Source organism: Falco peregrinus, chromosome 7, assembly GCF_023634155.1.
Source record: "Falco peregrinus isolate bFalPer1 chromosome 7, bFalPer1.pri, whole genome shotgun sequence".
Lineage (NCBI taxonomy): Eukaryota > Metazoa > Chordata > Aves > Falconiformes > Falconidae > Falco > Falco peregrinus.
Window position 1 is genome coordinate 2,741,735 of NC_073727.1, and position 144,179 is coordinate 2,885,913.

Consider the following 144,179-nt stretch of genomic DNA (forward strand, 5'->3'; position numbering starts at 1 on the left):
ATGGTTGGAGGAGATGGCCGTGGCTGGAGCGGGGCTGGCCGTGCCTGGTTTCTCCCTCCTGTGAGTGCCGTTTCCTGGGAGAGCTGAGGATGGACAAGCAGGACAGCCCGTCACACCTCACCCGCTGGGAGCACCATGGCCCTACGGAGCGGAGGTGCCGTGCTGCTCGCCTCCAGCCCTGCCGTGCTGCTGTAGTGCTGATAGCCAGCTGTTTGGGGATTAAAGGTGCTGTTTAAAAATAAATAAATAAATAAATAAATCAAACCTGCCTGCAGTGTAACGCGGGGACTCCGGTATTCAAATGAACTCATGATAAATGGAAAGTATTGGGCCATGAAATACATTAAATATTGCTTTGGAGTTTGCCCTTGGGAAGGCTATGGTTTCATAGTGTAGTGGTGATTTGAGACAGTCCAAGTTCTGCTTTGATTTGGTTTGTGTTTTGGTTTGGTTTTTTCTCTTCCAAGGATTTCTCTGGATTCAAAGCCGCTTTCCGTTGTGAGCTGTTAAAATAATTTCCAGCAAACTGTCACTACCCGTCCTTCTGTGTTTATGAAATAGGAAAACCACTTTTATTTTCTTTTCTACTGTTTTAAAACCAGGCTTGGGTGTGACGTTTGGAATATCTGCTCTTTGCTTTCTGCCGTTTCCATTGAGGAGCGTGGTGGGATGCCTGGGAGCTGGGAGTTACGAAGGGAGCTCTGCTAAAGCCCGGCTTCACTTAAAAACACATCACCTCGCTCCCACTTCTTCCCCAGCACCTGAAGCAATCGTATTCTGAATGAAAACGTGGATAAATCCCATCTATTCCCCTGGGCCCGCGTGCAGGGCACTGTTCCTGTCCCAGCTGGCCAGCCTGTGTCCCCAAAGGCATCAGAGCCATCGAGCAGCCGTTAAACTCAAGTATTAAACTCCCGGCAAAAGGCAAACCAGGAGGGGGGAGGCCATCCCGCTTTCCATCTCTGGACTGCTGTGCATGGATGCCTCTTCTTCCTCTGTATCCCGAGGGTTTAACTCCGGGCTGCCCTGGCCCGCAGGTTTGCTGGCCGCGTAGAGAGAAGCAGCTACAGGCACGAGTGAGCCCAGGCTTCAAATGAAACAAGTGGGGAAGTGAAACGAGAATCTCGCTGTGGCGCGGCGTTGAATCCTTGAACTGCATTGGGCTGAGTGGAAAGTCAGAAACGTGCATCCTGAGATTAAAAATAACTCTGCCTTTATGAGAGCAGCGAGAACGCCTGCTAATTGTTGGTTTACAGGAGAAAAGCAGAAACACGCTGAAAAATTGGCTCACCATAGCAGTTGCTGTATCATAATCTCCTGGTTCCTTTCTTGCCTTGCTAATAAGAAGTAAGACTAATTTAATTTTTACAACGTCCCAAATCTGTGGCTATACGATTCAGAGACTTAATAAGATTCTCCTGCCAAGCCAAGAAAAGCTTAGTGGTTTGTAGCTTACTTTCTTCTTCTGGGTTTCAGTTTCGGGACATTTATGCAGTGGCTGAGACCTTTTATTTAAGCCTGTATTTCATCAGGATTACTAATGTCTCTGTTGAAGTTATTATGAATGTAAATTGGTTGTGCTGGAGCTGGGTAAAATCTTGAGGGGGGGGGGGAAAGCAAATTTTGGAAAAATGAAAAAATTATGAGTTGTTTTGATTTGCCAAAGTTGGTTGGTTTGTTTGTGGGGTTTTTTTCTGGAGAGAAAAGAAAAAAAAACTACTTTGCTACAGCATTTTCCAAACAAAAGGCTTTGGGATTTTTCTCTTTGAAGCCACTTTTCATTTCGAATGATCTTCGGAGCTAACTTTTGTAAAGGGCTGAAGAGTCAAAGTGAAACATTTGTTTCAGTCTGACCCCAAATGAATTTTTTTAAAAAAACTTTTTTTCAGGATTGCCAGCGAACCGAAAAATCAGTTATTCACCCAGCTTTATATACCATATACCGACAGAAACTTCAGAGCACCCCAGTGACTGTTTATGTAGTGCAGCTGCCGCTAAGCCCTCCGTTTGTATGTTGGTAAATTATTATGCTTCTCAGGGTTGTGTGAGATAGTCAGCGCCTGGTTTTTCTCCCTCGGGTTAACAAGGAGGCAGTGTTTTACAAAACACGTTTCTAACTTCTATTCTCGTTGCGCTGCAGGTATCGGCTCTGCTGGCCGATGTGCGGTTGCAGGACGTGTTCTGTGCGGAAGGCGCGTTAACCTCTGGGGGGACACAGCTGGGCCGGGGGACACGTCGCATTCGGAGCTGTTGTAAAGAGGCAGAGAGGAGCTCGGCTTTGGGGGCAGCTGCGCTTCGAAAAGATGAGCAGAACAACCGAAAAAAAAAAAGATAAAGTCCCTCATTTCAGGCTTAACCGTAGTCAAAAACCACATTTAAAATGTGCTTTTCCTATAGTTGCTCTGGGCGATAGATTATATATAACTGGAAGGTATTTGTTCGGAACGGGTTATTTTAACCCTTTGCAGCAGGGTGCGTTACCTGCAGGTGGCATAGGGCAGTCTGGAACAACGAGATTTGCTGGAGCTGGTGCAGAGAAGGTTTGGATTAATTCCTGCAGAGCAGACACCATAACCAGAAATTGTTGGTCCTGCCCGCCTGGTGCGGGTTGCAAGTCTGCTGGAGATAAAGGAGTCGGGCCCGATAGCTTTGTTCCTGCTGTTTATCATAAATCCTAATTTAAGCTTTAATTGTGATGCCTTTCAGTTGAAGGCCTTTTAGCATTTAGAGCAGCATAAGAGAGCAGGCTCCATGTGTTCAGCGCTCCTGGGGGTGCAGGTTTCCCTTTGTGCAGCTGTCCCCCCAGAACTGCGATGCAGCCGAGTTTGCTTCGTGCTGCCCGCTCTGAACCCGGCGGGAGGGCTGGGGTTAACTGGAGACAGGCGATCTTTATTTTTACTATTTTTTTTTTAACTATTTTTTTTATCCTCACCTTTGGAGAGCACTGGCCCTGACTCCTGTCGAGGCATGCAATGCAGTGAGTCGGAGCCAAGTGGATTCACTGCCCACCAGGAGCAGCCCCCGTGGACTGTGGAAAGGCCAGTTCCCCCCGTTCCCCCCGCTTCTGAGGACGCTTCAGTTCGGCAAGCCCTGAGCCCTCGGAGCCCTTCTCCTTCCCTGGTCTCATTGGCTTCACCCCCTGCCCCTCTGCTCCCCACGGGGACCTGTGGTCTCGGCTCCCGTTCGGTCTCCGGGTGCCGGGAGGGAGCACGCGGCAGCTGTGCCGGGAGGGAGGTCTCGGCAGGAGCACGCAGCGTGGGAGGGGAGGCAGGAATCAGTTTCTGGCAGGAGGGAGCAAGCTGGGACTCGCCGCCTTGCCGAGCTCACCCCCAGGGCCAGACGGGAGAGCCGTCCCTCCTGCCCAGCACGTTTCTCTCCCTTTCTCCCCCGCTCCTTCGCCTGGGATTACACAGTCCGGGGTTGTTTTAGCTTTTGGGTGCGGGACTTCAAACTGGTTGAACCAACTGGTAGCGGATGATTCACTGGGCCCGTTTTGGCCCTTGCTTTGCTCGGCAGCGTCTGCCAGCAGCTCGCGGTTTTCACGGACGTGCTGGCTGTCATTCCGTATCGCTGCTGTCCCGGGAGCCCCTGCCAGGCACCGGGCGCTGCCCAGTCACACCACAGGGACGTACCAACCGTGATCATATTCCTTCCTGCAAGTAATTCCAGGTGTCCCAGTGATCCCTGACCCGTAAATTGAGGCTTTTCAGTAACCTCATTTGAGTGGCAGAGGTGATTAGGAGGTGATTAGGTGATGGTGATGTTGTTGTTGTTGTTGCATTAGGGTTATTCACTTGGAGAGGACAAATGTAACCATCCAGAACGGGTTTGCAGGAACAAGCAGCGATGCTGGCAGTGTTTGGGGGTGATCTGTCACGCTGGAGGGATGGAGGTGGTGTTTTGAGCTGCTTCTGAGCTGCTTCCACTCTGTATTTGAGGCTGGTGCCAAGTGGTGGCGGGGGAGGGGGGTCATCTAAACAGGGGCGGCTTCACTGCCAGCATCGTGTCTGCCAGAGCTGTCGCCTGCATCTGAGGTCTCCAAAAGAGCAAACTGCAAGCTCAGCTCTTCCCCAGCTCCCTGCCCTATTGCTTCCCTGAACCCTTTTCCTTTCCAAAGTGGGAGCAACCTGGCTCCCAGAGCAGCGAAATCCCATTTTCCCTCCCTGGCTAAGGCGGCTGTGAGTCGGTGTGCTGCCCGTGAGGTTCGTCACGGGAGGGACTGGTCTGAGGAGCGTGACCGTGGCCCTGTCGGAGCACGGCCAGCTCGGTCCCTGCTGGGGGGGCCCTGTGCTTTGCTTTCTCCCCGTTTGACGGTGTTGGGGGGGCAGGAGGTAGAGCAGCTGCTGCTTGTGGAGGCCACTAGGATGCACAGGTAGCCCCTGAAAGGCTTCTGAGATCTGGAGCTGAGCTGCTCCTGACCCCCAAGCCCCTCCTGGGATGAAAGCTGACAGCTGGGATCAAGCCTTGCTGCTGGAGCTGGATTATCTCCGGGCTGGCCAGCCCCTGCGTGGGTTTGGGTGTCGCTGCTGCTTCCAGTGAAAGCTGAGGTCTGGCAGCCCAGCTCAGCTCACCAGACCTTCCTCAAACCCTGGTGGAACCTAAACCGGGTCCTTGCAGCTGTACTCACAGGGGTCCACACCGGCAGCCTGGGGGGCACACGCACCAGGTGGTCTGTGCCGCCCTACGGAGGCACGTACCGGGTGGGTGTTCAGTAGGTGCTCCTCAGCCCTGAAATGAGGGTGTTAACTTTGTCTTCTCAAGCTGGGGGCAGCTGTCAGTGGCTGAGGGCACCCCCGGTCCCATGCAGGGTGGCAGAAGCAGCTCCTTGACGTTGGCTGGAGGCGAGAGGTGTGAAAGCAGAGGGCTGTGCTTAAAAACGGCTGTCCTGAAACCGTCGTGCTCCGAGCCAGCTGCCCGGACGCACCTGGCGGCACCACTCTCCAGGAAAACGCGCAGGACTGGAAGCCCCCCACCCCGGGTGTGTGGCCCCTCATGCTGAAGTTCTCTGGAATTTTCCCGGTGGAGTCTCCTGCTCCCCCACCCTTAATTCCAGGTTACATCGGGCAGATCTGCTTCCCCAGGCTTTCCCCCAGCTGGGGCAGGCGGGGACAGAGCAGAGGGGCGGGGGTTTCATCCCTCCGTGCCTCCCGCAGTGCGGACCCCCCGGCAGGCAGGAGCGGGCAGCAGGAACTGGCATTACTGGGCTTTTACCTCCGATGCGCAATGCAGTGAACTGGAGCAGCCGTGCTGGGAAAGCGGGAAAGCGGGACTGCTGTTACCCTGCCTGGGTATTGTCTGCTAGCAAACTTCCAGCCTTCTGGGGCTTTTTTTTTTTTTGCTCCCCCCCCCCCCCCCCCCCCCCCCCTTTCTAATAAACGCAGAGCCTGGCACAAGCACAGAACCCATGTCATCCCCGCTCGCACCAGGAAGGGGGATGTACAGGCAGCAAGTGGCACCAAACTGCACAAGGGAGAGAAGGCAAGAGGAGGAACGGGGAGGGGGAGGAAGCCCCTTGAATAGGGGGAAAAGGAGAGGAAACGGCAGAGGAAAGAGTCCGGGGAGAGTAGCCTGAGGTGAGTAAGCAGGGCCAGAAGAATGGAAGGAAATCCTTGCAGAAACGGGCAATCTGAAACGTGTTCCTCCTGTTCCCCGCGATGTGCCTTCTCCTGGCAGATGCTCTGGATCGGGAGGTGTTTGGGGAGGAGCTGGCCGGCTTTTGGGCACGTGTCGGTTGGAAAAGGGAGAGGGCAGGAGGACCAGAAACCTCCCTGCCCCATGACCCTGCAGCAGCTGGTGTACCTGGGGCCTTGGTTACAGAGGTTTTGGGAGCGGGTGGCTGTGCCCAGCCCACTGCCGCACGCAGCCCCCGCAGCCACAGCACACGGGGCCCTGCAGCCCCGGCCCCCTCCTTGGCCATCTCGTTATTTGGAGGAGGAGGAGGGGGCTGGAGGAAAAACCCATGATCCTGCTGGCCTGCTGCCAGTTGCTAAGGCAGTTTCTTCCGAAGCGAGAGGAGCTGTGGAAGGAGGGAGCTGCCTGGAGAGGAGGCAGATGATGCGCAGGGACCAGGCGGAGAGAGGAGCCTGTGAGCGCCAGTGATGGAGGTGAGTGGGATGGGGGGGCTCAGCGGGAGGGAGGTGAAAAAAGGGGTGAAGTGGGAAGGGAGAAGCGGCTCCTCGCAGAGCTCAGCCGTGGAGCCAGCATCCCTACGGACCCGTCTCTGCTGTGGTTCAGAGCAGCTCTATGAAGTCCTACCTGGGGCCGGAGGGGGGTGGTTTTTCCCCCAGTGGCTTTTCCCTCATGTGGTTTCCCTGGTGAGTACAAGATGTGGGGGAGCTGGCAGTGCTGCGAGGGCAGGGCTCGCCCCCGCCGCCGGTGTGTGTGGGGGGACACGTGTCCCTCCGCTCCTGGGTCAGGGCTGGGGGCTGGGAGCACCCTCCCTTCTGGGTGAGGGCACTGGGAGTGCGGTGGGACTGGGCTGCCTTTCACTCTGCCCTCCTTGCCTCGGTGCTGCGTTTCAGCGTGTTTCTTGCCCTCGTGGCGTGTATTTGAGCCAGGGCAGTGAAAGCTGGTGCCCACCCGGCCGCAACGCCCCGATCTCCCAGTGCTTTGGGCCCAGGGAGGAGCTTCGTGGCTGCTGTCGGCTGTGGAGCTGCTGCACCGGCTCGTGGTGGTCCTGAGCAGCGGCGGAGCTGAGTGCAGACCTGGGCTGGTGCTGCTGGCAAGGAGCCGCCGCTCAGCACCATGATGGCTCCTTTGCCTGTAAACCCCCCTCCTGGGGCACCTCAGCGAGGGAGGGACGGTCCTTCAGTCCTGAGGGCACCCCAGGCTCCTGTCACCCCGAGAAACAAGGTGAGTGCCTTACCCCTCCGGTGTGGGGTACCCCAGAACTCAACGCCACCAACGCTTGGCAGCTCCCTGCACACGTAGCCCCGTTGCACAAGCCCCGAGCACTGGGTTGCTGTTGAGCTGGGGGGTTGGTGCGGGTGGGAAGCCGCTCACCCAGGGAGGGGGGTAAGTGTGGCTCTGGCGCAGCCTTGGCCTTTGGGGCTGGTGGCACCTGGTACCAAGTCACAAGTGAGAAAAGGAGCTCTTCAAAGGTACGTGGCTACCAAACCGCAGTGGCTTTGGGAGCGTCAGCGGTGGCACCTCCACGTGTCCTGCGCCAGGTCGATGCAGCGGCAATGGAGACGTGCCGGCAGCCACCGGCGCGGGGCGAACACCCTGTGGCCTGGCCAGGAGCGGAGCCGCTGGGGAAAGCGTTTGCACCGTAGCCCTGGGTGCATTTCGCCCTCTGAGCTGAGCACACAGAAATTCAATCCCTGGGCTGGCTTTTAACTCTTCCAACCTCTCCTTTCCTTGCCTTTCTTGTGTCCCCGCAGCCATTTGTCCCCGAGCGGCCGCTGGTGCCTAGAGCCCCATGCCGCATGCTGCCACCGCCGCACCAGTCACAGGAGCCAGCTCGCCGCCGCCACGATGCTTTGTGCGGTGCGTCAGCGTAGGGAAAACTTGCTGCTTTTCAACTGTCTGCTTTTTGGTTCGGCTGTAAATCCCAATGGAGCAGTCGTGTTCCTGTGGGTGTTGGAGGCTGGGGGGCCGCAGGGGGTGACTCATTTGCGCCCCAGCGGTGCCGCTTCATTGCCGCAAAAGGCTTGAGCCAAAGCGGGGCGAGATCTCCCTCCCGGCTGGCCCAGCCACCTGGGGGGCAGAGGGCACTGGTTAATGGAGGGATGGATTAAGGTATCAGATGTTTCCTGCTGGGATTTAATGCCCTGAAGGCCAGTGCACTATATGTATCAAACCTGGACGGATTCCTCTCTGGTAGCCTGGTGGCACCTGGCAAGCTGCACGCTCCAGGTGGCCCGAGTCAAGAGCCGCAGATCGCACCGTGGTGGAGCTGAGCAGCCCCCAGTCCTCTGAGTCCAAGAGCAGCCACGGAGGGACACGGCCACCCAGGGCACCTCTCCGTCACCAACAAACGCCTCACACAAGGTGACATTTCTCTTGTTTGTACAGAAGAGCAGGGTGGGACCGGGCGGTCCCTTGCCCCCTGCCACTCCCCCCGTGGGGTCCGTCTCCCCCTTACTGTCCTCATCTGTGGAGGGAAAGAATGAAGCCAGAATTTATTTTAATTGTTTATTGTATAATATAAAACTACAAAAGTAAGACTGCTCATTTCCATGTACATTTGTCCCATTGTTTTTTTGATTACAGCCCATACCTACATGTGAATACAGTAATCTGGTTTCAGATGTATATGTCTGTAATATTGCATAGAAAAGGCACAGCTCTAAGGTCTGTGGGAGGGGAAGGGGAAATACAGCCTTTTTTTCTTTTTTTTTTTCTTTTTTTTCTTTTTTTTTTTTTTTTTTTTGACAATAACAAGCCCTGTTCAAACAACCATGCACTGAACATGTCACACTATTTACACCTTTTCCAGAATCTTGGCCTTTACAGGCGCTAGTATGGATTACGCTCAGAACTAGACAGGAGTCAAGGCTGGGATTTTATCTGCAATTTGTGTTTTTAAAGAGGTTCCAGAACTTGCATTAGGCTTATTTTCAGAAAAAGTGCTTAAAAAAGAATTAATGACTTTAAAAATGTTCAGTCTCATTAATTAATAGAAGCACTGAAAGCAACTTGCACAGAAGCAGGATACTGAAACCTGGTAGGGGGCTGGGGGGGGGGACAAACCCAAAAGAAACCCTGTAACAAGAACCAAAAGGTCACAATATGCCGGAGTGAATTAAACCGTTTGTCGGACAGGACCCATTACCATTTACTCAACTTAATGGTGATCAAAGTGTAAACTTTTAAATTCAGAACATCAGTTTTAAACAACCCGGGCTATGACCACACAGCGCTGAGGAAAAACCGAATTCCCTTTGCGAGGGTCCAGCTTGGCTGGCAGGCCTGGTGTGCCCAGCTGGCTGCCAGGCCCGCGCCAGGCGGATGTGCTCAGGGACGACACTGCTCCAAGCCGTGCTCTCGCCGAGGGAAGCTCCCCATCGCACAGCGGGCCGTGCGGTGCCGCCGGGCTCTGGAGGGGACCCGTGGTGTCCAGGGACCGGCCGGTGGGACAGGCAGGGCAGCGAGGTGGCACTGGCTGCCGCAGCTTCTGGGGCTGGAGGTGACATCCTGCCACCTTCTCCAGCCGTCCAGCACCGGGGGCTCGAGCGCGGCTTCCCGCAGGCGTTACAAACGCCACCTTTTCCTACACCGGCCAGCCCAGCGCGACGGAGGGGACGGCGCTTGCTCCTGCCTTCTGCTGCAGCTCCCAAGGGACGCCCGGCTCACGAGGCTGATGGGGTAGGAGCCCGGCTAGGACTAATTTTGAACATAAAACTGCCCCTCATCCATACTTTTTTTGCATATTTCAAACCAGACCCATATTAGAAAAAAAGGGGTGGGGTGGGGGTAAGTCATGTGAGCCATGCATATCCTGACTGGAACTCAATTCATTTTCTCTGAATCTGGCTCCCGTACCCTTTTTCATACAGATTTACATTCCTACAAGAGAATACATTCCTACCATACATTCTGTACATGTTACAATCCAGATGTTGTTAGCTTCACAATAAAATAAATATATTTACAGAAGGAAAAAAAAAAAAAGAATAAATAATTTATGAAAAAAAAAAAATCACTTCAAATCCAAAGCTCTTTAATTCTGCTCCCATCTTGTCACTTCATTGCACATTAATGTCAATCTCCATCCCTGGTGTAGGTCTCAGAAATTCCGAACGTGGCTGCTGTTAGGACCAGGGCAAAGGCCACGCTACAGGCGGTAAGTGACTGTGCGGGGAGCAAGGGCCGCAGAGCCCTTCCCTCCGCAGCCTGCGCCAGCCTCGCCGCCCTTTCGCCTAGTCCCGTAAGTCAGGCAGGCTTATGTCCTAAGGGATTCCTGCACGGATACCCCGCAGGACATGCGCTTCAGCACCAAGGATACACAGACATCATCTTACGAGTGGTAACGTGGATTTAGAGCTCAAGCTCCTGTTCTGTGGACATAAAAACTTCAACCCCACTTAACAGCACAGCTCTCCACAAACCGCATCGATGCGAACTCTTGCCTAGCATATGGTACTTGTTTAAATGCGTAAGTATTCCCAAAAAAACAGGCAGTTCCATCCAGCGTGCCGTCAGTTGGGTTTTAGCCCTGGTAAGGCAAGTGCTTACCCAGTCACCGTGTGGAACAGCTGATGTGACCGTGCGCCTGCAGGTTTGCGGGGACAGCCCCGGCACCCTGGCGTGGTGCCATCGCCCCAGTCACCAGAAACGCGCAATGGGCAGAGCCGACTGTTTCCCGACAAGGGCCGAGGGCTGTGGCTGAGGCAAGGGCTGGTCCTGCTGGGCGTGAGACAGCACCGCCCCCCCTCCTTACCCACCCCCTCGCCTCTGATGGTCCCTAAAGCTACACTTGGTCAACAGTTTTCTGTTCAAAGCAATTAATTTTTTTTTATTATTACTATATTTTTTTTTAGTCCATGTAAGGAAACAACTGCAAATCCTTCAGCAATCCCACTGCTTCACTGAGTTCAGCTTGGAAAAAAGAAGCAAGCAAACCCACCTGCTCCACAAGTCCCCCCTCCCCTACCACGCATCTCACCCTGGCAGATGAATTAGGAGCCAGAAGCGCGTTTCGTAATTGTACATGACGCATTTCATTTCAATTAGGAGTTCCTTCATTGCAAAATGTATTTGCTTTTATACTGTGTCTGTGTGCATATCTATGTTACATCTATCTATCTATATACTAATAAATATATATGGCCTGTTTTAAAGTGCCAATTTATAAAAAGCTGCCTCCTTAAAAGGCAGGCAAGACCCAATTTCATCCATGACAAGAAGGGAGCAGAACTGACTGAATATTGCCAAATGACGTAAAACATAATTTAAAATTTCTTAAATAAATATAAAAGTTATTCCTAAAGAAGCCATAGGCATGTCAACAATATAGGTTGTAACCGGCACTCAACAGCTAAAGTACCATTGAAAAACTAAAATGCCATAGCAACTTCAGCAATAGGCATGATACATTGCAAACACTGGGTTTTTTTTAAATTAAATGTACACCATCATGAACTTAAAAAAATGCTATTGGTGCAGTAAGGAGAAGATTTCTCAGGTGTTACAGGGAACGGGACCATGCATAGAAAGCTGTGTCTGTATATTCGTTGTAAAACGGGTCTATAAAGTGTAAAGCAGGTAACACAGTTGATACAAGAAACCAACCCTATACGAGATGCCAAGTGATGGAACGTGACTGGCTCCAGTTCCAACAGCAATGGATATTAAAGCAAGTCCATCCAGTGCAGGTTAAGAGATGAGCTTCACTGCAGTAATACTGAAGTTACCTTTTTCAGCACTTAGCACAGTGAGGTGGGGAGAGGGGAGGAAGGAGAAATGCTCCAAGAAAGGGCGAGTGGACGCTGTCAACACCAGTCTTCCGCCTGCTCCGTGTGTGCCCATCAGTCAGGAAGGTCTCCGTGAGAGGTCGGCTCTCGGCAGGCAACGGGCATGTTCTCCCTCAAAACCACTCCCAGGAGCTTCGGGTGAGGAAGCGCTGATCTGCCGCCGTGTTAAGGCGCTCCACGTCACGCAGGATGGACGCCTCGGCAAGGGGACGCAGGTGGGCTTGGGGGCACCAGCCTGGCGCCGGGGCAGGGAGGCTGCGGCCGCGGTGGTGCTCAGGACCTCTTTGGGTGAAGTTCCACAACTGTTTCCTGCCAACTGCTTCACATACGTGTTGGAAAAGGACATGGCTCTAAGTTTCAGGAATCACAGTAGCGCGCAGTGGGTACAGCAGGGAGCAAACACTTGTGAAACTCCTACAGAAGCAGCTCCCAGCCCTTTCTTAAAGCACTTTTTTTGTTTGCATTCAGGGAAACCGACTGCAGGCTTATTTGATCCAATTTTCTCTTTGCACCATACACATATAAAACATTACAACTCTGTATAAAAGTACAAGTGGTTCTTGTACATCTGAATTATGCAGGAACTATGTGAGCAAATCCTATCAAAATAGCTATTTTTTGTGTGTATAAACAGCATTTGTTTTTAGAAAAAACAATATCATAAACTGCAGAATCTGTACAAAAATATAAAATAAATTTGGGCAGCAGTTTCTAAACAGCCATGTAAATGCAACACTTAAAGAGGAGCAGGTTAATGCCTCCAAAAGGCTGAATTGCTAAATCAACCTATACAGGGCTAAAATGGTATTGAGATTATCTAAATAATAAAATTTTTTACCTCTTGCAATAAAACTTATAGAAAAAATAGACAAATATGCACATGCAATTTACAGCTTTCCCCAACATAATCCTTGTGCTTAGCTTTTACAATTTTTTTCTTTTTTTTTTTTTTTTCTTTTTTTTTGTAGTAACATAACATTGTCTACAATACATACTCTTTCCTATACCAGGATATTCGGTCTTCCTTGAGGAACCACTTTAAAAAAAAAATACATTAGAAGTGGTCATACATGGATGAAGGCACTCCAACTCTGCTTGAAGCAAAAACTAGTGTGATCCTTTTCTTTTCAAAAAAGGCAAGCAAGGACGCATGCACAGTGCTGTGAATCGGGGGTGGGAGGGACTATGGAAATACTACCAAGTGTATATACTGGTACTTAAAATTAAAAAAAAAAAAAAAAATGCTATATTTCTATATTTTAAGACCCAACAAGCACCTCCATGATGTGATCCAGTTCTGTGAGGTCCATTTTGAAAGGCTGATTTGGAGTTACTGGCTGACTGCTGTACGGAGCGAGAGTTTTTAGGAGCTCATCTGCGGAGACAGGAGCCATTTTTGAGGCAGCCCCCGTGGCAGACGTGCAGGGGTCAAAATCATACATGGACGTATCAATGTCAGCGAACAGAATATCATCCAGGGTCAAGTCTGTGAGGAAACCTGTGGAAGTTGTTATCTCGAAGTTGCCAGGTAGCGAGTCCATGAGTTTCGATTCGGCTGTTCTGCTCTCCGGGAGGCCCTCGGGCTTTTGAACGTTGGACTCACTGGGGTGGGCTTTGGAGTCGCCGGCTGCCGTTTCGGCTGCTACTGCCTCTGCGGAGGTAGGTGCTGGACAAAGCTCCTCGATTTCGTCCAAGGCTGAGGAGAAGCTGTCCTTTACTGGTTGGAGAGCAGGAGGTGGTGGTTTTGTCGGACCATCGTGCTGGACAGTCGGGGAAGTGCAAAAAGTGTCGTCCTCGAGCAAAGAGGCTGGGGTGAGGCAGGACTCCAGGGGCATAGTGCTTACGAAGTCAGTGGGGAGAAGGGGCTGGGAAGCGAGATGGCTGAACGCCGGCTGGGCCTCGCGGAAGTTGTCGCTGAGAGGGTCGGCGGGCTGCGAAGCGGTCACGAACACGGGCCTCAAGCTGCCTTCTTGTTTGAGTTCTTCCTGGATTCGCCTCAACATGTTGTTAATTAAAACTGTCTTTTGCAAGCTCGGCTCAGTTAATGGCCTGTGGTTATAAAGTTTCATAAGGGAAATGTTGAAGATAGTCTGACGCTGTAAGGTGTAAGACACCCTAGAGGGACCGTCAGTAGGAGACACCACTTTGCCTTCCAACCCATCTTCATGCTCGTCAAACTTCCGCTTTCCTCCTTTCCCCAACATATATCTGAAAGGAAAGAGACGAGACTGATGAAGCGGGCGAAGCCTGAAGCCCGTCCCTCGCACCAGACTCGCCACCCTGGCCCACCCACTCCCTCACACGCGTGGTGTGGACAGACTGGCGGCTCCGTCCCCTCCTTGCTTACCCCTGACGGTCACAACTGGAAACCCATCCCACGAACAACTCACTCTCGGCTCATAGCAGCGGGATGAGGAGGCAGCAGCCGCCTTAACGCGGTGCTCTGGCCCGCTGTGTTTAAGCATAGCCACGCTGGTAAATTCCAAGCCGAAATTCAACCAGCATCTATAAAACTCAAGCCCTTACGCGCCTGGCAGCAAATTTCCCTCTCGCATATATTAAGCATATGGTCCCCAAGTATCTACACCTAGGTGCACAAGCTACAGACGCTATACTGAGCGCTCCTTTCCATTTCCCGACTGATGCAGTACTCTGCCTGCGAACACACATGTAACGCACCGAGGTTCTCACAATGCATTTCCCTTTTTCGTCTAAAAGCACGTTGCCGGTGGGAAGGGGAGCGAGGCTCGCGCAGTTGCTGAGAGAAGCCTTCCAGGGAAGTCAGGAGATCCAACCCCTTAGCACGCCAGGATATATGCATGTACCTGACCGCGTGGGTTTATTTAACTGATCGCCTAAGGAATGTACTAGAGCAGGCAACGCAGTTATTACACTCAGAATTAGAGAGATTACAGATGAAGAAGATGATCCATCAGGTCTTTTAGTCTACTCCCCAAGACCACTCTCTGCGCTACACTCTGCTGCTGCAGCCAGGGCCTTCAACCCCGACAGCGCCTGGGTCCCGCTTTGAGGCTGGGGGCATCTTCTTCAGGAAACTTCACAGGGGTTGGGTACCTCCTGAAGAGCTGAGCACACCCCCCCTGGAACCAGGCGCCCAGCAGCACCTCTAGTCCTGCGCTCCGAATCCACGTGGGGAGCGTGGGCCCCGCTGCACCTTGGACTGGGGGGTGCACTACGTCCCCACCCCCACAGCAAGCCCTGGCAGCGGGCTGGGGCGGGCTGGGCTTGCAGCCCCTGCGCTTCTGGCTGCGGGAAGCGTTTTTATATGATGGGGTCTGAAACCCTTTCCTCAGCCTCCGCCTGGCTAAGGCAACACCAGCAGCCTTTGCTTCCTCTGGTAAGGTTTTCAGGAACTTGCTCGCCACAGGCAGAACAGCTTTCGCACCACAGCAAGGATGCATCGCTCCAGATGCACCATTTGTCTTCACTTCTCCCCCATCAAAGCGTGTTCCTCACTCAGGACTACATCCATGTCAGGTCTCATTTGAGAACAAAAGAATGCTGTAGGGCTTTCCAAAGAACACAAATCAGCATAAATGCATGTGCTTTTCTCCCAGTCAGATGGCAGATTTTGCAGAAGGAAACAAAGGGAATTATACCAAACTTGCCCCACATCATAAATAATTTCTGGGCTAAGAGTAAGTAGGGCAGTTCAATCCCTGGTGCTGTCTCTTCCAGGATGTTTCAGAGTGCCTGGAAATGCTCCTCTACACAGCACAGTCCCAGCCTCATTTTGTCACCATTATTTTTGTGACACAAAGATGCCCCCAAACACAGAGGAATGAAGGAACTGCTGTGCTGTGCTGTGACAGAGGCACGACCTAACATTATGCATCTGAACTGGGAGGGCATTAGGGTCAGAAACCCTCTGCATCACTCTACCCCCCCACCTTCACTAAGTAGCCAGGGTCTGGTTTGTTGAAATACCAGCAATTAATCAGGTGAAACAGCACAGCCCCTGTGCCAGGCACTTCTTTTGGTGCTTGTGAGACGGCAGCTTCCCCCCAACTCTCTCCCCCGCGACCTGCATGGACCCAGTTTACCAGACAAGCTATTTTATGACATCTAAATCAAATCTAGGAGGAGCAGAGGCCGTACTAACACTTCAGGTGCCTGTCCCATGGGCTGCATCAAATCAGCCAAGGAGAAGTCCTACGGAGACGGGGGTACGATCGCAGGCCCGGCAGAACAGCACCCCATGCTCGGCCTGTTTCCACATCTTCGGGCAAACACTCGGGTTTCCTCTCTCTCTTCCCAGGCAGAGCGGTGAGGTGCTGGAGCGCTAACCCAGTCACCCTTTTCGTAGGATCACAGACAGCCCCCGGCCACGCCTGCATCCCTCCCCTCCATTTAACAAAACACTAATAAAATGGCATGAAGATTTCTGCCTTGTTTTTTCTGTTTAAAAGAAAAAAGTGAAAAATGCCCAGACAGAAGTTGCAACAAGCGTATATTTTTTAACCCCAAATCTGACTCCTCTTGTATGCAGTTTTATTATGCAGCTATCGTCTAGGAGACAAAACTTGCCTTCCTTTTATTTGAGTACAATTCCCTGTTCCCCCCACGGGATCCATGCCTGCAAAATGACTGCACCAGGCAGGTCTAACACCAATTTGATCATCATATACTGGTTCTGCAGAAAGACAACGTAGCTAAGGACTGGCAAACATCCCCAAGAATGGCTGACAAAAATTTAAAAGCAAAGACCACTTGCAAAGTGGGAGAGGGGGCAGAAGAAATCAGGGTTTCAATGGCAAAAGACAAAAAAAATAATTCAGAAAGCATTTGCTGGACATTAAATCCAAAATCAGATCGGGTGAAGTGAGCCTCTTCTGTTAAAAATAAGTCCCAAATCCAGATCATTTTCTAGCATATTATGCAATTAAAAAAAGAAAGGCAGGGGGGAGGGAGCAAGCTGAGCGGAGCTGAGGAACAGGTAGGCTGTCATCCAAGCTCCTTGGCCAGCTACCAGCAATCCCCGCGCCTGGAATCTTGGGTGAACAAAACCTCTGAAATTTAGCACTACTGCCGAAGTCTGGTTTTTCTCTGCTCCCTAGTGTCACTTCCACGGACTACTCCAGAGCCGTGCACGGGGGTTGGGGTATGATGGGGGGCTCTGCTGTTCAGATGTTCACGACAGACATGCTTCCTTCCACTTTGGCCAGATAGGGCAAGAAAGGGAGGACTGGGCTAGCAAGAACCGAAACCCCTACCCCAGTCCAGCATGTTTTCACAGCAGCAATGGGTCAGGAGGAGAGCTAGCAGCTTCCCATCCCTTCCTATCTCCTCCCCCTGAAAAAAAGACAGACTCTGTCCTAAAGATACAGCAATGCTCTGTGTGAAGGAAAAAATTTTAAATGTCTTAGGGACTATGAGAGTTTTGAAGTTTGTCAGGCTCTGCCAGGCATGTATAGAAATATTCACTCTACAAAGCAAACCTTTTTCCCCATGATAAAGAAAACAGACCAATTGGGTGGCCACACTCCATTCTCTGCACCGGATTATTAATTATTATTGTTGGGGGCGTCAACAAGCATTTCAAATGAATCCAGTTGAGCCCGTTTGCATCCAGGATTGAGGAGCTGGTAGTTAAGACATTTTTTAAGCTGATCAGTAAGAGGTATGGGATCATCACTAGTAAACATGACAATAACATCACTACATCATTTTCCAGGAAGCTTAGAAATGATTCAAGGTTTCCTGTATGTATCACTGTCAAGCTTTCATATTTCACTTGATCTTCACACAGCTTGGTTCAGAGCTTGTCCTTTTAAAAGATAAAATAGATCAGGCAACTCCCAATTTCACCTACTTGCTCTTCAGCACAGCTTTCGGTTTCCTTTTCCCCAGTAAAGCTCTCTGAACTGAAGCTGGTTTAACTATTCAAGCAGCAAAGCAGGATGCCAGCCTAAGCAAGGGGTGTTTATTCCCCCAAAGAGTGGGCCCAAATGAGCACCACTAGACTCTCAGTTTTATAAAGTTTTATTTTCTTCCCTTCTCCTCTGGCATGCAAATGGGAACTGTAAAACCATTTTCCTCCAGTTTCCATAAATCACTTGATTCATTTGACGCAAAGCAAGGAGGCAGTATCTTTTAGACCAACTGACAGAATCAATAAAACCAGACACGCTTTCAGGCTTGCAAGACTTTCTCTGGGTCTCCTTAAAGGAATTTTAGTTTCTGACCACCCCAGAGCTTAAGACAACGTTGCCCATTTGTTCTTTACAGTTCAAACCATCTCTTCTCCCCTTCCATCAACAGCTTCATACCTACATTAAAGAGATCAATGTCGTATATCTCCAGATACTGAACATAACAAAACCCCCAAAAAACTAAGCTGTACAATGCCAACATTTGATCTGGTTTGGTTCTGTACATCTCAAAAAACTGCTCCTAGCCTTTCCAGCCAAAGCTCCTGCTAGGAAAACAAAACCGCCAAACTTACAGATTGGCTTGGCCAAAGATCAGTACAAAACGAGATACACCCGCATCCTCTCAAGTGTCAGAGGACAGTTGGCCTACCAAGTCATATGGCCGTAATGGGGACAGTCAGACAACAGCAACCCACCAAAATGCAAGCCTGGACAGGCAGCGACAAAGGGTCATGTCCACAGAGGGTCTTTCGTGCATCTATTTTGGCTGAGCAGCAATCCCAGCCAGATGTATTACTGCTGCATTTCCACCCGTCTGCCAGCAAAAGTCATTTTGGGGCCAACTGTTAAGAGCTGAGATGGGATATCGCTTTGTTGTTGTTGTTGTTTTAATAAAGGGTGTTGCAGGGGTTTGGTATGCAAGTTAGTTTTCAATGTTACTTAGGTATGTGGAACCAGAAAGCTGAAGAAAGGCAATGGAAAAACTGCATTTATCCAGGGACTGGGGCCAGGGGAGTTACTTGGAGATCTTCCCCAATATTCTCCACCAGTTGGCTCCAGCTCTGGAAGACCCAGGCCCAAAAGCTGAACCATTGTTCCTGAGAAAGATTCAACTTGCTTTTTTGCCCATTTAGGGCAACTGCACGCGCCTCAGAGCCAGAGAAACCCTAGCATTGTTTGGGAGTTGGCTTTTCTTAATTGAAAAACAAAAGTAATATATATTTTTTTCATTTGCATGTCATTTAGCTTCCTTTTATTGGCTCTGCATTCTCTTCAGACAGAGCTGGAAAAAAATGCAGTTGGGGCTCAGTAGAAGAGATAATCAGCCTGGAGCGGGTGGTTCTCTGGAGTCAACCGTCATCGATTAAACACAGAAAAAGCTTGTGCAATGCCTGACTGTGTCTCTGAGCCTACTTAGTGACAATCCTTCGCTCTCCAGAGGACAGAGGTACCTGCACATCATGAAAGAAGTATTGTATTTATTGATTGTACTTGGGACGTTGTCTCTTGTCACTGCTGGACTACTTCTGAAGTCTTTAATAATTAGGAGTTTGGCATAGGGAAGCACTAGATATATAAAAAACGGAAGGGGAAAGTGATTTGGTTATCTCACCAATAACAAAAACACCCTTTAATGTTAATTCTCAAAGATTTTTAACAGTTTAGTTTAAAATGCCAAGGGCTTTTCTTTGAAGACAATTCCACAACCCACTAGTCCCTCCCCGCTCATCAAGGCGGACAGGAAGGAAAAAGAGGAACCAAACACCAAGAGGGACAGCAGAAAAGGATTTTTAAGAAGTTACATTTCCACTCATATTTACACCACCCTATCAGTCAGTCTAGAGGATGAACAGCTTCATACAGTGAGGTTCAGTTTTAGAATGAACACGACGTTGCTCAAAAAGGTAAAAGCATCAAACTCCAGAGTCCACAGGCAACAATTCCTCCCCATGTAGCCAAAAGACGAAAGACAGACATGAACAGCAGGGGCTCGTGTAAAAAGTGGAGTTGAAAGCAGGACTGGTTACTTTCTGAAATCTTGGGTAATTAAAACCAAAAGGGGGAGGGGGAGGGGGGGAGAAAAAAAATGAAATAAAAGAGAGAAAGATGAGAAAGAGGAAAAAAAGAAAGAAAAAGGCAACTTGAGATTAAAATAAACCACAACTTCACAGACACATGTGCACAGAGAAAAAAAAAAAAACCCACACAAAAGCCCCCCATAAAAGCCTGAACAGCAAGGAGTACTGAATTTGCACATTTCATTTGCAAAACGAAGTTTCCCCAAACCTCAGGTGTAAATGAGCCTCACCAGGGTTTCTTGGAGACTCTACCCAGTAAATTACAAAAGCATTTTCTGTGTCACTTCTGGCACATGAAATATTATTTTCCTCTCCTCCATCCCTCGCTCCTCATCCTTGAGGGCTGCGTTGGCTGTATCCTGGCCCAACGGTAGTCAATGAGTGTTTTGTTACTGACTTCAGCAGGATCAGAATTTGGCATAGATAGCTGCAGGACCAAAATAAAAAGGCCTTTTGTGCCAACTGGGTTCAACTGGCAAGACAAGGGCTAGATCCTCTAAGCTAGCAGAGGCAGGATGGGCTGCCGTGAGGCATTTCAGTGCTGCCAGATCCAGCCTGAGGGACCACCTGAACTTGTAATCAGTCTCCACAACTCAACTTCAAAGTATCTGTCCCCTATATCCTGGGAGGCAAGCAGGTAAACCTCTCTCTCCCCATCCCTGTTCCCACATCCCCAAGGCCATGGCAGAGGGAGGGAGAGCATTGGTGTCTTGGGAAGACCCCCTCAGGGCTGGACCATGGGCTCACCCACTGCAGAACAATGCTCCTTGGCCTGCAGGATCCTGGCAAAGCACAGCAAACCTGCCCTGGCAGCTGGGAGCCGGCCTGCCCTCCCAGAGCGCAAGCATCCTCCTCCCATTCGAAGTTGGAAAGGAAAAGAAACAGCGGAGGGAGCGCCAGCATAAATCTGGCACCCTCTCCCAACCTCGCTAAAAACAAGGAAGAAAGCTGTACAGCCCAGGTGTCAAGGTTTAACTCCAGGACTGGAGCAAACAAGCAACATGGACTTTCAGAGGCGACAGCCACAGCATGATGAAAATCACCCCTCCCCGAAGAGTTCATCTGTTGACACCAGGGTCTTTAAATCCTGGCACGGCAGCATCCCCGGGAGCTAGTACAGCATGTACCACGCAGTAACGCACAGCTACGTTCAATATGCTGCAGCTGGCTTGCAATTTGTACACTGACGGGTGGTGTGGGTTTGTTGTTTTTTGTTGGGGTTTTTTTTGCAAAGCTGCTTCTCTAGGATCTGATGCAGATTTTACTTGTTGAAGTGTAATGCGTCCATGTTGCCTGGCTAGAAAGGACTCCTGACAACCGCTGCCTGCTAAGAACTGGGTCTCATGTCACATGCAAATTTGAAAACAAACCCCCCAACCCTAGACAAGAATTACAGGGAGCAGAGCTATGCTGGGGTTTCTTGTCCACTCCAGACCCAGTGCTCAGACATTCACCATTTACAAGGTTTGTTTTCCCCAACACACATTTCACATTAATTTTGGCTGCCTTTTTTTTTTTTTTTTTTTTTTTTAACCTGAGTGAGGTTTAATAAGCACTTATAAAACTCTCCTTTAGAGCTGTATCAAAAAATTGCCCTCCTGGGTAGCTCTGTGCTTCCAGAGAGTACAGGGAATTGTTTTTGTTTGCAAGCCTTTGCTGCAAGGCTGTCACTGCCAGCAGTAACTCTAAGTGGCAGGTATTTCTCACATACATTTTATGGGGACCTAACTCTTCCCATCTCCTGTGGTGGATGGGCAAACCTTGGCTCTTCCAGAAGCAGCAGAGAGGCAAGCAAAGCTGCTCAGCACCCCACTCCTGCATTCAGCAAGGCAGGCACTTCCCTCCTTCCTACAGGAAGGCAGCCTTGGCCCCCCGCTCTAGGCACCCGCAAGTGAAGACTGGGGGAGAGCAGTTCAGCTGGGCGACAGGGGTCTTTTCTAGTCTCAAGTTAAAATCGAAATAAGAAAGGAAAACCTAAGTGGGCAACTTTCAGAGGCTAATCTAAGCAGGACTTAGTTAAGGACTGTGCAAGGAAACCTCCTGGCAAATAGGAGACAAGACATCAGAGGAAGCTCAGGCTCTCATCTGAAGAGCATCTGAAGTCATGCAGCTCTCGTGGGGGTTGACTTCAGTACTCAGAGCCTGGAGTCCCCAGGTTCCCCAAGGAGTGTCTGTGTTAATCAGAAAGTAAGGTGAAGCCTTCCCCAGCAAATAAGCAATGCAATTATAAAGCCAGTCAATAGTGTAAACGCCAGCCAACGTGTTCCAGCGATATTTTGAAACTGTAATCTGATCCTACTGTTTCCATCCCCGTGCCTTGCCTGCGCTCCCTTGTTGCATACTGTACTATTTGAGGCCCAGAGGGCAAAGCAAGCTCTTGCTGTTTGTTAATGATCAGAAACTGCGTTTGGAGCGAGAGCTCTCCGTGCACCGCCCACACTACTTTCTTGATAGTTTCTTAAACTTGCAGCCTGCCGAAGCCCTGCTACAAGGCTCTCCAAAAAACAAAAGCGGGCAAAACAACCAAAAACATGACTACAAACTCCACTTCTGCCTTCAGTTTTCAGCTCCTTTTCACCATGCTAAAAAAAGGCAAAGCCGCAGTCTAAGGCAATCTCCGACTCTGTAGTGTGTTAAGTCTTGCAGGAAACATATGCTTCTATTAAATTGGAAACAGTTTCTAATGCTGTCAGTTTGCTAAATGTAACATGTTCCCTTGGAAGGAGTGGAGCAGTTTTAATGTTTTTGACTAACTGCACACACCAAACAGAGTATGTCTGATAAAGCTGGAATGGGCTCCAATAAATACAGCTTAGAATAAATTACTGCCTCATTAAGTAATTGTTTGGAAAAAGGAGAGCAGGTTTTCTAGATTATAGCTATGTTATTAAGGGTGTTTATAATATTAGGAATTCTATCAGGGTAGCAGAACATAATGCAAGTTTAAATCAGACGAGCACTTGTTAGCTCGTTAAACCATTAAAGACTGCCCTGACAGAATTAGAAGGTGAACAAGACCGCACAGGTTCTGTGCATGGAAAGCTAGCTAGGCTTATTTCAAACCAGCTGTGAGGCTGAAGTCAAGAGCAAAAGCTCAGAGCAACTCTGGCAACTTCTTCTCAGTACGAAGCAAGAGGGGGGGGATATAGCTTTGTGACATACCGGGGCTAGAAAACATTTATTCAAAAGAGGTTTTATTCACATACAGGAAGGCAGTTGGTCTTTACTGGAAGAAAGAACAGGTTTGGATTGTCCAACAGAAGTAATTTCTATCTCAAAGGACATCTTGGCCGTGTGAGACAATTCTCACATGTTCTGCTTCAGACAGGACGTCCCATCAGCATCCTTACGCCAGCGCCCAGCAGATGCAACCAGGAACGCCAGCCTGCCCTTTTTTGGTCTTGTCCTTAACTGGAAGTTTTATGAAACAGGCTTTCAATGATTGCTAACGCCACCTCAACCCCTCGCAGACCTGGTGTAGACACAGCCACACTGACCACCAACCCCAGGCAGTACCTGCTTTGAGCCAAACCAGGGTGGAGGATTCCCCCCTTCCCACTATCGGGAACTGTTTGTTAGGGATAGTCACTGGGGGGTGAGGGATTTTCAGCAAGAGGGCAAAGCTGCCCCTCTCCTTGGGTCATCTCTGTGCCAAATCCTCTTTACACCCTTCCCCAGGATGGCTACACACACCAGCTACTCACAACAGTGCCCATGCCACCACACAGGAGCCTCCTTGCTGGGGATCACCTTGGCTGAGACTCTGCTTCAAAAAGCCACCCAAAAAAGCTGGGCTGAGGTTATTCTGAAATTCGGGTCTCCACGTGGCAGTGTTAAGGAAGCAGCCAGGCCCGTCAAGCATGAATGAAATTATACTGCTGTGTACACATGGGCTGAGCAACTCTGCTGCCAACATCAAAAGCTCAAGGACCAGGAGCTGCATTACACACCTGGGCATCAGCAGTAGGAAATCGGAGCTGCAGTAAAGAAAAGCAGGCACAGCACCAGGCCAGATCCTCTGACTTTACTACGTGATTAGCTGATTATTCAGCAGACTCTGCTTGTTGTCACCCAAAAAATATGTGAGGGCCTCTACACACAAGCCTCCCCGGGATCAGCCAAGAAGCTCCCTCTGCTCCACATTCATATTTTGGGGTTTTGTTCGGTCCCGTCCCCCCCCCCCAAGTCTGGCACTCTGGGCCTCCCTGCACATGAGCAGGAGGTCCCACGAGCAAGACCACAGCACAGTGAGATCTCCCCACCAGCAGGCAAGGAGCCACGCCAGAGCTGGTGCACGCAGCTCCATGCTGGGAGAACCAGAGCCGTAATCTCTTCAAGCAGAGGAGCAGCAGCAATTAGGACGACTGTGTACTGCTTCAGGGCCCAATTCAGCCAAGGGCTGACTGCCTTCCATTTCTCCCCACTGCAGAGCCGGCAGGCATCGGCACAGCGAAAGTGCTGGCTAAAAAGAGGCACCTTACTTGTAAATTAAATTCAAAACAATCTGAAAGCGCTAGCACGGCCACCAGAAAGTGACACAGGCTAGCAAACGCACGCTCCCTTTTCACTGCTAAAATTACATGCCTGTAATAACAAGATGCTACTGGTCAGACTCTAAGGGAGAATGATGAAATAGCAAGATTGGCTATGCATCCCTCCTCCGCCACAACATCGCTCTGAACAGTGTATTACAGCAACATTGTGTTATATTGTACAAGACATCTCCATTGGCACACGCATGTCACGGTCTAGCTGATATTTTTAGCATGCGTAGGGACCGGGTATTGTAGACCCATCTTCACTCGATGGGTATAATTTCTACTAAGGTTAATGAGAACTGTGCATGCATCCAAGAGAGACGAGACCCCTTTGTGTATAATAAGAGAAGAGTTTTTTCTCATGTATGTATAATTACTTGGATTGAATCCTTGCTTTCAAGCGTATCATAGCATCTTTTCCCCAAAGATACCCCTTATTTTTTCCCCTCTTGTTGTAGACCTTTAATAAACACATGGGGGGGGAAAAAAATACCCGTGCTACTGTGGAAAGAACCGAATCGTTTGCCAAAAAGTAGGTTATTGCTCTGAAAACAGTGTTGAATAAATTATCACAGTCAAACTGAAAAGCAGCGAATGGCATGGGGGAAGAAGAGGAAGGGGGGAAAAAACCCAACCTCTTAAAATAACGTATACTGCAAAATGCAACATACATCCCAGCAATGACAAGTCATGTTTAGCTCCTGGCCTGCAGATTTTATTTGCTAACCAGTTTCTCACTACTGAGAGTTAAGAGAAAGGAAAGGTGTTTCCCTGGCATTTTTTTAAGTAGCTACACAGCATATGAGTCGTTTTCAACATTTTTGCTTAACTGGAGTGAACACAGCCCTGAAAACAAGTATATTCTGTGAAAAAGCGCCCACTCACCCCCATGTTTTTCTTAAAGAGGTGGAAAAGCTGTTGGACATTTCTCCACCACCAGTGAAAACAAAACAAACAAAAAAAAAAGGTAGTTAAAGTTTGACATGAAAGTTTGCTAAGATGGTGTTAAGTGATGTTAGACAAGATGATAACTGCTGGCCTTTCAGTCCAGGGTACTAAAGCTTTTGTGTTTGTTGAAATACAGCATGTGTTCTCACATCCTACGAAGTCGCCTGAAAACTGATAAAGGGAACTTTGGCCAGCCTTGAACTACTCTCAAACTGCAACAGCCACAAGTTAAGAGACAAGAAGAGATCCCATTTTTCATGGCATCTGCTTGATTTCACAACAAATACTACTACACCAAAGCGATACCCTTTAAAACAGCCGCCATGGGATCCACAGAACTTCTACGTAGTAAATTAAACATTCTCAAATAAATCATTTAAATTTATATGGGGACACCATTTTAACAGCATATTTTAACAACATGTGCATTAAACCTGTATTTCAAAGCAGGCTTAGTACATGTCAATTAACATGGAACAAACTTAACCCACAAACCGAGTCTTTGGAAATTGGGAGTGGAAAATACAGAAGAAGAGATCAGGAAACTGAAAATGGCCCAAACTTCATTTCATATTCACTCAAGCACAACCCGTTCACCTCACCCAAGACAGTATTATACTGATATTCCCCAAATTAAAAAAAAAAACACCAAAAAACCAATCAAACAGAAAAACTCAACACATAAGAGCACATATGTATCACGTATGTTCCACTGCCAGTGAGGGAAAGCACAGCAGCAACAGGAAGCTCTACACTGTACGTTACACACACAGAAAATATTCTCTCTCTTCTATTCATTTGCAAGTTATTTGTGGAATACTTTAGTTAGGGGAGGAAAGGGGAAGAGCTGTTGAGAAGAGCCAGTTATGCCAAACAGATGGAGGAGGAGGGTAAGGGAGACCGTGAGCTAGATGACAGGAGGGTAACCTAAGCAGGTTATTGTACTCCTGGGACAGCCGGCATGAGAGTACTCTGGTCAAAATCCTTCTGACCGCAGCACAGACTAATGAAGTGTAAGTCACTCCTCCTACACAGGGACAGGCAAAGGCACAAGAACCAACAGGCAACAAATCATGCCATGTCAAAAATGCTTAAATAGAGAGGCTTCTCTCTCACATGCACACACATACACACGCACAGAGCACGATAAGAAAGCAAAATGTTACCACTGTTTAAAAAAACCACTGTGGTTTGAGTATGAACGCCTGTTTCCTACCTTGATGAAACATGTATTTTAAAAATATGCAAGTGATATGCATGCACGTGTATGTGTATCTATTAAATGTTTCTTCCAAGGTGAAAGAGCGCCTGTAAAAACACATGAGAAGTCAAGAGTTTGCGGAGGCACCGGAAGATGATGATGTATTTCTGAATTAGGTTTTAAAACTTCATTTTGCAGCTACCTGAAGTTAAGACAAAGCTGCCTTTAGGCATCTCAAACTAGTCAGACCTGCTGTAGCAGTTGCACAGTCTGCTTCAAATATGCCCTCCACGCTCCTTTCAACCTCCACCCCAACATATATCCGCATAGTTTACCTCCAATCATGGGTGGTTCTTTCTGTAGTGCAGTTCACTCAACCTCATTGCCTGCCTGGCATGACAGGAGTTTTTAGAAGACTAATGTTACAGGCTACTATAAGAAACTGTAAGAAAACAGCTGATAATTGTCACAGTTCCATTAAAAGGTGAGTGTGCCTCAGAGAGCACAAGGGTTTCCTAGGGGACTGGAAAATCTGGGATCAAGAAAACAGTTTTACTTGTTACAGATCATCCGAGCAAGTTTCAGGGCAAATTTAGATCTTTCCAGCAACTCAGGGTTCCTTTGAAAAGGGGAACTTCTTTCTTCTGCTACTTCCATATACTGCCCAATTTTAAAAATAACATTAAAAGAAAATAACCCACATTTGCACTTTTCTCTTTGTATTTTGTTGTATTAAGAATAAAAATTTTATTCTAACTTTACTGGAAACAGAAGCTGTCAGATGAAATCCAATACATCTCACTGGTGTAGAAGCAAAGTAAACAGCCCGTGGTTCCCAATAATTACACAGACAGAGACTCCTGTCATTCAATGCCACTTAAAACTCTGTTCCAGAGTGATATTAATGAGAAATTCCTCCTTAAGCCCACTGCTCCTCAAAATACTGATCATGTTATACAGGTTGGGAACTTCAGACATTATATGGCTTTACGCACCAAGCGGAGCAGAGTACTGAACCTGGCCCCTTAATGTGGAAGAATAATGGTCTGAACTTGCCCAACGCAGGGATCTAAGCATGTTCTTAATATCACTGCAGCAGCTTGAATCCAGTCACTCTGATGTGGTGGTGGCCGCAGCCTCACTTGAGCTAGCGGAGCGCCCAGCCTCAGAGGGACACGTTAAAACCGAAAACTCACTCTCTGATGACTTGACAGCTTCTTCAGTCCTTTCAACCCATCTTGCTCCTTGTCACAACTTAAAACCATTTCTGAAGAAGACCAACGAGGCTGTACCTACCAGCTGCCTGATGCCCCTGGAGACCACCCCCAGCTCCCCCTTGGGAAATGCCCCTCAAATCAGCCCTTCCCCACCCAGGAATTCCCCTGTGTGCTGGAGGAATCTCCCAGCTGCAGGTCTAGCATGTCTTCACAGCTCCTCCTGGCCACTTTACAATGACACTGAGCATCTGACACATTCACCAGGAGCCACCAGCAAAGCCAACATCACACAAAATGCAGTTTCTATTCTGCACAACAACGTGCCATTTAATACCCACGCAGCCACGAGACTGAGGGTAGGGACCCCTGCTGTGGCTGCTGCTGTACACGCAGCAGGACATACAGGCCCACGTCCACCGCAAAACTTCTGCTGTCTCCCAGCCACACATTTGCTTCGGACTCTTTTGCTCGACTTCAGCACACCCAATGGCAGAGTGAGCACTGCATTTACAAGGCCTTCTTTGCCCACTTGTGTGAAGCATCAGCATTGTTATCTTATTTTTTGTCAGAGTGTTTGCATTGGTAATGCTGAACAAACCTGAATCCTCCGCTACAGCAAACAGAAAAATTGTCTTTGTTTATAAAAGAATTAAAGAACCAACACATGTTGAGGGTCTCTCCCCACTTACAAAAACCAGATGCTTCTTTGTGACAGCACAGTTTCTCTGACTGATAGAAGTTTAACAAATAAAACAAGTGGCAGAAAACATGCAATTATATCCCCCTGAAGAAAGTGAGCGCTGTTCTCAGATCGGCAAATTCCATTTCCTACAAACTAGTAATTAGCAAAATGTTCATCTACACTAAAGATCTTTGCTTACTGCCAACCTGCTTACACTTAAGCTGGACCTTGCTCTCTCCTTTGGAACACTCCTGATCTTTGGACTCGGTAACTGAAAGCTGCCATTTCTGGTACCAATTTGTGTGCGTGTTCATGTTAAGGAACTGTTGCAACAGGAGCTGTCTCCTCACGAGCCAGTTACACATACAAAGCAGAGTTAAAAGAAGGTGTCTCTCTTACTACCCAGTCCTTACAAGAAGTAGAGCACCAGAAGACTACTTACACTTTCAAAGTACTGCATTCTCCTTGCTTGACAGATTACATTTTAAGATGTTACATAAAAGCAAAAATAGTCACAAGTATTTTGGATCACCTGTCTAGTGTTAGCACTGCCAGAGATGAACTATGCCAGGAGTGTTTTACAACAGCGCGAAAAAAGTCAGGGTTCCTACAAATTTTTTTTCCCTATGAATTATTTATTGGAAAAATAAAAGCATCTTGTGTAAATGATGGCAAAATCCTTCAAACCAGACATCGCATAAGATTGTTGCACCTCATGAAAGCTAAAACAAAATAATTTAGAATACGAAATTTGAGGCTTTCCTTGATATTAGGGCATTACCTCAAACTCCTTGATGCCTCTCAGGTAGACAATTACAAGTGCTTAGATTATTTATATTATTTCCACCAAAACACTGAGTGGCTTTCATTATTTCATCTTTCCCATTAAAAAGAGCAGGTGTATAAAGGAATACAATTACAATTCTTTATAAATCAGCACCTACAGACATATTTAATGCTCTTTAAGACTGCTTCATCTACAGACAAAACCTGAAGTACCTATGGCTAGCAAGTTTCTTTTTGTTTGTTTTTAATCGGCTTCAGAGAAAAAGAAATCAGCTTGACATGAAAATCAAAGCTGTGTTTTAATATGCACGAAGTCTAGCTCATTTGTTAACAGTCCAATCCAGTTCCTGCAGAAAAGAAGTGGGTGGTTTTTGCTACCAACTTAAATGGAAGTAGGATCAGTCACGAAAGGAGGAAGATCCACAGCTGCTACGTTAGATGCTGCAATACTTCCCTGGACAATGGAAGTATTCCCTAGGACATGCTCTCAGATACCTGCCTGGCAGCACAAACTGCTAATCCTCCTCCCATCTCTATCACCACCACTAGCTCACTTTGTCAAATCAGACACCAAAGATACCATCTTATTATGTAAAAATGTATGCATTTTACCTTGAAGCAGAAAGGGCTACTTTCAATTTAGCCTGCTTAATCAACTGCTTAATTTCTTACAGCAATTTAAGCAGCAGCAGGAACTTTTCAGAAAACATAATTCGTTTTTACAGTTCATTTTACCATGTGAAAGCTTCCTGTGCACTTAAATGGAAACTGAGGTGCCTCTGTCAATTTTGTACCCTGTGAGAAGCCTGTAAGACACAGGCACCTTCATTTGTGCAGGTGAATCCCTAAAAAAAAAAAAAAAATATCAGAATAAAAAGGTAGGAAGTGTCATTTCAACTCACAGAAACAGAAAAACTCTTTCCTCCATTTGAGAGACAAGCATAAAACTGATGTTAGGGGGCGGCCAAACCCTCTACCACCATTGTTTGTGCAATAGCACATTCTATGGTGGCCAAATCCAGCACCCACTGACGGCAGCGAGAGCCACCCTGCTGACTTCACTGGGCACTAGCTGAAAAAGCCTGGACTTTCCTCATCCCAAGACCTCTGGACTTGTCTGAACAGACTGTCACATGCAACACGTCTGGCATGCTCTGCTGAAGTTTGGGTAAAAAAAGGGGCTCACAGCCCCCCCAGATGGAGGTGAAACGGGCAGATTCAGTGTATTTTACACCAGCAGCCGACCCATAGCTGTAAATCAGCCACCAAGGGTCCCAGGGGACAACACACAAACCCCTCCACGGATTTTCAGCAGAAGTGGCCATGGGTTTTCCAGCTGTGCTTCACAAAATGCAAGCAGTGACAGCAGGTAACTGCACTCCTATTTTCATACTTAACGAGAACTTAGCTTTCCAGATCCTGATACACTAACATGAGTAAAGCTCTAAATGAAAGCAGCATCCCAAAACTCTATTTATTTCTTTTTAAAGCATTTCCTCACCCTGAGGGAAATCGCAATAAACAGTTTTTTCACCACGGCTCCTAAAAGATGAACCATCCTGCTCCAGAAAGCCCCCCCGACGCCTGTTCCTGCGTGCTGGCGGGGCTCGCTATGGCTCAGGGTCACAGGCTGATCCCGGCCCTAGGGCCGCCCCGGCACCAACCCGGGAAGGGTCCGGCCGGGGGCCAGGCGGGTCCTGCCCAGCCATATGTCAGCTTTGCTCCAGCGGAGGGAAAGTGTGTGCCCCCCCCCCGGCCCTTTCAGTTCTCCCGGCACTACAGCACACGCTTCTAGGGGTACCCGAAAGTCCCCGCTCTTGCCGGGAAAACGGAGCAGAAGGCGGTAGCCTGTCGGCTTCGGGGGCTCCCGGCGCTCAGGCGAACTTACCACTGCAAAGCCGGTTCCTCCAGCCGGAGGAGCCCGGCTCCTGCGAGCCCGGCAGCCCCGATGAAAACTCTTATGTCCAACTACCACACGCACCTGCTCGGGGCCGGGATCCCCCCGCATCGCCGTGAAGCTGGGAGGGGGGGGGGAGGGGGGGGCGGTTAATGGTATTTTAAGAGCAACTCCACGGCTCTCCTCCTCTGCTCATCTCAGCACGATCCTCCCCAGAGGAGAGGGGGAGGACACCCGCCCCGAGCACGAATTTAAAGGCAGAGATAAAACGCGCCCCGCCAGCTCGCAAAGCTGGGGGGGAGAGTAGGGGGGGAAATCGCGGCCCCCTGCTCCCCCCGAGCGGCACGCCGCTCCCCGCAGCCCCCAGCCCCACTCACCACATGCAGCTCCACCTGAGAACTAAAGCATGGAGGGGGGGAGGTCGCGAACTCTCGCCCTAGAGCAGCTCCATATGTCGCTCCCTCGCCGCGCCGCTCCGGGGAGGGGCCGGGTGGGATGCAGAAGGGGGGGAGGAGGAGGAGGAGGAGGTGGAGGCGGCGGCAGCGGCAGGCGCAGGCGGCGTGAGGATTTAAGCCTCCGCTCTGCCCCGGCGGCTGCGATCACGCAGCATTATACAATGGAGGAGGAGGAGGAGAGGGAGGAGGCACCAGCCCCGGCTCCCAGCACTTGCCGCCAGCACTGACGACAGGGGCGGCTCCGGCGAGCTCCTCGCCCTCCGGCCCGCGTCAAAGCTCCGCCTCGGCCCCGGCCTGCCCCCCCCCGCCCCCGCCCCTCCCCCGCTCCCCCCGCGGCTCCCCGCGCTGCCCACGCGTGCCTCTGCCCCGGGCCCCGGGCGGGCGGCGCGGCCCCCGCAGAGCGGCCGCCGGGGCTTCCCCGGGGAGCGCCGGGGCCCCGGGCCGGGACAAAGGCGGGTGCCAGCGCGCCCCGACCGCAAATATGACAAGTATCCCTGCTATCCGGCGGCGGGGACCCGGCCGGGGCACCGGGGCTCGGTTGTCCCGGCCAGCCCGGCCCCCCGCGGAGCTGCCCCCCGGCCGGGCCGAGCGGGGCGGGGGTGCCGGCCGCCCCCGCCTGGAGCTCACCTGGGAGCCGAGGCCGGCAGCCGCCCCCCTCCGCGGGATCCTCGCTGCTAATTCGGGCTGTGCAGATACCGCTGAAGCACAGAAATGAGGCCAAACGGAGATGTTCGAGCGCACGAAGACTGGGGGGGGGGGGGGGGGGGGGGGGGAGCTCGGCACCAGGCGCTATCTGGAAAGACGACGATTATTTTAAGTTACCTCCATCATTTGTGTTCCGAAAGGCACTGCAAGCCCAGCCGGTGCTGGAACGGCGATTCCAACAGTCTTGGCTGCAGCCCCAGCGGCATCTCGGCTCATTCTGCCTTTCATGTTGCACTAAACCGGTTGTACTTCGTGACAATAAAGCTTTAAGACCTAACATAAAGGCGATTATTAGTCGTTAATATCACGACTCATTTAGGTATTATGCTCGAAATGGTCTGTAATGATTTGCGATCAATCAAGCTGATGGCCTTGTTAGAAATTAAGTTCCATTTTCAGCTAGAAAACCAAAAAGGAAAAGTAGGATACTTTTAGAGGGAAGATCTCTTTAACCTGAAAATTATACCTGTCAAAAATCCACAAAGGAAAAAAAAACCAATTAAAATAGTGAATCTGCCTTAACAGGAAGAGATTAAGTGATGATTTTATGGATTCCTAAAATTATTATCGAAAAGACCCCATCTAACTGAGTTTTAAATACCCATACTGGTATTCCAACTAATACTCTGAAGTCACTGAAACAGGAGGAAAGGGCGTCAGATCTAAAACCCACCGTTTGACTTTGCCAGTTCTTGAGGCCTTGGCACACCTCTCCCCTTCCACCCGCACCACCCCCCATTCCTTTCAGGAGATCCAGCTCTCTCACCCTCTCTCTGCTGTGTAGAGGTAGCCCTGAACCAAATTTGCAAAGCAAATCACGAACCATTCCTTCACTGAATTTTGACAAGTGACTTGCGAATTGCTGAGGAACTAGCAAAAATTAAAACCAGAACTTTCCCTGGCTAGATACTTTGCAGCAGCAAGGTACTGAAATTTGGTCCTTCTACTTTGGGAAACAAGTCCTTTCTTGAAATTACAAGAGTCATAATAATAAAAAAAATCACTAAAAAGGAACATACCCATTTTCTTTAGGGCTTGAGTGGTACCAGCCTACCCAAAACCCACCCAGAATATTTGTAATATTTGCACATTTTTTACTGGGGTTTTTTTGCATGCCATATCCACTGAATGTCAGGGGCACATTCTGCCCTCCTTTACACCAGATTTGTAACACAGCAGGATCGGCCTTGCGTAATTGCGCTGCGGATGCACCCGGCCGAGCAGTGCCTGCCTTCCGGAGCTCAAAGTCCGCAGCAGGTTTACAGTCCCTGTGCCTGGGTGTGTGCACACTATCACTGGCACCATGGGCATACCCACAAACATTTGCTAAATAAGCAGCTGGGCTCCAGTCCGATATCCACAGCTCCGATCTTGCCATGTTATGCTCGGTAGTAAAAGGCCTGAGCCTTTTAAAACTCAGTATCATCTGAGTTTTAAACGCTTCTGACTTTGTTAGGTTGCTCCAATTTTACACTAGCATAAGAGAAAACTCACCGCCCCTTCTGTTTCCTACTGTAACTCCCCTGGGCCTTTCTTGGCAGGAGTTTTTAGTCACGCTGTAACTCAGATTGTTCCTCCAAACACAACTAGTACAACCTGCATCCACACTCAGAAGCACTCTCAACTGAGCACAGGTCACGATACAAATAGATACAAGCAAAGCCTCTTCCTCCGTTTTGCACACAGCAGAGGCTCCGTTGCGGCGGGACAAGGTTAGGCTAGGCAAGGCAAATAATCCTACCGCCACGGCTCCTCACATTGCCTTGTGCCTGATTTAATGAGGCCTTCCTGGCCTCCTCAGAAGCTCTGCTCTGCAGCTCCCGAGCAATCTGACCAGAAGGTGTCTGCAAGGCCCAAATGCAGTTTGCCTGAACACGTTAGTAAGCGCAGAGGAACAGCCTGCAACTGAGCCACAAAATGCTGTACAAGGAAGTGTGTCAGCAGAGGCTTCCAGAGCCTGCAGGAGCAGGGGGAAGAGGTCTGTGTGTCTGCAAGGAGGAGCCACCCAAAACGCATCCCATTTTGGAATGGTACATGCAAGGGCCTCCCAAGGAGCAGCAGCACAGAGGTTAACTGTGCAGTCGTAGCCTTGACACAGGCCCTCGAACTGCTCACACATGAGGACAACAAACTAAAAGAGAAGGAACCAAACTGCATTTTTCTACAACGGTACTGACTTGACATGGACCATAGGCTAAGCATAGCCTTGTCTTTGAGCACGGATGGTCAAAGCTTGCCTGACTGAGGCCAGGTCTCCTGCAGATCCTTCAAAAACCGTCCTGTGTTAAAGATAAATAAGCAAACACACAGAAATCAAAGATTAGAAAGGTTGGGGGGGGGGGGGGGGGAAACAGACACCAGACTTCATAGGGCAATTCATTAGACTGCCAGGTAATCTCTGCCTACACGTGTGCTAATTAGGAAAAAGCAGCAACATTTGGTGTGCTGAAACATCGGCATCCCTCATGTTTTTCAAAAAAAAGCAGCAGTGAACTGCCTCCTATGTTTCTAATTGCATCCTTGGCCTTTTTCTTTCTAACTGCAGCACACATTAATACAATGAGATTTCATCAGGCAACTGTACAACACATCTTCATTTTCTCCTGGATGTTTTTGCTTCAGTACATGCAGGAGCTGGCAGGCAAGTAACTAATACCGCCTGAAGAGAGACAACTTTTTGCAAATAAAGACCCCATCAGCATCAGTAACTTGGGAAAAGCTAAGCACGGGGCCTGCCTACAGCCAAGGATGCTCGTTCCACTAAAGCAGTGCTCCCCACCGAGCAACACAGGTCTCATGGGTAAGAAGCAAGCACACTACAAGCAAAGGTGTGATTAAACATCACCGAGACCTTCATGCCATCTCCGTTTAGGCCAGCTCAGACATCAATACTGACCTTCTGGAGCAAGGCCCTTTTCATTGAAAGGCTCTGCCACAAATAAAAGCAAGCTCCTCAAAAAAACTGGGGTGCTGCATTACTGCAGTTTGCATCTGTACATTAGCAGGGAGGGAGCTGCACCTGTGAGGTGGGCTGCTTTCCTTGAGATTTCAATTGCTTTTCTTCTTTTTTTGCTGGTGCAACTCTTCACTGCAGCAAGGCTGCCCCACACGTCCCAAGGCACAGAGGAAGCTGTTAAAAATGAAAGAAGGAATGTTTCCCCCCCTTCACACTCCAATTTTAGCTCTTCCCCCCCCACCCCCCCCCTTCATTTTTTGCTTTGGTTCATGTTTTTCTCCTTTAATGTTTTTGTGGCAGTAGGAGAAACTCCGTTCCCTAGAATGCATAATATGCTTAATTATCATTCTCTGTTAGTTCTCTAGGAAAAAAAAAAACTACAGGAGAAATCAGTTTAATTAATGAGTATGACCAAATGCAGCCTTAGTTCTAATGCAGTATCATATATTATATGTCCAGTTGGGCAGTTGATCTTACTTGGGTAAAATGAACAGAGATGCAAAAAACCACGGAGCTCATGAATCAATATTCTGAGTGCAACTAACCCCTTTTGTATAGTTATTCTAAGCCTTCCTACAGATTTCGATGCCAACGTCTGTTCCCAAATACTGCTTTTGGCTTCAGTAACGCAGGATTGGGCCCGTGCAGTCCAGTAATAGAAAGCTGTTGCTTGGCAGTACCAAGGGTTGAACCACATGGTAAATTCATTAAGTAATTAAGAAAAAAAACCCTTAACTCCAAGATGGCTCTCAAATAGCCATACCCAGTAAAAATCCCCAGTGCATGTCAAGGACAAAGGTGGCAAGGTTTCGTCTGAAAGTAAGACTCAGTGATTTAGAGGCTTTTCAAAAGGGCTACTCTTCGCATATTAAATTATTAAGGAAATATTATGGAACAGGATTATCAGGAAAGGAAAAAAACGCAGTGTGCATTAGCTGGCTTAGTCAGAGGAGGTTTTGCTGCATTCCTCTTGCACAGAGATGACTCCCTCCCCCTGTAATTCCCTGTGCACTCCCAGTCCTCTGGAGACTGCTGGTGTGCATCATCCTCTCTCCAGCTGAAACACTCTGTCCTCTGAAAGTTTCAGGCTGCCTACCATTGCTGTGTGTCTTCTGACATCTTTCTGTCTTTTAATAAACATCTGTGTTCTTTCTCAAATCCCATTCAGGCTCTATCACCTGCAAGATGTGCCTCATTTTTGACCCAGGCCAGACTGTTCACACTGACGCCGTCCACATGGCACACAGGCTCCTAAAACAGTCTCCCCTTTCTGCTTTTCTTCTCGAGACACAGTGGATTGTACTTTGCATTGAGCTGAGTTTCAAACAAATTTAGGCTGCTTTTCTCTCCCTTTCAGTGTTCAGTCTCTATCACAAGCACAAGTCATTCTTTTCTGGAACACTTGGTTACTTCTTTGAAGAGAGGCTACGCTGATGTCCTGATATTCATCTCATACTGGGGGCAGTGGATTAAGAGGGAAAAAAATAATATCTGCAGATAAAACCAAAGGCTCAGTTTAACAACCAAGGAGGGAATACTTTAAATAGAGAAAAAACACGGGGGGGGGGGGGGGGGGATACAGAGAGATGGGCAGTCTTCAGCCTAATTAACCACTGGTGTAAACAGATGTCGCTGCAATCAAGCCAGAAGACTTCGGCCACCCACTAGTCTCGAGCACAAACCCAACATGAGCCTGAAAAATCTTAACAGCATGGGGCTGTCAAAAATGTGAACCACACACACGCTTCAATACAGAGGTCGCCACCATCTCCCTTATGCTGATGGACTACCTGCTCCTTGTTTACCAAGGGAGAGCAGCTCTGCTGATCCGGCTTAGCACGTGCGCTGCACATATAACAGACCTTTTCTGAAGCAAAGCTACTCCAACAGAGCGCTGTGTGAAGCCATGCATTTCTGGAGTGCAGATGCCCCCTGCACTCTTCTTAAACACTCTTGAAACCTGCAAAAGGCCTGGCTGCGTAGGTAAGCTGGAATATGTTTAGCACTGCTCAACCTTGCTGAGATGCCAACGGCTTGATAGACCAAATGGGGCCACAAGTAGGGTGACCAGAGGTTTCTAGAAGTGCATGTTCCTGCTCAGATTTGTCACATTAAAGCATCGTACAACAGTTGCAATGTGAGGCTGGGAGGGCAAAACCAAAACAGTGTTGTGGCTATGGTGTTGATGTAGGGTGTCATATAGCATTGCAATATGTTATATAGGACTTAAATACCATGTCACTGGAGTTTAATGTGTTCATGCTCAGATGCATTAACCAGAGAGGAGGGGAAAGAAAAAAAAATAAAAAACCCCACAACAGAACTATTTCAATTCTTATCTACATGAAAACAGGATTCAATACAAAGACATCCAAATGAATGCTTCCACCTTTAGCTGCTTCTGCTGGCTGGAATACAACCTACACAGCACGTTTAACACCATTTGGGGGGCTTGGGCATGGCATTTTATTTAGAACTAGTTTCTGTAGCTTCTTAGAGCCACTAGATTCAAACAATGCTTACAACAAAGATAGAGGCGTTTTCAAGGTAAATTGGCAATGATAAATCCCTCCTCTGTCCCATGTACAAAATTCTTTACAGACTACGTTTATCTGTACTCCTTTCACAGAGGTTTCTGAGGGTCTAATTTTAAGTAAACAGTGAGTGACCTACACCACTTCTTAAAAAACCCCACAACAACCAACCACTAAAACCCCCAAAACAACAAGTTCCAATAAAACAGAAGTTGAATCTGTAGGGCCAAATATAGAAGGGGGGGGGGGAATGGAGCTGGCAAAAAACCTAGCACAAGAACATCAAATGTAGCATAAACTCCCACTGCCATTCTGTTCCACTACAAATAAAAGAAGATCATATAGAACTCAACTCATTGAGTCAACGCAGTGAATGCACAAGTCTTTCTGTTTTAACCCTTCACAAAATGTGTGATTTCTTAGATTATATGTAGAAGAGATTTAAAAAAAGAAAAAAGAAGAAGAGTGAATGAGTACATCATATGCTTTTACTGACTATGCCCGTGGTAATGATTCATTTTGCCTCTCTACATTCCCTCGTGCTAGCATGGGTAAGAGTCAGCAAAAGCTTGTACTGTATATGCAGGTAAACAGACTGTGGGTGAAGTATGTATTTCTCAATTCTGCCTAAAACCACCCCTGTAACGGTCAGAAAGGCATTTTAGCTTTCTGAATAAAAAGGGAACTGCACAAGTTAATTTAAGTTCTTCTCTAACCTTTTTTATGCTCTCTCACTTTAAAGGAAGCTGTTCATTTTTAGTGACCATTAGCCAAAGGCTAAAAGAGGTTTACACCTAATTAGTATTCCCAAGCAAAGAAGAAACACTAAATCACTGCAAACCCACCCAGTATTTAGGGTCTACCAACAGGACAAAGAAAAACCCTGAAAATCCACTACTTCTCATCAAGGTCTGTCTTTCCCTTCCTTTCACACCTCTAATGCTTGCTTTCTTCCTCCCACAGGGGCTTTGGGGTGCTAATGTCCTTGAAATGGGGCAGGGGGTCTGGAAGAGGGAAGAGGCAGATCTCCTGCCTGGTCACTCCCATCTCACACACAGCATGTGTAAGAATGGGAGGGAGAAGAAAAGAGGGGGTGGGAAGATGTTGTGGACAGGATGGCACAGACACTGCATGTGGCACACTGCTGCTTCCCAAAGCCCGTAGCAGCTTTCTGAGACAGCCACATGCAGCTCTCAAACAGTAGTAATGCTCCCTTTTTTTACCTTTAGCCCTAGCGAGGGACCAAAGCAGAGACATGATGAGAGTACAGAGGGGAACAATCCAAGGGAGAGGAGTAGACCCTGAGAAACCAGGAGGAACAGCTGCATCCCCATCGATGGTGCTATTAATGAATCCAGGGCATTCTCTGGTTTGACCCCTGGACAGCACCAGGAGAAGAACATACCACAAGGAGTAGCACTGAGGCTCTCCCTGCTTCTTCTCCCATCCATGAACTTTCCCAGTACAAAGGGATGGGCAGAGGGCTCCCACACTCCTCTTTCTTTCACAGAGAGATCACCTGAAAAGAGGTTAAGCTTTACAAACCAGCTTCTCTCAGCTTTATTTGTTGAAGGGAAGATGGGAATGGCTGTCTTGAGCCGTAAATCTTGTTCCACGACCTGCCTGCCAGGGCAGCCAGCAGCCTGGTGTCTCACAGAAAGGCACCAGCCTATCTGCCACGGCTGGGCAGGAACCAGCACCCTCTGCAAGAAGCTCACAGCCAGGGGCCAGCCACGTCAAGGAGGGATGATTGCCCATCTGCTATACCTCATGCCCCAGAGCACTCTCTAATCACCCACACCCAGAGGACATCCTTAGTGCGATTCCTGACAAGCAAAAAAAGTCATAATAAACCCTAGTTACTTTGCTTGCTTACCTGCACCTATAGTCCAGTAGTGTAAACCTTTCACGTGGGCTTTTTTTTTTTTGCTAATTCCTCCCACTCCCAACTCTTTTGCTAACTGTCCCTTACTCTTAACTGGATGTTCAGGCCCTGCCATAAGAGCAAAAGAAGTTAAGCAGATGACAAAGTGCTAACCATTCGATTCCATACACATACCCAAATACTATTCCCATGCAGGTCAGCAGACAGAAACCTCTTTTTGCTGGCAGTGCTCTTCAAAGGAAACTTTCTCATCTGAGCAGCTGGGAAAGTGCAAGTGCATACTCCTCCTCTAGTTGTGGGGTGTGTACAAAGAGCTGCCCCCCAAGAATGCCGGTGCATTGCTCTTAACCAGCAAGAAGGGACACCTGTCATTTCATGGGTTTGTTTTGGTTTTAAAACCAGAACAACCTAAACCAAACCACCTCTGTTAGAGAAACATTGTCTTCCATGAGATGTTCAGGTGAAAGACCTCAGACTCCCAACTTACGGTTTTTTTCTAGATGTCAACAGCTGATGTGAGCGAAATCATGAGAAGGAAATGCATTTGTTCTGAACTTTCTTTCATTTAGCAAAGATTCCCCTCAAATAAATGGAAGCAGGGAGATCTTGAAATAAGCCCTAGGAAGTTTTAATCACACTTTCTTCTTGCAAGCGAGCCGTCATTCAGTAGCTAGGTGGTTCTAAATAAAGAACTCTAGTCAACAACAGGAAATAACTCCCACAGAAAAAAAGGGCAGAATACAAACTCTCAGCAACTCTCGTACATAGCTCACAACGGCCTTTTGTTCCATGCACATTAAGTCCAAAATCTTTACTTTTCAGAACATGTTCCTGCTCTAAGTAATTAAAACTTTTTTTTTCTTGTCACAACTACGGATCCCTTCCCTGCCTTTCTCCCCAGTCACATTTAAGAGTCAGAAAACCACAAGCTATTCCCATTTCATAAGTAAGGACATTCTAGGAACACCGCATGATGACCAGGATTTTCAAAAGTTACTGATGGTGGTTTTTCCTCCTTTTTTTCCTCTTTTTTTTTTTTTTTTTTGACAGGGGGAGGTGCACTGTTGTGTCATCAGCTGCAAACAGTTTACATCCTTCTTAACGTTCAGAAACCACTGCATGTTCAGAAAGTACAGAGCACCTGGTCTGTGGGGAGGAGGATAAAGGAGAAATCACCCATCTCTAGCCACTTTTTTAAAAACTGTCTAGAATCATCAGCTTTTAAATTACGTAAGACATCACGGGCCAATGCCTGCAAACATTACCAGCAAAGACCACCTGTCTTCTCCTGCATACAGTCTTCCCAAATTCAGCAGCAGGGCCTGGCACTGGGACCTGACCCAGCCATAAGACAAGTGCCAGCCACGGGAAGCACTAGCTGTGCTTTGCGGAGGAAACTTTGTCAACCATGACCCCAAGAATTCTGGAGTTTTTACGGTTCAAATTAACCTACCTGGGTTGACGGGCTACTCCTGCCTTGACTGCACAGGTCAGGCAGATAGTACTACAGCATCCCTGCTGATTCCACTCCTCAATTCTTTTCCTCCTTCCAGCCTGTGGCTCATCCTCTTGGTAGGAAAACAGCAATCATGCCTGGCTACAGGAGAGAGCTGAGCTGTTAGCAAAGGTGGTTGGAGCTGAACGTGTTCAGCCTCTTCAGGCAAGAGAGTACAAGAAGATGCACCTTGTTCTACTCAAGACAAGGTGCTCTGACATGGTCTAGGAGGAAATCCTATCTAATATGGACTCAGGCAGAAGGGCAAGTAGGATAAAAGCCTTTAGAAAATACCAGAAAGCAGGCTGGGGACAAAAGCAGCACAGGCCAACCAGGGACAGAACATAAAACTCCAATTAACAAGAAACAGCCATACCAACGCTCAATGGATGAGAAAGCAAGGGAATATAAACAGGAGAAGAGAAAAAAAGAACCACAAAATATAACACAAGAGTTTGTTCTGGTTAAACGTTAGGCTGTGAAACAGCATCTAAAGCTGCTTTCACAGGAGTCTGTCTATAGCCTATAGTGCTCACAATAGCTATACAAACCGCTCTATATTCTTGTAACAGAGCTTTCAGGAAAACCAGTATTAACAATCTGTGGGTTTTGTTGGTGTTTTGTGTGTGTGTGTGTGTTGGGGGTTTTTTTAAATTCCTTAAAGTTTTCACTGGTAGCCCAGTGCTGTCAACAACCAAACTCTTCCATTGAGTGTCATTTCAGAACATACCTCAGCCCTACCACAGCTTCCAATTTATGCTGAGCAAAGATGATCCCAGGTTTCAAGAAAAGTGAAAGTCTCCTCTTCAACCTCAAAAAAACTTAACCTGAAATCCCTCTTGAAGAGGTAAAAGTGCTGCCTCAGTGGAGAAGTACAACTCCAAAATATGCATATTGCAGACTCGGGCCAGATTAATCTCTATTAGGAGGCAGCAGACACACTTCAGTTCGTAAGAAATGGAACAAGACTCCCTCCATACAAGGCTGGCAGTATCAGACCAGAAGACATGCTTCTGGCAACCTGATTGATAGTCCACAAATGGGTCCCATTGCTTTGCTGGAGAAGTAACAGGGTTAGGGCTAGTGGAAAAAAAAAAAAAAAAAATGGAGATTGCAGGATCGATCACAACATACAGAAATGCGTAACTGAAATCCCTGAAACAATGCACTAGTTGACTCCATCTGGCTTCAAAAAAAGTGTGGTTTTGGTGTGCAGGGGGAGGGAATTTTAAGATGGCTGCTGCTCGTTAGCTGCCATGGCTAGGCCTCTGCAGAGGCAGAAGAGCTTCTTTGAGAACATGGCTATCATTTGTGTCAAGTATCTTCTGGAATACAAACATGCACATAGCAGATTTTAGTGGGCATCCGATTCCAGCATCCCTCCATCAAATCACTTGATGTGGCTCTGTCACATTACAACCTAACTGTAAAATCAATTTCCCTTTTAGAAATAAGTCCTGTTTGAATTATACAGCTGCAAGAATCAAGGTTACAGGTCCAGACTGGATTTTTGTAGCTGGAATACGTGAACTAGCACAGTGTGCACGTGTGTGTTTGTATGCACATGCACCATCAAAAGTTTACAGGAAGAACATATAAAATTTGCTTCCTAATGCAAAATGAACACGCAAGCTGAAGCAACTCCACATTCAAATCTAGCCCAGAATAAGTCCTGGTGGTTGTATTATGAAGTCCTCAAAAGTGGGTTCAAACCTAAACTTGCAATTATAGCGTTTTCTGGTTTAGAAAACAGATGTCACTGCTGAGAGGCCCAGGCTTCTCCTGAACCTTCAGAAAGGAAGTAAAATCGACGTAGCAAAGTATCCTAGAGCAGCTGTCCCACCATTTCACAGCTCTCTCATTAGGTTAAATACTACAATGATTTCAGTGGGACCAGCACACTTTGAAAGATGTAGTCTCTGTCTTTTTCTCTCGCTGAATGATATTTCTGCCCACATGCACTGACACATACGGTGTCTAACAAGGCTGTGATTCATTTTCAGTTCTAGTCATGCTCACAAGTGATGTAGCACACTTGCTGTGCCTTCAGGATCTGCGTAATTTAGCTTCATTTTCTCTGCCCCCACCCTGCATTAAGTGAAGTTCCAACAAAGCCAAGTCATCTCCCACCAACTCACCCTCCCACCTGCTTGGGGGATGTGTACAGCAGGAGTTTGAATAGTAATGATAAAATTAAATTAATTTTTTTTTAAAAGACTGAGGAGGGGATGAGAGCTGGAGAGGTATCGGTAATTGTTAGAAAGCTTTCTAACATCTACAAGGAGTGAATAATACTAATAATGGGATGTATACTACCAGATCACTGAAGAAGCTGTGTCAATCCTGAATCATCTTGCCCTAACGTGTTAAAAGCAGCAATGTGCCTTGCATCTGGAGTATCATGCATGTTCATGCTAAAAAATGATTGACATTAAATCTGAATCCCTGATTTATGAAGGCAGATACCTCCTCAGCCCCTCCCACAGTAACCTCGTAGTGACCATGCACTTGTCCTCTCTCCTGTTGCAGTGACTTTGACCAAGCACAAATGTCAGCCAAAGCTGTTAGCACGTCCCAACTGCAAACCTCTTGTATCCAGTGGCTACCATCCATCATGAATTACACGCAGTGGTTTTGTGATACAAATTACAAGCTGCTTCTGAGCTAAACTCCATGTATTTGAGGCATGAGGCCAAGCTTGAACAAAGTGAAAGACAGGCTTTTTATTTGATAAATCTCATTATCTCGCTGGCATTCGAAACTCATCTCAGACACAGGAATGCATCACAAAGTAGTTCTCTAGTTACTTGTAAGTTAAAAGGTGTTTACACCCCTACCACACTAATGTTTCTTAGCTCTCCCCCACCTTCAACCTGGAACTATGTTTTGATAGAATAGAAATCTTGATTTTCAAAAGGAAAAGAAGCCAATTGCATTTCTTCAGCAAATGTCCCCAGACAAAAGTGAGTCACTGCAGACTCCTTCAAGCAGATCTTAGTGATCTTAGGGATTAAGGAAATCATGCTAACCGATGACACAGGGAAAGAAGAACTGGCACCAAAAGCTAGAAGATAGTTCAGCATTACAGATACAATACTGAGAGGGTTGCTGTCACCACAGAGCTACTGTGCTAAGAGGACATATACAGTCTTTCTTCCTTTACACAGAACAGGCACACAAGGCTCCCCACCACATAAGACACACGCACACATGGAGCTAAGCAGCCTCTCCTGTTGCTGACCTCCATTCACAAGCAACATGAGCAAGCCAGAGTGGAGACTGAAATTCCCTACTTGCAATAGAGGCCCATATCCTCCTCCTCTTCACTCACTGAATGCTCACTCAGTCTGGCCATGCAGCAGCAGGCTGCTCACTAGCACGTCCCCAGTTCAGGCACACTTAACCATCCTGCAAAGGCAGAGCCCAAGAGGACATCAGAGTTTTGAGCCACCCAGGGTTGTCCTAGTCTAATGGTTGGGGGGAGGTGGAGTTCCTCTCTCTGCCTTTCCACCAATATCCTCTCTTCTGCTAGGACAAGCCTGGGCTGATCAGATGCTGAAGAAATATGTTCCTGATCCCTTCTCCTGCTCAGCTGTCAGCTCTATCAAAGAAATGGAAGAGTGACCAGAGCCAGGGAAGGGCTGATGTACGTCTCTGATGTATACCACACATGAATGGGAAGGAACGGGATCATCCCATGAGGCTGATACCACGAAGGGCTCTAGCAGCTCTGAAACATTTGCAGGAGGATAGTTCCTGGGGCTGGATACTCGTTGGGAGTAACGGGTCAGGCAAAGCGAGCAGCGGACTGTCATTTCAGCAGATGGGCTACTGCCTCATTTTGCAAATTGAAGAAATGAAGCACAAGGAAACTACAGGATGGCTTATTGTGGAAATTAAAGTCAAGGCTGTGTGTTTTGATTTCCAGAGCACCCAACACAAGTCCAGCCTTCCTCATCCACGAAGTCACATTGTAAACATCCTCAGGGCAGGGCCTGCACCTCTCATTTGCTTTATGTCTGTGGCTTCCAATCTTTCCTGGTTTGCAGATCCCTTCACGCTTTCCAATAGGGCTATGCATTTAAACCTGCTGACAACAGGCTTGCTTTCCCAGGCTTTCCTGCACATCTTGCACGTAGACTGTGGATCCTTGTGAGCCAAAAACTATGGTCTGTTCTCTGTGGCCCTTGCTGCACATTCCCATGCGTCCCTCTCTTCCTGCTGATCCCTACACACCATCAGAGTCAGCAGCAGGCATTTTCAAAGTAGCCCTAACTCAGTCTAGTTGCCCTAATTCAAGAAGTGCAGAGCTTCCCTGTCATTTCAGCGTTTCCCATCTCAAGGTACGGGAGCTGTTGATCTCCCACATGAAAATGCATTATGCTGTCAGCCCAGCCTAAGGGCTGTTATTTAATTTACTTGAGGAGGTAAGTGAAAGCCCCTTCATGCAAATGCTTACAATGTGATCTGGAAAACAGCAGGCGTAATTAGATAAAATGGCAGCAAAGCCCACTAGGGAAATAATGTTAATTCATGAGGATTTTCCTCTCCACCTCCCTCTCAGCAAGGTTTGAAGCCAAGGCCAGGGGGGTGGGGAAATCTGAATGCATCTCCATGATCTGTCTCTTGGTGAAGTGAAGAAACAGGACATCAACCAGTGGGGTCATCTGAAAGATGCCTCAGCATGGCACCTCTGGCAGGATTTTGCAGCCCATGCTCCTATGCGATGAAGCACTGACAGCAAAAATTGCTCTGTCACTGTCATAAGTTATTCCAAGTAGAGACATAAGGAACCAACACCCCTAAACTTCACATCTCCTGACCAAGGCCTAACCAGGCAAGGGAGAAGATGTCACATGATAATGTCATCACTGCAACGCCCTACCCCCAGTAATAACAATAAATTCAGAGCTTTTTTGCAAGTCTTCAGAGTAGATCTGGCATTTCCAACCCACTCAGATTCTTTCCCTCAAAAACATCCAGGAAAGGGTTTTGACCAAACAGTGTCACAGCATCATCAGTAAAGGAGTGCACTGGGGCACCACACTCTCCGTGCACAGGGCGTCAACATGAACAGCAGCGAAGCTCTCAAACAGCAGCAATGCTTTTGCAGCTGCCTCAGGAAGCCATAGCTCTGTGTTTTACCTTCTGCTGGCTTTTCCCTCCCACCTAGAAGCCAGTCAGGAAAGTCACCTCCTGATTGCTGACCTGCCACTACCAAAATGGATTCCAATTAGCCAACTCACTCATGGCTATTAGGAAAGAGAGACATTTTTTGTTGTTGAGCAATTACTCCTCATGAAATGGCTTACATCCCTAGTTGATTAGGTCACAACACACTGTGAACAAACTGATGTAACAGAGATATCTTTAACCTGATAAATTAAGGCATACTTTCTTGATATAGAAAGCTTAATTGAAGCCACGCATGGGGTACTTACCAAAGGCATGTAGACACAGAATTGTAACATTCACAAACAAACAACAGTTGAGATCGAAAGACAACCCGTACACATCCAACTTGCATATTAAGGGGGGGGGGAACCTGGTCTGTTTGCTTACTGCAAGGAGAGTAAATGACTCAAAGTGAACAGAGAAGTTTGACATCAGCAGTTAAATATGCAATGGCAATATTCAGGTGGCCCATATGGAAGAAAAGAGATTTTGTTTGTTACATACAACATACTATAATAGTTATATAGTGCCCTATGTACTTTCCCTCAACTAACAGAGGGAAAACCTCTTCTTCTAGTCAGGGATTCACTTGTTAAAGCAATCAGAAATACACAAAGTTCATACAAAGACCAAATAACCACATAGTAAGCATGCCATAATGAGAGTTCCCAAAACACAGCCCACGAAACTCCCCCTAGAAGAATCTTTAACCACAGTCAGCCTAGGTTGTATTGCAAATAAGTTTGATTACATTTTCCCTCGCTTCACAAAATCCCAACCGTTTAGTGTTCCTCCACAAATAAAACTTTGGCTGCCTGGAGAACAGCAGCTCCATCACTGTTTCTATCCACTCATCCATCGTAGTACACTGGTTTACTTAAAACCAAACCCAATTCCCTGAGCCCGTAAATACTGATGACTTCCTGATTTTGGGACTTGCCCATCTATTAAAAAGGAAGCCGTTTGCTTTACACACCATGGCCCTAATCTTTCAAACAGTTACGCCTGTGCTTAGCAGGAGCATGTGAGCACTTCAGTCCAAGGTAAGCATCTGTCTAAGCGAGGCCAATATTTCCTGCTGCAGTTAAAAACACATTATACAGTTAGGATGGAAAAATATGACTGTGACACAAAATCAACCCTTCTCTTCCCATTTCAGAGGGCGGGGGGGGGTGGGGGCAGGATTAGGGAAGCACTCGCGACATAAATATATTTGACAAGAGCCTGAGTAGAGTGAGTGCCATGAACAGCTTTATACTGTGTTGGCTTTCTAAGTCGGGAAACCGACTGGGTGTCATTTAATCTCCTAGATTAAAATCACTTAGTGAATATTGTATTGTTTCACTGTTCTCACTGTCATTTCAGTGTTCAGGGCCTCGCCGGAGCTCTGCTGCTGGCTAACTCACCGCTAATGAAACCTCGCGCAGGAGCAGCTGCTGGAATCTGTGTCAAACTGCATCTGGCACCCATCTATCTTCCAGCCATCTAAATTCACCTCTGAAATCATACAAAAGCAGCCGCAGAGCTCCCTGCAGCCACTCCAACACACCAGCCTTTGTCTCATCAAGCCTGTTAAGCAATTTAAAGCAATTTATTTTTTTAAATTTGCCTTGTATTTTACAGCAGCAGCTTTTTCAAAAGATTTTCAAAAGAAGCAAAGAAGTTAAGAAAAAATTGGGGGCAGGCAGGAGAAGGGAAAAAAGTGCCTTTTTTTTTTTTTTTTTTAAACTGTCAAGCTCTCAGTAGACTATCATTAAACCAGTTTTGGCTGAAACTGTATGTTTAGGGGTTTTCCAATGGAGACACTCTGGTGCCTGCAACACTCAGACAGGGAGGGGAGGCTGCTATACAATTGTTGAATTGTTGTCATGGCTATTAAATATGCTGTAGCACAAATACCCAACAGGGCTGAAGGTTTGCTGTATATTGGCTCTGGAGAGGTATCAAAAATACTAGTATTAACTAGCAGATAACTAAGTGATACAAACACTGAATACAAGATTAAGTCAAAAGTTTTAAAAGGTTTATTAACTTCACTCCAATCCCTTTCTCCCTTTCCTCCCCCTTGCCCCCCACTTGCGGCTTAAAGTACCCTGTAAATTCAAAATATTTGACATTTACTATAGTATTAACTTGACCAAGTCTCGACTCGTGTTCCGGGTAAAACTGCTTCTTCTCTCTCTGCATTTTCTGCAGAGGACAGGAGTTTTGCTCCACTGTCTCTTTAGGCTTATGAGCAGCAGATTGAGAGAGTGGCACAGTAAAGACATGACTTGCTGACTAAAACAGGTTAATGAAAAACAGGCTAGTGACTGAAATGGAAACTTCCCATTCCTCTCAAGAAAAGGGTGTATTGTCAAGAAAAAGTAGAGCCTAGCATGTCTATTAAGCACCTTTCAGAGAAGCACTGCTCAAAACAGCAGCGCTGCAAGCTCCACAGCATGAGAGGAGGGGACACAGCCTCCGGCACAGGCACAGCCCCAGCACCCAGCCAAGCCCTGCCAGGAGATGCGCCATCCTCTCCACACCAAAACCCAGCCAGCTGCTGGGAAGCAGCATTAAAGAACACGGTGTGTGGAAGGCATGGGATGTGCTGGGCTTCCCTCCCAGGGTGAAGTTGTCCATCCAGCCAAACAGGTCACGAGCTGGGTCTCCGTGACGTCCGGCCGTACAGCATGGAGGACTCCAGGTGAGTGTGCCAGGCCCACCATAAGGGCACCGGTGGACGAATTCAGGAGGCACTTCCTAGACTGAACGCTGCAAACTGCAGGAGCAGGAGAAACAGGATCTGTCAACCCATCTAATTAAGGTGCATTTTCCCCATGCAGACTCATACATGTTTCTCCAGGCTATAGGGCCCTCATCTTGCCTCAATCCCAAACAGACTGGATGTATTTTGTATTTCTATGACAATTTGTTTTCAGCACTTCTTAGGCAGAAGCACAACATACATCCTAACAAAATGTTTGCATGCTCGCAGACACCTCTGGCTCTGCTACTAATTGCATTGCGTTCATCCCCTTTGCAGCTAATCCGTTGCGGCAACTGGCCCTGTTACTCCATGCTAACCCAATCTGAAAAAAACGGAAAGTGCCCTCCTCTCCTGCGAGCTTTCCAAAGTAACCACGTAGACAAGAAATCACATTCTTGCGCAAAGGCTGCAAGTCTAACCGCTGGCATTGCTGCTCCTCTACCTACTAAGCAAAAAGGAGATTTGCTTATGCCCTACATAGGTTCATGTTAGAAGGATGCCTAAAATGAAGTGACCAGTGTTGAGAAGCCAGGTAACCTGGGCAGCCCTCTTCAGCGCCTAGTTGAGCTCTGCAGCAGGACTGACAGCTCCAGTACCGTGGCCACTAGGGAAAGCAACATAGATCAACAACTCATTTTTTACAGGCCAACAGGCTGACCTCTGGGCAGCATTGGAACGAGTCAGCATAAAGGTGACAAAGCTCTGTATACCATTATAAATCATCCAAACCAGCCAGCAGAAAATCTGTGCGCTGATGGAGTTAGCTTATACCTCTTTTTTTCCTTCCCCTTTGTAAACAGAGTTCTCTTCCCTGTCATCTCTGAATGCCCAGATGGCAGGTATCATAAGGGACGTTGTCACAGCCCGCTCTCCGAGAAAGCTGGTCCTGCTAACCAAGCGCTCACGCAGCACACTCCACATCTCACTGGACGTCACGCCAACAGATGACGCAAGCGATGCCTGTTGTCCAGCTGGTGGTGTGTGACCTATTTCTGGCCTACAGAAGTTTGGTTTGGGAGGAACGTGCAATTTCTAGTGACAGAGGTGGGAGGAGGAACAAATCGTTTTAAGAAAGTGAGGATGTATAAATGCTATGTATTGGCTCTGTGTTTTCAGAGAGAAGCAAGAGGCCAAAACGAAAGCACAGTGTCACAGCCTCAGGACCTCACCATTGTTCTGGAGTGGAAGTAAGGAGGAGAAAGCATCCCCACTATGGGAAGTAGAAACTTTTGCTGCTTACAGAACTAATGTCCCTAAAATCTGGTTTCCTTTACAGTACATGGCATCAAAAAGGAGAAATACTTTAGACAGATAGGTAATTCCCTTGTCCCCTGCCTTCCAACAAGCCCATTCATTCAAAAACAATCTGTGTCCCCACCTGACCATTAATAGACAGTACCTGCCTAGCACCACTACCAGGTGTCTCGGGTTTTACGCACGTATAAGCTGCCCTGTAACTGCTGCAAATGTATTCTCTGTTCATTTACCAAGTGGAGTACTTCTTCAGTCATTCCTCTCTCGCATGATACGTGCAACCAAAGGAGCACTGTAGCAACAAGGTAAATTTTCACAGCTAACTCTTCCTCTTGCAGGATTTTCTTTGGCATGGGTTGAAGCATCAATGGTTTTCTTGTCACTTGACGATTTTGACATATTTTAGAGCAGCTCCTCCAACCCAAAAGGACGCCAGCGCTGTCCTACACATACAAACAGTATTTCAAAACTTACACTGTTGCCCTCGTCACAATCCAGAGGGCATCCCACAGAGGCTGTGCAGAAAAGGGAAGCAAAAGCTGTTGTTCTGCACAACACATAGCGCTTCTTTAATTAAAGGAGACTCTCAGTTGGTCTGTACATACTTTCTTAAAATCTTTGGGGCCTTCCAAACCTCCCCATCTGCTAATCTCTTCAGCCATAGGGAAGGCTCTGCAGATCCCTGTAGATAAGCTGTCCTCGTGCTTCAGTATGCACACACAACCTCTACCGAGCTGTGGTTGGTTTGTACTATGTGGTGTGTGAAAAAAAAAAACAAAACATCAACCAACAAATAACACCTCTCCAAAATACCCCGCTCCCTCTATTGATTATGGAAATTACCCAGTTCCAATTTCCAGGAACTCCTGGAAAAGCAAGCAAGCCTTTGTGCCTACAGCCCTTACAATATAATTTGAGGGAAATTGTTTAAATAAAGGGAAGCTTTTTTTGATGGGGAAAACCAGAAAACTGAATAGAGCTGGTTTTATATCAGTTGCTATGTTCATTTGATGAGTTTTTCTGTAGTGTAATAGTTTTGAAAACAGGGCAGCCAAGAATTCCCTTCTCCAGTTATCTATAAATCAGGGCTGGAGAGATAAGAAACAGTCCCAGAGTGTGGTATGCATCAGCCCGAGCAATTGCTCCAGCAAGTCATGCAGGTAAACAGCTACACAGACTCAATTAGCAAAAAAAGGGTCATCTACAAACTGAGCACAGGAAAAGAAAAAAAAACAAACCACCAAACAAAACACGAACAACTTACAACTTCACCAACCAGCCATGCTTATCTGTTTAAAGAGGAGTAAAAGGCAGCTACCTCCCCCCCAGCAGATGCTGCCCAAGACAAGCAGTGAGACCAGGTTCCACTTTTAGGAGTTTCAATGGCAGAAAAAGCACCAGACAAGGGACAAAACCACTTAGCAAGGCAGTCATCATGCCCTGACTGCAGCTGTCCGTAAGCCGTGCGAAGAAGCTGTGTAAACGCTCTGGCTGACAGGCAGAGGGGCAGTCGCAAGGCCAGTATGCTTGAGCCATACCTCAAATTGTAGGGGTCACCAGAAGACACAGAGATCAGAGCACGGAGCAGTACGGACAGAGCAAGGGAGGAAAGCACTTCAATAGAGGGGGAAGTAAGGGCTAGAAATTGGGCAGGGGGCTTGCAGGCAAGTATCAGATGAAAATATATATACACAGCTGCAAACTGGTGCAGGAAGAGCTCCAAAGCAAGGAGGTGGGGATGGAAAGGTAAAGGGAAAAGGAGGATCTAGACCTGACTATGGCAGCAGGAAAAAGGTTTTGTGTGTCTGGTCCCTCCCCACCCCATTCATTTGAGTAAAAATACTAAGGAGTGAGGTGCAAGTCCAAGAGGGCAAAGACAGGAAAAATTGCTAAACTGGAAGCAAAAGATTACCATTTGGACAAGGGGTTTAAGCAGAGGGAAATCAAGAGGAGAGAAGGAAGTTTGGAAACTTGTGTAGAGAAGATAACGGCAGGATTTAGCAACCATAAGGAATGGGAAAGGGGATGGGTAAGAAGAGAGGAGTTAAAAACAACAAGAGTTGCAAGCTACACTAGTTCAGCAAAGAAACAGCCTCAAATGGTTGTAAACAATGGACTATTCATTAGGGATTTCATTCCCTGTAACCCAGCAAACTATTGTCTACAAGTTTTAAATACTCCCTTCACACACACACTAAATTACAGAAAATATGAAACATCAGACAATCTCAACAACTTGCCTCAAAATCACTGCCCTCAAGCACACACTGTGCTTGGTAGGCTCTTCTTACGACCATCACGTGTAGGAAAACAAATGATTAGGACCCCAATGCAGCAATTCTGTAGGGGTCTGAAAATAAAAACCACTCCCATAAATATCTGAACAATGCGCATAATGTTTGTGAAGCTTAACATGCAATTGTGCTATTGCCTGCTCCTGTCCATCTCTCCCTCACGTTTGAAGTAGGAGGTGGCTGTTCCCTGTCCCGCGTGTCCTACCCGATGGCCACACGACCAGGAGCAATCTTTGCAGGGCCAGCCTCCCACAGCTGTGCCCTACCTGCCCTCATGCCATCTCTAGCACAGCTAATCAGTCTTTTAAGTGCAACACTTTGCTTTCACACTGCCTGAGACACCGGGGCCAACAGGGAGCAAAACAGGGCCTGCAGAGCTTGCGAGCCAGGCTCAGGGCTAGGGAAAGATGCTGCTGCACTTAGGCAGCTGGTAGTTGCTTATAGCAGCTGACACCTCATAAGTAGTTAGAATCAGGGTTTTAAGCTGGTAAGCCAAGTACTGCTGGTGCAGAAATCAAGAGGTAGCACCGAGGAAATACGACGGCACTATTCCCATTTGGCTGTGCCAGGGCAAGATTTGCACATCTGGGATCAGACTGTCAGCTACAGCAGCTAGCCTGGAAGTCCTGCACAACTTTGCGTGAGTAAATGACGAACAGTGACTAACAGCACAGGTAGATGAGCTCTGAGGAGCCTTTTTAAGCTGTCCCACCCCAAGCACCCTTTCCACCTTGCAACAGGAGCCTCCCATGCTGACAGAAGATGATGCGTGCATGTATCTCACACTACCCAACTGACACAGTGGCTAAACCAGCACTTTGGAGCTTGGGGCCACATTTTCAGTTGCAGAAGCCACAGATGCACATTTCCTTCTGATGCCTCTATTATAGTAAAGGGCAACTTGAATAGCTAGAAAATGTTTGACATCTGTATTTGCACATCTGAGCTTTGTCTGTTAGAGCTCTTTAGTCATATCTCTTCCTGAGCACCAGGGTACATGACAGGGTATGCCAGCATCATCCATATGTCCTCCTCTTGTTCTTAAAGATGACTTGGCTCTTCAGGCTGCCCTAGTGCAAGCACTCACCACCTCCAATCCACAGCCCCTTGGAGGGAATGGTCTTGTACTGCCCAGTAAAGGGCTAGCAATCATGGGAGGCATTTGTAGGGCAAGATGGAAGAACAGGCAGGTTACTTAGGCTTCCTTTTTCCTCACCTATATGAAGGCACCTGCATAAAGGACCTTTTATAGTGTGTCCTTGCTGTATTCACCGGCAAAGGCTCCAAGGGCCTATCTAGTCTGCAGACCTGCAGAACACAGGCTGTACTGCCTCACTCAGTGCCTCTCATGTCTGGCAGGATATGACCTGTCTTTCAGGAATACAGCCAGCCTGTCTGGAGGACTGCAGGAAGAAGCTCCTGACAAGAGGCTGTCTCACAGCATTCCTTCCTCTTGCCCAGGTCCAAAGTTACATGAGCACAGCGCCTCTGCTCAGCGTTACATCACATCACTCCTACCATGAATTACATAGACATAAGAAGAACTTGGACTCCCTTGAGGTTTTCACTCAACTTCTTCAAACTCTGACTCCTTGCACTGAAGCTCTGTGGAGAGAAGGGAGGGAAGAGACGAGGGAAGAGACAAGTCTTTTCTTACCCTTAGTCTTGGGCATATGGGTAACAACAAAGCACCTAGTTCTTTTCTGTCTGTTATCCAGAAGTGCTGCATGTTTCATTGAGCCCTGGAAGCACGCAAGCAACACAGCCCACACAGGAAAAAATTGGCCTGAAGAAGTGGCAGGAGGAGGGGAAGAGCTTGACAGTTTTAATTCAATTTGTGTCCTTCATACTGCATGGACGGTCTTTGTTCATGTTACACAGTACACAAGCAACACACAACAAATCACTGCCACACTGGTAAAAATAAAGACAGATAAACTGAAAATATGCAGAATCATTTACATTTCCCCTCTCATCTCAGCATGCTTTTAAGTATTTGGTTCACATTTAGGGTTCACACAGTTCACAGAGTATCTCAATATAGCAATCACAGACTGACAACTACTACGGTTTAGGGGCACCTTCACAACTGCCACATAAGCAGCAGGAAGCAAAATGCTTGTGTATAAGACTGAAATTCCCCTTTTCAGCTCTCTGAAAAGCCCCTGCACCAAGTACAAGGCAGCCTTTGGGGCTGTGGGAGATGAGCTCCTGAGCTTCTGCAGCTCTGTACATGTTTTAATCTTAACCTAAGCTTTCAGTGTGAAAGGGAACACAGTTCCTTCTCGTGATGAAGATGGCCACCAAAATGTGAACTGAAGGTTGGGCAGAAAAACTGAGGAAGCGTAGAAAGTGGGTGTTGAAAGTCACATGTGGTCTCTCCAGCACATGGGTAACAGTCACACTTAAATAAGGAAATCAAATGCCTGTCCACTACTACCCTTTCCAAAATGAACCTCTCTACTGACTCCCAAGAATATCCAGCTTCAAAGGCTGAGTGCCTGCTCACCAGAACAGGCAGGCAGGAGAAATACACACAGGGAAATAACTTGAGTTTGCGCTGCTCCTCTCTTAGCCAAAGTCCTTTTCATTAAGCCTTTTTCACTGAGCTATAAAAGAAAGAGAAGCAGGAGAGGAAGAGGGCGGTGAGAGGCGAGAAGGGGGAAATACGGCATTTCCCATCAGCTCTTCTGGAGGAAAGACATGGTGGGGAAATGGTAGAGGAGCTAGCTTCACATCTCTTCCAGTCAGTCAAGTGCAACTGAAGAACAAAAAGGAGTAACACACGGAGATCAGGGAAAGGAACACCAACACACGGGAAAGACCAAGAGAATACATAGGAAAGGTAAACAGGGCAAGGAGGCTCTTCTTTCGGTGGGAAAAACTACTGAGGGAACAGCCAAACACATATACTAGTTTGAGAATCAAAGAGAAGCAGCTGAAGGTTTGAAGAAAGCATCCAAGCACGAAGAGAATAGGCTGTGCCTGAGGAAAAACCACGGTCTGGAGAACGCCAACAAGAAAATAAATGCTAGCAAGGAGGTGGGAAAAAGGTAATGAGAAAAAAAAATAGAATACAGGGCTTTGGCTTTCTTTTACACATTGAAATCTTCACTCAAGTTCATGTCTAACTTCAAGAAGACAGTCTCAAACCAATTTCAGCAGAAGAGATCCAAGTTGAATTAGCCCATAAAGGGTATTTTGCCACCACCTCTACCCAGCCTCCTATCACAACCAAGGACATGCCAAATATCTGAAGCAGACTTGGTTTAAAAAACTAAAATAGTACCAGTAATAGTAACAATTCCTGGCTGAGTCACATTTTCCTTTTAAGCTACACACATTACCCATTCAAAAGATTTCATTTGAAAATTGTTATTGTTGAAACCTGTTGGGTTTTTTCTTTTAGTAGCTCAGATGAGTAGGAACAACATTTCCTGTACTACGGATGAGATGCTTTTTTGAACATTACAGGGTTTTCCTTCCTCCTCTTCCCAGCCCTCACACACCTCTATTGGTGGGAACTTTCCTTGCAGACAGTGTCCTTCCCAAGGACAGACTTAAGAGAAAAGATGATTTCCCTTACGCAGTTTTTACACTGACTTGGGGGCTGATGAAAATGTTTGCCTGGGTGTACGTGTGAGCTGATGAAGCTGCAACCAAATGTCTTCGCTCTTTCTCTTGTAATTTGACACCTGGCTTTAGCCATCCCTCCAGCTCTTGAATTAGGAATGGAAAATATGAGAGCTCTGTTTCGCAGCAAAGGTTTGGGGGGTGGTGGTGTATGTGTGTAGGAAAAAAAAAAAAAAAAAAAAAAAAAAAGACATCTCAGGGCTACTTGCAAATGGTATTTGCTTTACAGTGGACTTTTAACACCTGACAGGAACAACACACGTACGCTCTGTGTACCCACACATAACATACCTGCACCCTTGCTACAAAGCACAGCTCAGCGCCAGTCAGGGCTGGTGGTCTGAAGCCTGAATATGAATCAGGACTGAAGCCTGGTATCTGAAGTGATTCCCTTTACTTCGTACCTCTCTGCTCCAACTGTTTTGGGCGCAAAGAATGATGACATCTGAAAGCAAACAGCTACTGCTAGCTGCTGAGGGAATGGGACATTAACACCACCAATAGCTGCTTTCTGCATAACTGCAGTTTGTTGGAAGAATAAAACAGGATGCGGGGCTGAAGGCTTTATAAAAACGTTGTCCCTAATAGTCACGCTCATCTTCCAAGTCCTTTGAAAAATATCTTTAAAGCATCACTTTAGTTATACATCTTGTTACATGCTCTCAGACACACAACTGGCAAATTTCAAATCCCAAAACGGAGTATAAGAAACCCCACACAAGCACAGCACTCGCAGCAGTTTGCAGCACAACCAGCGCTCCCAGACTGCCCTCATGCACCAGGGAAGGGGATAATGTGTTCACAGGCTCACAAGGCAAAACCTTCCCCCTGAGCGTTGCGGCTCAGCCATTTCAGTGACACAATTACAGCGTTTGCCAAGTAGCTTGCATCATGTAACATGCTGGGAGGCTTTTCACGGCAACATGACTCGCAAGCTTCCCTTCGGGGGCCCATCCCCAAAAGCCCTGCTACGAAGTGCTGTAACTCCTGACACCCGCCAGCTTCCCCCACCTCTGCGTGAACAGTAGCAGGAATCCTGCACCTCTCGTGCTCCTTTTCACAAGAGGGTCAGCCCTGCCGAGCTTGGTTTAACACCGGCTCCCAGTTTATAGGGGAAGATAACCATCACCTTTCAGAATATCATTGGAGTCGCCTTCACAAGAAGATTTTGATGTAAATCAGGTGGGAAAGCAACAGGGAACCAGCAAAAATACTTTTGCTGCATTTTCAGGAATATGAGTTTGTGGTACCATTGGTTGTTTCACAGAGGTCAAATTTTAGTTGATGCAGGATTAAATCCTGTCCATAATAATATACTATGATACTGGCAGGTAACATTGAAGACTCAAGGGGAAACAAAGCTTAACTTTGCCTTCTTCCACTACAGAATAAAAGCATGTATTGTTACTGATTGGCTACAAAATTAAAAAAAAAAGCTATAGCTATGAAATGACACATCAATAAAGCTATAGCTTTGTCGTGAGGGTGAGAAACAAGCAGCGTGTAGTGCAAACGAAATAGTACGAAAACACAGTGAATTAAGCAGTTGGTTCCTGAGCTGAGGTTTGTAGAGATCTGGTGAGCTGCAGGATATTGGCTCTCCATCTTGCTTCCAGCTGCTTCTACAGATGTCCAGGCTCCTCATTGCCAAGAAGAGCTAGGAGGCTAGTGAAAGCAGCTGGAAGAGAAGGAGGTGGAGGAGTCAGGCTTGCTGCCTCTGGGGAGGGCACGAAGAGGAGGAGAGGGAAGCAGGCACTGCCCACACGTGCTCCACAACTTTGGCTGAAGGTGCTGACCACTAGGCAAAGGCATAATGTCCAGGGAGAGGTGAATTAGGCACTGGACACTTTGGAGTGTTTTCCTTTTCTTCCTTCTTTGTCTTTTTTCCCCCTTTTTTTTTATAGGGAGCTAGGAAAGAGAATCAGATCATTGGGCAGCATCTCTGCAAGAAGCTGGGAGCAAGGAGGGCAGAGACTCAAGAAAGAACCAACAAGGAGAGGGAGAGAGAGATGAAGCGATCAAGTATTAGTGGTGTATGCAAGAGCAACAGAATCACTGAGCAGATGGGAGGAGGGAAGAAGAAATGATTAATAGAGAGTGTGAGGCCCTTCCCCCTCCCTCAAGCAGGACTAATCACGTGGAAGACAGCTAAAATGTTATTTCCTAATATTGCTTTGCTGCAGTAGCTGCCACATGATGGAGGAGAGCAAGTCTATCCCCAAGACAAAAACCTCCCTAAAAGAAGGGAATCAACCCCTCGCAACAATGCAACCACCATCATTTCTTTGACTACCAGTGCTAAAAGGTCAACTGTCGGGATGTGTCTGTCATATCCTGAGACCTTGTATCTGGTGCTCCTGCAGGGCCACCAAGTCTAAAGCAGCAATCTTGCTTGCACCCTGGTCCCCTCCCCTGCCTTCAGACTCCCAGAGAAACACGACTGGCCTTCTGGTGCAAGCCAAATGTGAACATTCAACTTCCCTGCATCAGGAACCAAAAATCTCACTGCCTGATGTCAGAGCATACCTCTGACCAAGCATTTGTGGAGCCACACCTGGATACTAATCCACTGCCTTCTCAGCATGAAAGCACGGGGCGAGCTTTGCCATGACACGTATTGATCAGAGGTGCAGGTCAGCTCTGCAGCTGGCCGGCTCTCCTCGGCTCACAGGACAAGATCTCCTGCAATGGGAAGCACAGGTGCCCTTCGCACTGCACGGTTCTCAGGCTGGCCACCATCAAACATGAAAAAAGAAGGAACATCACCACAGAAACACACACCCAGATAAACACATTTACTTAAAAGAGAAAGAGGCTGCTGTGGATTTCTGGTGACAGCCTCACCAGGACTGCTCTGCACAATGCTCCCACAAAACACAAGTATACAGTCTTGTTCCCAAGGTACATGCTAAACAGCTTATTTCTTCCTACATTTTTACAGGTGCTATCACACCCATCCACCCCCTCTTCTTCTTCCTTGGACTGAACAACCCCAATACCTTCATTTTCTCCTCACAGGTCATGTCTGTTAAATCACCCATTCACACTGTTTTCCTCTAGGCTCACACACACACACACACTTTTGGGTTGTTTTGCTGTTTTTGAAGGCTGTGAGTAGAAGTTCAAGTGAGTTCAAGACTCCAGCTGAGACCTTACCACACCAAGGTGAGTGGAAGGATTGCTGCACACTCTTGCTTCAAAACCCCAGCCTGCCTTTTTCACGATATGAGCCTGATGACTCATGGCCAGCCTGGAATCCACCATCAACTCCAGTCCCTTTCTGCAGGGCTGCTGCTCAGCCAGACATCTCCCATTTTGTATCTGGCCAGTCCATTATTCTCACTTAAGTTTACAACTTTGTGCTCACCCTTTGCTGAATTGCCTCATTTTTTCCAGGTGATTTCTCCATTTTGAGTCCTAACTCTGTTCTCCAGAAAGCTCAGAGCTCCTCCCATGTCAGTATCATTCGTAAGCATCATTAGGATCCACAGCAGAAAAATTCCCACAGCACATCACTTATGGGAGGACACACAGAAATTGACCAGTGTGGACAGACTGGTCCTAGTATGTTCGTGACATTGCACCCCACAATGGCCAGTCCCTGGAATTCCCCCTGGAAGCAACCTGAAAGCCACAATAAGACAAGGGTGTCAGGAGTATCATGCAAACATACTCTGCTCACAATGGACCACTGTGCTCAGGACATAAAACCAATTCTGATCAAGCGCCATGTTGCACTTCAACCCAGTGTGAGGGAGATAACCACAACTGATGAAAAAAAAGAAACAAAACAAAACAAAAATGGTGCAAAAGCCTCAGCAAGATAAAAATTAAAAAGGCACATTTTCCTGATCCCGATGGTGGAACATCCAGAACTGTGACATCCCCAGCCAAGAAACAGGATGCTCCCCTAAAAACTGTCACCAGCAAGCATCACTCCTTCTGCAGTATTCAAAGCCAGTTAAATCCACACAAGACATCTTTTCCACCAGGCATAGCTTCTCTCTAGGGCTTTGATGCTACGCTATGACAGCAGGTATCTTTAGACCGATACAGAGTGAGCAAAAATTCAACTGTGGCTAAAGGCAAGAAGGCACAGACAGGCAGGAGGGGCAGCTATGGCCAAGTCAGACAACTGATCTGGAAGAACCCGAGGGCATTTCACACACAACTTACTCCCCCTCAGGTTTCCTTTCCTCCCTGTGAAAGAGCAGCAAACATGCCCTGGGCTGAAGAGTGTCTGGTCACCATCCATACGTAGCCCATGGGCAATATGGCAGAAGGGTGCTTTGATCCCAAGCAGTGTTTCAGGGTAGCAAATTGCAGGTGTCCTACAGGACACTGCTTATGAATCCTGTAGCACATAGCACTAGGCTACAAATTCCATCAATTGCCCACTGTTTAAATAAATTAGTTTTCTTAAGAACAGGAGCCTGCTGGGACCAGTTATAAACTCAAATCCACCTGATCCCTCCCCCTGTTATGCAGCTGGAAAGACTTTGACTTTACACTGGGAAAAAAGATGGTCAAAATTTGACATGTCCTTTTACTCCCATTGTCCATGCTTAACAGAAAAGCAAAGAACAAAGCCCAGCCTTTATCTACTTTTATGATTTGAATCAGCAGGCACATGGGACAAGCCCAAATGCCAGGAAAGTAAGGAAATCCTGGATCCTAGGGACCTCCAGCAGAAAAGTAGCTGGTCATAATACCATTGGGAGCTCCAATATTTTCCTTATGAATAAAAAACCTCCTTTAGCGTGGTATATGGCAGTAAGATTGCCAAGAGAGTATCACCAGCACTACAAACCTCTGCTTTGGACTGCCAGCCCCAGAATGACCAGCTCCTACCTCTGAGGCCAGACTGTATAGCCACTGGCAAACTGAACAGTGCCCATAGCATTTCATAATATGATGATGACAGTCTAGGAAGGCACCACATGGGGACCACATAAAGCAATGAGAATGTATTTTATTTATTCCTTTATGCTAGATCATTTAAAAGCTGCTGCAGAAGACTGCAGTAGAGACAAAGTAAGATTTCTGTTTGTTTGTTTCTACTTAGGGTAGAGCAGCTGCATCAAGTGAGGTTTTACACAGCATGGGAAGAAGAAAAAGAAAAATGTACAATACTCTTCATTTTATTAGGATTTCTTTCCTAAGCTTTGTAACTTCTCTAGCTCGGTACACCGTATGAGCCCCTCAATCAGCAAGATTTACTGCACTAGGAAGTCCTGGGTGGAGTGCTCCAGCAGAACTGGACCACAGCTACAGAAGGATTTAAAGTGATGTCAGGAAATGGGTGGGGGCAGGGAAGGGGAGCACAGCAAATGACATAGCCCATGATCAGGAAACTCACTTGGCAAGATCTGTGGAAAACCGGAGGTATACTGGAGTAAAGCCCCATAAAGCAGTGCTCTGGCTGCTCCCACCGCTAATCTGTTCCCGTTATCAGAGCTCAAAGAAAAGAGGACAGTTGCCAGCTCTGGAGAATTGGGAACAGTGCCAGCTGACGACACGCTGTGATAGGCAGCCGCTTGGGTCTGGGTGAGGCCTGCTATCATGTGATGTGCGCTTGATAGCAAGGAACAGGGGATGAAAGCACCAACTACAGAAAGCACCTACTCTCTAGTTATTGTATAAAGGTAAGAAGGATGCAGCAGGAAGGAAAAAAGAAAGCACACTGCAGCGTTAAGTCAGATACAGCAGATTATTCTTACAGAGTTTTTTTCCTGGAGATAGCAGAAGTCAGGAGGCTTCATAGCAGCACACAGATTAGGCAACACCACCCTGAGCCAGATGCAGCTGCAGTGCTACATCACTTTCAGAGGGAATCTGCTGAGACAGAAGTGAAGTAGCAAAGCCTTTTAACACCTGCAGACAGGCCAGCGAAACCCCTAAACCTCACCAGAAAAGCAGTGACAGCAAAGGCACACCAGTGAGTCCATTTAATGGAGGTTGGGGCTCCGGGTAACCAGCACTGCATCTCCTCTGGTGCTGTGCGTAATATGGGCCAAAGCCATCACGGAGCCTCAGGGAAGAAGCAGCAGGATGCTCCTAGGAGGTTATATGTGCTGCAGCAACTTGCAGAGGAGCATGGTTCTCTTGTTCCCACACTGAGGAGTTACCTAGTGTATGAATCTAGAGACAAGCAACTTCAAATGCACGAGCTCCCAAGGTGGGAATATAATCACTGCAGTTGCACGATGGTAATGCTGTCACTACTGTCCTCCCCCCAAGCTGGGAGATTCTCTAGGGTCCTGCTCAGTACATACATCCGTGCCTGGACACCCAATCCTGTGCCACACATCTTAGAAGCTACGCAGGTATGTCAGAGGGTTGGGAAAAGGAAATGTAATAATCAGGAATTAAACAGAGAAAAGGGAACAGCAAATGCAATACAGCAAAGGGAATGTTTAAGGGCTGAATGCTCAACTCGGGTCTCCCGAGTTGCCCTCCCATCCTGCACCCCCTGCTCTCCTCTCCTGCATTCCTGTCCACTGGAAGACACCTGTTTTGTGAGGCTTTTAAAAAAAAAATTATTCAGCAAAGAAGCTAAGCTATTGCATAGGGTTAAGTATTAACAAATAAATCTTCCCCTCTAAAGAAACCAGTAAACCCAAATGAAAAAGCAACACAAGCCAGCTTTGAAAGCCAAAAAATGTATTAGTGCAGCCTAATTATGACAAATTTGGAGCAGCAGAAACAAGATGTAAGTTGGTATAGCACAGGCAAAAGTTAAAAGCAAACACTTCCAATAAGAGGATAATTCAAAGGGATGAAAGTCTCTGAAGTCATTGATATTTTTACAACAGTTTGTAGTCATAAAACATTAGGTACCAAACAATAAAAGTTAGGTGTTTCATTTAAGAGCGCCTCAGCCTGGAAAGATTCTTCTGTGAGCACTAACTGTTGTTTGATGAATGAACAGGAGTGCAAGATGCACAAACAGCTCTGTGCCACAGGCAGAGACTCAAAGCTACGAGTTAGCAGATCTAAGAAGTGAGAAGCAAGAGGGGCAAAGATGGAAAGTTTACCTGTAGCAGGTCTGGCTCTTCACCAAGGACCATATTTAAAAAAAAAAAAGGCACTAAGACTATGAATCTCATGGAGCAGCCTACTCAATAGGCCAAGATGTTGTGTTTCACATGTACAGTGCCTCCCAAAATTGAACATTTTTCATTCTTTACTTCACTACCAAGTAGTTATTCGCTGAAAACACAAGGCTGAGCCTCCTCACGTTATTCTGCTAAGCCAAATACATTTCGCTGCTTCCTTCCTCCATTATACTCACAGAGTCACAAGCTTTACTTTCCATAGCTGTTTTTTCTCATACACTCACACAGACATGCACATCTAAAAAGTGAGGGCCCAACTAACATTTAGGTGCGGGTACTTACTGATAAGTTCTAGAAATTTCTCCCTCCAAACCAGCCATCCTAGGCAGCCATCCAACATGCTCACAGGACAAACCCAGTCCTGCACGTTCATGACAAACCACTTTGGTTTGGCATTCTGATGTTAGGCAAGCAGATGATTTAACACCGCATATCTGACTTTCCAATACGCTTAGTGAAAACACACCTAATGCTGAGATTGTATTCTTTTTGAGACTGTTTAATTAGGCCATGAGTCACACATGATACAACAACTTGCAACGCAGTCTGGAGTGAACCAGGCTTTACTCACAACTGCAAGATCGTGGGGTTTGGTCCCTTGGTCTCGAGGAATCTGTTCTTCCTGCTGATCAAAAGTAGTCAAAAATCCAGGTCAAAATCAATCAATTGTGGCTGCTTGAGTGGTACTTAGAAAGCTATTGCTGGCACTATAACCCAACACTCCCTGTGTACACTGCTCTCTGCCATGCAAAACCAGTACAGCTACTACCTGAAACTAGAATCACCAGTTTGGTTTAATTTCATATGTCTAGTTATTGGTAATCCTCCCTGTCTTTAGGTGTCTGTGCCCCTGCTTAATTACCCCAAGTCTCTGCCTCTGGGCAGTGACAACTCTTATAGTTACACACCCGTATCTCCAGTTACATGAAGGGAAATGTCTTCTACCCCCTTTACACACTGAGCCTGAACTCTTTAAAAAAGGGTCAGCAGGTGACACTGGCTCCATTACAGTCAGTAGCAGCTGACTTTCCAGGGCCCAAGTTTCATACCAACTGTTCAGCAGACTTCCAAAAACATTATCATCTCCTTGGAGTAATTAGCATATTCTAATGGCTGGCAGTTCCAAAAGCTGCACTAACTTCAACAGCATTAGAAGTACCAGACTTCCTTTTTCCCTTGCTTTGCAGTTTGAGTTGTCTTCAGATCTGAAAACAAAGCTTCTCAGATTTGCTTGGTTTAGTTTTGAAATCATGCACAAATACTGAATTTTGTGATATTTATGCCTAACTTCTATCCCAGGCTCATTTAAATCACTGCTGAAATTTGCCCAGTACACCCCAAGAAATAGTAATGGAAAATTTATGAAAAAGAAAACCTGAATTCAAACAGATCTTTGACCAGTCAGTTTCTGCAACAGAAAGAGGAAAACAGAAAAGAAAGTATTTTTGGTATATATAACCAAGCAAAACCAACGTTTTAAGAAGAGCATGCACTTCAAGTGGGAACACAGTCACTAAAAATATTTCTGTGCTCACATATACCTAAACACAAAGAACCACATTATATCTTGAGTTATACCCCAAAAGCAGCCCCCTACTAAACCCATCAGCACTATCTGATCATAACTAAGGAAAAAGTTTGACCCATTACGCAAAATCAAATCAACTGAAAAAAAAAGAAAAAAAAAGGCAGAAATGTGAATTTACTGTCAGGAGAGTGGCAGCTCCAGGGACCTGACCGAAACTACACACCAAAGCCCAAGCTGAAATAATCAAAATCCAAAGACACCCTCTACTCCTTGGAACCGACACACACATAGTTTCGCTTTGGTGAATTCATAGGTAATTTTTATCCCTGCAGGCTTCTGGTACATCATCAACCAAAAGTCTTGGTAACAGTATAGAAATCATCAGCGACCATGGCAAGAAAAAATTCAGAGCTTGAGCTCCTTGCATCCCTCCAGAATGAGGTCACTTCAGTTTAAGGCTGAATGATCCTGTCAGAAAACCATGCTAGTATTCTGCCCCTGCTTATGCCCATCCAGAATAAGAATGCTTTGGAAATAGTTTCATTAAGGGGTTTGGCACTCCCCCTCCACCCCTTTTTTTTTTTAAATCATGTAGTTTTCAAACAACTGTTAAATATGCTGTACTGAAAAGAGATGAAAAGAGAAATGCATGAATGTTTTGGCTTCAGCATTCATTAAAAACACAGAGCAGTATAAGGCTTCCTGCTCATTGATACAATCAGTGTCAGACCTTACACGTTCATGCCTACAGCCATACCACCTTTAGCTGTGATCTAAGCAGCTCCTGCAAGGCAAGCAGGGTCAGGTTGGGTCAATACAAAAAGGAGAGGCCCCCAGGGAAAGATCCAAGTGCTGCAGATACTAGAACTGGTAGTGATGTACCAGTACTGCACTTCCCTCCCATGGACTGCCTACCCCCAGGGAAGCTGCTATACAGTCACCCGGCTGTGTATCTACAGCACCGTATCTTATACCTAACTCTGTGCAGATATCGAAGGAGCCATAAGGTGCCCTTATGCAACACAGGTAACCACTTTCAAAGCAGATACAACATTATCCATACAGGAGGGGATATGGCAAAGCACCTTGTACACTGCCTTGCATACCCCATGCCTTGGCTCACTAACTGCCCTATACCCAAACCTGGAGTAAGTCAAGTTGAACCAAAGAACGAGCAGGTTTTCATCTCTCAGGAAGAAAAACCAACAAACCAACAGTCCACACTTTGCAGTGAAATGAAATTTATCAATCAGCCAACTGTTAAAACCCTCATGTCCTGATCAGCTTCCATTTTGGGTTACCCTAAATCCTTCACAGTTTCTACAGAACACAGTGAAGTTCTCCTACTTCTCATCCCAATGTCGCGTGTGCTGTCATTCTGTCAAACAGCTGCTGCGTTCCACCCCAGGCTGTGTCAGAGGAGAATGGAACAGCTCCTGTGTTCAAGCATGTATCATTTGCAAATTGTGTTAGGATCTTCTGCAATTACATCTATTAGAAGTAAACACTATTGCGTTATTTTTGTTAGTGTTATTAATGCAACACGGGAAAAAGGTGTCCAAAAAGCACCAAAACTCTTCAGCATTTATCTGTGACAAGCTCTAACAGCCTTTGGAAAAAAAGTTTACAGGAACTGTTAGTATCAGTTAGTACCATAACTGGGTTTATATGCCTGGAGTACCTGCAGTAGTTCCTGCCACCCCCATCAATTTGACTTGACCAGAGAGAATATAAACTCTGAGGGACACATTTTGCAAGGAACTTGGTAATCATTGCAATGAAAGGAAGCTGTAAGTCAGATAAGGAAAATCCCCAGAACTCTCAAATATCTACCCCTTAGAGTCAAGGTGATTTCATAGTCACGCAGCTTTAATAATGGGACTTCCTCAGGGACACATTATTAAACATTTAGAGGACGCATCTGAAGAGAAACTATTATCAACTTGATTTCTAATCTTTTCACTTTCAGCTGCTTAGAGGTACTTCAGGGTTACTCCTAAATGATGCAAAGTGACCACGCTTGGCATTCTGCAGGGGGCAGGGTTGGGGGGGATGATACACTCTGCTTCTTTTACTAATATTTTCTACAGATAAAGTTCAGATTTTCATTTTTATCAATTGACATTTTTAATTTCTTAGTCCACTGGGTTGTTTTTAATATTAAGGACAGTGTCTTTGATAGAGTGCTATATGAAAACCAAAAGAACTAAGAAAACAAGCCCTAAAACACAGTTTCACTTCCCACTGCTCTTGCAGTAAGTCCATCAGAAACTCAGCCTTCTAAAAAACATATGTGAAAATGGAGGGGACAGGAAGAGAAAGCAAAAGCAAACCACAAAAGTCCTTTTCTGTCACAGCTGCCTGCAGACTCCAGGATCATCATTGCACACACTCTGTGCGTATGTAGGAGGAAGAAACAACTGGATTATTGCAAAGGCTGATTAGAGGGAAATACAGGATAGTACAACTTCAGGCTGCCTCTTGATGCTGTTCGAAGAAAATCTCCAGATAAATCATTACAGAAGTCTTTAAAAATTCTCACATCAGGAAACTGCACATGTAATAACCTCAGGAACCCCCCACCCTCCCCCCAATAATGGATCTGAAGCACAGTATTGCATTACTGCCCATTTTTCCTCTGTATATCACAGGTACTGTACAACCTAAGAGCAAGCAGTAAGATCACTACTACTTAGGAGGTGACAAGTATGAGAAATTTCACTCTTAAAACGCACATAATTTTTTTCCATTGACTTCACATGTGACATGAAATAGACCAAATCTCCACATATTCCTTTAGCTGGTTTTGTTTGGGTTTTTTAATTTCATGAAAAAATTAGAAGTAAACAACCAGCCAGTCTTAGGAAGCAGCAGAAAAACCTATGCCTTGCTTTAAAAAAAGCAAAACAAACAAAATACATTTTGTCCCTTTCATCCAAAGGAAAACCCAGCCAGCTCTGGAGCAAACAACTACAAAATAAATAAAGCAGGGTCTGCATCTGTCTTTACAGTCTGCTCGTTTTCTTGTGACTTTACAGATACCATGTTCCTGTTAAAATAGATACAGATATATTTTCCTCCCAGTTGCTCCAGAAAATACTGCCACCATCAAGGAAACCTGACAGAGCAAATTAAAAAAAGAAAACCTAGTGACTCGCAAAACGCTGTTGAAAGGCAGAAACAAGTTAAAGAATGTATCGCGAAAGAAAAAGTCTTCTCTGTAGTATCTGTCATTTATAGTAACTTTCTAAGCCAAAGCTAACAGAAAATGTTTCCAGATTCACATGTTGATCAGTTTATCCCCCTTGGCTATTTTGCTTAAAATAACGTTCATTATTTGAAAAGACAAAAAAAACTCCAAACACAACAAAAAACCTGCCACTTGAGAGTTAGGGCCCAAGAGCTACCACAAGATAAGCAGAGCCCTGCCAGTCATGTCAAGCCTGCGCTGCTGCTATCACAGAAGCAGTTCTGCTGGCAGCTTTGGTTGGTGAAGCCACACCGGGTGCTTCGCACAAGGCACCCGTAGCTCCTGTCTCCTCCACACAGCCCTGCCAGAGACCAGCGCTGCAGGAGGAAGCAAGCTCAGGCCAGCAGATGTTACTAACACTTAATGCCTGTCACCAACAGAAAGGACAAGAAAAATCTTGAAGAGGCAGCAACTTGTTTTCTTTGTCAAGAATTGAGAGGTGGAACTGGTGGGGGAAGGGAGCAGGATGGCACCCCCTCAGGACTGCTACGCATTCAAAGCTCTCTTTGTTGGCATGCCATTGCTTGAGTATTATTGCTACCAAAAAGAAAAATAAAATTAGTATTAAAGAAGGTCTTCAGCCACTTTAATTCAATACATTATTGTAGTAATTAGAAAATTTTTTTTGCAGTAGAAACAGGCATTTCAGTTGCAAGGTCTTTTTTTGTGTTTGTTGGTTTTTTTTTTTTTTTTAATTGTTTTGTTGTTTTTTTTTTAAAACCATACTGTTTTTTTCCAGGGTGAAAAAATCCACAAGGCATTTGCACAGGTGAAACTGGGGGGCCTCAACAGGGAGCAACAGTACCACAGAGCTGAACAGTGGGCTGTGTGCTTTACCTGACTGTCCAATAGCACACAAATCCCTGGTTTGTTCTGTTTAGACCCATAAAAGCCCAATTCCTCCTGCTCACCAGTTTACCCCACCCTCTGTTCTGGTTTCTTGATTTCTTCCTCCTTGTTGGGCTTCTGTGGCGTTGCCAACAAGAAGAAATCAGTAAGTTTTCTGTGCTTGGTACTACACTTAAAAAGACTGAACGAAGGAGAACCTTTCCAGTCTGAGAAGGCAGCTGTGGGGAACTTTGGGATCCCTCTGGGTAGGACTGGTCTTCTGTTCAGTAAGACATGAGCAAGGGAGGGGATGTGAAGGCATCACATGCTTCACAGGACCTTCTGCCCATTGCAGGAGTGGGTAATAATAAGAATTATAGAAAAAAAAATTAAAAAAAGAGCAGGTCATGATGGCTATCTCTAAGCTATGAAACTGGATCACTTTGGCTCCCTTCCTTTTTGCTCTTGCTGGTCTCCTTTTGCTACAAATCCAGACTTTATGCCAATAAGCTATAAGGACCTGGCCAAGGTATGAAACCCAACCTGGAAATTGTTCTTGGGTTTTTGAGTTTACACAGAGCGGGTGTAAGTTGCAGAATTATTCTGCTCCTTTACTTTGTAGGATTGTCTTAAAACAAACAAGAAAACCCCAAATCCCCAACATCTACCGGGGACTGTCCTCCACCTTATGAAACTTGCTGATGTACGTGCTGTAGCAGACACAGAACAGGTCAGGGAGCAGCTCTTGCCTTATAAAGCAGCAAAGCTCTGGTGGTAAATTCTGGTAAGAATCCTCCCTCCCTCCGTCTCGCCCAGAGCTGTTTGTGCAGTCTGCTCCCATCTCACATTGCAATCAAGTATGGGGAGAGGCCATCCTTATAATGATTCTTTACTATTCAGAAAAGTTGCAACCATTATAGAAGCACAGGAGGAGCAATGGCAGGAGCATGCAGTGTTGCCAAGTACTGAGAAGTGATTAAATAAGAACTTCAACTTTACTCTTTTTCCTTTTGGTCTTTAGCCCCTTATGTTACACAGAAATCCTGAAATTATCAACCGGCAAGGATCAAAAAATAATCTGAAAACAAAAAGTATTCAGCATCATTTCTTTAGAAGCCTTACAACATTACTTTGAAAGAGCTGACCTCAAGATTTTTCTGAATCTTTGAGGAAGGATAATTCCTTTTAAGATGCATGACCAAATTGTACCAAAATTACACCTTCATAGCAGACCAGCCTATTTGGGAGCCTTTCTAGGACTATCTCTATAAAACCAAAAGCAAATTCAACATTTTTTTGCAACTGGTTAAAGTTCCGTATTATTGGATCCCTGGCCACATTAAAGCTAAACTTAATGCTTTGCTCAATACAAAGCGAACCATAACCTCAACAGCCATCCAAGTAAACTTTATTACACAGAAAAGAACCAAGCGGAGCTGGCTATCCAGAAGGCCATTCTGCAGGTTCCCAGCAAGAGGAAACACACTGCAACATGTCTCTAGCTTGTGGTTTAAGTCAAGGCTAGCGCGAGCAGTTCTGCTAACTTACCACTAGCAGCAAATGCAAATGTTACCCACTTGGAGATAAAGGCAAAGTGCACAGGCCCTTCCCACCAGCTCATCTCCCTACTTAGAGCAGTAGCAGGCTGGTTGAACAAGATGAGAGGCAGTAAAGGCAGGCAAAAAAAAACCCCACAACCAAAAAAAAAAAAGAACATAAAGTAACTTTCCTACTGCACGCCTCCTCCCATTCATGGCATAACAGATCATAACAGATCTTCAGTGAGGCTGCAGCTGAGAGATTAACTGCCTTTGCTAGTTGCTGGTACAGTTTTTGGAAAGGGAAGTTCTGCTGGGGGTTGTGACAAGCCCTGTGCAATGCACAGTGCTGCTGAAATGGCCTAGGACAAGATCCCTGCTCAGCTAAGTCCACTGCAAGAGTTTCAGTCTTGCAAGTCACAAGTTCACACATCCCCAGTCACAAGCCAGACCCCACAGAAGGAAAGAAATAACGAACAGACCTAAGGCAATCCTGCTCCAAACTTTGTACGCAGGTAACACTACCCAACCTGTGTCACACCTGCTTGGGAAGGACAACTGAAGAGGCCTGCCTTTCTCCTACACACTGGCAAGTTTACATTTGCATGGAGCTGAAGTTGTAACGCTGGAGCTGCCCACAGGCCCTGAAGCACAAGAAGCCTGCAGCTGGGGAAAGGTTACCTCGCCACACCAATGTGGCTCCGGGGGCCTCAGCACCCATCTCACACGTCTCCTGCACTGCAGCAGAGCTCCAATTCTGCCCACAGACAGCTAACAGCTCATCCACGGCCAGCCTGACTATTTAGCCTGAGATTTTGGGAAGTTTTGCTCCAGCCAATTCTTCTTGAACAAATTTCTTACCTGAGCTGTCAGCTCTTGTGCTACTGCAAGCTCTCAAGTACAAGCTTTCCGACAGCTTGGCTTCTGGTCTCTTCCGAAATAATCCTGGGCTTTTCTTATAAATCAAGAACAGTCAGGCCCTGCCACATGCCAGCCCCTCTGGGGAGCAGGATGTCAAGCAGCCACAGGAGTCTCCAAGGACAGTCAGACTCACAGAAAGTCAGGACCTTCCTGGTTTTGAAAGAGCTGCTGTTCACCCTTTCCTTCCCCTCTGCAAGATCAGCAGTCCCAGTTGCATCGTTCAAGATGCACAGATCTATCCCACACTTGCCTTTGATCTCTATGAATTCATTGAGAAGCATGACTCACGACAGATCCTGGCTTTCTAACCCACTTTCACAGAAGCTGTGAAACTTTTGAGACTTGTGCATCTTCATCAGATTTGGTCAAAAGGCTCAAAAGCTACTTACAGACAGACATCATCCTAGAAGAAGTCCAGTTTTTCTTTCCCTCTTGCATTCTTGTCCCTCTCTCTTAAGACAGATTTTATGGTTAACCTAGTCTGAATATACCCTAAAAGCAGATGTAAAAACGTGTACATTAGAAAATGTTAATATTAGTAGTTACTCACATTCCCTTCCAGGATTTCACAAAACTCCGTAAATCCCTTGTGACAGGACCTAAATGGAACAGGAACTTTTTTCTATCTTTGTAGCACTATAAGAAACAAACCAGAAGCCGATGCACTGTTCTTTATATCCTTGAAATATTTGCTTGGAAGTGTCATTGATCCAAGAATAGCCCATCAAATAATTATTCTGGTAGGTTTATCAACTTCTCTAACGTTCTGATTTTTCTGTCACACCACACAATGATTTTCATGTTTGTTTTGTCCTGTTACCAGAGCAAACCATTCATTTTTAACTGTTGGTTTTGGCATAAGAGTACTGTAAGTTCATAATGAAAATGTGTTTTCAGCGGTAGTACTGAACAATAGAAAAGTCTCTTTCAACTGTCGGGTTATGAGGAGAACCATCTGTTATTAAATTTAAGTCACAGTGGCTCTGTTTCAGAAACGCAATGGAGGCTTCACTAACTTTGCCATCAAGGCATTTGTAACATTGAATGAAAACCAGCTACTTTTCTAAAGGCCTAATCTGAAACCAGCACCACAAAATGATACCTTTATTCTAGCCTAATTTGATAATGATGAACAATCAAGTATCTTTCAAGTAAACCTTTTCTAAGTGTTGTGGTCACAATGTGGGGCCTCAAGAACTTATACCCCAGTAATAGAAACCTAATGTACAAAACCTAGAGAAAATCTTAGCATCGCCAGGCTCAGTTCTTTGAACTATATCTACAACTGAATAAAGCAAACATCAGGAATTGAAATCATAATTCAACACAATAGAAAAGTCAAATTCCATCATCTGCTTGATTGACTGTTATATGGCACTTTAATTGTTCTCCGACTTACAACACAGAACGACTGTGAATTCTACAGAGCAGCCAGGATTTAAGAACCTGGAATAACACTGGAGAGAACAACTGCAGCTGACGAGGTGGGAATCAAAATACACTTTGGTGTAAGACTTAAAAATCATCTCTCCATCCCATATGAAGTTATCAGGAATTGCTCTATTATTTCTGTCATTAAGCAACCATTCCTCCCCCCACCTTTGCACCAATTCCTCTCAAGTGCAGCCAGAGATTATCAAACTTAGCGATAGCCTTTCAACAGCTTGGCCAGTTGAAAAATCTCTCGAGTTATACTGCTATCACCACTGCGTGAGCTGACGTCAGGCTGTTGTTTACTGGAGATGGGATGGTGCCAATTTCCACTGAGCTGAAGACAGCCATGTCCAGCCTCTTTTGGCTGTACACAGGCAAGAACAAACTCCTTGTGTGTGTTTGCATGCATGCACGCATGTGGGAGAGTGTGCATGTGTGTCTATTTGTGAGCACACACAAATGTGGGGGGAAAGCAACTTGCTTTTATTTTCCACTGTGAAACCAGAAGTAAAACCAACAAAAATACAACACTCCATCTTCTCTGAGAAACTGCAAAGGAGAGAAAGGGAAACACTAACAATCTTATTGCAAGAACTATCACAGTATGGATGACAATATTCATGAAAACATAACGGAGTAAAAGCAAGCTTGGGATACCCCTAAAATCCCTACAAAGAAGCTTACGTAATTAAAAAAAAAATGCCTGACCATCAATAAAAGGACCGAGATGAAAATCTGAACACTTGACAGCACAGAAGAAATGGAAGTTTTACTAGGTCTACTTAAGTTTTCAGAGTTACCGCATTGCCTTCCTCTAAGGGTAGGAAAGCCCCATTTCAGTGTTAAGTAAGAGTACTTAATTAAAATTTGCTATATGAAAAGATGCTAAAACATATTAACAGTCCAGAGGGAAAGAAAAAAATCTAACCAAGTCTGACTTCTTTGTAAGATTTCTTCACTTATGTTATTCCCTGTGAAGAGGCAGACTTCATTTGTGAGTGAATGTGTGCAGATGGGCAGGGACAGAAGATACATGACAGCATCAAGTCCTGTTTTCAGGCACATCTTTTACACATTACAAATATAATTATCTCAATGGCTGTAAGCATCCATTTGACATTTTAAGTTTTACACTATCCTTTCTGCCTGGAAAAACGCTCCAGTATATTTGAATTTGAGGAATACAAAATGCAATTATTTGCACCTCAAGTGAAGTTTCCAGTATTTGCATCCAAGCATGGACTGCTACTGTCATCTGAGAAGTAACTGTACTGAAGATTTTTGGTTCCACTTAATGGCTTCTTCCGCTCAGCACCTAAGTACACGCTCCTCTGCCTTCTTACTTCCCACAAATGCATCACAAGACGATCTTCATATGCACACCAACTCACCCTCCTGATTTTAACTCCATCTTATCCTACCTTCTCATGGAACTTCTCTTTCAAGTTTAAATAGTTTCTCAAAAGTTTCTATTGAGTCAACTATCTGCAGAGGTTTTACAGACCATTAACATTGCTCTGTAGGTTAACCACAAACAACATAAATAATTGTTTTCTTCCTTGTTTAAGAAACTTCCAAGTCTGAGATCCCCACTCAACATCAATAGCACAGTACACACAGAAAATATGCAAAACTTCAGGAACTTAGTTTGAACCACCAGAAATAGTGAACTTGGCTCCAATGTCCTGTATTTACATTTAACAAGTCACCTATTTAAAAAAGCTGGGAAATAGCACATCCATCAACTCCCAAGATGGCTAAAACATGGAACAAGCAAAAATATTTAACCTTTAACATAAAATGTATGAAGGCAGCAATTGGCTACAGCATGCAAGTTAGTCAAGACCTTGCAGACTGCCTTTACAAGAACACTATCCATCACTGCTGGCCAGCAGTATTAAATTGATACTCCATCAGATAGTAAAATGCATACTGCCCTTCTAGTCTGCGACAAATTCTGAAGGTTGGTGACAATTTTCAATATGAAAGTTTGGAACTTTTACTCTGAAATGATACATGGCATCTCCTTATGTTACTGTTTCCTTCTCTCAGTCAAACTATTTCTCCTCCATACAGGCTCAAAGATACCAGACAGGCTATCAGCACCTAAAACAAAACCGAGAACTGGCATTTTGAAGTCTAGACGTGATTTCCTCTTTTGGAAGCCTGCTCATCTCTGTACCTTCCTCAAGTAACCACGCTGAGGTAAAGAGTTCTCAAGGTGGCCTCATTTAGACCTGCTGTATAGAAACAACAGTTCAAAATAGCATTTGTTTCTTTAAACCAGAACCATACCCTAGTAACTTGGTCGATAACTACATTGAATCAGCAACATTTAATTCTAACACTTTCACCTTTTGCTTTACACCTCAGGGACAAGGGGGACACAGTATGGATCATACACACTGTTGGGATGCAAAGACCTGTATCAGTATCTCCCACAACTTCCTTAATCCACTCTTCCTTGAAATGCCTCTTATATTCTTTAAAAATGCTGCTCTGTACATCCATTTGTGGAAGCACTCTGCAAACACAATTTTGATCAGGTTAATAAGACTTTCTGTTCCACAGCAAAGCACTACTGAATAGTATCGAACTTTATTATATAGAAATGCCAACATGGGCTTTGCCACAGGGCTGATCTTGTGCCCAGCAAGTGAATCTGAGGGGGGTTTATTTTTTTGCTTTTATAAGGCTGGCACCAATCCTTTCTGCATTCATTCACTTGAAATTTCACTGTACCTAACTCCAGCACCTATTTGGAAATTCACTTTGTGAATTAGCTTGCCAATGCATTGTAGAGCCTTAAAGGGCTGCTTTAAACAAAGTGACCCCCAAGGAACACTGTTTCTGTGGTGATCTTGGTATTATGCTCTCCAGCTACGTCTTTTTGAACTCCTGTGCGTGTTCCGTGCTTTGCAATTTGTTCTGATAACAGGCTTTCAGAATATATGATTGCATATATTATCTACATATATATGTATTATCTATGCATGGTAATATTCCTTGGGCTGGCCACCTTCATTTTATACTGCATTCTCTGTATGTATTGCAAATAGGTTTAGCCTCTGTCTGCATTCAGTCAACACAGTTTGACCTTTGTTTAGCTGTGCTCTTCAGCTCTTTTACTGCTTTTTCATTAGGGAATAATTTTCGCTTGCCTTACACACACACACACACAGAGCTCTTTGGAAAAAAACAAACAGCACTGCTTCTCATAGTGACTGACTTTCTGTTCTGTCTGTTATAGATACTGGGAAGGTTTTTGGTCTGGAGAACTATTTCGAGGTTGTGCACAGCACTGCTTTGAATAAGGGAACTAAACAGTTGTGGTTACACCCCCATGATACAGGAGAGATTCTAGCTGCTAGTGTATGAGCGGGGGGGCACTACAGCTCCCTTTCCCTCTGCAGGTGCATCTCTCCCATGTTATATTCAGCAAAACATTGATTCAGGAGGACTGAAAAATTTGAAATCCATTAACAGCCCTCAAGATTCCCTTTTCTCTAAAACTAAAAAACTGTTTTCAAACACTTACTCTAACTTAATGGAGTTTAGACAATCCAAAATACCTGGTTTTCGGATTACCCAAAATCTTAATTTTTCATGCTAGCAAAAGAAATTTTTAATCTTTCAGTTCAAACCAACCCACATTTTTGGTTCAGCCACAAAATCCAAAGCAACACAGTTACTCATGACTAACCACTTCTATTACTACTCCCTAGTTTGCTAACTATTCGAAAATAAAATTGCCATGATGGCATTTTACACTACCATGTAATGCTAGAGCAAATGGTTTCAGGTGACTTCTAGTTCCTTCTAAAGAAGCAGGAATACCTCCCTCCCAGGTGGTATTTCTCATACAAGTACACACAGCATTCAAACAACCTTCTGGGAGTTTGAAGTCCTCTCCATTCCTTCTACTGGAGCCTACGGTAAATCTCAGTTATCACATATGCCAGCTTCAGAACCAACACTGAGAATTTCAGCCTCTCCAATTCCCTGACACAACATCACTCAGGCCAGGAAGATGTGCAATGCTGCAGTCTGCATCTCCTCTGCCAGACTCTGTTCCACGCACTAAACAACTTTAGCAGCTTCATTTACTCAAGTTTATTTTTTTCCTGGTCTAAGGTGTGGTTTACCCCCAACTCGTCACTGAACAACAGTCCCTTAGATGCACATGTAAAGGGATTTTTTTCCTGCCACCTGACACACTATTCCGTACTCTTCACGCACACACAAGACCAAAAGGCAAGCCAGCATACAAAACCCCCACTCCAGTAAAATGTGTGAACATTACAGTAGATCATAGTTAATTGTTGCAAGAGTTTAGATCATAAACTCAAGCCAATTCAGTTACAGGTTTTCAGGATATTCCTTTTTCTTTTTCCAATGAAACAAACACATATTTCTTTCCTCCCCCCACAACTCTGTTTTATACTGAAGGTTGCCAACCGCTGACAAAGAGAAATCCAGCCCCTGATCTCCAAAGGCTCAACAGACATGGATCACTGCTGTGATCTTGGGTCAGAGGGCCTTGATGGTGCTGCCAAAAATACAATTTCCCAACTTGGTAGTCTTTGAGATTTCAAGGTTTAGAGATTCACAGGTTTAGTTTTATTTTGTCTGGCAGAACGTACTTGAGAACAGCTTCTAGCAGTATCAAGGAAACAAAGGAACACTTGGTAGGTGAGCATACCATATATATCCACTGATACGCAGGCAGCATACAAAAGCACGGAGCCCTTAGTGACAGGTGAGAATACAATACAAAGTCTATGTAGCTCTGCATGAGGCACGAGTATAAACACTGACAGCGAAGTGAGCCTGAGGAGAAAGCAGGCCTCAGATCTCAGCTACGGACCTCTGAATTCAACCAGGAGATCTCATAGAAGGTTATGGTCTACCCTGATACCAAAGAAATCTCTTTCAAAAGGCATGAGGGAAAGACCACTGGCTGTATTCTCCAGCCGGCACGCAGCCTCAGCATTGTTCCAGGGCAAGAAAGCTGACTTTTGCGTCAGTCAGCAACACAAGCCAGAACATTTCTCCCACTGCCAACTCCTCTTTCCACAGGCATCAAAACACCGAAGGGACTCGGTGGACTTAGTGCCTGTTTAGCCAGAAGCTTGTCAGGACTTCCTGGAATAGGGAAGACAACGAGGGGCTTTGCACCTTCAGTGGTTCTTAGTTAAATCAGAAACAGACGTCATGAGCATGCTGCGGTGGAGTTACACAATCAAATTAAATGTTGTACCGAGTACACAGTCTCCTTCTCCCTACCATGTCCCCTGTTACACACACAGTGGGAAAACCTACTCCAACCAGTCCCAGAGATCCCTCAGCAACGCAAATGACTGGTTCTCCACTAAAAAGGAAAGGCTTTTGTTCATGCTACTCCCTTTTATCTTCAGGGACAAGAGGCTCCAGGTCATCACAGGCCTGAAGGCCTCAAGTCAGGAGAACAGTGCAACTTGTCCTTCCATGGGCCAACTCGCTTTATATGCTGTGGCCATGCTGGAAGGAGACACTGGCAGAGCACGGCTGTCAGAAGCAGCGCGTTCAGCACAGACATGACACTGGCCCCACACGCAGCTTCTGCTGTCTGTGCTTGTAAAGGTGCCAGGGCTGGATACAGTTAAATACCCCAGGGTGAGGGGAAGGCCCCAGTGATTTTCAAGCCACAGCTGCTGCACCATTTGTACAGTGGAGAAAAGCCTGAGTAGGTAGAGAGGCGCAGAAGGAGCTGGCAAAGGATTGCAAGTTTTCCTTTGCTGTCCCTTGTCTGGGCAGTGGCAGATGATTTTGCTGTGGAGTCTCAGGTGTCGTAACAATAGCTGTGGAGCCAGTCCCTGTTTTGGTGGTAGAAAAGAACCTAGCTTTCTGGGGAGAGACAGAGACAAGTTAAGCCAGTTCCAGACTGCCATTTTTTCCTACTGGCTCATTCTGCTCAAATCACAAGCTGGAAAAACTGGAAAGGTAAGCAGTCCAAATTAATGGGAACATCAAGTGAACTGGTTTGTTTATGTATTGGTTTAACTGGAACAGGGAGCACAATTCCAGCTTTGGGCATTAGCTTTGTAGACATTCCCTTAGCTTACCTTCTACCTGAGAAAGCCATGTGCAGAACTGAATTATTCCTCGTCTGTCTTCAAAACACATCAGTTTCTTGAAGCTTCATGCCTGCATGGCACCCATGACCACAACTCTCATTATGGGATGGCAACATTCACATCCTACCAGATCATTCTTCCAACTCCACATAATTAGGAAGGGGGGGGGGGGGGGGGGGGGGGGGAATCAGAACCACCACAGAGCAGGAAGTTGTCTTTTTCCCCTCACACTGCTCCTCATGCATTATTGTTGCTACATCTTACCCATAGCATAGCATTTGCCCACCAAACTGGTATTTTTTTATGGAAAGAGAAAAAAACAGCTTTTAGAAGTCCTACAACTGGTAGGAAATAATCAATTTAAGCCTAATGATTAAAAAATCCCCAGGTATATACTTATAGTTAATTTCTACCATAGAACAGGCTTCACCAGATGCTCAATCGCATTTCATCCTTAAGAGCAAACAAGGGCTCCTGCAGATTAGACCTTTCCAGCAGAGCTGTTGCAGATGGGCAGATCGTGGTGTCCTGCTAACTATCACTGAGACCACAGCAGTACAATGATTCTGCTTACTAAAAGCAGTAAGTTAAAGTAAGCACCACAAAGGGAAGAAAAGTGACATGAATCTTGCACATCATTCCTCCTAAAATTCTTTTATTAACTGCAGGATGGACCCATATTCTGCAGACTGGAAATCTGAGAATAGCGGCTTAGTTACAAAACTCAGCTGAAGAAGCGAGTGCCTAACACCCCTGTACACCAGGGCTGATCATTCCTACCTCCAGTCAGTACGATCAGCAATCCCAGAAACCAGCTTCTTCTGCGTGCACATTAAAGACCTGAATGAGAACATAAACGAGTCAAACTGCCCTGCACAGTTTAAAACTACAGCATGACATAACTGCAAGTCATTGCCATTAAAAGTTTAAAAAAATAAAGAGTCCACACCTGCCAAATACAGCTCCACTGTCCACTGCTGAGTTTTAATGACAACTGCTGCATCTTGGAAAGCTGTTCAGTAATAAGGTACTACATTTCCCCTCCAGGACCAGATATCAGGTACTGTCGCTTATCTATGTAAAAGGCACACACAGGAAAATATCCTACAGCCATGTGGCTCACACAGCAAGCAAGATCTTGGACGCTCTCTGCACACAGAAATTTGCTCTTATTACAATATATTCTAGTTGGAAAAGCCAGAAATCTTGAGTGGAGATTTTTAGCATGCTGACCAATTAAGCTTATAGACAAAAAGCCTTTTTTCCTTTAATGACATTGCCATTTATTGCAAAGCTATGATGAGTTCTTATCTCATTGTGGTCCCCCATGATAACTCATTACTCGCTGAACTTCACTTTTTGATGTATGAGGAACAGCAACATATACTTAAATAGCTCTATTTAAACTGGCCCTATAGTTGAAACAAATCATTCCAAGAACAGCACTGCATTACAGTCAGAACCATTCAAAAGCTTAGGATGTGATATTCTTCAGTATTCACAGAGCTTAATATCTTCAAACAGAAATTACTCAAGCTGATGTATCTCTCATTATTATTAAGTCAAAGTTCTACCAAATGAGAAGAGGATGATTGATAGTCAGGGATTACTAGGGCCAACATAGTGAGAGATCACTATGGCCACAAGCAAGCCAGGGACGACTCAGTTCCCCCGCAGCTGAGCATGCAGACTACGCAGCAAAGCACCCTCAGCACCCCTTGCTTGAGAGCTCAAGTGCCTCCCCTGTTCAACACCAGATCTACCTGGCGCTGACTGGTAACAGAGCATTGCCTAGTCCTTCTAGGCCACAGGTGCAATGCAAGCTTTGAAACTTTGTAAGAGGGAAAAACAAAAGAATCCATGAAAACAACAACAATAAAACCCCACAGCCAGAAAACAACACGTGCACCAGCACAGCTCCAGGCATCTCCCCTCCAGTTATCCTCCAGAAGGTGAATGCTGTGAGATGTCAGGACCTTTCCAGGAATAAGCAGCACTGCTTGGATCAGGTTCTTTGCTCTGCCAAACACTGATAGGACTGGCTTGAGAATTCAAATCGAACCTGGGTTAGAGGTGGGGAGTCCAGTTTGGTTTGTCTAGAAACACTCTGGAAAGTGAAAATACTATCGTTGGCCTGGCATGTTCACTGCTACAGTAGATGCTTATGCCACACTGGTATTGCAGGAGAGAAGGAGCCAGATTCAGATGTCCTAAGTTGTACCTAAGTTCCTGTATCTTTTCTTTCCTTCCAGCTGACTCCTGGCCTTCAAGCAGAGAGCCTTAGGTAGAATTTAGGCCATGAGAACCTGGTCTTCAGTCTCCCAGCAAGTGGAAATACCCACAGCTGGCGCAGCCTGGAAAATATTAAATACACTGCAGAAGAAATACACCTGCTGAGCATACACATACACACACACAGAGCAATGCAATAATTCTGCCCTGGGGGTCCCCAGGCTTTGAACTGTCACACAAAGAAAAGCAGAACTGAACTTATATACATGGAGCATGTTCCAACTGGACAGTGCAGGTACAGTTTGCAATGTGAACAACCTCCACCTGCTGACCATGCTCTGCAGGATCCAGAAGCCAGTTTTCAAAGCAAGAGAGTGTACGTATCACCCCTCATTCCTATTGCTACTGTACAGCTTACCCAAGTCAAGCTACTGAAATGTTTCCAAGACAATGGGGAGTGTTATTTCCTTTCCATAGCTGTTATGTATCAGGAAGGATCGTGAGCAGATAGTATCTCAGGCACAGGTAAGAAAGATGGCAGAGTTAACATATCCAAATCTTTTCACATGCAAGCACACACCCTGAAATAAGCCAGAAATGCTAATCATGTTTATTACACTACAGTATAAACAGCAATCATGAAGCTAAAGAAAGTAACAGAGCATCCCTGCCTGAAGGGTCTTCTCCAGGCTGTCCTGTATCAGAGGAAAGATAAAAGCAGAAGCTTGAGACATAGTAGAAGAAAAGCTCCCCTCACATACGCAGTCCAGCACTGAGCCCTAATATGCAGGAGTATTTCATTCTCTGGGGCAGAGTGGCCTTCTTCAACACTGTTTCACATCCCAACTCCAAAACGTCTCCCTGAGCGCACTTTGGGAGGGAGCAGTTACAGTCTCTCTCATGCAGCTTTCAGCTTCAGCAGCACAGGAGGGTTTCACAGTCCCTGCCTGAGTCACAACAGCTCCAAAGGAAAGGGGCACAGCTGTTCTCACCTCAGGACAAGAACTCTGCTGCAGAAAGCCTACAGACCCTGTCAGCCATGTCCTTCTTCCCCAAGCCCAAAGTGCACTAGGGGACACACCAGTACTCTGCACTCCTGAGCTCAGCGTGTCACTGTCTAGAGTCAGCTAGTAAGAGATGTTAAGAACAGGGCTGCAACTTAAACCCATCCATCACAAAGAAGCAGAAAGGAGGTTTCTCCATCCACACACTAAGGCAGGAACCTGTCCTTCAGAAAGCCAAAGTTCTTCCCTTCATATACAGGGCATAGCAGTGGTGACAAGTCTGTACCCTCCACACAGCTGAGCAGGACTTTGCTCCCTCAGGTGAAGCAGACTGATTATTTCCTACCTGCCATTCCTACCCCAACCCAAGCTGGCACAGGTCTCGCAGGAGTGGTGCCCTAAACCTTCACACTGTCCTGTGTGAGATGGAGAGATGACTCCCAGCTCCTGCAGCAAAAATAAGCCTGCCTTGCAGAACAGATCCTGGTTAAAATGCAGAGCAGGAATCGGGAGCAGAGAGGCTCATCCTGTTCACACAGGTGCTCCTCCTCAGGGAGAAAGAGCCACTGGTCTCAGCTCCAAGATGAGGTAGTCCAAACATCACCTCATTAAATGTAAAGGCCCTGGGGTCAGACAGTGTATGCTGGACTCTCTTCCACCTCATCTCCAACTGTCCTTCAAAAGAGGGAAGCAGCAAAGACATGTCCAATCCCATGGGCATGCGTTTGCTGAGTTTCAAGAGCTTCAGCAGCAGAACATCCAGCTTCTACATTTAGGTTTGAACTGCATATTGAGCTGTTCACTGCTGCAAGATGAGGACATTTCCAGTCATGCTCAGCAACAGAGAAAGATAACAATAGATTTGTTAAAGCACAGTACTGAGATTAAAGGGCCCTTCTTTCCACTACCCATTCCGACACCACATTAAACACCTCTCTACAAAAAGATGGGCAATAAAATTCTTTCTTGACATCAAGGAACACTTGAGACTAACGTAGTTGACTTGGGGCCTTGGTCTTGCAAATCAAGTGAAGGACAGAATATATACAAGGTAGTTTACATGAACAATGTATGACATTTTAAAAAAAAATCAGGCTTCCCTTGCACACTCAATACTACTAAATTCTGCATTGTCCTGTACAAAGCATACAAGGTTAGAAGCAAAACAAGGTCTTCTCCCACACTTGATGTTACACTGGCAATGCTGAATGTCTTGCTGCTCATCTTCCCACACCTGAGGATGTTCCAGGAGTACCTCACTGTTCCCATCCACTCCATGTCAAACTATTGAAGAAAACCAATTCATCGCTGTTACTCCCACTTCCCAGTTCTTGGGCCTCTGAGGAGGTACCACAAACAAAAGCAAACATGCTCTGTTTGCATGCCCCAAAGACCGGCTCTGCACGCTGGTGCCTGAAGAACAAGCACATTGCAAAAGCATAATGTTTCCAGTGGCAAGATGGATGGGAAAAATGCCAGCTACTAGCTGTAACCCTTTTGTCATGCCAATTGCTGGCTTCTATGAGGATGTATGTTAGATACCTCCTTAGAAAAGAGCTCTGCATCTCATCCTTCCAGATGGAGGAGGAATGATTCATACACACATAAGCAACGCTAGAATGACAGCTGAAGAGAAAACATTTTCTTTCTGGTTTGTGTCACAGACATGCTCAGGGGCCTTAATCGCAGCAAAAATTGAAGACTATGACACTTTGTGCCCCAAGGAATGCATGTGCAAAGCCCCAATGCTACTTCTCACTAGCCTTGTCAAGCCTCATGTTGTATGCACACACCTCACATGCCTCATTCCCCCGCTTTCTCATTTCCGCAGCATTTCTCTGCACAGACCGTGACAGAATAACTCCACTTACACAGCTGTCACATCACGCAATGACAAATACAGGGGAAAGCATCCAAGAGATGGATCAGGTGTCGGGAGCTCTAAGCTGACCAAGGCCTGACTTGTAATGCAGAAGCAAAGCAAAGGATCTCTTTTCTTCCCAGAAACACCAGGGACCAAAACGCACACATTTAGTAGGCCTAGATGGCTGATAAATGCAGAATAGACAGAAGGCTCAGCAGTCTGCGCACTTGTCTGCATCACACCTGCTTCTTTCAAGGAGGCCACTGCACACCTCCTCCCCACCTCACCTGCACAGCACCTCTGCCGCACTCTCACTCCTCTCAAGGGCCCTGTGTCCTGTGAATCTCATTCTGTTTCTCACTACTAACGTGCAAATTCCCACCTATTTACTTTCCTCTGGTCTCTCTCCGATTTGTGAAGTCCTTGCAGCAGAGATTATCCATAAGCATCTGGAAAGCACCTGGAATATCTTGAGTCCTACTGCAAGTAAATAAACAGCAATGCACAAGCATGCTATACATACATTAAGCTAAGCATATAACAGTCACCTCTGACAACAAAAGTGAGGGTGGTAGCTTCTTCCTACAGACAGTGGTAGAAAATCTATGCTTTGGGGTACACCCACTAACCAGGAAAACCTTCAGGTTTGCTTTCCCTGCCACCCACTTCTCTCCTTCCCCCATCACATTATCCATTTCTGAAATCCATGTCCCACTTTTATAATAAATTATTCTAATCAGTATTGTGGCATGGCAGAAATCCAGCATAACCTTCAGAAATACGCATGCATACACTGGCTATATAGCCACTTCATTTCACAGGAGGCTTTCAGAACAGCCTGGTGCATAGTCCAGGAGGATTTGGCAACCTTTCTTAGCAGCACCCCCATGGTGGTGATCCTTTCCTAAAGGACACTAGACGCACTTACCAATGCTACTTCCTCTCTTTGTAAAAGTAAGATTTTTTTTTTTCTTATTTTCTCAATAAAACCAGGGAAAAAGTGTTCAAGTGGGAATGTTTCATCTGCTGTTTTTCAGGTTGAAGAAGTGTGACTTGGGGGTGGTAAAGGGGCTAGAGAGAACATTTGCAGTCCAATGCAGACCTTCCTTCCCACCCCACCCTCTTTTGAATAGAAAGATGCAAGATAGGCTGGGTAATTGCTCCAGCTGCTTCAGAATCAGGGTTCAAGTGGGGAGGAAAGGGAAAGGAAGAAGGAAAAATAAAACAAAAAAACAGAAAAGTCACACAGATAATACAGATTCTTTTCTTGGTAAGGAGCACGGGCTACTTTTGTAGCTCTTAAAACAGGAAACCTCATGCAGTTTGTTCACTCAGGCTGCAACAGCTCCAGAAGGAATCTGGATCTGTGGCTTTCCCATAAAACTAATGAGGTCTGAACCCCACACTGGGGAGGGAGAGAATAAAAAAACCACAACAAGCAATTTAAGCACAGAGCATTACAGTCTTGTTAAATAGTACGTTAAGAACCCACCTGCAAGTCTGTCTTGGCCAATGAGGGACATAAATCGGGAAGATAGAGTAATACTCAATATTACACAATTAGTCATTGCTGTAAGCACTTTAACTCTGGATTTCTTGGATTGTATCATTTCAAACACTGTTTTTTTTATAGGAACAATATGATAGCTGTCCAAGCACCACAATCAAATCATGCTACCAGAACATTCAGACAATGGATTATCACAGCTTTTATTCTGAACAAGGGAAGACTACCTCATTTTGAACATGGCAGGGGAAGAGTAGAAACCTATACCTGAGGGGGGGGTTTGGTGTTTTGTTTGGTTTTGTTTTGTTGGGGTTCCCCCCTCAACCCTCTTTTGGACTTTCCAAGGTAGGAATGACACAAAAATCTGCCAATCTGAAAAGACAGAAACTGCCTTTTCCAAGAATTTGCACTGAAACAGGGAATAAATTTAAATATGCCAAATCAAAGAGCAGTTTAAACAGCCCTCCTTGTGTTGGCTGAACGCTGGAAGGATGCCCTGTTCCAGGGCATGTTCCCACTGTCTATCACCACCACCAGGCCTAGAGACTTAAGCTCTGTTTAGAAACTTACCTACCAGGTATGTTCCTGTCACAGGAAAGAGGGCCTCTTTACCTTCCAAAACCTTCAAATTAGCAGGTTCAGCAAAGGATTAGTGTGTTCCTTTAAAAAGGTGTAATTATTTAAAGGTTCTCTTAAAAAGGCTGCACCTTTTACCTTTACATCACCATTGGAAGCCTATCTCATTTTATACCTTAGTTCTCACCTTGCATCATGAACCACATACTAGATTTTTTAACTTTACAATCTTTGTTTTAGGGTGATTTTTTTGTTGGTTTTTTTCTTTTTAAGAGTATTTTAGTACCTTCAGTGCATACGTACCTACTTTTTGGTGCATGGTACTAAAAAGGCCCTGACTCTGACCTCAAGTCCTTTGGCAATGGCCAAATATTCCAGCACAGGAAGAGGGAAAAGCCACTAAGTCTTAATAACATCCTCGTGATGCAGTCTGAGAGGTCACTATTAGCCATGACATACTGGAGGTGAGAAAAGACTAAAACAGAGAAGACAAGCAAATAAATAGAAGCAGAAGAACCAAAAAAAAAAAAGCTAGAACTGAGCTCCACAAAGAACAGAAACAGCAAAAAACTTGCTTTGCTACAGCACAGGGCACATGTCTGAAGCTGATGACACCTGGGTATTATTCCTGACTGTGGTCCTGACTCCTGGATGACTGCACCAACTCATGTCACACCTCCAACAGGCTCTCCCCTCACATTTTCCTTCTGGACTATAGGTCAGTGGTGGCGAACCTTTTCCTTGCCAAGGGCAGAGGACACTAAATATTACTGGCAACCCACACCTCAACATGTGCCTTCACACTGCATGACAGCAGCACAACCACTCTCCATACAAAACCAATGTGGGCCACAAAAAACCAAAAACTGGATGCCAGTCCCCCAGTTTTCACATTCCCACTGTGAGCTTTTTAAGGAAGGATCAGTTGCTATTTATTGCACCCTGTGTAGAGCAGTGTAGTTCAGAGCTGTTAAATGTGATTCTATAAGCAAGCAGCAACACCGGTAGTTGATTAAGACTGGAATGAAAAACAACAAAATGGGGGGAAAAAAAATTGGCTGGAAAGAAGTGGAGGGAAACAAAAACAACAACAGAAAAAGGAATTCAGTATGACAGAAAAAAAGGAAAACAGATAATGAAAAGATACTTACACGAAAGGAAACCAGATAAAGATACCCAAAAGTGAAAAAGGCTTCCACAGAAAGAGCTAACTTCATTTTAACAAAAAAAAAAAAAAAAGGTGTTTTTTTTCATGAGAATGTTGAATTTGGATAACCAAACGAGCAGTATTTTATTTTCCCCCACAGTAAATACATAAAAATAGACACTTATTTTTAAAGAGGAAGCATCTAAGTTCTCAATGCACTGGTTCTCAGAACTAATGCTTTAACCACATTAGTAACAGCTTATGAAAAGACAACAAACTGACTACAGTTCCTTCCCTATCTCGAAGCTACTTTTTCAGAGTCACCATCACTACTGTGATTTTGCAGTTATGAAACACTTTACCCTTGTTACGTCTTGGGGCCTTCCTCCCTATTTCACAGGGTAGGAGCTAAAAAGTTCTGTTCAGGTTCAGTTGACATCTCTTCATCCCTTTTTTTTTTTTCATTTCTGTGTTCTTAAAGTGTCTTTAACTGGACACCTGTGGCAATGACAGAGATATGAAGTACTGTGGATCGTGACAACTACAGGCAAATGTTTTAGAGAACTGGGAATTTACTTGCATACTACATTACTCCAACTCCCCCAACCTTTCCTATGACCACCTGCTCATAATCATTAGAAAGCAGAGTGTCATTTCTAAGCTGGAGTTGAGCACTAAAAGCACCATGCTGGCCCTCACTGGCTCTATTTAATTAGAGATTAGCAGAAACAATAAAACATAGGGAGAATATAAACATAATTTTGCCAGTTTTTCAGTAAAAAGGTTTTGGTTACCAAATAGATAAGAGGATGGCTGCCTATTTTATCTGTGCAGCCGGACCGACGAGTTTACATTCACTGGAACCACACCCCCATCAGAATTCCCTCTGAAATGTCAACACGAACCATATTATTATTTTTCCAAGTTGCTGACCTTTACTGTTGCCTGCATCATAAATCCTGCATTTTGAACTGTTTCTATTCATACAAGAACATGCTCTGCACGCCTCACGATATCTGAACTCTGTACGCAGCTGCCTGCATATCACAAAACAGATGCTCGCTGCAGCCCACCTAAAGAAGCTGCCAAGTTGGACCTTCCTGGTTCCACAAAGTCCACTGGATTACCACCAGTTACGCTACCCACCACTAAGGCAGCCAGGTTTCCCAGGTTCCCCCAAAGCCCTCAGTGTATCTTAGCTTGAATAAAACGTTCCAGAGGATTTTATCAAGGGCCATAGCATACAGGTATTTTAAAATAATTTGATTATGGGGTTAAGTTTAATTTTAATCAGAAAGGAAAAAAACACAAGTCCTTGGATTAGAAGACAGCCATTCCCATTTACTGTTCTTCACAATTAAAATGTTTCATATCAGAACTTAATGCATCATACATGTTACACAGTGCTGAACATAAGGCTGTCGATCTGTCATTTCTCTGTAAGCGTTTAATGTGATGAATGATCAGGTTACTAGTCTTTCTAGTATAAAAGCGAGAGAAGCTCTGAGACAAAGAAATAAAGGCCAATGCATATTACAGATCTTACAGTGATTAATATCAGCCCGCCTGACTCGCATCTCTGAAAAACAGTTAAGGTCACTATTCCTCTTCTATTTTTACCATGGATTTCAGTACACCTCCTCAGAACCCTCCAAATACTTGAGATAATTTAATTTAAAGCAGAAACAAGCACGTCAGGAACATACAGCATCTGGGCTACAACAAACAATGCCACACCAGCATGTCATAAGAAATATAAGTGACCTTCACTCTTGCCTCTGCTGACAGACACACTTGAAGCCACTTGCAAGCCAGGTTGTTAAGTGTGATTTCTGCAAGGCAATCTAATAAATGAAGATTTTAAAGAGATAAAATAAAACAATAAGTAGTCAGATTTTATTTTAACTGGAAAACCTGCCTTCCCAAATCAACCAACGGTTTGGCAAGCCTAAATGAAAGGCAGACAAACAAACAGCATCTTTTCCTTTTAACACAGAATCTGCAATAAGAAAAAGAAATCAGCATTTTATTGATTTCCATAATACCATCTCTACAGCTTAAAAAACTCAGTCAGCTGCTAACGTTAATTCACTGATGCTATGGAGCCTTCCCATATAATTGTACACCCTCCACTTCGCTGAGCCCCAGGGCGCTGTTTCTAACTTTCCAGAGGACCACTGCACTGAAAGTAGAAACAAAAAAACCTCTCTTTCATTACCCAAAGCAAAATGCAAACCAAATTTTGCTTACATAAATGGGAAATTAGAGAGACTTAATTTTTAAGACAGGGAATAATCTGCCCGTCTGCATATATTTTCAGATTTGATATCATGACAACAAATTCTCATTTAAACTCTCCCCACCTCCCCTTTTTTTCCTTCCTGAGCGTACAAAACAATACAACATATAAATATTGCAACAATTATGATTTCTAGGGATAGATTCTAAAGCCCTTGTCAGATCATAAGTGTTTCAAAGGGGTGATTCAGAATCAGACAGAGATTTTTGTGAATGTCACTATAATTAACACTATAAAAACCTGTAAAATGTTTCCATTGCTATAGGGACTATTTTATAGAGTGAATGTGCATTTCAAAGTTTTTTTTTAAAAAGTTCTTCTTATAAAAAAAATAGAACACCTTATAAACTAAATTAAAGCTATCTTCTCCAAGTCTAAGATCAAAAATGTCCTAAATAATTAATGAAGTAAACTCTGCCATTTTTCTCCATTTCTCAAACAAATTCAGCAGCCCACAACCAAGCAGACAGCTCCAGTACACTTTAGTGAGAGTTTTACTCAATTAGGGACTGCAGAATTTGGCCCAATTAATTTAGTACTGTCTATCCGGAAAGAATGTGGTGGAACTCTGCAGTGCAAATACCCTCCTGGAACTGCCGTACCTAGTCCCCTTTCTTGCTCCCCCTTGTTTACCCTGCCTTGATATTTCAGTACCAACCATACTGTATTCACCATCTCCATCAAGATTCAATGTGCCATTTGAGCTAAAATAGCCTAATTTTGGTATGGTTTCCCATGCATCTATTAATTTGGAATCAGTTTATCTATTTCCTCTGAGAATGGTGAAATGTGTGGATTTTTGTTCCACAAACAAACAAGTTGACAGTATCAATACAGAGTTGGAGAGCCTCTAAAAACAATCTAGTTTGCATAATTAATGTTAATTACAATAACATCTCAATCAGTGACACAAAAGCTTAGCAATGAACACAGTCATACTAGGAAGTGAAAACATGAAACAAAACATGAGAAGATTATGTCTTGTTCTGAAAGAGTATGAAGCAAACTTTCAAGAGATTTACAAATAAGAACAGAAAGGCAAAAGACAGTTGTGCTTTGTTACACGTATTTTCTTTACAGGCTCCTTAGTACAGAGCTTTCTTCTGAGACTAGTAAGACAGTGGATCTGAGCTGTGGACACACGAGATAATATTATCTTTCTACAACATCACATCCAAGCCACTATCAACTGCTTCAAAGAAAAACAACTGAGGGCCTGATCCTGCTGCCAGTGATTTCATTAGCAAACATTTAAACAATGTGATGTTAATGTTTGGGGGGGGTTCTGGAGAAGGAGGGGAAGGAAAAAAAACAACTCCAACTTGAACACTGCATGTAGGTATGGATTCCCTCAGGCACAGAGGAATTTCAGGACAAGATAATGAATTTTTCAACAATATTTTCCTACTTTCCATAGCAACAAGGGAAAGCTAAACATGCAGAAAACTTACCTGCCTGTTTCACTGGTAGCACAGGAGGTTTTTTTGTATGGTCACCTAACACAGCAGCTTTACATTTAATCCTCAGCAGTTTTCTTCATGACCCAAGAAAAATAGTTATCCAATATATTCTTATTTCAAGGGAAGGGAAAAAAATAGTTATGAAAAAATAAGTGCCACTGTACCTCACCCAGATTGATACTGTAGTACACAAGTAGTCATACAAGCATCGTAGGGAGCACTTGCGCAGTAAAGTACCACTCAGCGTGAGTAAGGGTGGCGTAATTGGGTCTGATGAGAGAAGGAATCAGAGCTTGTCACGTCACTATTATAGGGGCCTTTCTGAAAACATGCATTTCTTGATTACTTTTCACATTAATGCAAATCCACCCCGTTAAAGTTAATGAAGTTACACTGGTGCTAAACTAGTACCAGAGGCAGCAGTCTACTTCAGATTAATCTAAGAGTCCACATCTCAAGGACCACCCGCCCCCCAAAGGCAAAAAATCAGGCATTTAAGAAGCCCCGGGGATACACTAGGCAAGTTACTCCTTGGGATAAGGACTGATCTTCTGTATGGTATCAATCTCAGGGCTGCTCCCCTCACTCTCTTTCTAGATAAAGGCAAGACAAGATTTGTTAAATACTTCGTTTCCTCTAGAAATTTACTGATCTTCAGCATACTTAAGACTACGCTTTAATAGTCTCTGAGTAAAGCCATACTTTACTACTTCTTATTCACAAGAGTGCTTGGCTTAAAACAATAAACTTCATGTGGAAGACTCTCAGAATGATGCTGGCCTTTCCTCTTCACTAAAGTTCAGCACATTTATTTGTCAGATGTCTGGGAAAGATGATTTTGGAGCGCTGTGGGGTTTGGTAAACCTTCAATTCAGCAATTAGTTTCCATATGATATGAATTACAAAGATCGAGCAATTAATATTAATAACTAAACCCAGCAAAGTACCAAGACTTCAGATGCCCTGTGTATGGAAACACTGCTGTCCTTGCTGGGGGTTTCCACGTAACTGTTTTATTTTAGCTACTCCGAACGTATGGCACACGAGAAAAATACATTAAGGGAAAAAAAATAAAAATCAATAGCAATGAAATAGAGACATAACCATTTTACAATAAGCACTCCCAGCATCAATCCAAGCCACCAAGACTGCCCACTGCAGACCACGGCTTCACCCTAGGATACACAAAGTCTCCTGCCATACCAAGTCAAGCTCAGGTAATACTGAAAGATCCAGGCACGACAAGGTGGGAAGGATGGTGCATCTGGAAGTAAAAAAGGTGGGTTTCCCTGATTTTCCAAGGACAGTGGCCAGAGACCAGTCTGGAGGGGTCTGGCCCACCACTCGACCCGGGCAGCTTGCCCCTCACATCAACCTTCACCACAGCCTCAGCGAAGGTGGGTGGGGGGAGAGGATGTAAAATAACAAAAAAAAAAAAAAAAAAAATAATCAAACATATCACCGGCAGCATGACACGCATCTGTAGCCGGCAACGACGGCGGGTTTCTATATTTTTTTTAATCCCCCCCCCCGCTTCTTTTCCAGCCCGAGGGGGAAAGTACCTCGGCGGCCGGTGCCAGGCTGCGCCGTGAGGAGAATGCCCCCAACTTTCCAACAGTTGGCAGGCACCGGAGGCACCCGGCCCGCCGCCTCCCCGAGCCACCGGGGGCTGCCCCAGCCCGCCGCCCACCCGCTGCCCACTCCCGCACACACAACCCCCCTCCCCAGCCCCGGGCCGGCAGAAAGGAGCGAGCCCGGGAAGGCCGTGCCCGGCACTCACCCGCTCCGGGGGGCTCCGCGGCGAGGGCCGTTGAGGACCGCTGAGGGAAGCGCTGAGGGGAGCGGGGGTCAACGGCAAGATGGGACGCGGAGGGGAGGCGGTGAGGGGAGGGGGGTACGCGCGGGTTAAGAATTTAAACCGGAGGGGGGGGGAAATTAATGTAAAAATGAGCGTGCGGCGAGGCGCCGGGCTGCGCGACGGAGGCGGCGGCCGGGGCGCTGAGGCGGCTGTGCTCTATCCCATGCCGCTGCGGTGGCCCCGGGCGGCGGCGGCAGCCGAGCTGGGGGGGAAGTTGGGGCCGCAGCCGGCGGGGAGGATGTGACACCGTGACAAGTACGGCCCGCCAGCCATGTACCGGGGGAGGAGGCGGGGGAGGCGGCCACCCGCGCGTAGGGGGCCGGGGCAGCCCAGGCAGCACCGCCCGCCCGCACACGGCATTTAACGGCGCTGACGGGCCGCGCCGTGACTCACACACGGGAGTTAGTCACAGGGCGGGACCGGGGAGGGGGGGGGAGGACACCGCCCCGCCCCGCCCCCCGGGCGCCCCGCCAGCCTACAGGATGCCGCGGTCCGGCGGATTGGCGTGGCGTCCAGCCAATGAACGCGCGGATCTGCCGCCAGCGGTGGAGCGGCCCCGTCCGCCCAATGAGTCTTCTGAGGACACTGCCGCGAAGTGTTGGGGAGGGCTGGAGGGACACCCCGCGGGGCGGGAATTGTGCACTGGCCTGCCGCCGCGGCCAATCAGGATTGAGGCTTGGCTTGATGGGCGTCGAGGCGCGACCCAATCAGGATTGCGGGGGAAGGGGGGGGGGGGGGGGGGGGGGGGGGGAGAGGAGCCTGTTCCCGCCCTCTTGCCGGGAGCTGCTCACGCAGAGCGCGGAGGGCGGGGGAGGGAGCGAGCGTGACTGGAGCTGGAGGGCGGGCGGCCTAGGGGAGGGGAGCGGGCATCCAGCGGGCCCCGAGGGCGGCGGGCGGGGGCGTCGAGGCGGCACCGGTGTGAGGGCTCGGGCGGGAGTTACCTCAGCGAGCGGCGGAGGGGGGCCCTAGAGGCGGGAGTTACCTCAGTGAGGGGGCACCAAGGCGGGAGTTACCTCAGCGGGGGGCGGGGAGGGTAGGACACTGAGGCGGGAGTTACCTCGTTGTAGGGGGGACGATACTGAGGCGGGAGTTACCTCTGAGGGGGAGACGCACTGAGGCGGGAGTTACCTCAGCGCGGGGGGGGGAGGGCACGGCACTGAGGCGGGAGTTACCTCAGCGAGCTAGGCGGGGTCGGGCGGGGCGGAGGGAGTGGGCCCGGCGCCTCTGAGATCCCGGGGAGGGGAAGGACTCGCCCCGGGGTTGCCTGCGGAGCGGGGCCGGCGGCCGGGAGATGTCCGGGGCGGAGAGGGGTTCGCCCCGGGGCAGCGCGGCGCAGCCAAGGTCGTTTCCCGCGGGAGGAAAGAGAGCGCGGCTGAGGCCTGCTCCGGGGGAAACCGGGGCGGCCCCGCTGGCACCGGGCAGGGAAGGGCTGGCCGGCAGCCGGGTGGGAGGTGGAAAACCTGGCCTGTGAAAGCCTCGGCTTCCCTCGGCCCCAAAGGACCGCGGGGTTTGGAAGAGGGAAGTTGGGGTTTGCTCGTGTTTGACAGGTGTCACGGCTGAAAGGCTGAATATTTCCAGCTCTCTCGTCCACCTTTTCCTCTTGGGTGGATTTTTTGAGGGTTTTTTTTTTGTTTTTGTTTTGGTTTGGTTTTTTGGGTGTTTCGGGTTTGGGTTTTTTTGTCTGATATTTTTAGAGAACAAAGCCCATCTCAAGTTCCGGTGTGATGTCAAAATTTGACCAGATGAATGAAAAAATAAAAGTAATAGCACTGACAGTTGCATTACAAAGTGCAGTTTCTTTTGTGCTGCTGGGGGGGATTGACAAATAGGAGCAGTATCGGTGTAAAAAAGCAACACTTTTCACAAATTATTAGTATTGGAGGAATTTATTTTGGGTAGAGTGAGGAAGTAATGCCTGTAAAGAGTTTCCAACAAAATACTGGAGCCCTACCAAAAATTTAATCCTGGTGAAGGAAATGAGATACTCAAATTGTCTGTCACCTCTTCATCTCTACATACAAACTGTTAAAATAAGACCTGGGTTTTTTTCAGTAAAAGCATAAAATAGCTGATAGACTTCTGTAAGGTAATGAGATAATGCTATCAGAATAAGGGACTACATTGGCATTTTCCCAGGCTGCAAAAATACAGTTTTGTTTGCTTTAAAAACTTGTTCTTTGGACAGAGTGCTATAAATACAGGGTTGGTTTTTTTTTTTTCTTTTTCTTATTTTGGCATCCACAGTAATGGAAGAGCTGAAAAACTATAACCTGCAATAATTTGTTCTTGGTTTTCACTTTAGAAATAATGGGACTAATTACAGTTTTTTCCTGCTTGCTTTTATCGAGATCCAGGGAGCTGGAGTGAAGATTTCACAGTTGCTCATTTGAAGCAGGAATGTTAAATCACACCAAAGAAATGGCCTTCAGAGTTGTCTCTTAGCATCTAAGGCATCATCCTGCCAGCTGTCCTATCATCCGCAGTGTCTTGCAAGAAATCCAGGATGAATGGTGCTCAGAGTGCTTTAGTGTGAAAGGGGAAGGACAAATAAGACCAGTAAGGCCATCATGTAATGAAAAATAAAAAAAAAGGGGGGGGGGGAATGGTGCCATACAGACATGCAGGATTTGAGTGGGATTTTTCTTTTTCTTTCATCAAAGAAAGAGAAGTGGGATCTTATGCCTTCCTGAGCATTTAGCACTGGCACAGAATGAGCTGTAAGAAATTAGCCGCCTTCGTGCTGAGGGCCCCGGGAGTTTCTTACATGCAGAAGTCCTTGGGCAGTGGCGCTGCTCTGCTCATCAGCTGCATGAAGCCATAAACCCTTCCATTCTAAGATATTATTGGGAAAATAATGTTTAATAACTACCACATCTTCCCTGTTTCTTCAGTCTGCTTTGAAAGCATCTGAAGGCTTCCCCACCCCGACTGGCGTGTTCATAAAACTTTGAGGATTTGTTGACTAATATTTCCTTTCGTGTTGGAATCTGCTGAGCTCTGCTATTGTAAATGCTCTTGCTTTAACTGCTCTTGGATTAGAATGAACTGAATCCACCCTATTGTTCTTCTGTTGCATTTTATTTTACGCATACTGCATTTTGCTCTTCTCCTGAGTGATTGGCTGTTTGCATTAGAATTTATGAATATGAACGTGCATTTTGTTTGTCACAGACCTGTTTCCACTGAAACCCAAGGCAGTTGCCTTGGCGTAAGGGATTCATCTCGGCTAATCATTGGGAATAACAAAGGATTTTTATAAGTGATCCCCATATTTGAATTGATGGCAAAAGCAGAGAATATGAGATCTGTTGTCTCTTTATTTTTCCTGCCATAGTAAGAGGTTAAAATACTTGCAGGTTCTGTAACCATCAGCAGTGCTCGTGCACTGATTTGTGCTTAGCAACTTCTGAACGCTGCACAAAAGAGGGCTTTGCATCAGATTCTGTGCAATTTAGTGAATAAAATAAAAGAGTATTACCATTCAATGATAGAGAGAGAAATATATATATACACACACACATCCTCTTTAAAGACCTGAAAGGGGTGAGAATTTAAGGGTAGATGATTGTCCTTTTGTAGTTGTATCTTCTTTAACAGCAATATTCTAAGGGAATTGAGACAGAAATTGAGCTCGTGAATTTGGGCACGATTGCTTCTGGAGGGTAAAAGTCTACAAGCAATCATTCTGCTCTGCTGCTACAACCTACTATGGGGGCTTCGCATGCGTGCGCTTCCAGAGACAGCAACCAAGGTAATATTTCATATCATCACGGTGCTGCAGGTTTCCCAATATACAAGAGTTTTTCTTCAGGGCCAGTGCTGGCAAGGAAGCGATTAGATGGAGATCTTGGCTTTTACTTCTGAAATCTCAATTTCACAGTTAGAGAGAAAAGTTTGAAAACACAGCCTGCTGCCGAAGGTTTCAGTTTGAGGTGGTTTGTTTTTGGTTTTGTGAGTTTGGTTGTTTTAGAGCCAGTTGTCGAGGAGCATGTTTGCTTCAGCTGAACTGAGCCAAGCTACTCTTCAGTTAGGCTGGGTTTAGCAATCAGCGTTTCCTCAGAACTGCTTCAGAACTGCTTACGACTAAACTAGTGCTGCTTAGACAAGGATGAGCTCAGCAGGGATGCTTGTTGTCCCTGGCCTGGAAATTCAGTAGCTCCCCCTCTGTAATTTGTGTGGTGCAAAACTCTGGAGGAAGGTCATGCATCTTGTGTTTGGCTCTGGCTTTGCACGAAGGTTTCCACAGCTGCTGCTACACAAGTCATTCGGGAGAAAGAACCAAGCCACAAAACCCAAAGTAAAAGGAGCTCAGGCAATCAGGCCTGCTCAAGGTGTGCCTGTAGCCAGGTGAGGTCCCAGGAGCTTGATGCAGCTCTCCCATCCTTGTAAGTGGAGAGTAGTTCCCCTGAAGCCTGTGAATTTGAGGTTTCAAAGCCCAAAAGAGGGGCCTGATCTCTCCCTGCTTGCATCCAGGGGCATCTCAAGCAGAAATCTTTGATACCCGTGCAGGTGCCCTGGTGACGTAAACTTCACTTCGAGCTGCATCTTCCAGGGAGCGTCAGAAGGTATGTATCGTGTTCAAGGGAATGCTTGCTAAAAATACTTGTTCTTTTGAGCGTAATTGAGGTGATTTGGTAGATAGTTTCACGCAAAGACCTCTGAGCTTGTTGTTCGGGTTTTTTTCAGCACAATAGCTGTTTACAAAATAAAGTTGTTTAGTTAGTTATCAAACTCGGGGAATACCTTTAAAAACCTGCAAATATTCACTTACATCTGAATGAAAGCAGTGAATTTCCTTCAGCTGTGTTTGCTTTTTGAAAACATTCCAGTCAATTAGATTAGTGGCTGGAAATGTTTATGGAAAGAATTTTAAGCCCATTTTAGAGGGTATTCATGGAAAGCAAAATTTTATAATTTTATCTCAAAAACACAGTCATCTTACTGAGTGTTAATTTATATTTGTCAACTCGGGAAATGCAAGCCAGTATTACATGTCTGATTTGTTCAGGTCATGTGTCTCTCCCATTCGTCCAGTCTCCTCTCTTCCTGCCGTGCTGCTTCCTACTCCTCTGCTATGCCAGGGATGGAAAACGTAACATTTTATTTGTTCACTTCACACCTCCTGCATTTCCCTCTGAACAGAGGGCTCCTTTCTTGAGCAACAGTGAAAGTAAACCACTATCACAAAGCAAACTTGGGGCCCTGGAATATGAAACCACTCCCTGCAATATTTAAATTCCTTTGAAAACCATCCTCTGCCATATGTCTATAAACACTGTCCAGCTGCAATGAGCTTATAGATTCTTGGAGACCATCTGAATTTAGCAAAGAAATAACAATACTGTGTGCTGAGAGAGAGCCAATTGCCATTTTAAGCATTTCATTTAGATCTTCAGATACTTTTTATTCTTTCTCTGTTGCCAATTGTTAGGTAAAATCAGGATCAAAGGTATACCAGTTTAATATACTTACTTTTCTTAAACGAGGTTCATCTTTCTAAATAGTTACATGAAAATTATCAGGTTTATTACAGGACATGCAGTATAATTGTGCAGTTTAAAAGACTGAAATTTAAATTTAATGTCATTACTACCGTATCATAAGCAGGCTAATGTGCATGCTCCAGCAGTTTAGCATTACATTCCCAATCTCTTTGCTTCACAAATGACTGAGAGAAGATCCAGAGCTCCTGTTGCAAGAAAACAGACCCTCCTTTACCTAAAGGCAGAAAAATCTGTAATGGTTTTTATCCCTAAAGCGTGCCATTTACATGCGCATTTGTAAACTGCTCCTACACCTTACACCATGCTGCTGCTGTTGGTTAACGCTTTGGGCTGTTCCGTGTCACTGTCCCCACACAGCATGGTCAAACACCAACTTTTCCTGTAATTTTAAAACTGAAATTACTTCAGTAATATCTTGTAAGTCCTTCTGCTCAAATAGCGTTATTGCCTGGTTTATGAACATTTTTGATCCAATACATGGATGTGTAATGTGCAGAGTTGCTTGTATTATTCCATTACTAGAAACCATGTAACATTTATTATATTAAAATACACTCCTGAATGCTTCACTTTTAAGTCCAAAGTCCAAACCACAGTTTAAATATGTTCTTTTAATTTTTCCCCTACATTTATTCTAGAAGCTAGCAGAACTTCTACATGGGCCTCTTAAATGCCTAATGGGTATTTATTTGCAAACTTCCCGCACCAAGCGTGTCAGAAGCATTAAGGTTACCTGCAGCACCTCAGTATTGCCAGTTGTCATCTGGCTACAGCTCGTTCAGGGCAGAAGTCATATGGGTTTTCCTGCTTAGGGATGGAGTGGCAGAGACAAAAATACAATAAATAATAGCAATGAACCAAGCACAATTTCTCTGTCAGATGCCAAGTGTCAAGTACTTATAGCCAGGCTGCTTTCGTGTGGTCCATGAGAACAAGATTTAGCTGTAGGAAATATCCCGTGAGAAAATTTCAAACACAACAGCTTGAGAAAATTAAGCTGCATGTGGACAAGCATGGTGAATTTAAGGGAAGGTTATATCCTGTGAGGTGTTTGTTGAACTCAAATTGCAAGTTCCTCAAACGGGATTTTTATAGGAGATCTACCAGATATTTATTGTGAGTGGCAACCACCAATTCCTGACACGTTGGTGCTGGCAGAAAGTAGGGTATAAATGAAGGGAACAATTTTAGTCATATGGCAATCTGGCACAGCGCTTTTACATTTTAATTATGCTGCAGAAAGGTCAAGGCTGGATCTGTGCCGGCAGAGGGATAATTTGCTTTTATGGTTTACAAATGTACATCTCCAAAACTGTAGAACCAACAACTGGAAAATAAAATTTTCCTGTGTAGGCTGTTGGTTCTGATTTGCTTTTAAACCAGCCTTCCAGAGGCATTCTGAAATCTTACTGGCTTATCTCACATTGCCAGGGTGACCATGCAGTTCTCAAGGCAGGGCTGGAACATCTCCACGTTGAGAAGGATGCAGAATCCAAGTGTCTTGACTGTCAGTTGTGGCACAGCGTTTGGCGTGCTAAGGGTAATCCATACGTGCAAGAGGCAATCCAAGGGGAATCTGTACGGGCTGATCTGCCTCTGAAAAAGGGTCTGTAGGCTTTCTGCTCTGCAGAGGAGGGAAGACGATGGTTGACGTGGCTTTTCAGTATCATACTGTGCACCCTCCAGCGTGGCCAGAGGAGAAGGGGTGCTTTCCATGCACCAGGACATTTCCCCTCAACTTTTTCTAACTGGTGGCCGCCTGCTCACCTTAGCAGGGGCAGCCAATGCAATTTTGTGAGACCTCTGAAGGAGTTGCACAGTGGTAATAAGACTATTTTTTAATTTTTTTTAAATATAATTTTCTTTTTTAAATTATTTTTTTAAAAAAATATTTTATTTTACCCTGTTTTCAGGCCTGGTCCCACACAACCCGTAAGACCAGGTCATGATACAGCTCCCAGTAAGACAACTTTTGCAAGAGCCTCTTGCATATCAAGGTTTAAAGATCAGAAAGTTGCAAAAGGATGGGCTTGTCAAAGAGAAGGTGATGTGCTCTTGTTTTGAGGCCATATGTTAAGCACCATGCCTGAGTTCAAATATAGCTCTTGAATTACCTGTGTCCTTTTCCAATAAACTATTTCCTAAAGATAATAATAATAATGATAACAATAAAACACATAATACGTTAGCTTTGGGACTAGCTGTTTGCAGTTGGGTATGCGGTTTCTCTCCAGGGAGAAGGAGCCAGGGCCCGTTATTTGTTTGCCAGCATCACTGCAAGGCTCAACCCCCTGGGGGGACGTGGCTGGGGTTGGTGCTGTACAGCCCTCCCCAGCAGCAGGAGGCTTCCCCGGAGCCTGCAAGTCCCAACAGATAAGCATGGAGCAGGGCACCATACAAAACCAGAGGGCTAAAGTGATTTACTTCAGGATAAGACTCACCTCTGCCAGAAGATCCCACACACACACACACCTTGATTGCTTTATCTCTGTGGTGCTGATGGAGCTGCAGGGGTGGAGTCTCAGGTAGAGCAATGGTTAATTCAGTAAGAGCAGAAGGAAAATGTCTTGCTACAATTTTAATTCCTACAGTTGTCCTGTCTTACCTCTGTTGTAAACCCGAGGGCCTGCGTGCAGGCGGGAGTGTTTCTGTTAGAAATGCTTCTGCAAATAAATATTCTGAAAATCAGCATTGTTTTGTTTAAAAAAGAATGGATGTGCACCTTCAGTGACCTCTATTTTTCACTCCACTGAAGTGATTATAAATGGCTTTACTTCTCCATCATGCCTCTGCTGCGGACACTATTCATTGTGTTTACCTCACTGTCCATACCCAGGTGTGCTGAATGTTTTATTCACATTTCCAAATGCTGCCTTTCCCCCGAGCTGGGGCAGACTGCTCCTGCAGCAGTGATTCAGAACTTATTGCTGTGGTTATCCACGCCGCAGGAGCGCCCAGGATCGATGCATGGGTACCATTTCCATCTGCGGCTCGGCTTGTTCCCCACTGGCACGGAAATAGGGCAGGGGCTGGAGAGACGCGTGGGTGGCCAGAGTGCTGGACCGGTGGGTCTGTCCCTCAGTGTCCCTCAGAATTGTGCGTGGGAGCTGTAGCCTGGCCCCACAGTCAGGACAGTGTCAGAATATGTCATGGGCCAAAATAAGGGTCAGGGACCAGCCTGGGTATTGGGAACAGACACGCAGGGAAGCACTTGGTGGCAACTGGGGAAATGTGCCAAGCTCAATAGAGAGGTCTCCCCCTCTCTGGGCTTTATCCAGTCCTGCTGAGCAATAGCCAAGCCAATGCCAGGAACTGGAAAGTGAAACTGTGCAAAGACAGGGAAAAGAATAAAAAAAAAAAGGGAAAAAAAAAAAAAAGAAATCCAAGCTGAAAAGCTGGGAGGAAAGAACACCAGAGCAAAAAGCTGGTGTGCTGGAAATAATTTGTTCAGACTGAATCTGCTGGGTGATTTCAATAACGGAGGGGCAGCAACTTTGCTGCGCTTGGGAATGTCGTGCTTTTGGACCCACTGGTTTATTTACAGCATTTCTTTTGCTCCCCCTCCTGCACTGAGCTAAAGCCAGTGAGCGAGAGGGAGGGAGGAAGGGAGGGAGAAAAAGAGGCCGAGAGCCTTCTGCGGTCGGCGGGGGCCTATAAATAGCCGGTGAAGTCTTCTAATACCAATAGGGTGCGTCATTACGGCCCTCCCCGGCTCCGCTCGGCAGCAGCAGTGCCAGCAGGGGCGGGAGCTGCGGCAGCACCCAGAGCTGAGCAGCTGGGCTTGGCACCCACGGCGCTGGGAGAGGGGGGCCGGGAGGTGCAGAGGGGGTTGGCGCTCTCTGCTGCAGCTTGTCTCAGGGAAAAAGGAGGGGAGAAACGAGCCACGCGTCCTACGAGCCTCCCCGCCTCGCCCGGGTGTTGCAAAGCCTATTCTAGGTTTTGCTCTTGTGGCTGCCCAGTTGGCACCGGGGAAATGCCTCTTACTGGAATAAATGGGCGTCTGAGGTCTGTGTCTCTGCCTGATGCGGATGTTGGGGGGATTTCTGAAGTCCTGCCGTGCTGTTCTCTCCCCCACCTCACTCCTCCTCACCCCATAGTAAGGGTCAGAGGAGGAAGAATAGGTGGTGGAGTAAGTTGGGCAAGACGGGCAGGATGGTTCAGTGCTACCAGCCAGCGATGTCTTATCATGGGGTTAAATGTTGCTCTCAAAGGTGGGACACTAGAGGGGATTTCTAACGCAAATTCCCCACGCCTGTCACCACCCCCCTCACCACTGTAGATAACCCTCTCATACATAAGGCTACTGCTCTGCCTGGTCTTTTTAGAACACTGCCGTCAAATCCAGATTTCAGGGCTGGGGTGCCGGAGGACCTGGTGCTTTCTTTTCTGAGCTCCAGCTATCGGCCCCATAGCAGCAAGCTGTGGTAAAGCACTTCTTGCAAAGAACCTCTATCTAACGCAGTATAAAATGCTTGCATAAATAGGGGGAGGACTTTTGATACTAATTAAAATGAGACTTCAGTCATTTTCCCTTTTTTTGCAACACTGCAGTATTTCTTGAGCATCCTGACCTGCTTCCTATCAGTCATTTCTCTTCCCTATCTGCTTTGTATTCCTTCATTGCTCCTTGGAAGGTTTTGCAAACTCAGATGCATCTTGATGTGTATTTGTAGGAGTGCAGTTAATGGGGATCTCCTTATTAGACACCAGTTTCAGTGAGTTATGATGCCACTAATAAAAGGGTGAGGACAGACTAGCGAAATCTCACTGGTTTCAACCGTCCTCCAAAAGAAATTTTTCATTACAGAGCACTGTGGAAATTGCTCGCGTCAACCCGATGGAAAGAAGTGGAGTAACCCACAGGCAAATTCTTCCTGCCTGGGTCTGTTTGCTCAAAAATTGACCTGTTAAACCAGAAGATGCCAGGCTGACACAGACAGGTCTCTCTGCCGAGCCAATGCCATGAGATACGCTCCTGTTCAAGGAAGCTGGTGATTTCTCCCAGATTTGGGGATCTCCGTGGGGTCCACCAGTGCCTCATCCATATCCAGCAGAGCAACCATCTCTGTGAAATCACACTGCACCCAGCAACTGGAGACCCCTCCAGGCATCCTAATTTCCTGCATTTCCAGACGTTGAAGCTCCGGGAGCGGTGTAGAGCTGGCTAAGGGCAGCTTCTGCAAGAAGAGGTGCAACTCTCTGTGGGTGTTTGAACACCCAGCAGGTTTGTCAGTACAAAACCCAGCACAGAGACAGGAGGGTGAGGATGCTGGTTAATCTGTTTGGGTATCAACGGAGGTGACTGGCATTTAAGGATCAGCCCGTGGTGGGCTCTGCTGTGTCAGCAGAGGCTGCAGTGCTTGTAGCAAGTGATAAAATGCCACTGAGAGAGAGTGGGACCGTCCCCACATAGGACCAACTCACTCCCAAGCTGTGTTTGACTCCAAGCATCACTCTTTTCTCAATGTCTGAAAAGTCTAAGCTTCAAAGCACTTGGGTTTGTGAGCGTTTTGAAAGGATGGGTGCGGAAAGAACTAGCAATCTTGCCTCCCCTCCAAAAAAACACCCTAAATCCCAGCAAATAAAATTATTGATGTGAAACTTCTGCCTAGGTTGACTTTTAAGAGGAGACAGTGGATTTGGGAATAATCAATAAATTATTATAATAATAATATTACATCATATAAAATATAATTCTTATAAATTGAGCTCTGAGTGTGAGAGCCAGGCTCACCCTCAGACACACTCTTCTGCATCCCTCTGCACCCAAGCCAAGCTCCACGCAGGTTGCTAGAGCCTGGGATGGAGCTGATTGTGCCCTGCCATGGATTCTCTGCACCAGGCACATCCCATTTGTGAGGATGTGATGTCTTGGGTGCCCATGTCCCACCAGCTGCCTGTGTTTTTCCATCATGCTGAAAATATCTCCATCAGCCTGATTCGGTCCCCAGCTCTGCTCTCAGCAAAACGCAACCAGGGCAAGAGCAGCCTCCTGAGGCAGACCCGTTCCCGTCCCGGGGAAACCTCAAACCCTGTTTCCCCATCTCACAGCAGCCTCCTCCACATCCTCCCAAGTAATTTTGGATATGTACATCTTTTCACAGGGAAAAACAAAACGTGATGTAAAAGAGGTTCAAAACATCTTTTTTTCTCAACAGTGAGGTCCACACTGGCAACAGGCTTGATATGAGCTGGGATCTACTTTCCTGAACTGAAATCATGAGGATTACTCACATGTTTAAAAATAAGCCCACGCTGAAATTCCCTCGTTGGATTAAAACCTAAACGCTGCAATTGTCACTTTTCCCACCAGAGGAAAGTGCCAGTGGCTTAACTAAATATACCATCCACATCGCTGCCTGCCATTTCCAGATTGTTTCTCTTTCCCCCTTTACTGGAACTCTTCCATGTTTCTGTAAGTTTATTTTACTTTTTGGTTGGTTTCCTTTTTTTTTTCACCAATTCATCACCTTTCCTGCAATGTCCCTTTCCCTGAGCCATCTATGATCTCTCGTCCTGCCTTTTCCATTTCTTCCCCAGCCTTCTCTGCCTGTTTGCCACCCATTGCTTCAAACATGGGGGAAACGACCCAAACTGTGAATTTCTGTAAGCGGTAGAAGAAATAAAGTCAAATTCACCCTGGATTTCTGTCTCTTCCATGCAAGAGCTGACAGAAGTTTTTCCAGGGTTGGGGCAACTTGCTGGTAGGGATGCTCTGGTGTCTAAGAAGAGTTGTGCTGACACGAAGCTATTTCCAGGTGGTACGTGGTCTTCAGGATGACTCTGATGAAAAAAGTGGACTCATGGTTTTGTCACACGTGAAGAAGAAACTGCGAGCAAGAATGAGGAAAAGTTAAGGACTTCATGCAAGTCCAATGTTTTATTCTGTGCTTATTTTGCTTTGAAACAGAAAACATCCATGAACAGGTTTTTAAGCATGTTGGTTTCTGTTTATTCACCTGCTTTGGCCTCTCTCTCCCTCTGCAGTTTTCCTTGCTGAAAAAGAAAAGATGCTAAATAAATTTAAAAAAAAAAAAAAAAAGGAAGGAAAACTGGTTACTTGTGAGAAAAGCTTCACAGAAAACCAGAATACTTCCATTAAACTGAAAGCATAGCATGGACCAGCAGCCCTGCTTGCAGTGTAGTGCTGACACTGCTTGTGGGTGGTTTCCAGGCACAAGCTGAATGCTGGCACGGTGAGATCTGCCTGTAGGCTGGCTCAGGGACTTGGGTGGACTCAACCTCTTAGCTCCGACCCTCGCCATCCATGGGAAATGCTCAGTCAGGAGCACCACTGATGGCAGCTTTCGCCCGGGTGGCCAGCCAGCCCCCTGCTTGCTAGTCTGATTTCCAGGGGCTTGGGGAGCTCATGGGCTGCCTGCGTCTTGGGGAGGTCCCTCGAATGCTGCTCCACCAGTTGAGCCAAGGCTGCCCATGCAGCCCACGTGCCTGCAGCTGCTGCTCAGCACTTGCTTAGGCTGTGATTGCGCTAAAAATGCAGCAATAGAAACATGCGGTGTTTTGCTGGTCACCTAAACCAGCGCCCAGCTGTATTGCAAGCCATTCCCAATGCAGGCAATACCGTGAATCTGTGGGGCTCCCCGAGGAGACAGGGAAATGTTGGCTCATTAGCTTTTCCCTCAGTGGAGGTCTTCTACCCAAAACCTTGGGGAAAAGCTTTTTTTTGTGCATTCATCTCATATATTGCTCAATAAGAGAGCCAGGGAGCAGCCTTCAGCCCCAAGGGCAAACGCCAGGTTGGCCGTGTGTTCCCGGTGCAGCACCCCATATAGTGCAAAGCCATTCTTACTGTTTTTCATGTGTGTGTTTGGGTTTTTCCCCCCAGTATTTAAAATAGTGTCAGGTCTCTGTTGCAGCCTGCCAACAAGAGGTTTTCATGGCGTGAGCAGGAAGGGGGTTCTGAATGCCCCAGGGGGTGGCATGAAGGTGTTCAGGTGCAAAACCTCAGTGGGATAATGTGGGAGGAGGGGGGCCAGTGGTGCTGGAGTTCAGCCAGAGTCTGTCCCAGGAGAGCATCTACAGCATTTGAGCCAGGGAACCGGCTAACAGCCAGGCAGTTCTGCCAGGCCCACATCCCACCCAGCGGCATAGACACAGCCTTTGGGTCCCTTCTCCATCCGCTGAATTTGGTTTCTGCAGGGGGTACAGGACTGAACGGGGAGTGAGGGGAATGTGTCAGGAGAGAGACACACACTTGAGGACTGAGCAAGTGCCTTTCTGTAGGAAAACTTTCAAAAAAGTTCAACTGGCCAAAAGAAGAAAGTGAGAGGATACTTTTATGGCTGACCCCAAAGGTGCCTCACAGTGTTTCAGCCAAGTTTGCCACCTTATTTCACAAGGCATATCCTTCCTTAGCATGCCCACCCACTCCCATCTCTAAAGTAACCCCGTAGCGGTACTAAAAATAACCCCTGTGAACTTACTTGCTGATACTGGCGGCTCATCACTAGCAGTTAGGCTTCTTCTCAACTGCCATTAATTGCTCCTGCAGCCTGTCCCTCTCCACCAGCAGGATTTCAGCCCGGGATGGAGCAGGGGCAGCCCAGCGCTCACACACCGGTCAAACATACCTGATTATACAGGCACTGCATCCACCCTGCACCCCGAAGGGTTGATTTTACCCGTGTTAGGTCATGATGTTAATTCCAAGACATTTCCCCTCTGTTGCTATTTATTTTTGCTGAAACCAAGAGGTCACAGCTGTGCCTGGCAGTTCCTGGAGAATCTGCACTCTCAGCCCCCCAAAATTAGCTTTCTACAAAGCAAGGAGGTTTTTCTATTAAAACCTCTCAATATTTTGGTAGCTTTAGGAAGCACCTATGAATTTTGATGAGTCTGCTGATGGGATAGACACCTCTCGTTAGCTGCCAAGAGCCAGCTAATGAAACGAGGTGGCGTTTCATTCTTCTTTTCTGACCATCTCTTTCCACAGGCTGCTGGCAAGGGCTTCATTTTTCTGTCATCACAGCCCAGTCGACCACTGAGACACGGTAACGACAACTGTGATTTAATCACTTCTCCAGTTCTGTGGTATCAGCTCCATTAGATGCCCAGAGTTTAATGGCATGTGGGGTATTTACCCATGTGCAAGGAAGATGTAAAATGCTTTTGAAGCATGATTACCTCTGTGGGCTTCTTGCCTGGGTGAAAATCCACCAGCTATGGTCTCAGATAGGAAAAGTTAAGGCACATAATGCAGTGTAAGCTATCCCCGTCTGTATTTACAATAAATAACCCTCTTTTGCCAGGAGGAAATAATTTTCCATCTCTGAGCTGCTTTTTTTTTTTTTTCTCCTGGCCTTCCTAGCCACTGCATTGATCAGCATCTCAAAGAGGTCTTAATTTGAGTAGTTTCCTAATGCACAATGTGTGCAAAATTATGCTTTTTTCAAGAATTTGCTGGTACAAAAGAAATGTATTTCACAATGAGGAGAACAATTGCCATTATAAATATCAAAGCATGATGATATCCACTTTGTAGTTACATTCCAAAGGACACTTTTCATTCAAATTCCCTCTTTTCAGGAGCTTCCCATTCTGAAATTTCTCACTGTTGTTGTGCAGCCCAAAGGGGATTTTGTGTGTGTATGCGCGCATGGGAAGTTTGGCATAATTCACTCAGGATATTGTAGTAATGGGGTTATTCTAAGCATGAAACAAGATAATTTTCACGCCTTTTGGAAGCTGTTCTCCTGTTTGCCTAATTTCGAATAGTTTCCTTTTTGATGGGTTACTCCTGTATGTTGTGGCTGATGTGACGCCACATGTCCCAGACACCAGGACAGCACATCGACCAGCTGGGACTGATCCTGACAGGGGCACCTGCCTCTTCTCTGTCACCTGGGATAATTCCCATCGGTGTGAGCAGGAGCCATGGATGAGGCCAAGGGGAAACCACAGCCTCCGGTCTCCTCACTCGCTTCTCCCCGCGAGCCCATTCCATCGCTTGGAGGTCTGACGGTACCCCTCAAAATAGGGATATCCTGCAAATCTGTGAGGTGCTGGAAGTAGTTTTTCCCAGCTTGCTCCCTCACTGGGCTGGGCGAGCTGTGATTTTAGGGAATGCACTCAAATCCTCATCTCCTCGCCAAAAAGAGGAGGCAAGCAGCCAGTGCCTGCTCTTACACGGGACACATCCTTCACTCCATCCCAACCCCCCTCACGTTAGCCCCCGTTAACCACTGGTTAGATGCTTCGAGTGTATTTAGGGGCCTGGAAGTGCAAATAGATGCCTAAAATCCCACTGACAGCACAGGGAGTTAGGTGCTGAACTGGCTTAGATGCTTTTAGACCTTCCCATCCTACAGCCAGCTTCTGCTGAGCTCCTTGCTCTGTCTTTAGGGATGAAATAGCCTTGGGAATCTGACCCGTGAGCGTGCACACCATGCATATGTGTTTTGCTGCATTAGAGCCCGGGGGTGTAAGCCTTTGAAATGCTTTCCCTCAATTTGCGAATACAATGATTAACAACAGATTTTTGCCATATCCCAGGCCTTCTCACTATTATCCTGAAAATATAATAGCAGTATGCATGATTCTGATGACAACAATGATTTATAACACCTATAAACACCGCTACTGTTGCAGCTAAACCCTGCATCCTCCCGCCGGCCCAGTACATACGACGCTGTTATTATGGATATATAAAATGCACGTGGCAAGCGAGACTCAGAGATTTCGGGAATCCAGACCCCCCATGCTCCAGTGTGATGGTGCTGCCCATTGTGCCAGGCGGAGGAGGGACGAAGGCTTGCCAACGGAGTCTTTATATCATCTTGGGGCTGCCCCTGTGCAGCAGCTGGCAGGGGACCAGCGCTGCTCCTGGCATCCTTTCTTGCTGTCTCAGGGAGACTGTGATTTATGCCTGGCTCTCGTGGCCCTCCAAGGGCTGTCCCAGCCAGGGCACCGGGTGCTTGCCTTATCTCCTGGCCATCTCCCATGGTTTCCATCCCAAGCCTGGTTTTGAGCAGAGAAGCAAGGATCACTACACTTAACACTTGGCATATCCTGAGATCCTAGCAGTATAGGAGGCTATAATCTTTATGGCAGAAAAAATATTTGTTTGAAACATGAATGAATCAATAAAACTGCTTTTTGGTGGTGGAATTTAGCATGTATTTCCCTGGCATGTGAATAGGGAGCATTCCCAGCCCCTGAAGCTTACAAAATAAAATAAAATACCACTGAAAATTTAACACAAAACGGTGAAGTGACAACCAGAAGAAAGGCTTTTGTTTTCCCTCTCCTTTTCTCTTGAACCGAACAGTACCTAACTGTTTAACTTGTGGCTGAGGATTATTTATGTAGGGCTCTTGTGTAGGTAAAGCGCCACGTCCTTGGCCCTCTGCCCACGTAGCACAGCGCAGGATCTCTCATTACAAATTGCAGCTGTATAACATAGCAGGAAACGTGGGGCTTTAAGTTATTCCACTGGAAAGATTAATTATTTGGAAAATAGTTATGCAGCAGCTTTGTGTATTTTTGGAGCAAAGGTGACCAGCACCATCTTAAATTTAAAGAAAGAAAGTCACTGGGAAGGAAGAAAAAGGGGTGCTTTAGAGAGTGGAAGTGTTGTGGGACAGTTTTATTATGTTTTTTTAAGTAATGTTTGAATCGCTTGCTGTTGTGGGAGGAGCAAAGCTGAGCTCCACAAAGGGCAGCCCTGGCAGGGTGAGGGTGGTGGAGGAACGGGAGCTGCTGGATTCAACTGGACCTTGACCCTTCCCGTTCAAAATCCCATCCACCTGCTGGAGGGCGAGATGCGGGACTCCTGCCGATGCAGGAGGCAGATGAGAAGTGAGATTGGAGGCACAGGCTCAGTGCGGTGGGTCGTGGTCTCCTCAGTATGCCATGGACAGCTCACAGGGAGACATCACATGCTGGGAAGCCTCTTCCCTCCAGGTAAAACACTCTTGGAAAGGGAAACATGGTGTCTGGAGGGGATCTTCTCCTACGGGACAGAGGGTGGGGTGACAAGCGATGCCTCCTGTTCAAGGCAGTCCGTTCAGCCTTGTCCACGTAGCCGTGAGCTTCCTTATATAGCTGAGTTCATGGGATTTTAATTTGCTTCTCTGCATGCGAGCGGTCACCCCAATTAAAGGAAACCACTAAAACAGCAAACTGGCTGCTGCCGTGCATAGGCATGGGTGCCGGCCAAGTTCTCCCATCGCCTCTGCAGACGCTTCCCAGTGACTTTAGAGAGGTCTGTGGCCAAAGAGAAATGTCTCACTGATTAGGATTCCTCTTAGCATCCAAATGTGCTTAAATACTGGAGCTCTCCGGAGGGATGTGGTTTGGATAAAGAAGTGGTAGCTATTTTTAGGCAGCACAATACACCTCTTAGTAAAGTTTTTCCATTCAGACGCTTAACCCGCAGCCATTTCACGAGAGCAGCTATCCCACACCTAGCTTTGCGCTGACCTGCTGTCCCAGGGCTGTTGCCCACAGCTGTGATAGGGACCTGGTGGGCCCTCTCTGTTTGCTCAGCTAGAGCTGCCGAAAGGACAGCTGCAAGGGAGAAACCCTCCTGCATGAGCATCTTGGTGGATCTGGGGAGGAACCTAGTGAAGACTGTGACTTCTGGCCTGGCAGTTGTGCTCCTGGGCTCCTCTTCTCCCCTTCAGGTGGGAGGAACAGGCAGGAGGTGCCCCAGGAGCAACAAGATGTGGATCCCAAGCCACATCCAGTATCCCTACTCCATCAACACGCAGGGGAAGCTTGTTTTCAAAGCAGCCTGGTTTTCCTGATCCGTACTGGGAAAAGGATGATTAATAACAGATTAATAATAGCAACAGGCTGTGTTCAAAGTGTAAATGTCTCATAATTGATGCAGGACAGTCCATTATTTTTCATTTTCATGTTCCAGGTCCTAGCAAAGAACAACATCAGATTAAGGAGGGGCATAAAGAAGGTTTCTTATAAAATCAAGAATGCCTCCTACATAAGTAGCAAAATGAACAGAGCGCACAGTCTCTTAACTTTCCAAGTTTTTTATTTCTGCCTTGTTCACTGCTACTTCAGACTAAGCAAAACTCCATGTTTGTCTAATATAAAAAAACTATTTTTGCAAAACTCTTCAAGCCACAGCAGTTCAGCTCTACCACAGTAATTCACCACTCCACTATAGCAAATGTTAATATATGAAAAAACCTGCTAGGTATTAAAAGAAAAAAAAAAAGAGGAGAAGATTATTTAATTTAATACCTCTACATTTCAGTGTGTTTGATAGAAGACAGAAGGCATATTTTTCATCAGCCAAAAAATAACATTAGTATAAGGCGACTTTCTTCACTGCGTTGCACCTCATGTGGCTGTTGGCTCTTTTAAACTCCTCCTGCATCCCCAAAGCAGATATCCACAATATCTTTCTCATTTGACACCTGGAGAGTCCCACCCTGTCCATAGCCCAGATCTCAGCCCAGATACCTGTGTGATGCCTGGCTGAGGTCTGGACAAAGCATCTTTGGTATCATCAGATCATAAGTGAATTACAAGTTAGCTAATGGCATATCGCTAAGCTGTCCAAGGTGGGACCGTGATGACCATCTTGGCATCTAGGAAGCCTCACCTAGACCCAGTCAAAAGAGAAACCCTATAGAAGACAATCCCCCATAGCTGTAACTCCGGCTGGGAGAAATGTCTCTTGTGTCTTCTGGGCCATTGACTACAAGGGCCACCCAGGATGACAAAACTCTTTATTTAGGCTGTTCAGAGAACTGCTTGAAGATGGGTGAGACAAACAAGGCAGAAGTGAGGTGCGGGGGGGAAAGGTCAGCAAATCTTGGTGTAGTACTTAACAAACTTTTTACAAAGAAAGACCAGGCCACTGTAAGCAGCAGAAGGGTGGTTAGGTTAGAGGATAGCAAAAATGTTCACCTGAGAAACAAGGATGGCACAGATAAGCTGAGAAGCTTTCAAGACACCAAGTCCTTTGGGCAAGGCAACAAATCCTCTACATTCAAAAGTCACCTGAAGACAGAAGGTGCCTGGAAGAGCAAGATTTTACTGCCAACTCATGTACAACCAAAAGCAAGACCAGAGAGGCTGGTCAGCATGATGGTCTTTTGAGTTTGCCGAAGAGCCAAGTGTTCCTTGCCATGGGGAAATTACCTTCTGCACCTTGGCGTCTGGTTCCTATAGCTGCCAGTAAAAGAACAGGACAGGCACATTGTGCAGAGAGGCAGGTGGCTTTTCCAAATAATTACCAAGAAGTATTATGACAATTTTTGGCTGAAGTGATACAGATAAACTCCGTGAACAAGCTCTGTGAACGCATCTTGGGGTATCGCCAAAATTAGCATTTATCTCTTGATATTTCAGGGTGCTGGGGTAGAGGATTTCAAGAATGAAGGATGATTTGGCAATAAAGCCCTAATTCCTGGTGCTGTGTGCATCGATGAGCAGGTCCTTCAGTGAGCAGCCAGGCAGGGAAGCAATGAGTTATCGTGTGCCCACTTGCCCCAGCTTGTACTCCAAGGGGTGAACACCGAGCCCTAGCTAAACTTCCTGCTGCGTTGGCCATTTGGAAAACTAATCTAAGAGCAAGCAAAGGTCTTGAAAAATAAGACAGAGAAATAGGAATTCTCTTTGTATTCCATTCAAGGAAGGAAAAAAAACGCTTTAGAGGCTTTTGCAAACCTGGCATCTCCATTATCTGCTGGGGCCAGGCCATTGCCTTCAGAAAGCTCTGTGAGGTCCTTCCCTCACAGAGGGCATTTTCTGGGGGAGAAAAGCAGGTGAGCACAGGAACAACAGCTCCAGCACCAAATCCCCTGCCCATGGGAGAGGGTTATCTATTGCAGATCCTCACAGGGCAAGAGTTACACCAGCCTCCATGCTCCCTGTCCTGGTTGGAGGACTGCCAGCCAGTCCCTCCTACATTTCCCTGGCTGCCACTCCACCACCATCCCACTTTGGCCCTTGCCAATCTCCATGAGGCTAAAAAAAGGTAATGGGAAGGTCTTGAGAAGTCTGGAAAAATCGGGAATGCTTTCTAAAACCCTGGCTCCTGTCATATCCATCTTCTCAGAGCGCACATTAGCCGGTTTCTTCTAAATTAAAAGCTGTGATAAACTCAGCTGCTCTCGGCTCCATCACCATCTTGTCCTTTGGAGTTAATTTGATGAGATGAAAGGGACTATTCCCACCTCCTAGAAAACTACTGGCCCCAGTTGCCTGCATGCTGGGGCAGACCTCTGCATCCTACTGGAACAGATCATGGGTGGTTCTGATTTTCCCAGAGCTGCCAGTGGAGCAGAGCATCCTCGGGATGCAGCTTGGACCATGCATGGTGGACCTGCTCACGGGCCAAGTGCCATAATCATGGTGGAGCCTGGCAGACATCTGCACCACCAACACTAGCAACTGAGTGTAATTATCTATGGCAGGGTGTGTGTGTGTGTTATATAGAAGGAGCCCTGCCGTGAGTGCTGATGTTAGAAGTAAACACAAAACTGAGTAGAGAAATAAAAGTCAGCTCTCTCTGAATTTGTATTTTTATTTTTTCTTTACAGACCTGCTTGCTGTTATGGAGCTGAGCCTTAGGGTTGGTTTGGTTTTTTTTACAGGGACTCTGTTCGGGTGGATGAGGGACATCCTAACTCCCCACCAAATGCCATAGAGGGATGAGGATCTGGCCACATCCTCTGTGCAGAGTTATCCCAGCAAATCCTACACATGAGGGGATTGGTGAGACTTCGCCACCAGGAGTGAGTAATCTCACGAGCTCTCAACGTGGTGGAAAATAGGATGATGAAGGCAAGGCAGGCATCCAAAGGGGAGGTGAACACAGACCCTGCAATCTAGGAGCTCCCGGTGTTATGGTTTATATGTGTTTTCGGGTTACCTTGAGCTGGAAGGAGCAGGAAAGGTGAAACAATGACCCAGATAACATTCCTGGGCAAAACAAAGGAGAAGATGTTTATTGGGGAGTAGCTCCTGACCGGCTCCAGCCAGACTGCAGAGAGTTTACTCTTCTCAAGGCTAAATCCGAGATCAAAAGGAAGATCTCAAACATTAGAGGACCTCAGGGCCCAGCCAAGGCTTGAGGAGGAGGGGGGTGGAGAGGATACGGAGCTGTGCCTACTGCCGGCAGCGGGGGAGAATGGTCACGTCTTTATAATAAATAAAAATGACTTTACTTGGATGAGGCTGGTTTGATGTTGATCAACCAGCTGGCTGGGCTTGCATGCCTGTAGACCCAAGGGGCCACCATGCACAAAATTCCCGACAGATGTGCTGTGGCCACCTGGGAGGGCTGTCCCTCTGCCTTGGGGGACCACTGAACCACCTCACTTCGGCTTTCATGTGTTTGCCAGCATGCAACACCTCAAAAAGATGCTAATATTTCCCTGCCCTAAAAAAGAACCACCTGGGAAAAAAAAAAAAAAAAAAAAAAAAGCATTGCAAGGAAAAAAACAACTTTGCAAAACACCTTCCTTTGGGCTAAGGACTGTTGGGTGGTATCAGGCAAAATTTTCAGAAGGGGCTTATAATTATAAAACAGGAAGCCATGGACTTTGCACCAAAGGACTCCTGAAGCTACTGGGGAGATGAACTTGAATCTGGCCCAATGGGAACTGAAGGGGATAGTACATTATATCCCCTCAGTTTTAAATTACAGATGCCTAAGGACAGCGGGGTTTTTACATGTCAAACAGAGTATTTGGTAAGAGACTTTGAGGTGGGAATGCCAGCTCTTTATTTTTCTGAGCATCCCAGAAATGTATCAAGGCCGTAGGGGATGTTAATATATTTTATTGGACAAGCCACTAGAGCTGGAAACAGCTTGTCAGCTGTTGGGCATGTGAACGCTTCCAGAATAAAAGCAAAAAACCCCCAAACTTAAAAGCTTTAAAAAAAGTGCCCAGAAATACTTCACTCGTGCCAACAACACCTTAAATAAACCATGAAAAGTAGCCAGACAAAAACTAGAAATATCCCCAGAAATCAAAGAAGTTCTGTGAGTGTGGATCAGCTCTGGGCAAATTACAGCTGGTTAGCTTGAAAGGCAAAATTTTTCCCTATGAAATTTTCCTAGAGAGTGTACTCAATCCTTCTTTCTTTTCTATCAAAACTTGAAAATTTAATCAAAAGATTGATTGAAAACCAGCCAGGCTTGACACAGATGGAACGCTGGCCTAAGCAGTTTTTCTGTGATTAAAAATTCTAATTTTTTTGTAAAAACAGTGCTAAAGGAAATCCCTGTGGATTGGCAGGGTATTCTTGTGGTTGCTGGGAGAGCCTGAGCAACCCTGGCATCTTCAATGAACAAGACCTGATGGCAGGAGAAATATTATTATTATAAATGAAGCAGAAGTGGAGCAGTCCGGCCCTGGCGCCCCGTCCCATTTGGTGAGCGATGCTATTCCGTGTCCAGGACCAGACAGCTTGTGAGTCTGAAGCTCTCCCAGTCACTGGGGCAGTTCACAATTTGGATTCCTAAGAAATTAGGTTGAAATGACAACATAAAAGTCAAGGTAAATGAGAGTATTTCTCATTCTCTGGATTCTTTCGTGCCTCTTGCTTTCTTGCTTCCCTTGTTTTATGAGTTACAAGGAAGATTAGATGCTTTGCCATGAACCTGTACGTCTGAAGAGTTATTTAATTACATATCACCCAGGCACTTGCTACCTGCTTTGCCCATCTAGAAGGCATTAAAAAAATAATTTAAATATTGTTTTGACGTTACTTGTTCATATTCAAAATGTGTCATGTTGGGTCAAGCTGTGGAGTTCGGCCTTGCATCCTCTCTCCCTCCGAGCGCTTCTCCATCTGAAGAAAGGGAGAATGTTACAAGCAGAGTCCACAGGGCTTGTTTCTTCTATTGCTATGCAAAAGGCACTTCAAGCGGGGTTGACATCAAAGCGCTACCGTAAGCACCAAGCTTAATAAGCGCCAAGGAAGGACTGCCACGATTCATACATCAGGAAAGAAACGGAGGCTGCAGAACAGCGTTTCCCTCTCTTTGGGCTCCTTATTGTGGTGAGGTTCTTGTCAAAGGCACAAAACCCTCAGCCCTCTGCAATATCAGACATTTGTTTAAGTCATGGTGGCTGTCAGAAGATAATAGCCGTCAGTGTAAAATTACAGATCATTCTGCATAATGCTGTGCTGATTACCATGAAAGCCATGGCAGTATTTGAATTTTACTCCTTTTTTTTCTTTCTTTCTTTGCCTGTCTTTGTTGCCATGCTTAGCTGAAGAGCTCAGCGTGGCAGCCTTGCTAAGGCAGCTTTTTGTGCTCAGATCTGCACAGCTGCCCTGACATCGCTTGTGCATCACTCCTTTGCTGCTCAACAAAAAGCTTCAGCAGGTACCTTAGGGCAGTGGATGATCCTACCGAGCAGCATCCTTGTGGAAAGCCTCTGTGGGCTCCTCCTTGGGCCCCCTGCAGCAGCAGCGTTGTACGGCTCTCTGCGGTGCGGGAAGCGATTTTCACCCTCCTTTAGAGCCTGAAGAAGGGAAGCCCAAAAGCCTGAAGTCCCTTGCCTGTGTTCGCGACACAAGTGGCAAAAATGGGTTTTGCACCTGGATGTCTGGAGTCACAAGGAATGATGCACCCAGCCGCTCGCCCGGGCATCCTTCAAGCGCCTCTAGCAGCACCGACACCGTAGTGCTGCCATAGCACAGAACCCAGCTAAGATTTTCCCTACCACCACCTGGAGTATTTACCCTCAGTGTTTCTCTATAGTTGTGGCTATGCTTCCTGCAAAACCTGAGCTAGATTGTTTAAGATGAGTTCAGGTTAACCCATGACATCGGTGTCATGATGTTTTTGTAGGTCCTGGAAATCTTGACCGGGGGGATAATTAATGAGGGATGCTTGGGAAGGTACTATTTTGTGATGAGCAATTATCCGAAGGGAATCCTCTGCTGAGAGAAGAGACTGTTTTGCAGCCATGACAAAAGCTGGCACTTAATTCTACTTGATGAGAAACAAAAAAGATCATCGTCAACATTTCTCTGTGCTGCAGGATGAGAGACTGCTCAAGTCAGAGATGTTGCTGTGAGGAGTCAATTGGATTAAAAAAATAATTAAAGGAGATGTAGGAACAATGTATGACAAGAAGGATAATTATGAAACAAGGAGCAGAACAAGGGCTGAAGTTTTCACCTTAGCAATCAGAAAACCCAGTCAGGACGGCTATTTGTTCACAAACAGAAGGTATTTCTATACCTCTCCTTGCCTGGACAGCCAGGGCTCCTGCGGTCACTGCCCCGCCACCCCACAGAGCACACCCACGGGGGCAAAAAGCAAGAGAGCAGCACATCTGGGGTGTCAGGGTAGTGTTTGCACAGCCAGATGTGTCTGTCAGCTTCATGCAGCACCCTGCCTTGGTCAGAAAGGGTTTGCCAAAATGTTGTGGAGCTGGAGGTGCCGTGCTTGCCTGGTTTCATGCAGCCAGACTCTAACCCAAATTAATTATATATGTGCTCCACTTAATAAACATATAGATGTCTCCTTCCTTCTGACCTGTAGCAGTTTAGCAGGTAAAACTGCAATTCATGTGGCCTGTCCTTGAGTATCTGGCTCTGCTGCCCCAGTGCTGCTTGTGTGGGGAAGGGGGAGCACACAGGTGGGCTTTCAGGTGATGCTCGGCTGCTTCCCCTGTCCCCACTCCCACCGCTTCTTCTCCAAGGAGTCTGAAGGGGTTTTGTGAAGAGCCTGAAAGTGGGATTTTTAAACTGTGAGAGGGGGTTATGGGTCACAAAAGCCTCTGGAAAACACCTCAAACCCTCTAAAGGATGGGGTCCTGCAAAAAAAAAAATCCCCTTCACGTGCAGGAGCCTGCTCCACGTAGAGCTGAATCCACCTTTAGTTCACAGTCAGGCTTTCCAAAGCCTGAGAATTCACTGTAAAAGAGGCTCTCTGCCTTTTAACTGACTCCTGGAAATGCTGTTCGCCCTCTTCCTGGCACCGCGAAGTTGCCAGCAGCGCTCTTTCAGAGAGCAGAGCAGAGCCGTTCATCTTCTTTAACACCCTCAGTTTTTGCTTAGGTCAAGACGTGCTCATCTACCATTTTCTGGTGATTCACAAGCCAGAAAAAGATCCTGGCTGCTTCAGAGGAGGGATGCATGAAGCCCTCAGTCACTGTGAGTCACTTCTCTGCCAAATGCTAATTTTGCATCAGAAGCATGTTTTACTTGTATTTTGAGAGTATTTTTTTTCTTTCTTTCTTCTTTTTTTTTTTTTTTTTTTTCCTTCTCAGCTCTGTCATTTGAGGACGCACCCTGCCTGGGAGGTGGTGAGCACCCAAAAATCCTGTGAAACTTGTGGGTGCCGGAGCCTCTTATGTGGGATTTGGAACTAGAGCTTTTTGGGGTGTTAATTAACACAGATCTCCTGGTTTTAAGTTTGGGGGGCAACTTAATCAAGTTCATAGTCAGTATGGTGGTCTAAGCAGGGTGTTAAAAAATAATCAGAAAGGTGAAGCTTCACAGAGACTCCTGCAAGGAGGAGGATTTCTTTGGGGGTCATTTAAGGCATATCTTTCCTTTTCCTTCTTTGGTCTATTTGCTGCTATTGCACTTAAAAAAACCTTCCCCAGTGGCAGCAATAAGGAAGTCTGATAGCTTTGTGGCATTTTCAGGACTGTTACTCTCTGGCAATCTATATACTTGATCTTGATCTTCAGTTGTGTCCTTCTCCATTTCTCTTCCTTAATTTTATCACGCAAAACTGTGTGATTTTTAGCTGCTGTAGTAAATACCTGTCAATGATGCTGAGTTAAGGGGAAATAGAGCAGTTGGTACCGTTGCGAGCTTCCCTTCTCCTTGCAGATAAAACTCGGTAGGTCTTGTTGGGTCCACACGTGTTGTCATGTTTAAATGATTAAACATTGTCCCTTGGTGGCCAAAGCCTCAGTATCATGCAGTGAAGATGAAGCTTGCAGAGGACATCCCTCCTCAGTAATGAGGTCAGTGAGGATGCCAGAGATTTAAGTCCCTGTCCCCCAGCAAACATGGTACAGGCAGCACCACAAGCAACCACATGGAATTTTCTCTTCTTTCTTCCTTTTCCATCTATTTGAAGGTAGAAGGTTTCCACCTAACTGAATGTTAGAGTGGAGGCCACAGATGCATGGCGACTCAGAGCTGAACCCTAGATGTCCTTGTTCGGCAGGGTAACGTAGAGTAGCTCCTCTGGGAAACAGGAACTGGGGCCACAGTGGGAAGAGAGGTAGACAAGAAAAAGAAGAAAGAGAGGAAGCAGGAGCTGGAAAACTCATCTTTGACCCTTTTCCCACCACGTGTGTGATCACTGTGCACTCACATGAACACTATGTGCCAGTGAAAGCCCAAAACACCAAACGAAACACAGGCTGTAGCCCCAGGGCCGGTAGATGGATGACGAGAGCCAACTGTTATCCCCCCTCCAGGAGGTGTGGGACATAACCTGGCACAGGGAAACCTGCTTTGCTTCTTGTGTGAAATACGCCCAAGCAACACCTTCAGCACTTGGTCTCCAAATGAGTGCTTCTAATTATTTATTTACATCTGCGATTGTCACTGCTTGATGCTCCCATACCCATGTGTGCTGCTGAAGCTCATAGCGAGGGTTGGGAAAGCCCTATTAAATCATTAAGCCTCTCCCCTGAAGTGCGGCCGCGTGCTCTCAATCTGATAGAAACCGATACCGCAGTTTATCTCTGTCAGAAGTGCTGTGAACACTTAGCGTCAGTCTTTTAATCTCATTGTTTTCTCAAAATACCACCTCCTTGGGCTCTGCTACTATTTCAGCAGAAAAAGGGGAATGCGAAGGGGAGATGGCGCTTAACCAACCTGGTCGCCCTCTGCAGTGAGGTGGCTGGGTGGACGCCGGGGGAGCAATGGATGTTGTCTGCCCCAGTAAGGCTTTTGACACCCCATAACACCCTCGTAGACAGGTTAGATGAGTGGTTGGTGGGGTGGGTTGGAAACCAGCTGAATGGCTGGGTCCAGGAGGTTGTGGTCAGCGGCACGAAGTCTACTGGGGGTGCACAAGAGGTGCACCCCAGGGGTTGGCACTGGGGCCAGTGCTGTTCGTTAATGACCTCAGGAACAGAACAGGGTGCATCTGCAGTGAATCTGCAGGCAACACAAAGCTAGGAGGTGTGGCTGATACTCCAGATGGCTGTGCTGCCATCCAGAGGGACCTCAACAGGCTGGAGAACTGAGCTGCCATGAAGTTCAACAAGGGGAAATGCAAAGTGCTGCCTCTGGGGAGGAATAACCCCAGGCACCAGTACATACTGGGGCTGACTGACTGGAAAGCACCTCTGCAGAGAAGAACCTGGGGGTCCTGGTGGACACCAAGTGGCACATGAACCAGCAACGTGTCTTTGTGCCCAAGCAAGCCAACAGGTTGGGCTGGAAGAGAGGATCCACCTCCAGCAGGTGGAGGGAGGTGATCCTTCCCTTCTGCTCAGCACTGGTGAGCGCTGGGTCCAGTTCTGGGCTTCTCGCTACATGAGAGACATGGACATACTGGAGAGAGTCCAGCAAGGGGCCAATCCGATGATGAAGGGACTGGAGCATCTTTCACATGAGGAAGGGCTGGGAGAGCTGGGACTGTGCAGCCTGGCGAAGGGAAGGCTCAGGGGGGATCTCTTCGGTGTGTATGAATTCCTGAAGGGAGGGAGGACAGAAGACAGAGCCAGGCTCTTCTCAGTGGTGCCCTGGGACAGGACCAGAGGCAATGAGCATAAACTGAAATGCAGGAGGTTCCTCCTGAGCATCAGGAAGTGCTTTTTCTCTGCGAGGGTGACCAGGCACCGGCACAGGTTGCCAAGGGACGTTGTGAAGTCCCCATCCTTGGGCATGCTTAAAAGCTGTCTGGGCACAGTCCTGGGCAACTGGCTCTAGGTGGCCCTGCTTGAGCAGGGGGGCTGGATCAGATGACCCCCAGAGGTCCCTTCCCACCTCAACCCCTCTGTCACTCTCTGATTCCCTTTCTGATTTATTTTTTATCCGACTGAGGAAGCTGCCTCTGCCTCACATTGCCTATATTTTTCTAGGCATCATCAGCCAAGATTTCCAGTATGGGGAAACCGAATCCTGTTCCTGGGGCTTCAAAGACAGATATTTAGCAACAAGCGCTACCTTCCATCGGGGATTTTGCCACTCTTCTCCGGAGGGATGGGATCCTAATCTTCAGTGAGTATCAGCAGCTATGGGATTTTTTAATCCACTAAAGCAGGGCTGTGTCTCAGCACTGTGGTATTAGCAGGTTACATCCTTCCTCCGTTACATCTTGCCTGTAAGTTATATTTCGACAGGGGAAACCATTCGTACCCTGCCATCTCCTGAGTTGGCCAAACATCCACAAGCCTTTTGCTAATCTGCTTTTTCTAATGAAAGCATCAATTCCTAGCACTGATAGTTGTCATTAAATCAATAAGACATGTAACCCATTCTTCTGGTGCCTCACATGAACACTTGAGCAGCTTGTTAACAAGATTTGCTAACGCTGAGGTCCCACAGTCCAGAAGTTTCCCACCAATGCTGCAAAACAGAGTGGTATTTGGCTTAGGGAAGAACTTCCCTGGTTTGCTTTGTTCCCCTAAGTATTTTAACCCTGTTTTCCCTCTGATTTTTCAGTGTTTGAAACCTGCAGAGCAACTTTGCTCAGGTGGAGGCAGTTCAGGCTTGAACAAAGCACTGGCAGCAAATGTCAGGCACTGTTTGCTGCGGGTAGTCACACACGGCCACGAAGACAGTCAGCTCTTGGTTTGCCCAGCAATTTATTTTCCCCCCAGGGACGCGCTAAACTAACCCCTCGTCATCCATCCCTAAGGGGTTTCCTTATTTCCCTTGGATCTATCCCTGATATATATATATATAAAAATCACTTGAAAGTAAAACTGTGGCCTCTTATAGTCTCCCAACACTCTTCTGGCCAGTTAAAACCCTGTATCTCAAAATCTGGGAGCCGGCTCATGTTTTAAGGATGAGGAGGTGACCCCAAGGTTGGCAGCTTTGCCTCCAGAATATTTCTGGACGTTAAATTGCAGCTGACGTGGCTTTCCTCCTGAGCACCAAGAGCAGCCTGTGCTGACAAGGGAGTGCTTCTAAGGTGTGAAGCAGCCTTTTTACTGGTTTTACAGGTTTTTGGTGGCCAGGTTTGACCATGTCCCTGAAAGATCTTCATCCTTCCTCTGTGCACATGTTTGCATTGCCATAGTGGGATCAAGGGCTGCAAAAATAAGGATCATACTGCTGACCTGCTAGCTTGTAGACCATAATTAGTTTATGTATGAAGAAACACAGCAACAGCAAAATGTTTCACGTTATCTGCTCAGAGAGACAAGCGGGGAGGTAAGGAAGGGGGTGACGCTAGAGGAAGAAGAGGAGAAATGTAAAAGGAGCGAACGAGCTGGCAAAGGGAAGGCCAGAGGTGTTCAAGGATGGCAACGCACGAAGTCAAGCTGATTACGGAGAAGAAGAGGCTGTGCTTCAAAACATAAAGGGGAGCAGCACAGAGAGATGCGAAAAAGCAGTAATGACAGGGAGATGGATTGGATGGGCAAGCTGTGGATTGAAGGTGAAGGCACAAAAGGGCAAGGACAGATACATATGGCTTTGCAATTAGCGGCTGTGATTTATGTTTGCTTCTTTGTCTTATCATCCTTCCCTGGCAGATGTCCTGCAAGCAGTGGCAGTCGAGGAGGTATTTGGGGAGGGGAGAGAGGGGATTTTAAATAGTCAGGCTAACTGTGAGGTATAGAAGGGACTTTCTAGTAGTCTGTACAACATACCCAGGCAATTTGCATTAGAAATATATTCTAAATTAAGTAGTAGCCTTTTGTAAATTGACCTTTTAAAAATAATTTTAAGAGATCCTTTCTCCCTTGTCATGGTTTAACCCCAGCCAGCAGCTAAGTACCACACAGCTGCTCGCTCCGCTCACCCCCCACCGTGGCACAAGGAGAACTGGAAAAAGGAAAAACCCATGTGTTGAGATAGTAATTGAAATAAAGTAAAAATAGTAGTGACAACAATAATTGTAATGAAGCAGGAGAGGGAGACGGAGGAATAAAACCCAAGGGGAAAAAACCCAAGTGATGCACAGTACAGTTGCTCCCCCGCCACTGGCGATGCCCAGCCAGTCCCCCAGCAGCGATCGGTGGCCCCCAGCCAGCTCCCCCCAGTTTATACACTGAGCTTGATGCTCTGTGTTATGGAGCATCCCTTTGGCTGCTTGGGGTCAGCTGTCCTGGCTGTGTCCCCTCCCTGCTCCTTGTGCACCCTCGCTGGCAGAGCCTGGGACATTGGAAAAGTCCTGGGTTCAGAGTACGCACTGCTCCCAACAACGGAACCATCCCTGTGTTACCAAGGTTATTTCACACTAAACCCAAAACAGCGCTGCACCAGCTACTAAGAAGAAAATTAACTCTATCCCAGCCGAAACCAGGACAGCCTTTACCCCAACACTTGTGCTTCTCCCAGCGGGTTCCTGCTCCCTTGGACAGAGCCTCGGGGCTGGTTTGGGGTTCAGCTCGTGGCTGCTGAGGGGCCGGGAGGAGGGGAGCAGGAGCAAAGGTGGCACAGAGGAAAAACTTGCTTTGTTGGGACAAATCTGCTGCACTGCTCCCTCATCCTTCCTCCTCCTCCTGACCATCCCGACGCGATGGTGTGGCTGTCGCTCAATAAGCTGGCAAGGCTGTGGGGCTGACAGAGAAGCTTAAACCAGGGAGGGGGTTTAGAGAGTTAACTTGGATTTATTTCCAGTGATTTTTTTCCACCTCAGCTCTCACACAGCAAGATAAACACTGCAAGTAGGGAGCAATGGGCTAATCTTAACCCGGGGCTGGCCGGAGGGAGCTCCATCACCTCCAGTCCCCGCTATGGAGAAGGGAGCACCCAAAGGAGAAACTGGGGCTGCCCGGGAGGAGGAGCAGGAGGCAAGTGGGGTGAATTTGGGAAAGGAGGGGTACACTCCCTCGGGAGCAGAGGTCGGAGAGGCTCAGCCGTTGGGAGGGGGCCAGCTGCAGCCACAGCAAAGGCGAGCGGTGGGGCAGGAGGGATGCACAGGTGACCACAAGCTCCTCTGCTGGGTGTCTCCTGGGGACTGAGTCAGGGCTCTGGGCTCACCCTCTCCTATAATAGTTGGGGCGAGGGCGTTTACCCCGTCTGCTCCGTCAGCCCGAGCACAGACACCCTTTGTAGCCCTCCCAGCCCTGCGGGAAGCCACCCGCAGCTCCAGGCTAATGGGCTTTGTGCCCAGGGCACCTTGGGACGCGTGTCCCTCCCAGGGGAATCAAGTAATAGAGCTCCTGGGGTTGACTGTGTTAATAACGATACTACGGATCCATATATAAATGCAACTACATGAGTATATTAACTTCGCTTTGCTGTTCAGTAGCTGAAGGAAAGCTTATGTTTGGAGTGAGCACACCTTGGTAAATCCCTCCAAACCCCGAATTTGTTGGCCCGGCAGGGCTCACACGATGACAGCCTGGAAATGAGACCGTAAGTGCTTTCTTTCCCTCCCTTATTCTTCTTTTGGAATTTCTTTTGCTGTTTTTCTCTTATCCACAAGTCCTTCGGGTGAGCGTCTGGTACCTGCTTGCCCAGCTTGGCTGCATTTTCTTGATATCCCAGCCTCTTCCCGGTGTTCCTTGGAGGCTGTGGCAGCTCTCTTGTCCTTAGAGGAGCTCAGGAGGAGCCTTGCCTGGGAAACGGGGATTTGCTGCCTCTTAGGCCGAACAAGAGCACACACTCGTGGCAGTAAAGCAATAAACCTTCACTGGCATCATGCGGAAGAGATGCAGGCTCCTGGTTTTCTGTCTGGGGAATGGGCATCCCTGATTTTCCTCTAAGGTCTGTGAACGGTGACTGGGAAACACAAATCAGGTAGAATACAGGGATCCCCGTTTCCACTGGCAGCTTTTAAGGGACCCTGTATACCCCAAAGAGGCTGGAAGCAGCTGCAGGGAGCAGGGTCCCCCCCAGCTTGCTCCTGGCCAGAGCCCTGCACTTGGAGCTGGTGTCCCCTCCAGCTGTTCTCCTGCTTCCCCTGGAGCCAGGAGCCTTCAGCAGGCTCCTGTGAAAGATGCTTTGTTAAAGGGGGCTCAGCCGAGCACCTGCACATCCCAAATTACCAGGAAGAAGGGAAAAGTAGAACACTTTAAGAAGTGAATCCATTTTTTATCCTGGGAAGCAAAGGTTACTGGCTCAGCCTGGCTCAGTGGGGTGCTTCAGGCTCTCTGGAGGAGAACTGGGGATTGCCCTGCAGCTGGAGCAGCTTTGGCAAGTTTGGGAGGGAGGGAAGCAGTGGGAAAGGGTGGGAATGAATAAAATAAAGCCAGGGGAGAGGCACCTTCATTGTATTAATACTCCTGCCCAGTTGCAGAAAGGGGGGGAAAATGCTTAGGCGTTTGTTGCACGGAGAAGTGAAAGCACCTAAATTGTTTAAAAAAACAACACGCGTTACATAGTATTTACCTGCCAAAACTGAAGGGGGAGAAAAAAAAAGAAGACATCAGTTGGGGGAAGAGGGGAAAGTATTTTGATTGAAAAATGTCAACAAGCTCTCCTAGAAGCAGCAACAAGCAGCAGTGATTATGTTTGTACAAAACAAGCCCTTCTTCCCTGCGCAGAAGATTGGTTTTATTTTTCCAATTTCAGATCACCTACCTTTCCCACCAGAAAGCCAAATAAAAACCCCAGACACCCCGACTTGACCCTGTTGAACTTTCCAGAAGACTTTGGGTAACAGAGAGCAGAAAAGAAGAAAAAAACCTCAGAAACAAAATACGACAACAAGGTCCAGATCCTGAAAGACCCTAAAAATATCTCTGGGGACTGGGTGCTGCGTTGGCGATGCCATTTCAGTGGAGAAGCTCTTCCTGCACATCCTGGCTCCTCGCTGAAATCTGGGTGCAGAAAGGGATTTTCTACATGTTTGGGTTGTTGCAGTTTTAGTGGCTCGCTGATGACTTCTAGGGTTTTTTATTCCCTAATCCTATGTGAGCATTGTAGGCTGAGAGAGACATAATCCGGGCTCCTTGAATGAATCTCGCAGAGTTTTGTTCTTAGACAGAAAATGAATTAGGTTAAGCAGGGATTAGAGACACACCACACGCCCTCATGGCCCCGTGCGATCCCAATTGTTTATGTGTGAGCGGGGGAAAAAATGGTTTGGGAAAAAAATAGTTGTAAAAATGAATGGGCTTTCCGATAAAAAGTAATAATAAAAAGGAATCTCAGAGGGTTGAGGCTTTCTCAAAATGGCAATCCCATGGCACTGAGCAGCCCTGGAGGTCTGCGAGAAAGTATATGGAGCCGGCATCCATGGAAAGGTGGAAGCTCAGTGGCTGCAGATGGATCCGAGAACAGTGAGATGAAGCTTTGCTGAGCAGAGGAGGGCTGGCAGGGAGAGGATACTTTAGACTGCAACGATCATGAAGGTGCGGGTGGTGTTTTAAAAACTGCAGTTGTAGCGTGTGCGTGGTGATGGGTCACCCATAGCCCCGGCGTTCCTCCAGCCCAGAGAGGCCAGATCCTGCCCTGCCTGCAGTGCTGGAGTGGGGCTTGCTGAGCCTGGAGCCTGATGCCTGCTTTCTAGATTTTCTATTTTAAGCAGCTTCCGTCAGAGGTGAGGAGTTGAAAGTTGCCATGCCGACAGGGAAATTTCAGGCCCTAAAATAGTCAAAACTTGTTTCTACATCATGCGAGCATGCATATGCTTGCTGCGAGGGAGGCAAGGACCGAGCGAGGAGGGTGCAGGGAGGCTGTAAGGACCCAGCCTGTGCAGGGGGGAAACAACCCCCTCGAGAAAACATCTATAGGATGCTTTCAGACCCCTTCCCTATAGGTATTTGAGTAAATTAAGCAGCAGCGGGCAACAGACAGCAGCAGCTAGGAGGGGATCCTAATGATCACAGCATTAAAATACCTGATTATTCCTGGGTTTACTATTATTGTCACTGCTAGAAGTCTTTGCCTCCAGACCTTGGTCAGGAATCCGGTCCTCGGTTTGAGGCACGGAGAGCAGAGGAAGAGAAAGCGGGTGGTTTAAGGGGGAATAGGCATTACTCAAGGAGGTCCTGCACTAAGCTCCGGGGACGTTAGGGGTCCATCACGATGTAAAAGATTTGCAGCTATGTGCTGGAGATACCTGAGGGCTGCCCCAAGCAGCCAGCTGTGTCCTGCCAACCGTGCATCTGAAGCCTCCTGTCATGCAGGACTAAATGGGCTTGGTTTTGCATTTTCCCCTGCTGCTCAATCTAATTTGACTGAAGATCCCAAAATGTGGATTTGTGAGGTTTTTAAAGTTCTTTAAAACCGGGATAGCTTCTGCAGAGATGCCCAGACAACTCCAGCCAGTGACACAGACCTGCCGGTGGTTAGGGGACAGTTTTGCCTCTTGTGTGTGCTCGGGTGATGTTACCCTCCAGCCTCATGGAAGCGTGAATGCAAATGCTGTTTAGCCATCACTGAGCAAGGAGAAAATCAATTCGCTTCCCATGGTCAGAGCCAGCCACACTCCTGACGTAATGGATGCTGGAGCATCCCTGTGGCCACCAGAGCCGAGAACACCAGCAGAGCCGGGGAGGCTCCTTGCCACCGGGAGACCCGGTGTGCATTTTGGTGCGGAGAAATCACAGCTCACCTTTCATTTCCCGTGTGCCGCCTTTTTTTCCTCTCTCCATCTCTCCTATTGTTTTTCCCTGCTCAACCCTCCAGCCAGTTGTCACTCCGCAGTCCACGCTTACAAATGTAATTTCTTCTGATACATGAATATTTCACAAGCCCTCCCTCCCTGGGGACAGTGTCTGCTGAGGAAGAGGAAGCCTCTGCGGGGAGGGAAATGGCAGCAAATGACAATCTGCATGAAAGATCTCTTCTCCAAGGGCATCTCTGCAGAAGAGCACACCATCCTGCTAGAGCTCCCAGAGCACACCCCGCACGCCAGCTCCGTGAGTTGCCTTTGGCCACGGGTGGTGGATGTACAGAGAAACACAGCGTGGTGTGTGCCCAGGATACACCGTTTCATGGGTTTGGGCTTATGCTGGGATGCTCTGGTCTGAGCTCCTTGTAAGATGGTCGAAATACCTTCCCTTCTGTAGACGTACATTGGCATAATCCAGACAGTGGCATGATGCTTTGGGTGGATTTTTTTTCCACCTGATGTCTGGACAAAGGAAATTTGTCACGTAATTCCATCCATCCCACCTAAGCAGATGATAATCAACGCACATGTCAAATTCAAACAACAAACTACGCACCTTCACCAAAGAAACGTGGCACGTGGGCCCACGTTCCCCCCTACCTCCGTATCTCCAGCCCCTCCCAACCTCCTTACCCATCCCTTCTACATCTGCGGGCCACCAAGAGGGGCTGGTGCCCAGCTGACGTGTTTTCTTGGGGGCTTGTGACCCCCAGACCCACCCAAAGTTTTTCCAGCAAGGGCTGCTCACTGCTGGATCTCCCTCACCCTGCGGGACCTCTCGCTTCACCCGGGCTTGCTCTGCCCCCTCCGGACTCAGGATGGTCACACGGATAAATATTGGCGTCCGCCTGACCCCACAGTTTGTATGTAGGGGGGTGTGTATATCCCGCTGTACGTACAGTGCTGCCTTATAGCTCTCCTAGCTGTCTTAGATATCAAAATGATACGTCTCGAATCTATCTTAGTGATGTCCCCAGCAGCAGCCCCGGTGCCGTCTGTCTCTCCGACAGTGGGTGGCACTATGCAATCAAAAGAGTTTTGCTTCCCTTTTATTCCACTATCTTCATTTTTCAGCCGGGAGGGTCTGAGCCGGGCGGTTTGGGGGGGCCGGGGATGTCACAGTGACAGCATCCCGAAGCCGAGGGCTGCCCGGAGGATGCTTCCCTGGGAAAATCAGGAACGGCAGTGTGGCTCTGAAGGCTGAGCCTGCTTCGAGTTGGGCTCTGCATCACTTTTTAAATTCTATTTAAGGAGCAAGAAGTGCCTATTTTTATTAGACACTATTATTTTAGACACAAAATTATCTATTTTATGAATAATCTATATATATCAGGAAAAATCGAGTATGGTCGCTTCTTTTTTGCCCTCTTTTTTTGTAAAACACAGGGAATAATTGCTGGTCCACTTTTCCAGGATGGTGTTAGTCTGTGACACTCTGTCCTACAAATAACTTTAAATATCGGGACTCAGCGTTCTGACTTGCTTGTGATAACAAGGGATATAGAACTTGATTTGCATTTGTTGCAATGATTTTTCTTTGCATTTCTCTTCCATCAGAGATGTAAGGGAGATACTGGGGTCTGGCTTCCATCTGCCCTAGGACTCTCTCATCAGCAGGGTCTTTCTAATTAGTTCCCATTGCAAACTTGCTGAATTGGACTGAGTGCCAGTGAATGACAGCAAGACGGAGCGGTCCATGAGCCCATGAGCGATGGTACATTCAGGTTCATCGCTGGGGGAAAGGACACAGAAATGTTTTCTGGGCTGGACAGGAGCACAGAGCGCTTGAGCCTGCATAAAAAGGGTTCTCAAAGACATTAATAATCTTTCTGTGATATTAGCAAACGCTGAGCTGTATGGCAAACTGTATTTAAAATTGAATGGCTATTTTTTACTTAAGCCACGCCTTTGGCAGGGAAACAGTGGGATGCTAAAGAAATAGCAAGAAAACAACCATGCATTAGTCATAACAATGCAGCATCCTGCGGCACCTCAAAGGAAGACGTGGTTTCAGGGTGGCCCATGCACCAGAGTGGAATCCAGTGTGTTGTGCTGGGTATTTCCTAAATCAGAATTTCTCAGGTGGTGGCTGGTGAATCATTTCCTAGCGATACGTTATACCAGGAGGTGTCAGTGTCTCCTGCCCCTGCTCGGTGCACTGGCGAGGGGTTTGGGGTAGGAGCTGCAGGGTTTGCCGTGGGGTCCCATGCTGGTGCTGGGATCTATGCAATGGACAGTTGCTCCGGCTCTAAGCAGAGGAATGGGACTAGCTTCCAAGTGGAGCATGGTCCGTGGAGCAGAGCAGCAGCGATTAAAGAGTTCGGTGGGGGAATTGTGCCTTCTGTTTGGCTCTTCAAATAGGACAGGGGTCCGTCCACATTCGTACAAGTCCTGGTTTCACCCTAAATGAAAACAACCCCTAAACAGGATGCTGGGAGCAAAACACTCTGCTCGCAATATGCTCAAGTAGCTCACGTAATGCAGTACCTGCTGAAGTCAGGGTGATGGAAGGTTTGTAAAACAACAGTATATCGTCTGCCCGGAGGGTATTTTATCCAAGGGTCCTCCACTCCCTGTCACATAATGGCCAATTCAACTTCCCTGAGGTGGATGAAGACACAAATGAGGAAACTGGAACACAAACATCTTCAGAGCCAAAAACGTTGTGAGAGCCTGGGAGCGGCTGGTTGTGCCCACAGCACCCCAGGCTCAGTTTAGAGGACAGGCTGTGCCCAGCCTGGCACGCTGACTGTGTGGACACATCCATCAGCAAGGATATAAATCATAACTGGGAAATAAAATGCAAACAAAGCAAGCCTGCAAACTGGAAATGCTCAATGTCACATGATGGGGTCTGTGCTGGCAACCGGGAGGGCTTGGGGGTGACCCTGCTTATGGTGGTGACATGGGACGGAGCTTGCCTCCACGAAAAGAGCATCCCCAGGACCTCAGAAAGCTGTAATTTACCTTCGAGCTGTGCCGGAGCTATCCTTCATTCTCTTAGATGTGTGGAGGAAGTTTTTGGGAGAATAACCGTGCTTCTTTTAGGGGCCCAGACCAGAGAAAAAGAGACTTTCAGGGCACTCAGAAAACCAGTCCTTACATGCAGGGAGAACAGTGATGGACCTCAAATCCCCCTGAAGTGCAGTGAGAGGCTGGACAAGCATGCACAGAGTTCTTGCACCATGGTGGACATTGATTGCAGACCCCAGAAGAGCTATACTAGCAAAGGACATGACCATGCTAGGGGAAGTACTGCTTTTTCCTCTTCCAGAGGCGACCTCTGGCAATTAAAAAGCACATTCCACAAAGCACTTTTGCAGGCCGGGGCGAGTGACCAGTATCTCCAGGTACCACTATGTCCACCTCAAGGGATGACGGCTCCTACAACGAAGGTCCCTGACCAGCCCCAACCACCCTGTGCTGACAGTGTGTGTCTGTGTGTGTCCCCTTTTGTGGCTGTGTCACAGTCATACCCTGCTTTATTTTAAAGCAAATGACTCCCTGGACTTTATGCCAGCACTTCAGCTTCTCTGGTGTCTGTACATCAGCCGGGCTTTGGAGAACAGTGGATTTACATTAGTCTGCGCTAGCAAGGGGCTGGCTCAGCCTGTTTGCTGACGATGATGCCATATGTTTTAGCGTAGCTCCAGCAAGCTTCATCTTACTGAGACCAGATGGGAAAACAAGGGGCTTTCATCCCAGGGGAGATGTCAGGGTGTAAGAAAACACCAGTTTCCCCAAGGCATGCTGCCGCTGTGCACCTCGGCATCCGGACCAGCAAAAACCTCAGCACAACGTCAGGCTCCCTGCTCTCTGTTGCAGGGGCCTTGGCGCTCAGGGATGCCAACCACATGGGCCAGACCTTCGCCCTCTACTTCACAGCATCTGCTCTGCTCGGATGGACGGTGCTCAATAGCAGGGGAGCACCAAGTGACAACGTCTGTCGCTGTGCTGTCAGTGTGGTGTGGCTTCTGTATATGCTGGTGGAAAAGCCAAACTCTGCCCTTGCAGTGAAATCTGTGAGGTTTTATGGAAAATCAGGCAAGGCAACCATGGTCCTGCCACCTATGCCGGAGCCTGGGGGGCCAGTTTCTCCTAAGACCAGCCCCCCATCTTTCTTCCTCCAAAGGGAGCAGAAGTTCATCACCCGAGGGCTGTCCCCCTTACCCCCTGCCCATACAGCGTATGCCCCGTTCCTCATCCTTTGTGTGGCAAAATTAAATTCTGCCTACGCAGCTGGGAGATGTCAAGCTTTGCCCAGGCTTGTGCCCGTCCAGTGCCCACGCAGGCTGCAGTGCTCAAAAAGCCCCAAGGCTGAAGTCCTTGGCTCAGACTTGTCCACCAAACTCCGTTCTCCATCCCTCCTCCTCATGCTGAGTGTGGACATTACGGTTAATGTGGAGGATTCACAGCCCTGGCCTGAAGGACTTACCATCAACAGGATGCACTTTATGAAATTATTTCTGCCAAGGTCGTTTAACAAGACGTGTTTTGCCACGTTTTATCTCAGTTGGATGCCTTGGTGGGACTGCCGGGAGGTTTTCTCCAGCAGGACCAGAGTCTGGCCCATCAGCTGGAGTCTCTCAGAAGTGGCTTTGGCTTCTCTCAAATTAGGCTGCTTGTGACTCACAGACTTGTGTCTTGCTTTCAGATGAGAGGGGCAGATAGAGGAAAGATGTGTAAATAGGCAGACTGGTGCAGGTTTCATCCCAGGCTCTGCAAACTGCTTTAGCTAAATCAGAGATGTGGCTAGTGGGCTTTGGACACGCAATTCCTGCCTGCTCCTCAGTTAACCCTTCCCTGGGAGCACAAAATGAGGGGATTTCATTCCTTTGCCAGGACCAAAGCACGATCTTAGGAAGGTGAAATGACCCCTCCTGCCTGTGTGCCACGGGGACCTCACAAGCAGTGACCATGCGATGTGTACGGGGCTCCATCACGGCTCTCCATGTGGTTGGGGACCAGGAAGCCCTCACCAAAATCCGTAACATTTCCCACCAGCATTCCCGTGTGCCTGAGATCTGGCGGAGGAAACTCTGTGTACAGTAACCAGCTGCAGGGAGGCCTAAGGAAGGAGCCAGCCACAAGCGGTTGGGTAAAACTGTCCCATGTCCCCCTTATGCTGGACACCTTCTTCGCACGTGGTGGGCGATAAGCTCCCAGGAAATTAATTCTGAATATGCCCAAGGCTAAAGGGGAATTGCTGTGTTCCTGCTGGCTACAAGAACGCTGAGAGTCCAGGTACACACCTGATGGCAGCAATTAATTATTAGAAACCTGAATTTCACCAACTGAATTTAGATATAAAAGCTGTATTTGGCAGTGAGACTTCTGATACAATGACAAGAGAAGCTCCTAAGATATTTGTGGGTTCTTCACTATTGGAATTGCTTTATCTGGCATTAATGAAAATCTAGGCGTACATTTAGACGTTCCCCCACTGCCAGTTGGAATTGCTTTCCATAGAGCCTATGTCCTGTGGAAGGGCTCGGGGTCCTGAATACGATATTTGCCTGTTTCAGGGCCGGACCTGTGTACCTAAGCACGTGCGTGTGCCCTCACACGAGCTCACACATCCCTTCTTGTTCATCTGGCTCAGCCTCTTGTGCAACACTTCCACCAGATTCTGTGCATTTTCAGCCTTACTGCTCTGAATGTAATTACCCAGTCTTGCTAAAACTGTTTAAATGTGATCAGCCAATGCAGTTATCCAATAATAGAGTTGGTCCAAAAATTAAAAGCAGCAGAAATAAAAAGAGGGGAGGAAAAAAAGAAAACAGAGGCATTTACATCTGATTTTTTTTTTAATTACTTTTCCTATTTGACAGTACAGATGGAACAACCCTCTGAAGCTAGAAAAAGATTGGTTTCAAAGCGGAAAAAAACCAACCCTGCCCTATCATCAGAACTGATTCCTTGGAAACAGTTTTTTGTCTGAAAATGCTGACCCAGGGAAGATTTTTTGCCATCTTTCCAGCAGTCCTCTTTAGTCGCCTGGAGGCACATGAGAAATGGTGTCGCCTTGTTCCACATGAGCAGGATCAACAGTGGTCAATGTGCCATGAAGAAAAATGCGTCCAGAACCTGCTGGAGCTGGTTGGTGATGCTCCCCCGTGAGAGACGCTAAGCCCTGCTGATCTCCTTGTGTTCCTGGGGGAATCATTTGGGGATGAAGTGGGAACGTTGCTCCAGGTCTCCGGACAAATGCTATGTTGTACACAGCAGCATCTCAAAATAGTCCTTCCAAGACCATCATACGATGCCTGCCTTGGTCTTCGCTGAGAGGCTCTGAGGCTGAGGGCTACTGAGCATCAGTCCCTTTGTTTGCCAGTTTTTCACCGTTTTCTGCACCATATGAACAGGCACATAAAACCTTCAGGCACCAAATCATACAGCTCTCCCAGCTCAGTGGTGGAGGTTATAAGCCAGCTGAACAAGTTGAGGCTTACTTCTATGCATTCACTTTTCATTTTTAATTTGAATAATTAAGCAAGAAACCCATGTCATAAATTAATACAATTAAATGAAGCAGTGTAGAGTACACCCTTAACTGTGCAGATCATAGGTCACTCCATCCGTACTTGTTTGCTTAGCCCACTCCGGACAAAGTCCTAGCAGATTTTGAGCATTTAATTGTCAACTCTTCATTTTTTATGGTTCACTGCTTGCAAGCCCTCAGATTGTGTAGACACTGAGAGGCAAAGGGCCAACTTCTGCCCCATCGTGCCCCACTGGGAATGAACTGAATCAACCAGACAGGCGAGCGTGCTGCTGAGGGTGGGACATGGCCGTGCGCCGCTGCTCGTGCTGCACTTTGGATTGAACTGGAGGCAGCGGTGTTTTACCTCGGAGGAATTTCCTTCTTCGCAAGACCCGCTGTACTGACCTTCTGATCCCACCAGCTCTGTCTTTTCAACTCGGGCTGGATCTCACAATTTGACCTGAACACTTTCTCTGGCTGTTTCCAGCTGGGAGCAAGGGGCTGCTGGTCTCCAGCCACCGGGACTCATGGTGGTAATTCATCCTTGTGCAGGTCCTGGGGTACCCTGGCTGCTCCCCTTTCTTCCTGCTCAGCACCAGCTCACTAAGGGACCGAGTACCACCCAGCCACTGCAGTACTGGAGGTATCTGAGCTCTTCCTGGCAGTGTGCATGGTCCCCTGGAGGAGAGTTGATAAGAACCCAACGATTTCATTTTGGGAAGGGAAGCCAGGGAGATCAAGGTGGCCTGCAACCCCATCTCAGCCACACATCTCCTGGGCGTGCTGGGGTGCAAATGCCACGAGGCTTTTGCAGGCAGCTCCCCGGCCCCTTTGCTAGCTGGGCCCAGGGGACATCTCCTTTCCTGCCTCGTGAGCAGCTGTGGCCCCTGCACCGGTAAGTCAGGATTCAGGATGGATGCAGCGAAGGGCAAACCTCCAAACCCCGGTATTTTTCTGAGCCCCAAGGGTGTAGGTGAGACAGTGCATCTGCTGGTTTCAAGTGGATATTGTTAGTGGAATTTGGGATGCCTTTCGGATTAAGCATCATGCAGCGCTCACAAGGCTCCACTTAGCTGACATGTCTGAGCTCTGCCTGAAAATCTGATTTCCCTGTCATTACCTCTAAAGCTGCCTTCGCCTCCCTTTCTTTATTTTTTGATTCTTTTCATCCCAGCCTGTTGTAACATGCATCTCCCTGTTATGTTCTTCAGATGTACTGCCCTGATTTCACTCGAACGAAACAATTCTCCATGCTCTTTTCTCCCCCTTTCCCAGTATTGGCCCTTTCCCCAAATTCCTAGTGCAAGCAGTTTGCTTTCTATGGTTTTGCTTCAGCTGAGCTTGGTTATTGAATGTGCTTTCTTCTTTCCAGAGAGACTCCTGGTCCAGCCCCTGGGCTGTTTTTCCAACACATTAAGTGTTTCCATGTCGTTTGTCTCCTCTGCTCTGAGAAGATTTAGTTTTATCCTTTAAAAAAGTAGCAGTAACCTTTCACATCTCTACTCCTGGTCCGTTTTCTATGGACACAAGGTGTATTTAATGGTGCTGTCTATGGGTATGTATATATCTACCGGTTGATTCCCTCACAATTTGAACCCGTTAGCCAAATGTAATGAAAGTGGACGGAGAGTTAACGTGCTCAGAGACTTCAGGTTCTGAAAAGTCTCATGCATATGTGTGAGTGAGCAGACAAGGAAGATGCTCGGTGTTCCCTAACCAAAGGGAAGAGTAAATACTGTGGTTTAGGGGGGCAAAGCTCAAAAATATGACCCAAGGGCTCCAAATCCAAAGGCAAATGAAGAACATGCACTTACTTTTCTTTTAAACCCCGTGCTTTTCAAACCATAAAGTCTTGTGATTTTGGAGGGACCAGACTCATGATTTAACTCTTGGGCACAAAAGCAGTGATGTTGGAGTTGAAGTCTCCTTGTAGCCAAGAGTAGTCAACAGACCACTGCAACCCCCCGAGGGTACCGCCTCGCCTACTCCCCCACGCTGGTTCCCTGCCAAGCCGTTCCTAGAGGTAGAGAAGCAACACTCCCACCTTGGAGCCACGTGGGTTGCCTTAGAATATGTGCTCCAGGTAGAGGGAGGGGACAGCATGGGACAAAGCAGATCAAAGAGCTGGACGTACTGGGTAGCCTCTCTGTGCCGCCGCTTGCCTGCTCACCCTGCAGACACCCTTGATGGCAGTGCCGTGTCTCTGCAGCGCATACTGCTGCAGGGTTCCCACCAGGACAGACTGCGTCCGGGTGCTAAAAAGTAATAGTTACAGGCACAGCAATCTCATTCAAAAGCCACAGGATCAGCATCACTGTAGAGAGCAAAGGGTACAGCCTGGCTTGTAGGAGGCATTTACTGGGGGCTTTGTTCCTTGGATGGGTGCCCCTTGGCTAGCTTTTGTCTCATGGGCACTCTTCCCAAACAGCTCCAAGGAAATAAAATGCTGAGCTGGGGGAAAGGAAAGAAATGGAAGAGCAGGCGGGAAGGCAGAAATTGTGAGGCAGAAAGCACGAGACAGCTCTCTTGTCTGTCAGAACAGGTGGCTGCTGACTCGGGGGCAAAATATTCCCATCCGAAGACCGAGAAGCTTCCCCAGCCCCAGCCTCCTGTGTCCACAGAACCCGCACAAGTGGCCAGAGTGGAGAAGGTCAGCGCGGCTCCCTGCTGAGGAGCACAGTGGGGAACAGCCGCATTTGCTTCCTTTAGGGGTTCAATCACTCCCCATAAGGCCTGATCATCTAAGGAGAGCTTCTCCAGAGCGTGCATTTGCCTTCCTCCCTAGCTGTGCTTGGCTGTGACACGGGTGTTTTACCTATGGTTCCCACACGAAGAAATGCCGTAGCTGTACCCAGCTTCTCCCTCCCTGCAGACAGCTATTTACAGGATTTCAATGGGTAGGTCCCAAACGACTCCATGTGCAGAAATGCCACTGCCAAAGGAAGGAGACATCTTTGCAAAGGGCCTTAATAATCTTCCTGTTGCTCTGGTTGGCAGCTTTCGGCATGTGTCCCACATTCTTCAGTAGCCCTTTCCTTAGCAATGAATAGGCTTTTAGCACACTCTCATAATGGTTTCTTTTCCTGTGGCACTCAGAAAAGCTTTCAGCCTGCTCCAGCTGCTGCCTCTGCTGCCTCTCCTTATCCACCAGAAAGATGTGGTGGCTCTGCCCAGCATCTCCTCTGCTGCTAATAGAGCCCCTCTTTCATCTCTGAAAAGAGGTGGCATGTGAGCAAGGGGTGGAGGATGGCTTTGCCTCTGTTAGTTTTTCTTAAAGCTCCTTTGCAAGCTGGGGGTTACAAGGCTGAGTTAGGACCTCTTCACCCCTCCCAAGAAGCACACGTGCCCCGTGGGTCAGCGTCCCCGACGCAGGAGGTCTTGGCTCTGATTTGAGGCAGGTGGAAGGAGCGTGCTCCTCATTCCCCTCGTCTGAGCTCCCAGCAGGGCTGTCACTCCAAACCTGCAGTGACAGGCCTCTTACAGACACAGACGTGTGTAACCTCCTCTGCACGGGTATGTTGTTGTTTGTTTCTTTTTCTCCTGGGTTTGATAATGACGCTGCTTAATTAGGGAGACAAAATTGCTTCAGTTCAGGCTAATAAAAGGGCCTTTGGAGCTCCCAGCAGTTGTCGCAGACACCTACATTAGCAGGTACCCTGGACAGCTTTGAAAGTTGTACAACAGGTAAGGTAAGCTCAGATTCCTAAAAGCTTTGAAATCAACGAAAATTACAACACCCAGAAAAATATTAACTACTTGTGTGCTTTTCTAGGTGTGGCTAAGAAATGCATCTGAAACTGTGGACCTCAGCAGCAAAAAGCTCATTTTCTACGATGCAAATGTGATTGTTGGGGAAAGGGAGAAGGTGACAATGCAACGTGCTCTTGTGACTTGTCAAGAGTTTGAGGTAATTTTCATACTAAATAGAAAGAACGCAGAATATACAGAAGTGTATTTGTGTGAGATTCATAAAAATAGGCAAGTTGGCTGAAGAGAAACCTCCACTGAGGAGCTGTCTGAGTTCACTTCTGAGCAGAAGTCCGAGGACTCACAGCCCCGGAGACCTACAGCCTCATCACACAGGTTGGTCTTGGGCATCTCCTGGGCCTGAACGCCAAAGTCCCTTCGTCTCAAAGGAGTGACTTGCACTCGGTGGCTGAACGGCAGCCTCAGAGAGCAGAAGCAAAGAAGCTGTAACACTTCCCTAAAACTGAATTTCACAGATGTAGCAAACACAGCAAGTTTTTAGTGGTTTGATACTTTATGCAGGTGGTTAATACACCCACTTGGAGGATCAAGACCTAGTCAGGACACATCGCTGACCAGATGCCACCTCCTGCAGTAGGTTGGATGCAGTCCAGGTAGCTACCTGCCTCTCGCTGCCCCGAAGGAGATCTGTGCAGTCCTGGGGTCTTGGCATAGATGACCAAGTACTTTTTTCTTCGACAGTCTCAATTTCTTATGCCAATCAGGTATAAACTTAATTTTTCAGGGAGGAGGGGAGGGCTCTGTGCTGACCACAGACATAAACATTGTTTTGGATGCCCGCACTGTCGAAGTATAGCTGTTGTAGTAACACCGCATCTAACAGTCTCAGGCAAAGTGGCGGGGTGCTAAAATAGCAGTCTGAAAAAGGGAGGTACTGGATTTCTCCTCAGCTCTTCTACTTCTGTTACAGCATTACAGCAACATGCACACACACACACGCAACAATTGCTCTTTGCTCCAGGCTGGGTATTTTCTGCATAATCCCGCACATCCACCAGGGGCCTTGTAACCACTGGCCATGCTTGAATCTGTGGCCATGGACCTTGGCAGCAGTGCATGCAGCAGGGTTACCGCTGAAGCACAGCGTCAAGTAGGGAAACAGATTCTCTGGTCGTAATGGGTTGCCCTCGTTAGCTCCTGCCTGCTGACTCTGCTGCCTCAGTGGTACCTGGCAGGGGAGAAGAGAGTTTCCAGCGATCATCAATCTGTGCCATGCTCTTATGCTTTGGTCTCATGGGGTACAGAACCAGAAAAGGTGCAAAGGGTGACAAAAGCATGCAGCGAGCTCTATACGGGACTAACAGCATCTCTGGAAAAGAGATGATGGGGTTCAGAAAACCCAGCAGGCAAATTTGCAGGAGGAAAACACGTGGAAGGCTTTTAAATCCAAAGGACTGCAGCTGGAAACATCTGAGCTGCAGATCGGTGGATACTTGGGAAGCGTTCTCAGAAAATATTGCATGTTCTTACTTTGCTTATTCATATATTCTTCCTTTCCAGTATGACTGCTCTTATGGTATTTTGCTGCTTTTTTTGCATGGCCCTGAGGGTCTCTAAGGCTGCAGTTGGTTCTCAGAGACCTGTTAGGTCCACGTGTTTTCTCCCACGGCCCCTTGGTGTGGCCACTGTCACACTCCTGCTGCAAGCTGGGGGCAGGGGAAGATATCCTCACAAGCCAGTGGGCAAAGGGCAGCTGCACATCCCCTACGTTCCCTAGTAGAGCTTTACCACTCCTGTTAGCTGCCATCCCAGCTTACCGTCACCCCTAATCAGGGATACAGTATTCATTGTCATGCCATAATCAGGGATACAGTATTCATTGTCATACTGTAATCAGGGATAAAATGAGTAAGGATAGAGATTGCCCTTGCTGCTTCTAGCCACTGAATCACCCAACGCTCAGAAATCGCTCATGCTTTCTTCTCTCCATAATGTAGCTTTTTACACATGTTCCATACAGCTGATGTAAATCAAGGCATGCCCTGCTGGTGTATAAATCCTTGAATGCCGGGCCAGTCCTCAGCTATCTAACATACCCTGCTCCTGCCACCGGCAAGGCGCTTTGTCCACCCACAGCCATTGGAGAAATCGACACGTACTTCTGCTCGGAGCACTCGCAAGTTCTTCGTTCAAGCTTGTTTTCCATACGCTTGGAAGCCCTCTGATCATTTCCCTTGCTTCTTCGGTAGCAAAGCTGCACCCTGAGAGGAGATCACACAGCTTGTTTTCAGATCAGCCCAGCTTGTTTTGAAAAGCCTGACCCTGCATTTCCCCCGCCAGCCAAAGGCAGCGTCCCCTGCTAGGACAGGATGTCACACATCCAAGATCTCGGACATCTCCACTCATTCTTACCCTTTTTTTCCTGTTTTTTCCCCACTTGACCCTCAAAGAAAAATCTCAGGGAGACCTGACGAAGGAGAATACACCAATATTCTTGGGAGGTGACTCAGGGCCCTTCTCTTCCAGCATGTACTTGTTTTTCTTCATGTTTGTACATTATTATGGTTTTGGAAAGGGAATAACACACCCAGTTTTAAATTTACTCCTGTCTCAATCTGACTTTGTTTCCAGACCCATTCAAACGAGCCCTAGAGTAAACAAGGTATGTGTGGGGCGGGATATTATTGTGTATTTTTCATCTTCTTGCTGGTAAAACTGCATGTGCCTTTGGAGGATAAAGTTAAATATTTACCCTAGGTCAACCATCCCTGTCTGCAGAGTTTATATTTTGTTGGAGTTTGGGCAAGCAATTGGTATTTGCAGAATTCCTTGCCTGCCTCTGCTATTACCAAATGTACTCACAAGGCTTTTTTTTTTTTTTAATCATCCTTGGAAAAATTTTGATCAGACATGAGAATTTACCTGCCTTGGAGAGACTGTGAATCCACATGTGACACTGTGGTGGGATTGTGTTTTGGACTGGATTATTTCGGTTGCTAGCCAGGAACCCATGTGCAGCAGGACCTGAGGAATACTCTTGGAATCTGTCATCACTGAGGGCCAGGGGGGGTTCTTTCCATGGGTTTGGATGTCTTGCAATCAGGCTCATTCCGATAAGTCCAGGTGGCTGCGTGTGGGTGGTTGGTCCTGCATCCAGCTCGCGCTGGGAAGAGCTGAGGAGCACGTCTCGCGTTCCTCCCAGAGGCAGGCAGACTGTTTTGGTGATGGGGCTGGAGTCTGTCCAACCTGCTTGGCATCTCAAGCCAGCAAAGTCTTCTTGCCAAGCTAAAGTCTGCATACCAAGGAAGTGCTGTAGGCCTTCTGCCTCAGCCAGCATGCTGTGGCTCTTCTGAGGACTTCGCTCTGCCTGGTGGAAAACAAGCTCTCTCCCACATGCTTTTCATGTGTTCTCCTCAGAAAAAGGCCGCTCTGTAACACAGCCCCCTGGGACACAGCAGGCTGCCCAGAACATCTCTGTTGGGATGTTTGGGAGCACCTTTATTCAAGCTTCTCTTGAAAAACACAAACATGAACCCCAGGCCCTTCCTGCCCTCTTCCCTTTCATCTTGCTCCCTCCTCCTCCCCCCACCATGACTTTTGGGCATCAGTCTTCAAATCACTTCAAATCAAAGCAGTTGCAGCAGACGGGCTGGTTGATGATATCTCTCTAAGCCCGCAGAGGTTTCTGCTAGCTCTCCCAAGAACTGAGGGTAAACAGCAGCCAGACCTGATGAAGCTCCTGAAAGTTGCAGATGACCTTGCCGGTCTTATGAAGGGGAAGACAGCAGCAGGAAGACAGAGGTGGGACGATGAGCGTTCGCAAGCAGCTGGTGAGCAGATTTGTAGGAAATGTGGCCCAAGGGCTTCTCTGACCTGTGCCAAGAGGGTGTGTATCAGATGTGAGACTCAAGGAGCTGCAAACCGCTCTTTGAAAGCCTTCCTCTCCTCCCCTAGCAAAGAAACTCAAGCCTGATTTCTTTCAGAATTTGTGTTGACCTTCCTCAGGTGTGGAAAACCTTCTCCTCTGTTTCTTATGGGCTTTTCCACCCTCTGAAACGGATATCATTGGAGCGCTTGTGTGCCAGCAACTTAATACGTGTTGATGTATGAGTGATGGAGAAAACACCCACTGGGTGGGTTTGTTATCATCATAGATTACCAAAAGCTGCAGGTGTAGCAACTGCTACTTTATTCCATTGGTTTTGCTCTGTCAGAAGTCCTTGTTACGTATAGTACACTATACTTGTGCTTCGTGGCAGTACACAGTAATACCTAACAAATGCAATAGGACAGACAGGTACTATGTAGTAAGGCAGAGTGGATCCCACTTGATGTTTTTCCCACTTTTTTCCTTCCTCATAAACTAAAAGCACAAGGCAGAAGCTGTCTTTAATAACTCCATTTCTGGCCGCGATGAGCAGCGCTGCGCCGTTAGCAGGGAAGCCTGACTTTCCCCAGAGATCACAGCTGCTGCTATCCAGAGGTCTGATGTGGTTACAAAGGCCACCACGAAGCCGAGAGCTACCTCCAGGTGCCGATTCCGTCAGGGCCAGGGTACGTTTGTGTTTTGGAGGCCAAGACAGAACAAAAGTAGGATGCAGTTCAGATGTGAGGTTAAATCGCTTCTGAGAAACAAAAAACCATCTTGAATTTGTAGTGTTGGGTGAGTACAATATGTACAGAAACCACAGAGGGAGGAAAACAACAGTTTTCTATGATATTGTTGGACGGTCTGATTTTGGCGAGACCTGCATTGTAAGTCAGGGAGGAGGGGGTCACACAGCAGAAATTACCTGAAACCTTGTTATCCTAAACCAATTATCTAGATCTTTTCCATACTCAGTGGAGCATGGTGGATACCCTCATGGGAATTTCATCTCATCTGCCTCAGACACATCTTTTACAAGGGGTGACCTTCCCTGTATCTTTACTGGCTATGGAAAAGGCAAGAATTAGACATTAAATTTCTAGGTGGCAACAGCTAGATCCCATCCTAAGTGTCCATTCCCCTGATGTGCAGCAAGATTGTGGGAAAGGTTAGCAGTGGGAATGGATGAACGGTTGGAAAAAGGAATTGTAAGACTTTCCTTAGAGACGTCTCAATATCAACTTCCCTCAACAGAGTGGAACCTTTTCTGAGGGAAAGGGCTCCAAATAAGTCCTGTACTCTGCTTGCTTGGTGCTGAAACATGGAGGGGAGGGACCTGATTCCCTTACAGCCATTGAGATCTTTTCATTCCCTGCGCTGAGGCTGGAATTTCAAATACCCACCGTCAAAAAATGATGCTAAGCAGAATTTGACTGGAAATCATCAGGACCTTTTCCTTCCTGGGACAGTGGTGAAAACAATGTTGGCTGTCTCATTGCCAAAGCAAAACAATTTTTTTTATTTTATTCAAAAGGAACTTGATTTTTTGTTTGTTTTGTTTATTTGTTGTTGCCTGTTTATGATCCCTCTGCTGAGTTCTGGAGGAAGCACTCCAGCCCTGTACAGGCGAAAGCCATGTAAGACAAAAAAATTGTTCAAGGTGCAATAGGGGAAGTTGAAACCCCTAATTTAGAAGCACCAGCAGGGTGGACATTGGAAACATGCAAACTCACTCACTGGAAAGCTCCCAAGATCTACAAGCGCTGAAATGAAAACATGACACAATGGATCAGTCAACGATTACTACTGAATAAATCAGCGGGCTTCGGAGTTAATCACTGCAGCCATCCATGAGCTGGGTGAGGAAAACAGTCAGCCTTGCCTAGAATGTCTTTGGGGTGGTACCCATTCATATGGCGAGAGGGTGACGTGCTCTGTTGTCTTCTTGGCAAAAGCCTTGCTAAGAGAAGAAGGATAACTGTTTGGATCGGTGTTTAAATCAGAAAATCGAGAGGGGACAAAAAAGAAGGGGAAATTGGGAATCCAAATTCTCCTGATGCCATTGACCGGGAAGCTTGATGCAAGCATCCCTGTGTCAAGGCGTTCTTCAGGAAGGGTTGGCTATCGTCAGCCTGCCTTAGCACGGGCTAAAACACATGCAGCGGGATCTATGATGTTGGAGGTGTGTGTTCCTGCAGATCACCTGGCTGTTCTCGTGGCACTGCTGGAGCCGCAAGCCCCACAAGGACACAGGGAGATCCTCCAGGGCAGAGGAGCCTACTACTGATTCACGTGGTGAAGGCTCTGGTTTGACTCTTGCACCGGTCTCACACATGTGCTGCTACGAATAAATGTTCTGGTTTGATATGTTCTTCTTATTCACACTATCCTACATTTCTTTTCTTGCTTTTCAGTTTACATATGGGAACAGCATGTCTCATTTGTTTAGTTTTAGAATCCTT

The 144,179-nt window shown here is 46.8% G+C and overlaps 1 protein-coding gene and 1 long non-coding RNA gene across 6 annotated transcripts; one reads left to right on the forward strand and one right to left on the reverse strand.

Annotated features, from left to right (window-relative positions):
• Positions 1-8,122: 8,122 nt before the first annotated feature.
• SERTAD2 (SERTA domain containing 2) lies at positions 8,123-92,870 on the reverse strand. Of its 4 annotated transcripts, XM_055810557.1 has the most exons (4): positions 31,036-31,350; positions 30,650-30,779; positions 29,497-29,606; positions 8,123-13,625 (listed from the first exon to the last, which is right to left on the reverse strand). In XM_055810557.1, exon 4 carries the CDS (start codon positions 13,619-13,621, stop codon positions 12,677-12,679), a length of 945 nt encoding a protein of 314 aa, XP_055666532.1. In that variant the 5' UTR covers positions 13,622-13,625; positions 29,497-29,606; positions 30,650-30,779; positions 31,036-31,350; the 3' UTR covers positions 8,123-12,676. The 4 variants fall into 4 exon arrangements, with proteins under 4 accessions (XP_055666532.1, XP_055666533.1, XP_005232490.1 ...); XM_055810558.1 differs by lacking the exon at positions 30,650-30,779; XM_005232433.4 differs by lacking the exons at positions 29,497-29,606; positions 30,650-30,779; positions 31,036-31,350 and adding an exon at positions 92,399-92,870.
• Positions 92,871-93,634: 764 nt separating this feature from the next.
• Positions 93,635-104,979, forward strand: LOC114010801 (uncharacterized). 2 transcript variants are annotated; one of them, XR_008748231.1, is made up of 4 exons: positions 93,635-95,032; positions 96,074-96,227; positions 96,950-97,041; positions 104,739-104,979. It is a non-coding gene; the product is annotated as an uncharacterized LOC114010801 (long non-coding RNA). The 2 variants fall into 2 exon arrangements; XR_008748230.1 differs by lacking the exon at positions 104,739-104,979 and adding an exon at positions 97,485-98,549.
• The last annotated feature ends 39,200 nt before the right edge of the window (positions 104,980-144,179 follow it).

Coding starts and splice junctions, on each gene's coding strand:
- SERTAD2 (XM_005232433.4), bottom strand. CDS start 13,621: ATGTTGGGGAAAGGAGGAAAGCGGAAGTTTGACGAGCATGAAGATGGG.